Genomic DNA, 144,179 nt, shown 5'->3' on the forward strand with positions numbered 1-144,179 from the left:
CAGAAGAGTACCCAGAGTATATTCAGTAGTCAAGTATCTGCTGATTAAACCTCCTACGCCTTGCACATACAACCATTTGTTGCTTGAATGCTACTTTGCCAAGGCAACAAGAATGAATGACTTGTGCTCATATACCGGAAAGATCAAAGCCTACAGCTTCACTCCATTTGTGGGTTAGAATTATTGCTTGGGTCACATATACCCTTCCACCTAACTCACAGAAAACCAAGTTGCTTCCGAAGCCACCATGATTCCTTAGTCAGAAAATGCCTTGCCAGAAATCATATACAACAGTATATCTTAGAACAGTAAGTGTAAGAGTGAAGTTGCCCAAAATCAGGAGATAGAGTGGGACAAAATTCATTTTGGTATTTTTACCACTAAATGGCAGGGTTTTCCATTCTTTTTAAAGCTTCCCATGCCAGGGTGCCCGGGCTCAGTCAGTTAAGTGTCTGCCTTTGGCTCAGGTCATGACCTACAAGGTCCTGGGATTGAGTTCCTGCCACCAGGCTCTCCACTCAGTGGGGAGTCTGCTTCTCCATCTGCCTCTCTCCCTGGCTTGTGCTCTCTCTTACTTACTCTAATAAATCTTTTATAAAAGGTAAAATCTTTTTTTAAAAAAAGTTTCCCATGCCTGCTAAAGCAGATTTCCCCAAAACAGCCAAATCTCAACTTTCACTATTGTAATAAAATATCAGCACTGAAAACACCTTTGTGGTTACTCAATTCAGACTACATTTATCATCTGGCTTGGTTAATTTTAATTGAAAACTTCTTCGGGTCTCACTGATGTCTGCCAGAGGTTTAGAACTTCAGAAATTCAAGTTAGAGTTTATGTTGCTTTAAGTCATTGCCTTTTAAAACCAAACATTAAATTTTTTCCCTACCATCCATTACATAATTATAATAAAGTTATAAAGATGATTGTGATCGTAAAATTCACCCTGCAATATTTTTAGGTTTTCTATTTTTGCTCCTCATTTAAAATTTTCCATAGGTCTTCAAAATGTCTAAAACACTAAAGAAGCAAGCTCCATGAAAACCATGAAAGTTGTTATTGCCCCTGTTTTTATAGGACCCAGCACCCTTTGCGGGACATTCAAGTTCCTTTGGGAAACCAGAGTAAGTAAGGTAACTATGTTCTACTTATTATTATTAAGCTTAGTCTTCTAGATCCTGTACAAACACATTATACCCTCAAAAAGCAAGGGGCTTTTTACCTCCTTTGCAGAAAGATTACCAAAGTACCACTTCACTAAATATCCAATCCGAAACTATCAACTTTGAATGTGAATAAGATGGCAATTATGCTGTCTTGTCCAACTTAAGTTCAGTTTTATTAGCCAGGTCCCAATCCTGAAGTTCAGGTGTGAGGCACCTGTAGCTGAAACTTAAAAACATACCATGAGCTCATCCCACCTTCCCATCCACTGAGAACAGGGCAGCTGGAATACTGTACGTCTTCCAAACACAAAGCCATATTCGCACAAAGAAAATCATTTACATGTGGCTAAGGAAACAGGAAATTTTCATGTTGGCTTTAATGTTTATATTTTGCCAAAATTTTCCTGAACTCGGTAATCGTTACTAACACTTCATATAGCAAGATTTACTGCATCTTAAAAACTAAAAAGAAAAAAAAAAAACTCAGCAGAAAACATACAGTTGAAGAAAACTGGATGTCAGTCTATACAATGATTTTTTTTTTGAAACTTTCAGCATGACAGACTTTATTTTGGCACTTTAACAAATATTTTGCTTTACAGCAGTGACAAAATATTTGCCAGAAACTTTCTTTTCTTGGCATTCTATTGCAAGCAGTTGTTATTCTATGAACTGAATTTCACTATGCTTTGCACAGTTAGAGGTATACCCACCACATTCTTTACCTCTGTAATCGAGGGATATTGTGCAACTTTAGAAGGTGCTAGAACTTTCTTTTAACCACCCCAAAGTGGCTTGACTCTGTAAGTGATGGGACAGGAATTTGAGAATTAAGGCCATTAAGAATTTAAGTAAACACTGTTCCGAGTGCTGCTTAATTTTTTTTTTTTAATGAGTTATGTGGCAATTCCAGGGAACGTTCTCTAAATGAAGTATTCATACTTTATTAAAAGTACATTATGGATCGAAAGGGTTGCTGTTTTTGCAGTCTTCTTCCTACTTTGGCGGCTCACACATTAAAACAAAATTTATGGTGAAAACAGAAAAGGAAATGTTGTTAGAAGGAAATACCCAGGCAGGGTACCCTCAGACTTCCATCTCCTCCTCAGGCACCCCCGCTTTCCAGCAATTTCAATCCTCAGCAGGGAGGCCCTCCTTTTAATGCACAGAGCCACCCTGCCCCGCTTTCCTTCCCTACGGGGTAAACTATGGCATTTCCATGTATTGGTTCTTTAGTGAAGCTTCAGGAGAGATCTGGAGCACAGTTTCCAAGGTACATCAGTCTTCATCGGTCTACAGGACAAAACCTTAGATACTGACATCAGGAAAGTCCCTTTCAGTTCTTTAGAATTTATTCTCCCAAGAGTTATTTGCAAAAGCACGCATCCCTCTCAATGTTGCCATCAGCTAGCCTACAAAGCTTGCCAACTTCACAATTCCCTCCCTAGCAGTCTTCCAATGTTGACACCCAAACACAAGCAGGAGGCTACATTCAGATTTTCTCTGGCCAGTTCAGAAGGGAGTCTGGTAATAAATAGCCTCATCGATGAGCTCTTTGGTTTTGATTTACAGACACTATGGAACGCTCAGAAATCAAACCCCCATCATCCTTGAGAGCAGATGGTCATTTGCAAAGGGGAGATGTACATTGGATCGAAAATGTACAAAATTTATAACAGTGACATTTTCAATATTAGGCCACATGATTTATTCAGTAGTTTTTATGTTCCCAAATGACAACTGATGTCTATTCATAAGACTACAAAAGTTACCATTAGAATTGTCTGTGCTTATAAAATACCGACTTTTTTTTAAACTGTTATATATACTCATTAACACCAGTCTGCAACGAGTTACATAGAATCATAGGCACTTCAAAGGCTTAAAAAGACGTGTACAACTTAAATGCATTTTTAAGAACAAAAACTGATTTCTCCTTAAACCCCTACTCGTACCTTCAAATTGCAAGAAATTAACAAATACAGTGGCCAAAGGAATCTGCAGCAACTTCTCAAAATACTGTTAGCATCTTTGGGTTTGCTGAGGCTTGTCAGTTAACTCACATCAAATTCTCCCAAAAGAAGATGTGATTACATAGCTATGACTGAACAGTTTTGTGGTAATCGTCCGATTTTATACATTAATTTGCTGTTGCAAATCTGCCTGAAGCTACAGGTAATGAAAGTCAAAGCAAGTGTAAAATGGATAGTCTGACACTTAAAAATGTATACAAAGTGGAAGTTAAAGTTTACATATTTGGAAAATCACATATACACTAAATTACCATTATCTGAATTATCCAAAGACAAATTGCACCGTAACAGCTACAAAAGGCATAGGGTTTTGTTTTGTTTTCAAGGGCACAAGAGGGGAAGAGCAGAGGAGAGAGGGGAACAACAGATAAATTAACAAAGTTAAGACCAACTTGGTAAGGTCCATCAGAGACATGCGGACACAAATTAAACAGCGTTCATCTTCGAACCAGAGGATAAAAACAATCATTTTGTATCTGCCCGATTCCATGAACATAGAGGGTTTTCATAACATAATATTTTGCCACTGCTATTCACAGAACACTGCAGGTGTTAAGTTTTAATTTTATGTCGTTCTAAAGAAATACATGAAAAGTTTTAAATACAATGGGATTTTATCATTAAAGTGCCAGAATGGCCCTTTAATGGAAAAAACAAAAAACAAAAAACAAAGATCTTCATTATTCTATGCAAAAGCTTTATTTTTAAAAGTTCAGTGATCTCATAAATAGAGACACTAAGTGGGAGTTTCAGGCGTAAAACTCCTTAGTCGGTGCCTTCTGATAAGCAGCACTGGATGGTTTGCGTTCTCCAAGGTCATAACTTCCTTCATCCTTCTTTCTCATGCGATACACCAGCAGCAGGATAAGGAAAATCGCAAAGAGAAAGCCGATAACTCCGCCAGCAATGACCGCTGAAACATGCCGAAAGGAAGATTACTTTCAGGAGAGATTCAAGGGTTGCAGAAATTAACTTTGTCAAGCCCAATCTATTTATACTTTTTAAAAGGCTCTACTCGAAAAACCCCCAAATGCTGAAAAACTGGATTTGATGAGGCAACCAGTTGAATTACCCAAATCTGACATTCCCAGGAAGGGACGATACTTTCTGTGATTAGAATTAATCGTATCAGCCAAAAGCCTCAATAAGAAAAATCTGACTGAGGCCTCAACTAATTCCATACTTTAAAATTCTTCAGTTTTCTCACACTTCATATCTAATCTTCTAGTTGCTTTTTCAGTGAAGGCACAAAACAGGATATAAATGGCTTGTGTTTTGTAAGGGTAAATGCGAAAAAAAGCAAGCAAATGTCCTTTCTAGTCTTGGCTTTGGGACTGTCCTTTCAAGGACTAAGTGCTCTTAAATCGTGCAAATCTTCCCCTTTAAAATCAAATGGAGACTGCTTTCATCAGCTAAGTTACAGTTAGAGACAGCATCCTTAATGCCTTAGGTCTTACTGGCCTCAACTGCCCTCCTCCCCCTATAAAGGACTTTTCCTTCTCAAGTTTATTTTGGTATCAGGAGAACTTGGAACTGGACAGATTGAGCTTCACACCCTACCATCTCCTCCATACCCAGTTGTTCTGGACCAATTCAGGTCCATACTTTCCTCTTCTTACACCAAGTGGTAGGATGAGGAAGCAGAGAGAAAAAAAAAAAAGAACATTTGCCTAACTCTTGTCTCTCACTCTAGAATGAGATAGGCCCTCAGACTGCTCTCCACAGGAAGGTGACATTTACCAAGCTTGGCTTACACCTCTGAATATCACTTAGCCAAATAGGCCTATTTAAGGACCCTCCCACCAAGTCCCCACTGGGCTACTCACCTGCCAGGACTTCTGTTCGTTTAAACAGATTGTCTGAGTGCTTCTCAGTATACACATTTGTATCCTCTTCAGCAGGGTCCATTTTCCTTTCTGAGTCAGAGAGAGGAACTTTTTCCTTATCAATTTCTTCAGGTGACTGATAAGAGAAAAGATTATAAAGATCATTTTTAATGTGCTAGAAAGAAGAGAAAACAGAAGTACATTTCCAGGGTTTACTTTTTTTTCCCCCAACAATGAATTTGGGAAATAATTATGATGTTTATACCAACGGGTGAGTCCTGGGGTAGAACCATGCTCTCCATGGTTCTGCAAAACACCATCACAGGTAGAGGCAAGATGGCCGCTTAGCGAGTTCGAGAGAATCCAAATGACAAGGTTATGTTGTTTTAGTTAACATTTCGTAAGATCTCTTTTCTTACCACTCCTCTGACTTCAGGTTCCAGCTCTCTCTGGCTGTGCCAACCCAAGAACATGGTCCCAATTCTCCTTATTCCTTCATCTCTTTGCTACACCGGGCACTGTGATGATGACAGCTTCCTTTCAGGCCCTCCCTCCAGGTGTTCTCCAAGGACTCTTCCTGCTACCAACTCTGTGCAGTAGCCCTCCAGACTTACTCAGCAATGCTCCCCTCTACCTACTCACTTTTACAACTTCAGTGTAAGTTCAGTTCAGTGAACCAGAACTTCAGGGGTCTGGGCTCTAGAAGCAGCTCCCATGTGATCCTGACCAAGTCATACCACTTTCCTGCACCTTGGTGCCTACCTCCATTTAACGAAGGGCACTGTGAGGTTCTTGGGTTTTCCACAATTCTAAAGGACAAATCCAAGATGGCAACTCTCAGAAGCTCATCTCCAGTCAGCATTAACCCCAAACACCCAGCACTGTGCAGGACACTAACCCTTGGCTGTATCACTGAATAATATCAACCTTCTTTTCTATTTCCATTAATCGTACCAGCTATTCTTTTGGACCCCCAAAGTTATTTGAGCACATTTCAAATTGTATGTTTTGCCATGTCACAGTCCTATCAACTTGCCCTCCACCAGTCTCTCAAATAAAGTGCCTTCCTTGGATTCCCATTTTCACAGCCTTGTTCAGGTGTTTATTACATCACACCCATGTTCTTACAGCAACCTTTAACTATCAGGCTGAAGTTTTCGTTGACCAACACTATTGAGGGAAACATTGTCAACTCCCTTGGCAATAATCAGTGTGGACAATAACCCTTATCAGCTCTACTAGTCTTTCTACAAACACCTAAGTCCATTCTCATTAGGACTCTATGCTGTGGCCAAGTGATTGCTTTCTGGAGGCCAGGGTTCATCCAAAATGTCAGCGTGCTACTCAAGCCTAGAGGGTTAAAAACATAAAAAGACCTCACCTTCCTGGAGTGCCTGAAAGTATTCCCAGGAAGGATCACTAACTAGACCAGGCAGGCCAGGTGGCTCTGTTTGAATTCTGGAGTATATTAGGTCATGGGTCCCGGCCTCAGTGAACAGAGCACTGGGCTTCCAATGAAGATGGCATTCATATCATCAAGTGGCATAAAGAAGGTCTGTCAACGCTTCCCCAAACTGCAAGAAACCCTATACTGCCTTAAACCTCAACCTGGCATGACTTATAGAAAGCACAGGCCGCGGAGAATTATTTCACCTCTGTACAACACGCACCCAGCATGCACCTATTCACTACGACCTACATTACTGAAACAAGAAAACATGAAAGGTCTTCCCAGGTCTTTGTGAACCAAAGTACAGCAGAAAAGAGAAGCTCACTGGCAGCGTTTTGCCTGCATTTTCTTCATTCTTCCCACGGAAAACTTGTTACTAACTGGCACGGTGGAAGGACAGACTGCTCAAGAGCTGAGCGAATGGATTCTCTAGGTTCTCTCGTAATATCCTTTTCACTGCTCAGGAGCACTGCTCCCAGCAGTTAGGAAAGGGAAGCAAAAACTCAACCAGGTGGCTACTCAGGCTTATCACTAGGGAAAAGGGTAAACGAGTTCCAGTGGTGAGGAAGATGGATATAGCAGCTACTGTGATATGAGAGACTGAGTTTAACTTAGCCACATCTTTGTGTCCCATTACTATGATGAATCCCATGAATTCCCCTCAGATTTTCTGAGTCTCTACAGTCATTTGTGAGACTTGACACAATTCCCTCTGACTTTGCTTCTGCATTTCAGGGGTCTGTGGGTTTTGGGGACAGGCAGTCTCCACAGAGCTGGGGTCACCATGCACGAATAGGGATATTCCATCCATGCACAAGCTTCCAGGTGCTCTGGATGCAACATTCGTTCTTTACACTGAAACGCTTTATTGTACAGAAGCAAGGGTTTGACCAAGAAGAATGATTTCTACAGTACAGAGCGAATCTGAAATACCTTAGCTCTTGTATGTATGTGCAAGATGAAATTACAAAAAGGCACCATAGATGATTAAACGAAGTCAATTAAAGATCTGTCACATCCATATCTGGTGTTTTTGATGCTGTGGAAATGTATCAGAAGTCAAAGACTGCAACCAATGCTCTGCTTCAACAAACAACCGTGTTCTTTTTATTTCTGTCACATAAATTTACAACAAACTAGACAGAATATCTGTGACAGTGACACTGATGCCCCTGTCAGACCCATTCGAAAGCAGTCTATGTTAATGGCATCCTAGAGGCAATGTTTAATTTAGTTGTACCGCCATGTAACTATAAGATAGAAAATGAAATCACTTAATAATATTCACTATCAATATTATCATTATCAGTACCTAGAATAATGTCTGACACATAATGAACAGCATTTAATAAACCTCTCATGAAGAGATGAATGATGACTCCATTGAATACAAATGATACTAGGCAGATAAATATGTGTTAAAATGTTTGGGGATTCTGAATTTCTGAGCTCATCTGCCAAACATCTATCTTCTTTATCTAGAGCTCATGCAATTACTTCCTTAAAGCCAATTTTTAAAAATTTAAATCCATTTTCAATCCATTCCTGTCAACTGACCAGAATGCTACTGTCACATTAGGTTTTGCTTAGGATATAACTCTTGACCCCTGAAAGCCAAAATGGAGTTTCCTGCCTCAAGCTACTGGGTCCTGACGGTCACTGACTTCAAGAGATTCAGTCACAAGTGGTCAAACAAAACTGTGGTAATGCCAAATGCGTCCTTCAGTGGCCACACATGATAACTGCCGCACACTTTTGAGGACCCTCTCCCCATCCAACCATCAATAACACCCATTACTTCTCATTTCTCCCCTTCTCCCATCCTTCTTTCATTCATTCAACTTCACATGTTTATGGAGCAGCTACCATGAGTGGAGCCAGAAAATGTGAGGTACATCTGCCTCCGGGTTCAAAGAGCTTCTCCTTTTCCCCTATGACCTGGCCCGGAAGTTCGTCTGCCACCAACAGGAACTGGCCCATCTTAACCCTGCAGAGCACACTCCGGGCTACAGAGGACAGAACATGGCTCCTTCTCTTCTGTGGAAACATATGCAGCTCTGTCCCTCATACTCCTGTTCACAGGCCCTGGGGGTACACTGGGGCTGGGAGGGAAAACCAGTGCCCTCTGACAAAGGGAGGAAAACGAAAGCGTGCGATGGCCCCCATGTGTTCCTACCTTTTTGGGGGGGCACCTCTTCCTCCAGAGAAGACACGTCGCTATCGACAGGAGATGGCCTTCCATGTCCTGTCTCCTATGAAAACCTGGCAGCGTCTCACTTCCAACCAAAGGATGAGTGAGTTCTCAAAGTGGACACTTGTGTTTCTGGGTTTTCGTAACCAGCCCGCTACCCTGGGACCATCAACAAAGCCTACTACTGCAGTTATATGCACTCGTTTGGTGAACTGCCTTGGTCTCTGCAGCTTACTGGGTCTCAGGTGACATGCTCTATGCACCCACAATTAATCCTCTCAAGGACCCATGAGGAACGGCTCAGAGAGATAAGAAATTTGACCAGATGCAGGATTTGAAGCCTAGACCTTCTTCAGACATTTTTAAAAAAAGATTATATTTATCTGGGAGAGTGTGCATGAGGGACAGCACACAGAGCAGGGGAGGGACAGAGGGAGAGTGACAAGCAGACATCATGATGAGCACCGAGCCTGCCATGGGCCTTGATCCCAGGACCCTAAAATCTTGAGCTGAAATCAAGAGCCAGACTGAACCACTGAACCACCCAGGCACCCCTTCTTCAGACTTTCATTTGCATTTTCCAACTTCAATAGCTCACCCAGTAGTGACTGGTCAACTAATTACAATATCATGACTACACAGCCAAAATCACCTGTCTTCATAGTTTTCACTAGCTAGTAATTTTGCTGTGTTCTAAACCCAAAGAGCTTATTTCTTAATAACTCAGCTCTCAAAATGAATATACTGGGATGTAACCACAGGCATCATTATCACTGAAAGAGGGCAAAGTCTGTAGGCCACTGATGATAGGCCTAAGGGAGACGTTCAGAAATAATGAGACAGGTACCTGGAGTGTCCTTATTCCATAACCCGTTTTAGCACACATAAAAGTTCACAATGGTTTAAACTCAGAATAAATTCTTTATGAAATGAAAACAAATTTTCTTGGCTGAAGCCCAAATAAACAGAAAACATTTTGTTTCTTAACTGGGCTGTGAGATCCTTCTAGAAGGAGCATCCTATAAAAGATACCCACATATAAACTGGGCCTGGATGATAAAAGCAGTAGGAAGAAGGACCTCCCAAGCTAGGAAGAGACATGAAGGAACCTTAAATGGAGGAACCTTAAATGTGTATTGCTCAAAGAAAGAAGCCAGTCTCAAAAGGCTACATATTGTATGGTTCTGACAAAAACAACGAAGTAGTAGGTGGGTAAATGTCAAAACGATCATGGAGAGCAAGGAAGAGCCATTCACAGCAATATAATGAAAAGACCATGCATCCTGACACCATTTTAAATGGGGCATCCCAAAAGGAACATTCTGGGCAATTTAAAAAATCATTTACAAGAACCTGCTAACGCAATGCAAAACAAACACACCTTCGTCTGAGCAGGTATCTTGTTCTGTATCTTCAGTGTCGTGGTTTCCACTTTCGGAACAGCACTCGTGAACCCTATCTTTGGAAGTAGTCGGGATGTTGTCAGCTCTGGGCTCTCTACATCCTCATCAGCTCCTGGGAAAAAAACAGGCAAAGGTGAGCGGAGCACAGGAATCCCAACATAGGTTTCTCCATGAGCAGAGAGTGCTGTGCGGGGTGGACGCGGACAGGGTCAGGTGCTTCCAAACCACCCACTCCCCAAGGATCCCACACTAACCTTCCCGCAGCTTCCACTGCGACAAGGTGATTTCAGAGTGATCTGCGGGCAGCTTGGTGTTTTTCTGTAATACCATCCCCAATGCTCTCAAGGAGCTCTTCTTTTACTTCCATGTTCAAATCTCTCCTGCCCACAAGATTTCTTCCTGTCCTATGCTGAAATACGCTACATTTCTCATTTTCAAACACGACATAACGATAAGAAAGGCAGATTCTCCTGCGGTAGACCCTTTATTCTCTGAGGGGAATGGCTGCCCTCTCTCTCCCCTATTTTATAGCCAGACTTTTCCAGTGGCATGGTGGATCCTCACGAGAGCTCCCTTCCTCACCAGCAATCCAATCTGCTGGCCTCCTTCTAGTCAGATTTCCCATGTCATCATGCTATCGGTGACATTTGTCAATGAGGTTACTGATGTCCTCTGTGCTGCCATATCCAAAGCCGTTTTCCAGAGTGGCTCTCCTCTAACGGGACCCCCCTCGCACCACTGGACACTGGTCAATGATCATCTCCTTCTTCATATGTTCTTTGGGCTTCTAGAACTTTGACGTCACAGTTTCCCCCTATACCTCTTGGGCTACTCTTCTAAGTGTCCTTTGCAGGCTCATTCTCTCTCTCTCTCTCTCTTTTTTAAAAGATTTATTTATTTATTTTTCGACAGACAGAGATCACAAGTAGGCAGAGAGGCAGGCAGAGAGAAAAGAAAGAGGGGGAAGGAGGCAGGCTCCCTGCTCAGCAGAGAGCCCGATGCGGGACTTGATCCAGTGGTCAAAGCCTCTGCCTTCAGCTCATTCTCTTTTGACCTGGATGTAAGATATCAGAGTCCCTTAAGGTTCTGCCCTAGGCTGTTTCTTACTCTACCCTTTTCTCCCTCCCTCACACTCCTGGCTTCAATTACTATCTAAATACAAAGGAAACCAAAGTTTGTAACATTAGCTTAATTAACACTTCTCTGAAATGGAGACCTACATATGCCACTGGCCTGCTTGTGCACCTCTCAATGTTCAAAACAGAGCTCAAAATCTCCTCTCCCCCCCCCACCCCTCACCCCCATCCTCCCACAAACATGGTTGTCAACCTGTGTTACCTGGCAGTGGACGGAACCCTCCAGTCTTATAAATCACAACCCTGACTTCTTCCTTACCCCACCTTGAACTGATCACCTTAGTTCGGATTTTACTTTAATAGGTCTTCATCCCACCACCTTTCCACAGTTCCAGAACCATCAGCCTGATCCACTCCACTGTGATCTATCCATAAGCCACCAGACCTGCCTTCTTCCCAAGAGCCCCCTCTCAGTCCACTGCCCACAGACCAGCTGTGACCCCATCACCCTTCTGTTTAAAACCATTACAACGGTACCCCACTGCTCCTGAGATGAAAAGAAAATGCCTCAGTCCAGCCCTGCATGGTCCAGCCCTGGCTGGACCTGGTTGGGCATTGGAAAGTATGTGTGTTCCATCTACCATTTTTAACCAGAACTCATGTTTGACTTTCTAGCTTCCTTGAGCATCACTTTCCCCTCTCGTCTGTTCCCTGATGGCCTGTTGGAAGCCCTCACCTGACCAAGTCCTCATTCACCTCTAGACTTCAGCACAATGGTCATTCCCCATTTTGTTCTCCCTTCCATATTATACAGTCCTCTGTTAACTGGCTTTCTTAGCTGAAGTACATTTACCACAGATGTGTAATCATGTATTTATTTCTAGGCTACTGAATGAAGTAGTCATCTCCCCCACACGACCCCCCCATAATGAGACTGGAAGGTCCGTAAGGCTCTGGCCTCTCTGAAGCCTCTGTTTTGCTCTGGTTTGCTCTCTGAGTGCCTGACAGACTCCCCAGCACATACAGGCTCTGATCCAGTATTTGTTCAACAGTGACTAACCACCAACTGCCACCTGGACACTATTTTTTCCTTTTGGCCTTTTGACCACCAGAATAGCATCTGAGAATTTCTCACATTCAAATACAACATTTTTTTTTAAGTGATCATTTGTCAAACGTATAACAACTCAAACTCTCTACCTCAAACTAACCCGCTTCCTCAGACAGGAACGAGTAATGAATACCTCCGAATTCCTCACAGAATCAGGCAACGTAATAAAGCAGTGCAGAAGAGGTAACATGCTAGAAACAGGGCAAGAGCTGTGACTGTGTTGCTTTTATTTCTGTTTAAAGTCACATTTTTAAAAATATTCTATCAACTCTCTCCTTTAACTTGAGCACGTATACTCATCCTCAGAGAAGAAATAAACACAGGATTTGGCATTAAAAACAAGTCCAGTACTGGTTCCGACATATTTAGCTGTGTGACTTTGGGCTAGAAATGTTGGAAGTCTTAGTGTTTTCAGGTGTAAAATGGGGATAACTCACTCTTAGACGTCTGCATGTGACAGATATCAGAAAGCACTGTACACATAAAATAGCAGTATGTAAATACATCACTAACAATGACGGCTCCAGAAACACACTGCTCTTTTCTATCGGCCCACCTGATTTTCTATCAAAGTCTTACACATAATACGCTTGATTTGTTCCTGCAATGAATCATTTCCTTACAAAAGATTTTTGCCAATGCCAAATGAAAAATTGTCCATTAAGGGCTTTCAAGACGCCCTTCGTTCATAACAGTTACAAATACGAATCACCAAAGTAGGAGGCTCTGTTGTGAGAGAGAAGAGATTTTTGTAAGGTCGACAATTCCGTCAAGCTAGCCTTCTTCCATCAGAGACAGAGGAGTGATCTGCCTTGGCTAGTTCTTCTACTGTATTTATCATTTTTATTCAAATAGATGGCCCCCCTGCCCAAACCAGAGACCTGGGAGCCCCCAGGATCATATCTCCATCATCCCTGACTTGCAAGCTCTCCTTGTTCCCCCTGGCCTGAGACATCCCACCCCGGAGCCTGTTTCCAACTGGGAAATTGCTGCTGACGCCATCTTGCCCAGAATCAACATCATCCCCTCTCTCTCCATTACAAGACCATCTGCTTCCCAGCCTTCAACACATCATGGCTTTGGTCTCCTCTCCTGTTTTATGTGTCCTTGTGAGTTTAGGACCAATTCCTTTATTGACAGCTTAGTTGGGCATTGGAAAGTACGTGTGTTCCATCCACCATTTTTAACCAGAACTCTATGTTTAACTCAAATTTTTGTTGTACAGCACTCTCCATATTACGTCACTCAGGACATTGTGGTGCAATTATTTTTTCTCATTTCTGCATTTCTCTCAGTCTCTTGGTCCCTTGAAGACAGGGACCAAAGTCCTTTTCCTCCCTATGTCCCAAGAAGATGGTGTAAGTCTGGCATACAATGAATGGCTGGAGTGTTCATATTCATTAATGTCCATTCTTGAGTCCACCAATATCATGGCCCATCTCCTCACCTGTGAAGTACCCTCTAGGCCTCTGACCATTTTTCTCCAGTCCATTTGCTTTCCCATTAGACAGCTAAAATAGGAGTGAGGACAGAGGGCACACTAGCCAAAACCCCGAGGAATCCCAGTTTCCAGCTGGGACTAGGCATCAGCTAGCCAGGGTGCCCTAATTCTAGAGTAACTTATTATGACATACGAGGCAGGTCAACAAAGGAGGAAAAAGGAACTCTCGAGTCTGACTCCCCAGCCCTTAGCCCAGCTCCATTACTCTCCGACAGTGTGATCTGAGGCAAATTACTCAATCTCTCCGTGTCTTGGGCTTTCCCACATGAAGACTGAAGAGGGTAACAATCTGTCCTTATAGAGATGTTCGAAGTGTAACAACAGACACAGTACAGGCTTTACGAATTCTAGTTACAACTAGAACTACTACCGTTAAGCTGTGAATCAGTATATCTTTAAGCAGTGCCAGGGGGTCTCCAAAGTCTAGAATGATGCACTTCTTTGCTGCAATGCTCTGCCCAGAGCTGGAGCCAAGGCAAAAGCAATGTGGATCTCAGTGAAGGCTTCGCTCTATCTGATTAGCGTATTCTCGATTTCAAATGACCCATTCCAAAGTCCTTTCACCTGCACCAGTGGCAGAAAAGCCGGACGATGTACCAGCTTTCTTTCTATTAAACTTCAGGACAATCGTGGCAGAAGTCAGGAAAATGACTTGGGCAAAGTCTGCAGATCTAACAACTCTTGGATTCTAAGATCTATGAAATGGGGGGAAAAAGGGGTCCATATTTATTATCTCTTGGGACATTTTGAAGATAGTTACAAAGCACTTTTGAGGTGCTAAAGGAAAAAAAGAGGTGCCAAGAGTGAAAGATATTAATAGCGCTGTGGGCTATGGAGAACAACTCTTTCCACACTTATTCTGCATGTGTGGTATATATCACTTCCCCAAGAAAATCTAGGGCTATTTTTACATTCAAATTGCACCGTAAGCTCACTGTTACTAGGTCAGCCACTACCTCTCCCGTCTTTCTGACTTGCTGGTTTCCAACTTAAAACACTCACTTCTATACAGGTAGACCTCAACAATGGATTTCAGTCTGCTCTGGGTCATCCTGAAGCTCAGGCCAGTCTGATTTCGGACATCTACGTTCAGCGTAACTTTTACCATCTGTTGAATCTACAGTGAAAACCAAGCAAGAGAGGTCCTGGATAAGACTTTCCTAGCACACTCCTGACCTCAAATTTCTGACTTGATTATTTGCTGAATATATGCACAAGATTTTCTTCCTTTTCACTTATTGGGGTGGCAGGGCGGGCATTCCTGGTACAGGTGATATATTTCACGTGTGGTAGATTGCAGGAATGCCAGAATTCTTTACTCCCCCCACCTTGTGTCCATATCCTCCGTAACATGAGTTTGTACATCCTTTCCTCAAGACTTAGAGTCTGGGGGGCACCTGAGTGGCCTCAGTTGTTAAGCATCTGCCTTCAGCTCAGATCATGATCCCAGGGTTCTGTGATTGAGCCCTGCGTCGGGCTCCCTGCTTTCCCTCTCCCACTCCCGCTGCTTGTGTTCCCTCTCCCTGTCTCTCTCTTCTGTCAAATGGATAAATAAAATCTTAAAAAAGACTCGGAGTCTGGGCTGCCTGTGACCTGCTCTTGACTAATAAAGTGTGGTAGGGTTGCTGTGCCAATTCTAAGCCTAGTGTGCAAGAGGCTTTGCACACTTCCATGTGCTCTCTTATGATCTCTGCATCCTTCCTTCAACAAATGGCTGGCTGCTAGAGAAGGAAGAGACTGTGCACACCAAAGCCAAGTCTGCCCAGAGCTGGGACAGAGCGCAACCAACATCAGTAAAGCCGCAAACCCAGCCTACAGAGGACCATGAACATGCAAGGGGGTCCAGTTAGCCCAGCCTACACTGCCATCCTCAGAATAATAAGCTAACGAACAGCTGTTGTTTTTAGCTGGTACATTTTGGAACGTTTTGTCATCCAGCATTACTGAGGTCATAGATTACAGATATACTAGGGGAACGAGGATATCACTGTATCCTCATTTTGCTGGGCTGATACATTCTCCCTCCTCCTCTTGAGTAAGCCAGCACAACTCTTTTTGGTTCCACGCATACTCTGGAACGCTGGGTTGGTGACTTCAAGAAACTCATGTCTGAGGGATTTCTTTAAGGGTGGCTTTCCACTTTTATCTCTCTGAAAGCCTTCGTAATAAAATTAAAACTAATGTTAACAGAACAAGGACTACCTGCCAAGCACCAAACTCTAAGAGCTCAAGAGGTGTTAACCCCTTTGAGCCTCGCAACAACCTAGATGACAGAGACTATCACTACTTTCCATTGTATGAGCGCAGAAACGGAGACTCAGCCAAGTCCAACACAGTCCCGAGACCTCACAGCTTCAGTGACGGACGCTAGAATATTAGAATATATCCAGGCATTCTGGCTCCCGAGGTATGTCCTTACCCACCATGCATCCTGCCGGCCTCCTTGAAATAAGCCCCAGGAGTGCGTGTGCGTGTGCGTGTGCATGTGCACGTGTGTGCGCACACGCCAGCATGAAGAACAGAAGCGCTCCCGGCAGGAGCCAGCTTTACCTGAACCTGATGCAGAAGCATAGTCGTCATCATCGATAGGATAAACTCCCGAAGCGTCTTCGATGGAGCTGTTGTCGAGGTACATGTCTTTATCAGAGGTCAGCTCTGCTCTCTGAGAAAAGAACGAGAAGGGATTCAGGATGGTGAGAGATCCAGAAACACGTTCGTTTTAAGCTTACCATTCAGGTTTATGCCACAGTGACTACCCCTTGTCTCCTCCAGCCCTCCGAACCCACATTTCCGGCCCCTCCGCTTCCTGAGGACATCCTGATAACGCAGACCAAGTCCCCGGCTGACCACAGGCAAACCTCTCGCCCCCAAGGGAAGCTTCCATAGCCTAATCCAGGAGAAAGAAACAGCTCAGAGACCTAAGCACCTATCAGGGGCTTATTTCATTATATTCCACTAAACCTGTCTGAGTTTCAGTGGTCCCAATGCTAGTTATAAAGCCAGCTCAGGCATTCTCTCTGTCACAAGGTCATTGTGGGGCTCCCTTGCTGGAGAACTACCAAACACCCAGATTATTTAAGACTTTCTTGGGGATGAATACAACAGTATTACCCACACTCAGGCCAAATCACCCAGGGAGCCATCAAGGCCCACCAAACGTCTGCAGGCCTGGCCATGCTCAGGGCTTTGTCACTGTGGCTAAGAGCTCCCCAGGAGTCCCGGCAGCCCAGACCGTGCAGACGCCAGGCGGGAGGGCACCCTGCAGGCAGCAGTCCCCAGGGAGCTCCTCTGACAAGAGCCAAAGCCCTCCCGGAGCCCATGTCTAGGGTTCACTGGCTTAGCAGAGCCTTAATGACAAATGCAGATAAAGCCACACGAGCACATTCTTTTTATATTACTGGCACTTGGAACCAGCAAATCACACACTTCATATGGAGAGGGATCATTCTCGAAGTAGGCCAGCTTCACAGCTTCTGAGCTCTTCAGTAAGCGTTTTTGTATTAAAATTCAACTTCATCCTGGCCAGAAGAGTAACTCACATGAATGGAAGGCAGAGTAGACATAATCATTTTTTTTTTAAACAATTTTATTTATTTATCTGACAGAGAGCGATCCCAAGCAGGCAGAGAGGCAGGCAGAGGGAGAGAGGGAAGCAGGTCCCTGCCGAGCAGAGAGCCTGATGCGGGGCTCGATTTCAGGACCCTGAGATCATGATGACCTGAGAAGGCAGAGGCTTAAACCACTGAGCCACCCAGGTGCCCCTCATTTTTTTTTTAAAATTGGTTTTAGTAAATTGGTATTTTCCCCACCAGTATCTCAGGAAAACCCAGAAACCAAGCAGAGAGTCAGATTCTAAACATTTGCGTTCAAAAACAGGCAACACTCATTATTGTCCTATTTTTAAATATTAATAAAACTGAATGTTTGCTCCTAAGACGAATTATAAAAAGTCTCCCTTACTACATTGGCTCTCATTAGATTTCCTCTGAAAATAAAACTCTCTTGTTCCAGCGGTCGCCGTGACTGGAACCTTCCTGGGAAGACAGACGGGTCCAGCTCTCCCCAACAGCCTTCCTTTATTCTCTCGGGTTTCAGCAGCTGCTTAGAGAAGCGAAGCCACATAAACCTGAGCCCGTGTTCTCCACAGGGCCTCGGTGCCAACCGGCAGAAAAGCACGGAAGCTTCCTTTGTGTGAGCTTCACTAGCACGTTGAGCACGGAGATCCTTAGGGCTGGTTCTCCAGTGGCTGGCAGGCATCGAGGGACCACCCTGAGCCAAGAGCCTGGTGGCAGTTTTCTGCTAGAATGGTCAGAGCTGACCTCTGCGATCGGAGGCCATCCTGCATCACACGGGTTTCCAAGGTTATCGTCACCCTTCCAGGCAGTAAGTCCCAAAGCTCGTGAACCACATCAGGATGGTTCTGCAGCTCAACAGTAAACTTAACTGACCCCTCGCCAACTCCCCGCCGCTCTGAGGGCAAGGACTGTACCTCCCCTCTAATGACCCCCGCTCCCCGCAATCACAGTACTTAGTGTAGATATATAGTAGGTGCTCAGTAAATGCTGTTTGGGCTGTTGGGGCTAGCGCTGGAATGCACTATCAGTCCTGCTTATGTTAAACTCTGTCCCATGACGGTCATCTGGGGGACCGTCTCATTCTTGCTCTCAAATCCTGCCTAGGAAATAGGCTCTGACATCCCCAGTCCCTGGAGGTCCTGTAGTTGTACACTGCGATTTTGGACTTTATAGCGCATGAACAGTTTGAGCCCTAAATACCTACTGTTATTTCTCATCGTTTCATGTGTATTTTCTCTTGCCCCTCAGCTGGGTACAACTTGCTGAAGGCCAGTCTTCAATGACCTAGCATGCTCCCTGCCTCTCTCAAAGTGCATGGCTACTCAATAAATATTTGTCAACTGATTGAGATTGCCTAAAACAAACAGGCCTTTGACTTGGGTTTCAGAGTCAACAGATGGCAGGGACCTCCAGGATTCCTACAGTTAAGATCTCTCCATTCTAAGCCTGGGAGATGGTCTGCCCCAAACCTCCCCTACGCATTGCATCACATCATCTTAAATAACCTAGAGTCTAAGACGTAAGTCAAAGTATCTTTTAACATATGAGAAACCTATTTGTCTTTTCTTAACATTGACTTCATTTTCCTCTTGGCTCTGTCCAAGATGTTGGAGGTGGCGTGGTAACACGAAGATATTTTAATCCCTACAGGTAAACTGAATTTCTTTTCATTAGGTGAGTCCGTTGTCGGTTCTGACACATCTGTCATGACAGACAGGCAGCGGGGCCAAACACAACTCCCAGGGAATTCTGGCCGCCGCAAAGTCCAACCACTTGGGTAGGCCTGACAAGCAACGGACTTCCACAGGACAACCCTCTGACAAAGCTGTCCGGTCTGAGCAGCTACAGGACTCAGGGAAGAAGCGCGGGTGTGTCGGGAAACACTGGCTTGCCCTCAGCCAGTCAGGGTCTACCGGGCTCCAGCATGGCTGCGGAGAGGACAGGAAGTTTCATGGGTTCGAGGGTGACTAGAGGTACGTGGCTCCTCCATCCTCCAGTGTCATGCAAATAATTGTTACATCAGACCCACAGTTATCTCCTGCTCTGACGTCAGGGGCACCCAGCACAGAGGAGGAATTACCAAAATCCTTCCACAGAGTCTAATATCGTAACAAGCTGGGCCCTTTTTCACCCTGCAGCAGACAATGCTCAAAGAATACCTCCACTGTCTTTCCTTTAAATAAAAAAAAGGCCTTTCCAAATATGACAAATGCCTTTGGTGGGGGTACCACATTCTGGGCTGAATTTCTGCACTCGCCATGCCTGGAGAGAGAAATGGATTATGCACAAACACTCCCCTGCGGCAAGATACGAAAGCCATGGAGAGGGGTGACTCAAGACTCCTGCTTTTACACCTAGCCGAGTGTGGCCTGCCTCGCTAAGCAGAAAACCCCAGGACACACTCTGAGCACCCTCTTGCTCAATGAGACAGAGCCACTGGACTGAGGGAACGGGGAGAACATTCACACAGGCACAGCCCGGCAGCCTTGAGCAGCAGGCCAACTAGAGGATTTCATAACGATGTTGTTTAATTTGGGACCGACCCTTTCTGTGAGGCTGTGCCAATACTGTTAGCTAACAGGGCTGAGTACGAGCTGGAAGGAAAATAGAGCTGGTTTTTCAGACCTTGTCCCCCTTGGCTGATGCAAGATGTGAATCCAGGAGAGCAGAGGGAAGTTGTGGAAAGCTACTAGGTATAGCGAGGAGGAAAATCTCCTGCAAACCAAGGTAAAGGCTGACGCTTCACACCACCTTCAGCCACAGGACCTGGAAAGCACTAAATTAATTGCCTCTGAGGAGGCGGCAGTGCAAACTGCCTCAGTCTGGTATCCCACAATGCCTCAAAGCACCTGCTTCTACCCTAACTGCTCCCCTCCTTCTCTAGCCCCCAAACTGCAGCAACCACACCATGTTGGGCCTGGACCATGAATTCCCAAGGTCTCCTTACTTGGCCACTGGCTAAGTCTTTAAGTTTGAGACCATACTTCTTAAATGCCACCATATATCACCTCAGCTAAAAACCTACTGTTGGTTCTCTGTCACCTACAGGATGAAATTAAAAGTCCTCAGCTTTGAAAGTGCTTTCACGCGAGGGTCTCACCGGCACTTCCGGTGTCGGCTGCTGCCACTTCCTCTACCCAAACCCCAGTCTCCACGACAAACTCAAGGGACCTGGTCACACCAATTTCCTTTATGTAAGACCTCTGCATGGAAATAAACTCCTTTCAGGATGGAAAATTGAGGCAAGCAATGGTGATCCAGGCTTTACAGACTTGAGGATGATGAAAACCAGTATTTTGAGAGAATGATTTAGACCAAACTCTTATGGAATCTGTAATATAAATGAAGAGAGGAACGTTAATTCAATGTAACAGCATAAAAGACCCATGCACCGATCTTGGCTTTAGTGCCATCCCTAACCTGTCTGTCTATGAGACAGCAACTGTACAAACCAACGTAGTCCGTAGATAAAGTAAACCTCAAACAAATATTGTTTCAAACTGCCAGTGTGGAAATCAGTTATTTAGGAATCTGAGGTCTTCCTTGAAAGATACACTGCCTTATCTACTAGATGAATGTCCTCTGACTGCCTTAAACTAGTGCAAGCGATAAACAGTGGTCAAGATAATTAAAGCTCAAAGCAGCAGGTGTTAAATTCACTCTACGCTTTTAACTTAGGTTAATAACAAAGTCAGAAAGTAGAAAATCTAACTATTTATGGACACCAGACATCCCTGCAACTGACCTTCAGAAAATCACCCTTTGGATATAAAAACAAAATATTCATGTGGCCTAATATTACATTCTGGACCACATCATAGAAGACAAACACTACACGATGTTCTTAGTTTTAGAATAAAGGCATGTCTAGTCCTGATTTGGACTGAAATGTATATTAATTTTTATGGTGATTACAAAGTGTCAGTCAAACTGGCTATAATTTTAGCTTATCTTTCCAGAGATGACTTAGTAAACTACCTTGTTACTAGCTAACATACACTACAAATAAATAATAATTACCTAAAATTTCCACCCATATAGTCATTCAGAGATGACACATGTGTCCTTCAGATGAACTTGACAATTCTGGCTTAGGTAAAGCCCAAAGGAACATTAATCTTAAAGCTTGACTGGACATCACAGCCATCAAGATCCCCTGTTTATTTCAAAAGTGAAGAAACAGAGCAAAACAGTTTAAAATCATCCTGTCGAGTTGGTGTTCAAACTTGAGCCCAGGACTCTGGACACTTAATTCTGGGCTCTTTCTGCTACAATGTAATTCCCCAGAACATGAAGATATCAGAGCCATTCAGCCTGGAGTTCCAAAGGATTAGTTGTAGCTAACTGTTAAGTGTTTATTATGTGCCAGGCATTTTGTGCTAAGTGTTTTATAAGCACTGGCACATGTAGTCATCTCAGCAATCTCCAATGCAGACCAAGGAACTGAGGCTTGCCCAAAAAACATACAGATCAGAAGGGGGGAGCAGAATTCATATCGAAGTCTGAACTTCAAAATGTATGCTCATTGAGAGTGCTGGCCACGCTGTGACTACTTCCCTGCCTGCTCTTCCTGTGAGTCACAGCTCATCATCATAAAGGTCCCCAAAAGAACTGCAATAGAGTCACATTGACCTGCTGGTTCCAGCACTTACAAACTCTGGCCATGGAAATTCTCCCTTCAGGATACCTATTTAACATCTTTCAGAATTAGCATTCTTGGCATCCTAGATAGGGAAAAAAATCTACATTAAGAGTCAGAGTTCTAGCTTAAAAGTTCCTTCTCTGCCTCATGTCTGCTAAGTTCCCCATATGAAGGATGCCTGGAGTCATGAGTATCAACGGCCACTCCTTTCAGTAATACCTTCCTCTCTACCAACTATCCCATCCCAACCAAAGAGGTAACAGAAGAAAAGGGCCCTATGTTTATTGTTGGAAAAAGATACTGTTGTCCTTGAATACGTGACCTTTGCTGGTTATGTAAGCTTATAAGCAAACACTGTTGTATTTACAAGCACGTATTTTAAGGGTTTGTTTACAGCCAACTACCTGGTACCTTATCACAATCCCAGGCTTACTCTAACATCCTGTATAAAATACATACAAAAGCCAAGGTCAAAGGTGAGGTCATATGTGAAAGAAAATTGATAAATTCTTTACTTAAGAAAGCTAAAAGTGTTTTACTTTTTCTTTTTTTAAAGATTTGAGAGAGAGAGAGAGAGAGAGCGCAGGCACCTGCTTGAGTGCACAAGTCGGGAGAGGGGCAAAGAGGGAGAGGGAGAGAATCAGACTCCCCCGCTGAGTGGGGAGCCCAATGCGTGGCTACTTCTCAGGACCCTGAGATCATAACCTGATCTGAAATCAAGAGTCAGACGCTTAACTGAGCCACCCAGGAACCCCTAAAGCCTTTGAAGAAACACTTTAGGGTACCTTCCATAAAGTGGGGAATGGATTTACAGGCATGCCTCAGAAATATGGCAGGTTTGGTTTAAGTGGCAATAGCATTATATCCAAAAAAACCGATCTACGTAACTTAATTATAAAACATTGCTAAAAAATGCTAATTATCATGCAAGCTTTCAGTGAGTTGTAATCACTGATCACTGTAACAAGTATAATAATGAAAAGTATGAAAGACTCCAAGAATTACCAAAATGTGACAGGAACACCAAGTGAGCAAATGCTGTTGGAGAAAAAATGCCGCTGACAAGCTTGCTTGATGCAGGGTTGGGGCAAACCTTCAATTTGTTAAAAAAACAAACAAACAAGAACCAAAACACAATACCTGCAAAAAGCAAAATGAAACAAGGTATGCCTCTAAATTATCTATTTGCACATATTGGGAAAAATAAATCCAAATTCTGAAAAAAAAAACAAAACAAAACACATTCGGTTTCATGAAAAAAGAATCGCATGTAGGTACGAAGCATGAGGGAGGAGGAGGACTAGTCAGGGCTACCTATAAAAATGGCAAATTAAAAAAAAAAAAAATTGGGGGAGCACCTGGGTGGCTCTGTGGGTTTAAAGCCTCTGTCTTCAGCTCGGGTCATGATCCCACGGACCTGGGATAGAGCCCTGCCCTGCACTGGGCTCTCTGCTCAGCAAGGAGCCTGCTTCCTCCTCTCTCTCTGCCTGCCTCTGCCTACTTGTGATCTGTCTGTCAAAAAGTAAATAAGAAATCTTTAAAAAAAATTTTTTTCTTTTAATATAAAATCACAGGCAAGTCTATAGAGAAATCCAACTTGTTCTGTGAACTTTTGCAACAAACTGAGGCACGGCAAATGAGGGAATTCCTACAGTTCTTCAAGTTTGAACCACTCATTTGTAATTACCACTCAGGTGGGGTTTTCCTGTTGGATACAGAGGGGGAATCTTATCTTACCACTCAGAATGCACATTCCTTGAAGAGGTCCAAGAATCAGGACGGGGCTGATGTTTTCCTGCATCCTCTATCAGACCTAGCACTGTGCTCCATGAGCAAGCACAGGATAAAGGTTCAACAAAGAGTGGAAGAGGTCGCATTTCCCTGAAAGGCTGAATCCAAGCTTAAAGCCATTTGGGGAAAGGAAAGAACCATCTTGTCTAATGAAGTTACCTGGTCACCTCACATCTGGGAAAACCAGATCAGTGTTCTCGTATCTGGTCTATTTAAAAAGACAACCGGCAATGGGGTGCCTGGGTGGCTCTTTAGGTTAAGTGGCTGCCTTCAGCTCGGGTCATGATCCTGGGGTCCTGGGATCGAGCCCTGCATCGGGCTCCCTGCTCAGTGGGGAGCCTGCTTCTCTCTCTCCCCCCTGCCTCCTTGTGCTCTCTCTCCGTCTCTCTAATAAATAAAATCTTAAAAAAAAAAAAAAAAACCTGCAATTCTGCCTTCTACTTCGAGGAGAAGCCATAAAGATAAGTGTTGACCTTAGAAGAAAGTGCCAACTCATTAAGGATGCCTCCAATGAGCCAGAGACAGTGTTAGTCTTTGGAGAACATGTAAATGGCTGAAGAGCATTTAAAAAACAACACTGAGTTAGTTGTACTTAATGGTAGAAATGCTCTCTTTGTTTAAAAAAAAAAAAGCAAAAGAACAAAAAAAACCTAAAAGTGGTTCACAGCGGGTTGATTTCCTAGCTTTTGGATTTTGAAACATTCGAATTACAAAATTCAATCAATATGTCTTTTAAGAAATACTCTTCCTGAAATTGGTTTATTGCTAATGCTAAACAAAAACCAGTCTTCCTCTTAGGCAACGTGGAAGTCAAGGTGGGGGGAGGGCAGAGGGAAGTAGGACACACTGATTTTTTTTTTTTTTTAAGTTTTTATTTTAATTCACACACTAACAGTTCTTACTTCTGTCTGTGGTAAAAGGTTCAGATTCCTAATCCAGAGAGAGAAGGGAAGAACCTTTGTCCTGAATTATATTTATTGGCAACAAAAATACGACTGTGCGAAGCAACGTACATTAAAGCAATGCCTGGGACTTCTGAGTGGGATAATGTTGAATATGCATGACACACAAAAGGAAAATGTTCATTACTTACAGATGTGCTCCAAGTTGTGCTTTTTTCCTTTTTTGGAATATCAAACAGAGGAAGGCAAGAGGTTTGTAGCCATGTTATTATAAGCATTGCTGCCTCTCCCCCTCCCAAACTAGAATATTCCAGTATTTATTTTGTTATCCATATGACCACAGTTTAGACTAGAGCAAAAATAGAAGCTGTGTGAGCCTAACCTGAAATGTCCCAAGTGCTGGAGAGGGTCAGTATTAATATAGTCTAACTGAAATAACGAGATTCTGTTTCCTGGTGGAGTGCGGCAGGAGTGGGGGTGGGAGGGGAAGATTTGGAATTTATTTCTTATTCAGAAGTGCTTTGTAAAAACTACCATAATGGAACAGAGTCCAAGTCAAGCACAAGAAGCCAACAGGCTCTGGTTTAGATTTAATAATTCACTCTAAGGGTTTTCAACTGTGACAACTTCAGGCCCCACGACACAAACATGTATATTCTCCACCCTACACGGGGGCCGACAGAATGCAGTGGGAAGCCTATGGGACTGGCAAATGGGAAAGACCTTATGTCCAAAGGGCAGACCACACCCTGCCAGGCTCCAGGGGGTGCCCGAGAAGGGACCTGCGGGCTGAGGCCAGCAGCGGCTGATGGATGCAATTTCCAGGGGGGGGCTGTACTCGGAGGTCTAGCACTGCGCTTGAATGTTAATAGGAATATGGGACACTTTACTACTGGCCTGTAAAGAGATACTTGGACTATTTAAAAGATGCCAACTAACAGAAACTGGCACAGGCCTTTGGGGTAGCACACTGCTAAGGTGTTTTAAGAAGATACGAAATCTTTTATACCATCCGATCAGATAGTTCTACTCTAAGGAAAAATTCTAACAGTGGAAGAGTTAGGGCTTTACTACCACACTGATACAAATTCACCGAGACAACCTAAATGCCAACTATGGGCGGGTGCAGGAGTGGGGGTGCTCAGTAAATTACATGGGATGTGTTACCTTTCTCAACGGAGCCATTAAAAAATCATATACCACGGAGCAACAAAGAAAAGTATTTAGACAACACATTAAATTTAAAAAGTATATATTGTTTTACTTTCTCCTAATATTACAACTCTATTAAAATCTCACATCATTTGGCCAAAGGCGGATAGGGGGATGGAAAATGAAGAGATTTCCGAGACACCCGGCTGGCTCAGTCGGTTAAGTGTCTGACTCTTGATCCCAGCTCAGGTCTTGATCTCAGGGTCGTGAGATACGCACACATACACACACACACACGAGAGTGCAGTGGTGAGGATGGTGGATTATGAGCAATTTCTTTCCTAATTAATACTATCACTGCATTTATACACATATATATGGGGCTAAGTGTATAGCAAGCACAAAGCCAATGAGTCACACAGTCACATGGGACCAACTTCTAACATCAACAGTACAAACAAGTAAGTTTTCGAAGTTCAACAGCTCATGCATTCAAACATGGGACAAGTGCCTATAGAGAGACAGAGAAAGAGAATCTAAAGAAGGCAACATGCAATTATATAGGTGTGTAAGTGACAAGCATTAGAAACAAAATAACCTCACACTTGAGCAGAATGCCACAGAATGACCCCACAGTGCTTGGGCCACTTGGATTCATTTCATCTGAGATCACAAGAGAAAAAGGTCTAGCAGAATGGATATTCAAATCACAAGATTCCAGGTTCTAAAATGTCCTGGGTTTCATTACCCATTTTACTAGCTACTCTTGGCTCCTGGGTTATTTAAAGCAAGGAAGCTGCTCCCTGTCAAAGTCAGAATGCCTGGGTTTCTCAGTGAGCACGTTTCCCCTTCCAGTTTAGGCTCTGCTTGTGGAGGCCAAAACCTGAACTTGGGAGCACCATGCCCCGACAGGCCTACAGGGCTGACATGCCAAGGGAGCCCCCAGATGCTCAGCACTGCTCCTGGTTTTCAGAGTCTCTTCTGCTACACTCATCTCTCTGAAAGGAGAGCCTCTCATTCTGTGTCTCCTACCAATTCCAGAAAGCCTTGGGCTTAACCCAGTGACTACCTGACCTAAGAGGGCTTTTTCAACAAAGATGACATTTGTGGCTCGTTCCTTATCCTGGAAGATTGAAAGTGTGTCCGCACTTACCCACATGAAAGTAATAAAGCAAGAAGGAAGAGGATAAATACAAAGGGGCTAAGACCACTGATTGGGTGGGTTGGGGGGGGGGGGAGCCAAGTCATTCTGAATAATGTGAACAGTGGACCTTTAGGACCTAGCGCCAGATATGCCCAAGTGAGTATTCACATTCCGGATCTCTGCTGGAAAAAACCACCCTGATTCTGCCCAAGACTCATAGCCCCAGGCCCCATATTTCTTTTTGTTATATAAAGGAATTGTTCTTGAGCAAACTTTTTAACTAAGCGGGGTTAAACTTTTTAACCAAGTGGGAACAAAACAAAACAATGAGGGCCAAGCAGCCTTTAAGGAAATGGTTTCCTTGATAGAGAAACCAGGACAAGACTTGAAGATACCATTAGAATCCATTGCGAAATCCGTCACAGACCCTGCATGAAATTTCCCCGAAGCTGGAGCCATCCCCAGGCTGCATCCCAACACTGGAGACAGGAGCACGAGTTTCCGGAGAGAAGCACATGCTTCACAGAAAGGGTGTTTATGTGTGTCCCATGACCTGTGCCGTCTTTAAGCGAATGCATTTTAGAAAGTGCTCCTGCTGGCGGGCCAAAGTGCTATATTTGACTAATTTATGTGAAGATAACATTTACGCATTTGCCATTGGTGGTGTAAGCTGCCACGTGACCAAGGCTTCCAAAATTCCAAAATGTAACCTAACCCATCCTGGCATTGCCTTCTGTCTTTCTGAATCAGATGTCTGTCTATCAGAATCTAGATGTGGAGACATTCGGACACCTTGCAGAGGGAACTGTATATACTGTTATGATACGAGGGTGTAGAGGATGAGAGGCCCAAAGGAGCCTGCAAGATGGTTCAATTACCTGCTCAATTAAAAAATATTTAAGGAGTGCTCTGGAATATCTATTTAAAGGAGCACTTCATTACTTTTTTGCCCCCACATGAGGCTGATTCACAGTAATTCACTAGCGATAATTAAAAATCCCAGTTGGAACACACATTCATAAGCACCGTTTCATAAGAGACATAGCACTTAGTCTTCTAAAAATATGGGAAAAGAAAAGCAAATCTTTATGAGTCAAAATATATCAGGCCATCTCAGGGAAATTTTGCTTTTTTCTCCAAGTGAATCCAGTAATAAAAGCAGCTTGCCAGCTGATTCCATCCATTCCGAAGCAAGCCATACCAAAGGCCTCTGCCGTGATTTAGCACTCAAGAGTGCTAAATAAAACTTGATGATGCTAAACCTAACACTATTTTCTAAAAATTCCCACATTCCCTGGGATCTTCAATTCTGCCCGAAGTAACGGACCACTGCATTCCTGCAAATGCCTCCGTAAAATAACCAACGACAAAGTCTCGATTAAAAAGCTCCCCCCATCCCTCCTAGGATGCAAGCCCCCTGAGCTACGGTGCCTCTTCATTTCCTGGGGAAGCTCAGAGTCTTACTGACAATGCACAACCCTGGGAGTCCGGGCCACGGGAATGGTTTCTCACTTGGGTTCCATCTTATGCCTTCCAAGGTGGAACCAATGTCTAGTAGATTTCACCTTTCCAGGCATCCTGCCCCCAGACCAGCCCCTCTGCCCACAGAGTGTTTATTATTTTATTGGGATAAATCTGAGATCCGCGAGCAGTCCGAGAACAACTCGGTCACGGCACACGCATGTAAGACGCCCACTGAAGACTTGTCCCCGGGCCGCAGACAAACAGCTGGGGAGCCCTCGGCTCTCAGATCCCTAACGTCAGCTGGACATACCTGCCTTTGGCCAATGCTCTTGAATAAAAGAACTTCGACTCTCTTCCTGCTGTTTAACCTTGCACACCGCTTGTAGAAAAATTACTCACACTTCGTGCCCCTCCTGCTTTGGAGGCTGAAGAATGCGGGGCTGAATGATCGCAGCTGCCAGGCAACCTCTTAGGCATGCAAGCCGCTGACTCCTCACCTAACAGCCTTCCCCTGCCTCGCTGGCCCGCCCGGGGACGGCCACAATCTCTTCAAGCGGCCGCATTGCAGCGTAGCCCCCATGGAAACCCATTTGGAACTGTTCAAGCTCGTACCAAAGATGATGTTTTTAATACAGATTGTTCTTTTTAAATCTCTTACAAAAGCAGCTGTAATCAATCGCGCTGGGGAGGGGAAGGTGGGGGGCTCCGTAGAAAGCTGCCACTTGGAAAGCCCTAATATTGATTCCTTCCCCTTTCACGGCTTTTAAGAAAACAGTCCCATGCTAAGAAACCATCATCAATTTCTCTAGACTTTGCGAACATGAAACACCATCTAAATTGTAATACATTTATTTTTTAATTCAATAAAAACCATAGCCGATATAAGAAATCCATCTGTGACCCTGCCCTTCATTCTAGGGAAAACATGTTTGTTTTTGGAAAGGAAAGTCAACTGAACAAATTTGATAATTATTAAACACTGATTAAACCTCAGGAACTGAGAGTTGTTAAGCAGGTGACACTCAAAGATTAAAGGGAAATCGGTCTTCATTTGAGATCCAGCTTCTCCAATTCTTCATTTGCAAGACAATATATGCTCTTTTCCCCTGTGCCTTTCTTAGAGAAAACTATCCATTCTGAGCCTGTGTTTATAGACCGTCATGAGTCCAAGTGGTCACATCCTGACTGAACTTCCAAATACCAGAATATTTTAAGTCGTTTCCCAGGAATTATGGCAGATACATTATTCTGTCAAATCTGCCTCTCTGCATTAGGCTTCTCAGAAACACAAACATTTCCAAAGGGAAAAAGCCCATGTTTAAGACTGTGATGTGCAGATGGAGCAATTTGGCATTTTCATCTAAAAAAATTATATGAAAAATCCTCACCAGCCTCAACAGCCCATTTCCAGATTAGACATTAAGGAAAAGCACGGTTTAATATAATGTCTGTACCTGTACTCCTGTTTAGAAGGGGAGAAAAAAAAAAAAAACCCTAAGACTTTATTAAAATGCCTTACATAAAAGGAACACAGAACCGGAATCTAAGTAGAAAGCCAGCCCCTGCCACTTTGTCAGCGTGGCACTTCCCACGTGCATGAAAGGAGATCTGGTCAAATCCAAGAGATGGCAAAACAGCAGAAAAACAAGAAAACTCAGCTGCCCTTTGCTTTGCTCCCAAGTAAGTATAATTTCAATTTCAAGGGAGTGAGCTATGATTTCTGCGGTAAGGATCTGATCCTCATTCGGGTTTCCTGTTCCCAGCATCCAAAGACCACAGAAGTTTACCAAAGGGATGGCTAGACGATTGGCAAATGTATTCGTTGAGAAGTTTAACTCCCTCTCCACACCCACCCCAACCCTTCAAATTAGAGAAGGCCCCGGGTTTTTCACCAAACTAAATAAGCAAGAGCTGAGGGTTCTGTAAAACTCCTTAACACTAGCTGATCAAGGGCCAGAATCTTTGTCAAGCCCCACCTCCTGGGGCCGCCACACAAGGAGGATCTCACCGCTTCACTGGCCTGAGCTGCCTCTGTAGCCCCAGTCCGGCCTTTAAAACAACTTTCCTCCAGCAAACAAGCCTCTGGCCTTCCTCTCTTCCATTGTAAAACTGTTAACAGCACAAAACACCCAAGCATTAAATAGAAACCAGAATTAGGATCAGCCGGGTCAGCCAAAGCCAATCCCATCCTTCTCGCTGGATGCCCTAGATCAGAGCTGTCTGGGGAAACTTACTACAGGGAGCAGAAATGTTCTATGTGTGTCTTGTCCAAAATGGCAGCCGCCAGCCACACTGGGCTGTCAAGCAGGTAAAGTAGGGCCCGTGCAACAGAGGCACTGAGCTTTTTATTCTATTTACTTTTAATTCATTTAAATCCAAATAGCCACATGTGGCTAATGGCTACCATATTGGAGAGTGTGGTTCTGGAGAGAATTTTTAAACTGCTGCTGGAAGCCGTCGACCGCTGCCAGGCTAAGCCACCCAGGGACAAGGGCGCTCCTTAAATAATCACTGCACATTAGCAGGAACCGGTGCCTAACAACATAATTACCTTTTCCATCCCAACGCTCCCTGGGCACCAGACACCTGTCAGAAAAATTAAGGATTCCGTCTAAGGAGGCCCTTTAATGACCATTTATCAAACACCTACTATGCACGGAAATGTTTTACCGTCTGTTTAAAAATAAGACACCAAGGCTTGGGGATGGATAAAATATTGTGCAGCCAAACAATGAAACAGTATTTACCAATACAACGAGGTGAGCCAGGAAGCCACCAAAAGACATGGAGGAAACTTAAATGCATATTTTATTAAGTGAAAGAAGCCAGCCTGAAAGGCTGACATACTATAGGATTCCAACTATCTGACATTCTAGAAAAGGCAAAACAATGGAAACGGGAAAATGATCACAGTTGCCAAGAGCTCAGGGGACAAGGAGGGAGGGATGAGCAGGTGAAACGCAGGGGATTTTTAGGGCAGTGGAACTATCCTGTATGGAACTGGAATGGTAGATACACGCCAAACGATTACCCATTTGTCAAAACCCACAGAACTGTACAACATAAAGAATGAACCTGTGAGCTGTGGACGACAGCTAATAAGAGCCTATCGACGCTGGCTCAGTAATCGCAGTGTACACAAATATAGCAATAATAAGGTAAAAGGGGAGGCTGGCAGAGTCTGTAACATGTATTCTATACATTTTCAAGAGTCCTCCCCCTCCCCACCAGACAAGAAAGTCTATTAATGATCACGAAGTCCAAATCCCTGGAGAACTCCTGAGGCCTGCCCAGACAGTCTGCCCTGAGCTAAGCCTCCCGCTACAGCGACAACAGGTTTTTGGCAAACGAGCCCAGAAGAGATGGTTCCTAGTTGCCGACAATTGTGTACCTGGCTGCCTCACCCCCGTGGTATCAGACTCAATTAGGTTCACCAAACAAATGAGACAGTTCCAGATTTCTAGATGTTCTACATGGCCTGTTTACCATGGTGAGGGTGTTAGGAATTCATTCCCACTCATTCATTCTTGCCTACACTGCTCCATCAAGCAAGGAAGGAAACTGCTAACAGCAGCCAAGTGCAGTCCTCTCCTGGGAAAATGGCCTGTGTGTAACACAGATCAAGTAATGAGCTGCACCATTCATATCCCCCTCCCCCACTTTGCCGTCACCATCATCGGGGGAGTCTCCCATGTATGAGTAAATGGCAGGAGATAAAAATTCTAGTGCCTTCTGGTGTAAAAGAAAGAACTAAAATAGACATCCTCTCTTAGGACAACAGGGGAAACCTGAATCCAAACTGGATACTAGAAAATAACCCAGAATGACCATTACCTTAGGAGATCATTAGATCTTACAGGGGCTGGGTGCTGAAGTATTTAGGGCTGAAGTAACCTCAGGACCAAAATTTCCCATCCACAGCACAACTCAGAAGAACCTATGTAAGAGAATCAAGCAAATACGGTAAAATACTACCAAATTATTAAATTTAGGGGGAAGAGACGGTCCTAGTCTTTCAGCTTTCACGCATATTTGAGAATTTTCATAATGAAAAAGCTGGGGAAGAGAGGAAATGCCAGTTTAAAAAAACAAAACAAAAAACAAAAAACATCCAGGAGACACCAAGGCGGGTCATAAGGCAAATTTCCTCACCAATGGAACAAGACAGCAAAGTTTTCATACTGGAGAGAAGAGGGAACTGAGCTTCACTGAAATAATCAAGCCAGCCTGGGGTTAGGTGCTTTAATCAAGCCAGCCGGACCCACAAAAGATGGCATGGGAGGGTGGAGAGGTGATCAGACGATCTTGTAGAAGAAAGCACAGCTATGAACGTGAAAGACAAACTACAGCCCCAAAGAGAAAGGGTTTCCATCTTTGAAGATGTCAGAGGACAAAGCAAAACCAGTCAAGGTAAGGAACTTTCCAGAACAGCATAGATAGCTAGACTCTGAGGCGATCTGTCACCGGATGAATAAGCATCTGACACACACGGATGGGAGCAGGCCACCTTTACATGCGAGGTTTTAGTGGAATTCAACTTCCAATTAGAAGTAAAAATTACAGCTGTGAATAGGCTCAGATACAAGCAAAAATTTGCCTCCCTGAGCAGATGAGTAACAGGATATTTATCAAACAGCTGTGACAAGATAACAGCATTCTGATCTTCCCTCCTATCCCCACCCCTCACCAGCCCCTCAAACAAGAAGTTGGTGGTAGCACCAAAACCTAAATGATTAATGTATTGTAGGTATATATATTAAAAGGATAACTTAATGGGGCGCCTGGGTGGCTCACTGGGTTAAAGCCTCTGACTTCGGCTCAGGTCATGATCCCAGGGTCCTGGGACCAAGCCCCACGTTGGGCTCTCTGTTTAGCACGGAGCCTGCTTCCCCCTCTCTCTCTGCCTGCCTCTCTGCCTACTTGTGATCTCTACCCGTCAAATAAATAAAATCTTAAAAAAATAAATTAATTAAAAGGGCCACTTGAGAATTCAGGCTGCACATTCATGATTTGTGTACTTTTCTATGTTATACTTCAGTAAAAAAATTGACTACAACGGAGTCTCCTAGAACCCTTTTCCGTGGTGACAGCATTCTCTAGAAGACAGGTGTGCACTTACACACATTTACAAGACACAAAGCAGATGGATCATGTGGCTCTTTTTCAGGAACACCTACCAACCTGAGTGCTGAAGTGAGACACCTCGACACTCACCCAGGAAGCACTTAGCAGGCACCGCATCTGAGGGGAGCAAAGCAAATCCCCACAGTTTTCAAGACGGAGAAAGGCTTGGATTTCTAGTCGTTTAGAACATACATGTATTGTGGTTATTTTCCCATGGTTCTTGAGTTTCCCAAAGAAGTAAAGCATAAAGGTGGCAGGTGTTAAATGTCTTTCTCACAGAACAAGAGTTGAGACCAGACCAGTGCCTCAAAACCTGCCACAGAAAGCTGTCAGGTGACCACAGACAGGTGTGGCTCCTATCTGCAACGGGATGAGATGCTACAGCCTGTGTGGACAGTAGATCTGGCTTTGCTACTTTTCAGCTAACGGAGATTTTGCACCTGGTAACCACGGATAACCCCTCTTAGTTGTCTGCAGCTTGGGGCCGGGGTGGGGGGCGGTGCGGGCAGGACGGCTGCTTTTGCATGGGAGCCTTTAGGGGCTATTATGGTTTAAAATTCTGAAGAGTCAAATGGCAGCTCTAGATAAATTCCTGAGGGGACCGCTGTTGCTGATAAAGCAGAGGAACTGTGGGGACAGTGATCTCATTTCTCTTTACCCCAAGTTCCCAGGTGCCGATTCCACAGCTCCTGGCAGCTCAGCAACCTACCCAGGGTCTTCACCCCAAGATCCAGCCTGTGTCCAGGCCCGCTGACCATCCAGAAGAGCTAGAGACTGGAGAGGCCCCCGGGGCTAAAGATGCTGGCCACTCTGTATCTGCTCAAGGCCAGGGCTGAAAAACTCATTCAGTCACCCGACACCTGCCACGTGACCCCAGCTAAGCCCCCAGAGCCGCAGGTGAGCCAATCTAGCCTGGCAGAAGGGGGCAGGCGCAGGAGAAAGGAGGAGGACAGGAGGAATAGGCACAGGAGACACTGGCATTTAGGGGTCTGAGACAGGACGGGGAATTCAGAGGAGTCCTGGTCCTGCACAGTGGAGGTCCGGGCACAGACATGATGGTGTGAGATGAGGCCGCGAAAAGGGCCAGATCCTGAAGGGCTCTGGGGAACAAACGAGGGAATTTGTATTTTTTCCATAAAAGCAAATGACGGACTTTGAGGAGAAGTTCAAATCTGTGTTTCTAGAAAGCTCCACCCGGGTATAGTGTAGATGATGCACTGAGGGCCTAGATTGCAGTCAGGGTGATGAAGCCGATGATGCCCATCATTACGTCAGAGTCTAAGGCCGAGGGACTGCAAAGGAGAGGATGACGTCAACAGTACTAAAGTGGGCCTCCAAACTGGCAGAGTAAGGGGTGAGTGAGAGGATGTAAGGCTTTTTAGAACAACAAAAGCGGTGGTCCTCCTACAGTATTTGCATGGGGACAAGACCCTGAAATAGTCTCGGCACCCAAAAAGGCACAATAATAAAAGTACAATAATACTACACCCACTCTCCAGCTACCTGAGCCTTGGTGATGACATGCTTTCCCACCATCACCCATAGGGTTAGTCTAAGAATGACGCCCAGGGATTTGATTTGGGCCCCCTGAGCGAGGGGTTAAAGTCCTTCACGGACTCAGGAAGGTAGGAAGCAGCAGCACTGGGGTCAGAGGTTAAGGTGTGCTTGGGACATGAGGAGTTTAGAGAATGAGCAATTAGGATGGGCCGGAAGGAGTTCCTAAAGAAACTGGAAAGGATATGAGGAGATGATGGTTATCTCTACCGCTGCTGAATGACGGGGTTCTTGTCACCCTTTGGGCCCCATGCCAGAAAGTCAGGCAACGTGGTAGGAGTTGGGAGGTGTTGTGAGGAGAATCCACGTGGACTAAACTCTGAAGGTGAGTTTCCCCGGGAGTCAAAGGAAAAAATCATGCCAGTCATGCCAACAGTGCCTGTCTTCACAAGAAGACTAAGGAGATGTGCTGTGTGAGAGTCAGTATCTGCTGTGAAATAAAAACCCAACACAAATGTTTGTATTTGTGTAGATGTACTCGCATTCTGAGGCACATGCTACTGTCCCTCGAACTCAAGGCACTTGCAGGAATGTCACACAGCTTTGTTAGTCTGCCTCACAGCTGAGCCACTGGTCACCACCACCTGGCAACCCCTGACACAAACACAACCAAACACACAAATGAAGCTGATCAGGGCCGAGAAATGAATGAAGAAGAGATTTGTCATCCAGCCTTCGCCTCACCCCACCTCCACACAAACTTGTCGGAACAAGGAGTTCTTCAGGAGATTAGGAAGTGCTGAATTAATGTAGGTAACGCTTAGACTGACCCTTTGACAGTAAACACAGATAACCCAACAAGCGACTCCACAGAAACGGATCAGTAGGTGCAATAGACAGATTTCCGGTTTGGGGCTCAGATACTCTAAGGGGATGGAACACACCTGTTTTTAGGAACATAGGAAATCAGCCTACATAACACCTAGGCTCTCAGGAAACAATGTCTAGTCATCCCACAGGAGCACAAAAGTATTCAGTCAATTTTTAAACCCCAAACAGCCTCGGGAAGCCACAGTCATGGCCGCTGCACCTTATGCCCCTCAGAGATGCCCAGAGCCACCAGAACCATTTCACCAGAGGAGTTCAACATGGCAGGGAATGCCTCCACCAAAGAACAGAGCACAAGGTGATAAATCGTTATCACTGGCTGCACTCACTTCCTAGCAGGTGGCCAGAGAGGTTTCAAAGCCCAGAAAATCCATGAAAGATTTGAGGCATTCACCACCTCCTCCTTCAATATGAAGAAATATTTTCCACCAGGGGCTCTGGAGTCAAAGACCATTAAGGAAAAGATTCATTCGGCAGCACCTCCTGTGGGGTCACCTCTCATTGTCCCAGGCCCCCTGCTCTGCAAAGGGCAGTAATAACCCACAATGAGGCTGCCAAGGTGGCCCCAGGAAACAGATCACAGTCACAAGACGACCTGAGCCAGCACCGATGGCCTTTAGTACAAGGGCACCCCCCAACTTACCTTCCTAACAACCCTCCCCTGCTGAGAAGGCCAGCCCTTCAATTTGCTCATCCTGAGCCAAGACCTTTCCAGAAGGCAAAGTCTACCTGTGCAAGCCAAGTCCCAAAGGCGCTAACAATACTGTTCTCTCTCCCTCTCGGATCCAAACACCACCAAACCGACAAAGAGGAAGGTTTATGACGTAGAAAATGTTCAAGGTACTATAAATTTTTTTTATGATTTCTGACAGTACTAGTTTGTGGTCCGCTAGGTTTTCTTCCATTTCAACGCAGATTTGTTGCCAGGCATTGTGATTAGCAAGCCAACGGGCAGGGTGCTGTCCTCAAGGCACCCGGCAATGCACGAATTACTAGAAAACAATGAGGTGTGTTCTAAGCTAGGGGACCAGGCACATCACTGGGGAACAGATCAAATCCCGGAAGTAGGAACAGGATATCAGGTTCAGAGGAAACGGCCATTTTGTAGGTTAGAAACATCAGCAATTCCAGATGGTTGAGTCTATGTAGACTTTTATTGCTTTGTGTCTGTTCTCAAGTTGACCTGAACCCTTCCCCGTGCTCTGTAGACTCTGCATGACCTGCCCCTCCCCATTTTCCATCCTTATCTCACCCCATCTCCTCAAACACACAAACTTGCTCCCACCGCACAGCCTTCATCTACCTCGCATTCTTCCCTCGAGCTTCTCTGCGCTCCATTCCTTCCCATTTCAGAGGACTCATTGGTCTTTTTGGAGAGATCCCCCCAAAAGCCTTTGCTGACCATCTTTCCCATCACTCTATCCCAGCATGGTCTCATGAAAACATAACACAAGCCACATACGTAATTTTAAGTTTTCTAGTAGTCAGATTTCAAGTTATAAAAAAAACAACAAGAACATGAATTTAGGAATCATGGGTAAAACATGTTAATTTTACCATTTTAACATGCACAATTCAATAGCATTAAGTCCATCTGCACCCTTGTAAAACCGTAACTACCATCCATCTCTGGGACCTTTTTCATCTCCCCAGACTGAAACTTTACCCAAAAAGTAACTCTCCACTCCCCCCCACCTCCCTCCAGCCTACCCACCCAGCCCGAGAACCTCCATTCTCCTTTGTCTCTAGGAATTTGACCATTCCTCCCTTTAGTATCTATGTCTAGCTAACTTCACTTAGCCTTCTTACATTTTATTTAATCCAATATATAAAAGTTTATTTTAACATGTAATACATGAAAAAATGCAGAGAATTATAGTTTTCTTTTCATCCCAAGTCTTTGAATTCCAGTGTCTATCTTACACTTACAATAGTTTCAATTTGGACTGGCCAGATTTCCAGGGTTCACTGGACACATGTGGCTAGCGGCTCCAGTGGCTACCACAGTGGGTAGCACAGGTCTATCATGTGACTTTATTTTTTTTTCTCTAGATGGATTTTTTTTTTTCTTAATATGCCCATATGTTTTTCTGTGTCCCCTCAACAGAACACAAGTTCTTCAAGGGAAAGGCCTGTCTGTGGTTTTCTTTCCTCCAAATGAAGCACAGATTAAATAAAATATAATCACATAAATATTTCTAGACAAAAGTCTTTAGAGCAGATTCTTCTGGAAATGGAGAGATCAGTCTCCAAAACAACCCTGAGATCCTGTACCACTGGCCACAAAAACACCACCAGGGACTGCTTCGTACGTTCCCTTCTACAAGATGACAGAGAGGCTGCGTGAGCAAGTGGGTAGAAGCCTGGACCCCGCTGGCACGGGGATGTCTCTGAACTTCAGGTTCCTCATCTACAAAACGGAAGTGATGGTGATGGCGCTTATCTCGGAGATCGGCCATGAGCATCGGACCAGTTAATATTCGTAAAGTACTTTGAACAGCGTCCGATGTAGACTAAGTGCTCCGGGCATGGTTTAGGTCAATAAATCACGCTAAAGGGGCTCGTCCTTGTCATTTTAGGAGTGACAGCCCTGCTCCAGACATCTCTCTTCTTTGAGCAGAACAAAGATTACTTTCCCACAGGGCACAGGTGCTCACCCACCGTCCTGCTTGCAGCACTAACAGCGCCGATACCTCCCAGAGCCCGTCTAAATTCCCCTGCAGGGCAAGCAGGAGGCAGAGCGCTAAGTGAGGAAGAGCCGGGCTCCAGATTCCAGCTCCAAATGGGGCGGGCTGGGCCAGGCTCCCCTTCAAAAAGCTGAGTGACCTTCGAGAAGACGTTCCACTTTCCATGCCTCAGGTTCTCCGTCTATAAAACGGAATAACAGCACCTACTTTTCCAGTTTGTTTAAAAAAAAAAAAAAAAATTTTTTTTTTTTTGAGTTAATACCTGCCAAGCACTTTTTACAGTACCTGGCACAAAGTAAAAAGTCAGTCAACATCCATTATAATTACAGGGCCCTCCACGGCCAGATTCCACCCTTTTCATTTATTTATTTTTAAAAATAGGGTCCACACCCAGCGTGGAGTCCAACATGGGGCTTGAACTCACAACTGAGAGATTGAGACCTGAGCCGAGATCAGGAGTCGGATACCTACCTGAGCCATCCAGGCACCCCAGACCCCACCCTTTATAGCTTCGTTTCATTTTAAAAACATTTAAGCATCTACTACGTGCTGGGTGTAATGTCAACATGACTCTTGCACTCATGGGAACTTAGAGTCACATAGGAGACAAGGAAAGCCAGTCATAATCTCGGAGGGGTAGATGGTCTGCTTAGGGTGGTACATTGTATGCTCAGGGAACTTTACCCAGTCTTGGGGTGGAGGGTTCGTGGAAGAAAGAATACCAAGGCTGATACTATAAGGGGGAATGGACACAAAAGAACATTCAACCGTTCACTAAGCACCAGCTACATGAAATTTCTCACTCTTCCCTGATCACATGACTTTTCACTTTTCATCCTACACCTTACTTATATTACACTCTGACTTAGGTCTGTCTACTCCAAACAGAGAAGAGTTCCCGGTATCACCTGTTTCTTTACTTAAAGCACAGAATATGTTCAATGTTCCCACTGAATGAATTCACTATTCCCCTGCTTTCCCTCATGGTGAAAGACCCACATCTCCAGAATGGGGGACTTGCGCTATGGTCAAATCCTGGCTTCAGCAGACCCTGACTTGTAGTCTATCGTCCCTGACCAGCTTACATTCTATAAACTTGCAGACATGAAAAGATGGCTCTAACTCAGTCTCTGTGGTATTTACTTCCCACCTAAGAATCGGGAAATCCATGTAGGAGTCCCACCTCCAGGTTTTCCCTTAGGCAAGTCACTGAACCTTTCTGACCCAAGGAGGTCATCTACCCCTCCAGTCACCGTGCCTGTCTAGCCAATACAGGCAGAGCTTGGCCACTTCCCCAAGCACTAAACCAACCACTTGAGAAACTGGCCAACGGTCTAGTATCTCCAACAGGTTCTGGTTAGGTTTTAGAGGAACATGATGAAAAACAGATTCATCTGACCTGCTCCACCTCTCATTTTAAAACCAACTCTTTGGGCTGGCCAACAAGTTTATTCGTTACAGTGAACATTTCATTTTCCGCCCCCACAGGTGTATTCTTTCACCACAAGATGTGCCAAGAGTAATTAAGAACTTCTGAGGAAGGGAGGAAAAACCCACATGTTTCCCTGCACAAAGTAGGGTTACCTGGCTCCAACCTTGGTAACTCCGTAAGACAAAGCAAAGCAAATGGAGGCAATTCGCTTTTGTGGGTAGAATAAGCTCTCCTCCTACGGGTTAGATAAGAGTCAGTAATTATGCCTCTGCAAGGAAGTGGTGGGGAAAATACAGACTTTCCAATATGGCGGCAGATTTAGGTTTGAACAACCACAATACTGTACGAGTTTCTCCTTCTAAAGAGGGAACAGTATACCACCATTCTAGTGATTATAATGACTACCACACATAAAATGTCTAACAGCTGGCACACAGTAGGTGCTCAATAGAGATTATTCCCACTCCACTCATCAGAATGCATTTGGGTAATGAGGCTTTATGGTAAAAATAGGGTTAGAAAAAAAAATTTCTAAGACAACTAAATTATCCTCATGAATACTCTTAGATTCAAGATGACAGAACATGCCAAAACACAAGACTTTCATGAGACTGCATTTTCTCTTCAAACTGCAACTGAGAAACAAGAATTCTTCCCTATCATTTTGCTACCAGAATTCTTGGAAGTCAGACTTGGAGGACATTCGATACAAAGTGTTATAGTCATGAGATCTTACTAAAACATTTTCACTTGTGTAAACTTTAGAAAATAAAGACATACTTAAACACACGTGTATGTACGTACAAACACACACACACACACACACACACACACACACCCCTCTCCCAAAATATAAATGCTTACAATGGGATTAAAAGTATGAAAATAATGCATATGTTCTCACACTGCAAGGTCAGAATGACAAAGAAAAAAAAAAGACCACCAATCTCAGGGAAACTAAGAACAGCCAGCAAAAATACTTTTTGGTATGCTATATATGCTTGTTAGTTGTATTTCACATAAAACTAGTGAGTACAATAGTGATTGTAAGAGCCTCTTTAGACATCTAAAATATGCCCAATTAGAGCAGTTATGGATTTCCATTTCATTATTTTCCCAGAAATGTTGTGAGTAGAACGCTTGAAAACCCTTCACAGTAGTCCTTATCATTCTAGTGAATTAGCTGTAGCCTCTGCTTCCAGAGCTAAATACCATTAATGGTTTCATAACTCCACAGCATTAGGACAAATTAAATTCTCTTAATCAAGTAATATTCAAAGACTATGAAGAGTTCAAGCGTTTAAGTTCATTTACCAATGTCAACTCCAATGTTCTTCTATGAAATGCGTTTTTAAATCAAAATTCCATATTTAAGAAAAGCCTCTAAGACACCCACAATAAAGTTGGCCAATATCATGGTCAAAATAATATATCCATGATAATAATCATGATCAAACATGAGACATTTCCTTTTGCTGCTTTATGTCTATGACACACTTTCACATCCTCTAGTAAAAGCTGATCCTCACTGCATCCAGGTAAGGTAGAATAGGCAGCAGGAATCATCAACAGGAAAAAGAGTGTGAGTTGAGAATCCTACCCAAGATTACACAGCTAAGGAGTGGTATCAGGGGCAGGAAAGAAGATTCGAGTCCAGGTCTTGTGGGTGGCAGGCCCACTGTACTTTCCACTAACAACAGGAATCTTAGGGTAATACCTCAAGCATGTCAACTGGTTGCAGAACTTCCAGATTATCAGTTCCTCAATTATCCATCCCTGGGCCCTTCAACTCCCACCCACAGGGGAGGCACCATGATATTCCCAAGGTCGACCATTTCTTCATGGCAGTTGGCTACGTGGCCTTTCCAATCAGACATTTCTAGGGCTTGTTGAGGGAAATGCAGTCCTTCCCAATCTCTGTGTGATGTAGGTATGACTGGTGTCAGGGAAAACGGAGACACAGCCAGCCACAATGGTACCACTCAGCACCCCAGTCACAGAAGAGACTGATGTCAGTTTCACAGATGTTCAACTCTCTACCTTCCCCACTGCACATCCCACCGTGTCCCAGCCCTCATAGACAAGATGGCTTATGCAGATACTGAAGACTTACGTGTTATGTTTATACATATATGTATATCTATCCCAAACTTATTAAACTAAGATAATGTAAATTCATTTCTCCAACACAGAAAAACAATGAAGATTTGATGGTCCCCTAAGACCTGAGATCATCTCTAAACCAAAGATTAAGTCAGATTCAAGGCAGTTTGGGTGGTCGATATGATTTATCAGAACCTCTTTGAGCTCACCTATAAAATAAGAAATTGGGCTATAACATCTCTAATAAAACTTTCAATCTAGAAAAAAAATGGAGACTTTTTAAAAAACTGATAATTCACAAATGGCAAATACAGACTCACTGAACCAGACTGACACCAAATGGACATCTCATTTCTAAAAAAACTTCAGAAATCAGAACTTAGTGTATTCATGCATGCTATTCACTCCTGTAATTCACTCATATGGCATTCATTATTGATAACTAAAATACTTGATATATTTCATACTTTTAATGCATATGCTTAATGTATTAGAATTTTCCTAAAAATTCCCTTCCTCAACGTACAACTTGAAAAGAACAAATAAATACACTTGGGGAAAAAAGAATATCCTACTGCTCCCTTACCAAAGCTTATGAAGCAGAGTGAAGAATGTACAGAGAATGAATTAAGACACAACACCATACAATTAAGTCAGTGTTCCAAAGGACCACAAAATTCAACTCCAAAAGCAAGGGGCGAGGCACTTTTCCTGAAGCCCCAGCAGGGCTAATTTTGGAACTTAACTACCAACAATAATAAAACTTGAAAGATGAACCACAGAAAAAAGAAAAAAAAAAGTAAAAGAAAAGAAGAAGTAGAATCTCAAAGTATTTCCATGGGAAGTTTTTATTTCAGTTAGATATCAAAAGTCTGGGTGTGTAAGGGAAATGGCTCAAGGTCCATCACCAGTCAAAGAGCATGCTTCAGGCTCTCCCTTCAGAGTCCCTCAGAAAAGCAGCCCCAATGAGTTACAGGTCCTTTGCCTCACTGTGAGGCTAGGCTCCATATAACCAACGTGGAGGGCCCTGTGCATAAGGGGCTGCAGTCCAGATCAGCAGAATGCAACTATAATGAGAACAGAAGAGAAAACTCTTCTATGAAGTACTGATTACTTTCTGAGGAGTCCCAAATGCCCTACTCAAATCACATTCGTGCTTGAACATGCCCTTGCAACGTTAAAAAGCACTAAAAGGCCCCTAATGGCCTATAGGCCTGAGCAGAAGCCACAGACCTGTGGCCAAAGCACCTCCCCAGCCCTCCTCCTCCCTAACCCACACTGGAGGTCCAGGGGACCTACATTTCCATTTTGAATGAGACAGGGAGAGGATCCCTACATTTAACAATAAAACTCAAATGTAAAACCTTCTCTCCAGGACAACCGGGGACACCGGAGTGTTTCAAAAGGTTGTAATTACCAAGTCATCAAGCTACAACAAGCTACAAGACTATGCCTAGGCTGGACACAAAAGGAACAACGGAGATGCTGGCACAGGTTGGCTAAACCACTCTTGGAACGCAGGCCTGTGGTTTGGTAACTAGCAGCTGACTGGCTGTCCAGCCCACTGGTCTGTAATGACAGAGTGTGGCCATTGGTGGCTCATGGATAAATATGGCAAGTGTTCTCATCCAGTATGTACAGGGAAAACAGAAGCATAACCCTCAATTTAACAGCGCTTTTTACAGGCAAAGGGCCTGTCACCTGGCATAGATTAAGAGCTTAAAGTATACTATATATATATATATTTTTAAAGTTCAAAACACAAAGTTATTAGCATTTTCATACATAAACGCCAATGCACAGATCCAAGTAACTGATGGCCCCCTTCTGAATTAATCTCCGAGCCTAAATGTATTAAATATGGACTGTTCAGCTTCTACATTCAGCTTTGCAAATTGCTTAGGAGAGCAGTTCTCAAGAAGCAAGGTAGGGTTCCTGGAGCACTAGAATCAGCATCGCCTTGACACCTGCCAGGGCTGTAAATTCTCAGACCCTACCCCACACCTGCCAAATCAAACTCTGATCTGCGCAGACACAAGCCCTTCACGTGGGTCTGAAGGACCACTAGCTTAGAAATCGGAGAGCAAAGATAAAAAGTGGAAATGTAGAAGATATTTACAGGAAATGAACGGCCTGAGAGAATACTCTGCAGAGTTAGGAAGACCAGAGCATGAGGGGGTGTACTAGAAAAGATGAAGGTCAAGTGAAAGCCTGGAGGACTGGGTGTCAGCCTGGGAAGCCCAAACTCTAACTGGAAATTCTGAGCTCTTGAAAACTTGGGGGCCAAGAAGAGAGACCCAAGGTGGGTGGCTTTTGATGGCCAGATGGAAGACTGTCTAGAAGGCTAACCCAGAGCAAGGCAATCGACTATGAACAAGGGAGAGATTTATAAGGTTTCAAGAAGGGGAAATGTCCAGAAGGCTTCGCAACAGAGGCATCTGTTACAGAAACAGCAAAGGACAAGAGAAGTTTCAGAGAAGAGATGGGTTTTGCTTTCCGTATTTGAGATACTCATGGAGTGTCCAAGAGAAGATGTCAATCAGGTGCTTGCAATGGTGCAAGAGGAAAGAACGCAAAGCCAGAAAAACAAATGAGGGGTGGCAGTGTGTAAAACCAATCAACTGAAGCCAAAGTTGAGTGGTATCACCAGAGGCGAGGCCTGGGCCAGGGGGAATCTAGAGAAAGAAAGAAAAGAATGAAACTCTACCGGGAACGTGTGTGTCCCCTCTCCCACAGTCACTAAGGCATCACTCCATTAACCTTGGCCTCCACAGGAGAACCATCCACGTCCCTCAATGGGAATGAGGGAATTTAGGTTAGCCTGCAGCTATGGTGAGAGGAATGGGGTCATTTAAGCACAAAAGCTCTGCTTGAAAACATCCCTAATTTTATTTGAGGTTTCTCTAAGGAAGAAGAATTGAAGGTGAGGCTTACCAATCACATGCGTTTCAGTGAAACCCCTCGCTCCAGTAATTAAGATAATGAGAGCAAAATTGTGCTGATCAGTTAGACTGCGTGGGTTTGGGATGCGGAGCCGCAGAAGAGGCGGTAGGGAGGACTGGACTTACTCTAATTCCAGTAATGCAGAGCCTCTCACCTGTGCACTGATGACAAGGAGGCCCTTCCTCAAACTCCCAGAGCGACCCACAGGGAGTGCGTTGCATGCTTCCCCCCAGCATCCTGACTCCGCAGGCTGCCCATCACCTTCAGAAACCCTGCCAAGGACAAGCAAGGGGAGCAGCTCTGGTGGAGACACCAGCTCTGTCCAGTTACATCCCTGAAAGACTAGGGCCCAGGAGCAGACCTACAGAAATACAGTCAACTGATCTCTGACAAAGGGGTCAAGGCAATATAATGGAGAAAGAGTAGTCATTTTGACAAATGGTGCCGGAACAGCTGGACAGGCACATGCCAAAAAAAAAAAAGGAAGAAGTAGTCCAGATAGACCTTATACTCTTTACAAAAACTAACTCAAAATGAATCACAGACCTAACTGTAAAACACAAAACTATAAAACTCCAAGAGAACACAGGTGAGACCCTAAGTGACCTTGGGTAGGACAATGACATTTTAGTTTTCATTTTTTTATTTGAGCACAGTAAACAAACAACAATACATTAGTTTCAGGGTAAAACCCAGAGATCTGACAAATCCATAACATTATGCTGTGCTCGGCGCAGGCATAGCTCCCACCTGTCACCATACGATGCCATTACAACACCACGGACCCACGGACCATATTCCCTGCGCGGCGCCCTTTCTTCCCGTGACTTAGTTCTTCCATACTGGGGAGCCTGTATCGCCCCCTTCCCTTCAGTTACTGTGCTCATCCCTCCACCAACCACCGCCCCCCTTCCTTCTGGCAACCCTTAGCTGATGGTTCTCAGTATTTATAGGTCTGATTCTGCTTTTTGTTTTTTTAGATTCCAGAGGAGTGAACGCACATGGTCTAGAACAATGACTTTTTAGATAAAACAGTAAAAACACAATACACAGAACAAATCATTGATAAAGTGGACTTCAGCAAAATTAAAAACTTCTGCTGTGCCAAAGACACTGCCAGGAAAACAAGCAAACAAGCCACATGCTGGAAGGAAATACTTGCAAAACTCATACCTGATAGAGGACTGTTACCTAAAGGTTGTGTAGCGTGTGGTCTTCCTTCTTGTTGACAGAGACCCTCTGCCCACTCTGAGCTGACTCCTCTTTGGCTTCTGCCCCATCTTTTCTCCCTGTCCCAAGCCTCTGAGAGCTATTCTTAGCTGGATCCTGTACCACGGGTGCCCAAGTAACAATAACGGATGCCCACAATAATGCGTTTCAAATTAAGGGAAGTAAGGAGGAAACCAGATTCGGTAATGAAGAAATCTGCTTTGCAGACGGGACAAGAACGTCTTTGTTAAATGTGTTGGGGGATGCTGCATGGCTGGGCCATTTAACTGCGATGAAATAAACAACAGGGGTTAGTTATCAAGTGGCCTGGGAGTAACAGCTCTCTGGAGAGTAACTGAACTCAACGCCATCCCACTCCCTCGTACAGAAAGGCTGCTGTGAATCCCCACTGCTCACTGGTCCTTTGGGAATCCGATGCTAGTGTGTACAACGGTTCTAAAATGTGCAGGCCCGAGGGGCATTGCTTACAACATGAAAGAGGCCCCGGTTGCTTGTTCTTCCTCTCCCCAGCTCGTTCAAGGATAATACTCTTCATTTCTTCTCTATGTGAGATGTGTGTAGATTTCTGTACCTACAGGAAGATCTACCTTACTTGGCCAAACGCATGCTGGGCACACTTTTACATGGCTAGTGCAAACTGGAAGGTAAACAGATCCACTTCTGGATGATGGCCGTGTTTTCTCGCCAATGTGTCGAACTGCTCACTCCAGCTTTGAAGAGCTATTTTACCTCTTTTAAAAAACCCGGGGCTCTTACCCTGGTATGTAGGAACTATATGGATGGTTTTAAAAGGATCCATGAACCTCCTGATTTTTTTAAAATAAAATCAAGTGTAAGTGCCTAGCTTTTATCACATTCTCAAAGGGGCTTATGATCCAAAAATAGTCTAAGCTACCATACTAGGTTATACAGGGAAACACAAACACTTCGATCCGCAAACCCCAAAGTCACGTGAACAAAAAATCCATAGTTTTAAAAACATAAACTCTGTCCTGTCATATCCAAACATCTGTTATGCCTTCTATCATGTTCCGCCAACTATTGTAAAGGGTTAATATTTGAGACTCTTTTAAAAAAGATTTTATTTGACAGAGAAACACAGAGAGCGAGGGAACACAAGCAGGGGGAGTGGGAGAAGGAGAAGCAGGCTTCCTGCTGAGGAGGAAGCCTGATGCAGGATTCGATCCCAGGACCCTGGAACCATGACCTCAGCTAAAGGCAGATACTTAATGACTGAACCACCCAGGTGCCACAATATTTGAGACTCTTTAATAATTCAGTGGGACAATTCATTAACTGGAGCAACTAACTCATACAGCACTTAACAAAATACTTTTACATATGGGGCGCCTGGGTGGCTCAGTGGATTAAAGCCTCTGCCTTTGGCTCAGGTCATGATCTCGGGGTCAAGGGATAGAGGCCCAGGTCGGGCTCCACATTTAGCGAGGGGTCTGCTTGAGGATTCCCTCTCTTCCTCTCCTTCTGCCTCTGTCCCTCACCGCCAGACGGACTCCTTCGTGTGCATTCTCGAAAAACACATAAATCTTTAAAAAATACAGAAGCAGACTTTATAAAGTTAAGAAATTTTCTCAAGGTCACAGTATTAGTAAACCAGGATTTGAACCTAGGTTGTCCGATGCCAAAATCCACAGTAACATTTGGTATAATACTAGTTAAAAAAAAAAAAAATCCACTGGACAGTAGAAACCAAAATCCTATTAGTGGTTGCCCAGAGCTGGAGGGATGGGGTGGAGGTGGGGAAGATGTTAAAACTGCAATAGATATGGGTGGTAGAGGGGTGGTTTGGGGGGAACTTTGATGGAAAAATTCTAAAATTAGGCTGTGGGGATGGCTGCACAGCTCTGAATATACAAAAACCATGGAGTTGTATACGGTTTGAATGGCTAAGTTGTAGGATATGTGAATTCTATCTCGAGGAAGCTGTTAAACCAACTGAAAATTAAGGGAGGAGTGAATGATGTTTTGTCATCTTTAAGATCAGGACGAATACCAACTCAAAAACTCACATTTGGTCCTATATGAAGCTATATGGGCTTCACAGAGATCCAGGTGTTTTGTTCCCCCCAAATATCTGATTCATTCCACATGAGAAAGTTTGGTAGTAACTGGAAGAGAAAAGTTGGCTCAGTATTCCTGAATTAATGCCAACTCGGTTAGACTTCAGCTGAAGAACTCTTGAGTTTCATCAATCTCCCTTCCTATAAAACGCAGATGATTGCACTATTTGCACTCTAACTCAGAGCAGTATGAAAATGGAGACAAAAACATAATACACACGAAGCTCTGAGCACCAAATCATTACCGTTGCTTCTCTTTAGGCTTTAAAGGTAGGGGGAAAACCAACCGCAGACAATACGTGGTGTCCAGCTACAGAGAGCAAATTACAAAAGCTCTCGGGAACGCGGCATATCAAGCTTATCTTTAAACCATGGGTTCATTCTTCCATTTCTCTCTCCAGAGATCCTCAGCGGCCTCTTCTCACTTACTAAATCCGCAACCTTCTGCCTGGTCCCATACCCCACCTCACTTCCTACCTCTTACCAACAACTCCACGAGATGGTCACCCTTGTCACTGCCCAAACTCCACTCCATCTCCAAGTTCACGGAGATTCTCTAGGAGTCCCTCCTTTTCTCCCCTCTAGCTGTCAAGAGTCCTAGATCTCTTAAGCCCCACCTCAAATTTCACCTCCTCCTTGGCCACTCAGCCTTGACTCTGCTCTCCTGTCATCACATCCCACCTCATCCCTACTGGCCCTTGCACCGAATACTGAAACCCTGTTTCCACCATTATTCCCTGGCGAGATGCCACGCAGCAGCACCCAGTCCTTTCCTGAGCACAGAGTGGATAATTTTTGCTATTAAATTATGGTGAATAGATTTATTCTGCAGTTCTGATAAGGCATGCAAAAACAGTCTAAAAAATAAAGCAGTTCCTCCACTAGCAATTCATTAAATAATCTGGACATTATCTTCATATGGGACTTTAAAGACCATGTATTATTAGTGGAAAACTCTTATCACCTTAGTTTATCACACAAGTTTCATGTGACTTAGGGAAAAGCTTCAAAAACGGGTATTTGAGTTATACGGACTTACCCCATTTAAAAATGACAGTCAGTCATTCATTCACTAAATGTTTCAAAGCACCCACTGTGTGTCAGGAACTTCGTCAACAAACCTTAAGCCAATCTCAGGAGATGAATTTCAGAAATGTTGTCATGTGTACTTTGACAAGAACTCTTCCACGTCAAGGATGTAAGTGAAGACCACAACCAACACAAGTGCCCAAACAGGCAACACACAACACCACGCCAAACCAGACCACCACCAGCCATCTCTTTTGTTCAAACACTGTTCCTACTCACCCAAATCTTGAGCTGGAATCACAAATCCCTTTCTCCCTTCCCAAGCACCAGGGCTTATCTAGTTATTTTCCTCTCAACCCTATCTCCACCCACCAGAAAGGCAGCCCTGTCAAAACCCTAGCAAACCATTGCTAAATGACACACAGCTCTACCCTACACTTAGAATCTCTTCAACCGACAAGAACAGAATGGATTCTTCTCTCAGACGGGTTTCATGCAATTAGAACTGCTCTAACTACTCATGCATACCAATTATGGCCTTTATTTACAAAGTACACTGAATGTAGACAAGGTTTAGACATGCCCCGACATCTATCCTCCGGATCAGTTTAATGTACTTGTGTTCCTCCTATATTTATGTATCTTCTTAAAAAAAAAAAAAAATCCAGCCTGGCATTCTAGGACCTTCCTAGTACACAACACAGCTATCATGTCCTTGGGTTTGGGGCAAGTATCGAACAGAGAAAAATTCCATCCAGCAAGAAATGGCACCATTCTTACATGAAGACACCAACTGATAGGACACGTGGCAAAACTGATACCAAAATAATCCTAAAATTGGTTAAAAGTGTGTGTGCATGGAGGGGGGGATTGCATAACCAAACAGAAAGGATCGTTTTTCTTCTAAACATAATAAAATGTCTTACTGAAGCTGGTTTATATATAGTTAACTTCTCAAATTATCAGCCCCGAAGTGGTGAGCATAATGGTGAGAAATCAGAAATAACATCACAAAAATAACCCACATCATAAGCTTTTAGCTCAAGTTTGACTTCCATACATATCACTTGATCACATCTGAATACATATGTGTGTGATATTCTAAGAATTCACTCCAAACAAACTATTTTAACAATCAATCCCAAGAGGAAGTTGAAAGGTTAGCTTTTGCTAAGTTTGACAATTTATTATAGCTCAAGCTGGAAATCTATATTCTTAGACCAAGAGAAAATTTATACAATCTCAAGCCTTCTTTACAGCAAAGAAGTACGTGGATTTGTATGGATGCCTCAACTTGTAGGGTCAATAAAGAGAGTTTGAAAGAGAACAAAGGAAGGTGACTGGTGCAGAAAATGCTATTAAATCTGAAAAGTTTTGTTGGGAGTAACTGAGAAGTGGCCTCATTTTTTTTTTTTTTAAACTTCCAAGACAGTAAAGTAGATAAGCCAAAGGGAAAAATTTTAAATCTAGCCTACTTTATTAAATCCCATCAATGACATACATCTGTGTTTAAACGTTTATGCAGCTCCCCTAGGTAAATACTAATATTTGTTATCTGTGTGCTTTTACCTAGAAACTTCCAGTAACAAATCGAGCCGTTCTCATTGCTCTGTAAACATTTAGCAATGCTAAGATTGAGAAGGAAGAGCCCCAGCACTCTGTGCCCTGTCCCCCACTCGATAAATATTGGGTAACTGACTGGAGTTAGGACTAAACAAAACACAGCAGTCCTAATTTGGGCCAATGTGACTGAGTATTCTACCAGCTACTCTTCATGGATGTTAAGGGAATCTCACAGGCTCCCCATTATTCCAATGGCTTAAGAAAGGAGACAAAGTCTGTATCATTCATCCATCCCTCCTTCCAACCATCCATCCATTCACTCAGACACATAAGAACTCTTATGCAGGGTTGACAATATAATGGGTGCATATTGTAAATTTTGAGAACGTCTGTTTTCCTCATGCTTCAGCAACCCCACAAATGGGTTGTTGACATCCTGGCTCTGGTGGCCAGTGGAGAGTGTGATAAGGCTGCTCCCTGCCACAACTTCTTCTTCTTGCACTGCCCTGTGATCTAGTGACTTTCAAAGGCACCAATGAAATCCCCTCAAGCCTTTCACTTGTATACTGCATCCTAACCCCAGTGAAGGCACTTGTCCAGGAGACCTCTCCCTCTCCCAGCTCCCTAGCCCCTTGGGTGAGCATGCATGCTGGGCACTCCTTCCCACATGCCCCCCCCCCGCTCCCCCCCCCTCCCGCTCCCCCTGCCACGTGGCATGCCTGGCCTCCCTCTGCAGGATCCAGGAGCAAAACAGCTCTTTAATTTCGTACGCGTCTCTGAGTGTAATTGCTGCAGTCATGCTGGAAGGAATCTTTAAAGATCTCACAAAGGGGATTTACTTTCCCATTTACAATACAGGGTGCAAAACTGGATGAAGTGCCCAAACTTCTCAAGCTTGCTCTAGTCAGGGAGACCACCAGGAGCCACAAAAGTAACCCACAGAAGTACATGCTTCCAAGAGAGATGAACAGAGCTATGATGACATAGAGTGGGGGTGCGGGATGGAAGGGTTGGTCAAAGAAGCCTGTGCAGAGGCCTGAAGGACAACCAGCCTTAACAAGGGGGAGAGGGAGGGGAAAAGGATGTGCGAAAGGGGAGAGGAAAGTTCCACGCAGACAGACCCACCTAGGCAATAGCCTCCGAGAAGAGAGGCTGAAAAGGTGCCATGCTTCTGAAGGGCAGGAGGGCAGAGGCCAGATCCCCAGTGCCTTGTTGACAATGTGTCTTTATCTTAACATTAAAAAAAGGAAAATCAAAACCACAGAGCTTTGTTTGGTGCAGTACAAAGTGGACTGGATCTCAAGTCAGACAAGTGAACCCAAGTCCCAAGTTCCAGTTCAAAAACAACCTGAGTGGCATTCAACCTTGGGCCTGGCCTCTGTCCCACTCAAAGCACCAGCTGAAAATACTAACAGCCATCTCCGAGCACCCTTGTGAGGAATGAACAGGTAAAAGTATGTGAAACTGCTTTGTGAAGTGTTCGGAAAATTAACAGCACCATAAGATCATAAAGTGTTTTTTTTTTTTTTAAGATTATTCATTTATTTATTTGACAGACAGAGGTTACAAGTAGGCAGAGAGACAGGCAGAGAGAGGAGGAAGCAGGATCCCTGCTGAGCAGAGAGCCCTATGTGGGGCTTGATCCCAGGACCCTGGAATTTTGACCTGAGCAGAAGGCAGAGGCTTTAACCCACTGAGCCACCCAGGCGCCCCGATCATAAAGATTTTTAACTAAATGCTGGAACATAAACCATGATCTGTACAAAATCTACCTTTTCCTTTTAATTGGGAAATATCTGCCCAAAGATGATTATCACTTTTAAGAGTAATATACTCGCATATGTGGGCCTCCCTGAAGGGAGTAATAGTCGCAAAACTCAAGACTTTATTAAAGTTTGGATTATATCCCGCATTTTGACCCTTTAACAGGTGGATGACAGGCTGCTCGGATACTTCCATATTGTATTTCAATACACCAGACTCTTGTATCCTCAAAAAGCACCATGTAAAGCTCCTCAGAAAATAACATTCCCAGTATAAAACTAGAATTGTATGTCATCAATCAATTACACCTTATTATATAGAGAGCTTGGAGTCAAACCAGACAGATGATGAATCTTTGTATAAAATTAAACACAAATAAGTTGAAGGTACAAGGGACTCTGCAATATTCTGAAATAGAGCAGTAAAGCATAAAGAATAGCATTTGTGATTCTTTATGATGGATAAATGACTGTATTATCAACTCTGTTATTGGTGTGTACTGCTCTTGCTGCCAAAAAAAAACAAAAAAAAACCCAAAAAACCCACAAAGGTGAAAATAAAGAGAGCAAGGTGCTTTAAAACTGATGTTGGTCTAAGTGTAGCTTATCTCTACAACTTCCTATTATCCTTATCTCTTCCGAAAAGGAAGTTACTCTAGCAATCAAACTTAGCAAGAGTAATGACTCAGCAGACAAAGCAAACAAAACAAAAACAACCCCCCAGAAAAACTGTTTAGGCTGTTTGTATCTTAAAATGTATACCTTCTAGATCATCTATAGCTACAACTGTTACAGGTTATCTACAAGATTTTTTTTTTTAAATCAAAATAATAAAACAGTATACAATCTTTAAAAAATGTAATCTTATATACAACCTGTAGATTAAGTATATTTATAGACTAGTTATACCAAATTTGAATGCCTGTAGTATTTTCTGAATACTGGTTTATAAGGCTCGAGTACTTCCTCACAAAACACATTTTTCTTCCAAATATTCAAATGAAACTAATTTTATGTCTTTTGGCAAATTCCACTTCAACCTAAAAGAGAGTTTTGCAAAATAAGGCAGTCAGATGTTTGCATCATGTTAAAATCTGAAACTTGTATTACACACAACCCCAAGACGAAAACTGCTTTCTTTTCATCAGTCTGATTATAAAAATAGCTAATCAGGGATTCCTGAAATACCTACAATTCTTTTTCATTCAATACCAGAAAACTCTTACAAGCTTAATGACTGGAGAAGCATTACTCCCTAACAAAGGCAAGATGCTTCGAGACTCCACAAGAATTTCATCATTGTGGGTCCTTGAACGTGGCAGGGAGGGGGGACAACGCTCCATGAAAAGGTCACTAAATACACTAGGCAACTGTGAAGTGTCCCTTCTAAGGAACAAGGGAAACAACACACAAAATTGAGAGGGTTCAAAAAAGTGTAACACTATTTTTAATCCCATTAGAATTTAGTGACAAAAAGCCTTAAAACTCCTTTGTCCTTTTTGGTCTTGAATACAGAGGAAGACCAGGTCAGTGGAACTACTAAAAAATTCTATCCAAGCAAAACTGAGGATTTTATGAGGATACTGAATCAGAATAAATTTAGATATGGCAAACACCAAACGGACTGAATGAATCAATTTTAAAAAGGCAAAGTGCAAACTGACTTTAGGTCAGAAGACTGGCTTGACAGAATTTTCTTTTGAGACATTGTTTAGAATTCAAACAAATACACGATAACAACACAGCATCATTTACTTCTCTCTCAATTCTGAACCCACATTTGCCAAGATCAATAACATGGATATAATTCAAGAACTTTAATATATCAAAAAAAAAAAGACGGAAAGAAGTTCCTTGGGGCTTCTGGATAGAATATAGTCCCAAGACGGAACTCAGAGTAAAAACAAGTTAGCGTTATATATTAGATAGTAGAAACTATATTTCATTCCTCATTTCACCTAGAGCCTGAAACATTAACTGGAACAGGTCTGGGTTTGGCCAAGCCTAGTGGGAGAAGAGCAGCCTCCACCCAGAAGCCAGCCAAAAATATACCCCAATGTCTCCCAGCTACTGAAAAATACAGTGTGTAATTTGTTACTTTCCCCAAATCAGGAGACATTCAGTCCCTCTAGAGAGGCAGCAAGAGCTGGCATCTCCTCCAGCCAATCAAGTCCTGACTCATGGGGCACAGACCCTCCGCCCCAAGAATGAACACAGGCTGATCTTGTTCAAGGAAAAGGAAAGAGGAAGAGAGAAGAAAGATTTGAAGGAAGATGAAGATATCAGAGAAAATCTATTCCAAGAAAAAGGAAATGGGCACAAAAAAAAACTTGGGCCTTGGCACCCAGATTCACGGGGTTGGAGTCAGAGGGCAAGGAGAGAAAGTCCCAGGCCCCGGGAGCCTGCCAATTGCACGGTGCAAATCACCTCTCTTTCCTGGAAGCTCTCCTCTGCAGATTCAGAAAATGACCTGCCTGCTCTCATTAATGATCAAGCTCAATCGCCAGAAGAGCCCACCAGAATCCAAAATTAAGCACCCTGAAACTAGCCGCACTTGACCCTGAAACCAGCATGTACCTGGTGAGGAGCAGTACAGTGGGTTAAGGACTGAACTCTGGAGCTAGATGGGTTAATCCCTGCTTCCACCAGCCCCCAGTGACCCTGGGCAAGATACTCAACCACTCTGTGTCTCTCCGGTTAACTCATCCATAAACCGGGGCTAATAATAGTACCCCGGCCTCCTAAGACGGCCGTGAGGACTCCCTGACTTAACACACACAGATCGCTTCGAACAGCAGCCTGGCTCAAAGGAAGTAATACAACAAATTAGTTATTGGTGATTATTTACTGAGGAAGAGGTCTGTTTTAAAGTGTTTTATGCTGTCCTAGGAAGGAGAGATGGGTTTGATTAGGAAAATTATAACCACAGGCAGATTTTCTCTTAATCCCATTTAGTGGGGGAGGTGTGAATTTCTTGGGGTTTGGGGGAGGGAGGTACTGCATCCCCAGGGCAAGAGGATGACAGGCATCTTTGCACCTACATCACCTGCGTAGGCTAGGTACATAGCCTCCCCTGCCCTGGGAGAAGGGGCTCGAACCAAGTAGAAGGTCCCCAAGGGAGAGTCACCTACTATTCAAGGAGCCCTGCTCACCCGCAGAACTCAGGTGAGCAAGCTCATTGCTGGCTGAGCAGGAGGAAGTCCCAAGTCTTCTTCGACAGTGACCCCTGAGCTGCATACACCTGGGGGCCTTGTTGGACCTCCTCTGATCATGGAGACTGTGGGTAGGAACCAGGAGCTGAAAATATTAGGACTAGAAAAAAAATTGAGGGCACCCACCAATGGGAAGCAACTGGAGTCTTGTCGCGCCAGGAGGGAGCCCTACATCATAGGCTCCTGGGGGCTCCAGGGGCTGAGAGAACTCATCACAGAACGGGACCTACCAGACTCACGACTGGCCAGTTTGAATAGGAATTGCTGTAGCTTAGGTCAGTAGAACAGTTTTTATTTTCTAATAAAACATGCTTAGAAAATGGACATCAGGGGGCTTGTTTTGGGTTGTCTTACTAACTTCTTTCCCCAGGGTCCTGGGGTCTGGGAGTTACAGCCCAAGTTGGCACACGTGTGTTACATACATAACAGAGCAAACTATCAAAACTCCTTTCTCACAAGCACCTTCGACACAACTGTTGTACCACTAATGATGAACGGCCAGCCATTTCCAGGAGAATTCCATTTTCAGTGGAATTTCTTTCTGGGAAGGACTGCTTCAGTTAGAACTATATTCTACCCAAAATCCCAGAGTCAGACTGAGATAACCATCCAGTCTTCCATTCTGATTTTTTAAAATTTTTACATTTTACAGCATACATACTCGGAAATACGCAGTCTTTGACTAATCTTTTGAGTTCCCAAGAGGTCCCTAGACTACGCTGCCTGTATCTAGAAGTACTATGTGCTACTGGGGAGACCCAAAAACCCGAAGTGTAAAATTTCAACCCTAAAAGAGACAACAGTCTCAAAAAGGGGAGCTGGATTTCAAAACTGCTGAATTAAAAAGGTTATTCTAACTACAGTTTAGCTGACTATCCTTGGCTAAAGGAAGAGTGTACATGTCACCACATAACAATTTCTAGGCTCTGGTTCCACTTAAAGAAATAAATTTTAAACAACACTCATTAAATTTTAAGAGATCGAGTTCAGTGGTGTCTGGGTGGCTCAGTGGGTTAAGCCTCTGCCTTTGGCTCAGGTCATGATCTCGGGGTCCTGGGATGGAGCCCCACATCGGACTCTGCTCGGCCCCTCTGCCTGCCTCTAAGCCTACTTGTGAGCTCTCTCTCTATCAAGTAAATAAATAAAAATCCTTAAGAAAATATTTTAAAAAATAAATAAGAATTTTTTAAAAAAGAAATCAAGTTCAATAATACTTCTTGAATCCCTACACAAAGACGTTTCAGGGTGTGCAAACGCAGGAGTTAATGTTCCAGCCCTCAGAAGAGAAGCTGATATTAAGATTTCCAAAGCCATATTTCCTTTGATGGGAGGCACAAAGATCAACCCAATAGGATCCTCTAAACAAGGAGAAACAAAGGGCCAATAATAAACATTCCTCCAAATTACTGGCTTCAATGACCTACTAGGTAAAGGACAACAGGGTCTATCTACCAACGAGACTAGTTTTATATCTATAATTGGCTATATTACATACCTATAATTGGTTCTATATACCAGTTGTATTAAGCTGCATTAATGCTCCTCCATGCTACTGCTACTAGGAAGGAACTTTCCCCCTTTCTCAACAGCTGACCGGCTACTCCTGGACAGTTCTCAGAAAGACTTCTGTCTCCTTTTCAGAGTTACCAACAGGTACAATTTTTGTGATTCACTTCACCCTCTCCCACATCCTGCAAGACAGCCTCAAAGCCACAGGAGCATCTTGGGGGCTTGTAATTCAAGAGTAGGAAACATAGGTAAAAACCTAAGGGAAAAAAGGTTTTGTGTTGCCCCCCACCCTCCTCTGCCCAAGTCAAGTCTGCTCATTGGGGTGGGGTGGGGGGCTGGGTAATGCAAAGGAGGAAAACAGAAGAAAAGTTTGGAATTCCCCAAATTGTTCTTAAATAATGCAGTTTCCTAAAGTTTTCTTAAGAAAATAAGTACCTCCAGGGTGTTCTGTTAAACACTCAGTTTTTCAATTCCTATACTCTGCCCAAGAAATGCTTCTGACAGATAGAATTCGCCACACATGAGGTAACAGGTACACAGGCACATCTGATTTCTATTTACCAGAATGCTGATAAGAGAAAATTTTACACAAACATAACATGCTGCGAAAACTCCTTAAAGAGGACGCCAGCTTCTTGTGTGCACTGTTTTCTACAAAGTTCTGTCTCCCACGCAGAGTAGGGGTCAGAGCTCCCTTATCGCTATCGTCCTACACTTATCACCCGAAACTGACAGGGAGCCAGTGAAGGGTGCGGCTCCCGAAGCTGCAAACCCCCTGTCCCGCGTTCTCTGCAAAGCAGAGAGTCTCGATGTTAAACCTGGCCGTTTAAACAGAAGGCTCAAACCAGGAATTTTACTCTTCCAATTCTGCTCATACGTACTGCCAGCAGCTCCTCAATATTTAGGAATATTCCTGCCACTTCAAGAAGAAACAAAGGAAGCTGTAAAGGGAGAGGCTAAAACAGAGGTTAAAAACAGGTGGAAGGCGGCACCTCGCAGGGCTCCAGCCTGAACACTGCCTGAAGGCGAGAAGAATTCCTCAGCAGGGATGAATCCTATCACAAATCTGCAACAGAAAGCACCTGGGACTCTTGGAACTTTCTTCCCTCTTGATCCTTCATGTTTGGGGAAACCCAAATACTATATACCTCAACTACCTTTATTATCGTTGTTCGTAATAAACGTCCATAAAAGCTCCATTAAATGTTAGCATAGAAAGTCAAACCAAGACCCACACTAGGTCCACTATGATAATTAAGAAAGTCTCATTTAAACCCAGACCGCACACTTTGGCACGACAGTTCATGATGATACCCTGAATCAGCAGGCAAAGGCCAGACTCTACCCAGGTACTCCCCAGTGTGGCTTTATTACCATCTACGACTCTTTTTTTTTTTTTAAAGATTTTATTTATTTATTTGACACAGAGAGAGAGAGAGCACAAGTAGGCAGAACAGCAGGCAGAGAGAGAGGAAACAGGCTCCCTGCTGAGCAGAGAGCCAGATGCGGGGCTTGATCCCAGGACCCTGAGATCATGACCTGAGCCAAAGGCAGAGGCTTAAGCCACTGAGCCACCCAGGCGCCCCACCATCTACAACTCTTTTTTTTTTTTTTTTTAAAGATTTTATTTATTTATTTGACAGAGAGAAATCACAAGTAGATGGAGAGGCAGGCAGAGAGAGAGAGGGAAGCAGGCTTCCTGCTGAGCAGAGAGCCCGATGCGGGCCTCGATCCTAGGACCCTGAGATCATGACCTGAGCCGAAGGCAGTGGCTTAACCCACTGAGCCACCCAGGCGCCCCCACCATCTACAACTCTTAATGAAGAGCCCAGGCTCGCCTCAGGACGGGATACTGTGATGAGGCCAATGAACCCAGACCGTGTTGTCTGGGCTGACACCTAACAGTTGCCAGTGGCTTCTTCCATTAATAGCCCAGTGGAGAGCGTTGGTGGGGAGGTGGTCCCCAAGTTTATGGGGGAGCTTGAGTCATAATTAGGCCTTCTAGATCCATATTTACTGACGGTGACTCACACTTCGAGTGGGGCTGTGGAAGTCTTTTTACAGAATAAGCTAGTGAACCAGATTTTCACATGCCTAACCAAAGCACGAGATGCCGGGAGACCTTTGCACCACCACCGAAACATCGTGAACTCAAACCTCTAGACGATAACAAACTGAAAATGGCCTGCATTTTTCCCCTCCACTCAGACAGACCAGTCCGTCTAACGCAAAAAGATTTCGCAAAGCAAAAGACCATTTAGGATAGGCCCGTTTGCATTCTGGCACTATGGCTTTAAAAAAAAAAAAAAGAAATGGTCACACCCCATATAGCAGCCTACAGGCTGTGTGGAAAGTGCCCATTCAGAAAAAGGCAGTTGCTCATTGTGATGGCTCCTGTCAGCAGAGGGAATTCACAGCAGGATGCTTTGCTGGGCCTATTAATCAATATATGAGAATTCAAACAAAGGGCTTGTTGAGCCCTTCTTCCCAAAAGCATTTCTTAATTCCACCAAGGAATCAGAAGGAAGAAGCGACTCTAGGATGGTTAGAGGGCTAACCATTCAGATGAATCTTTAATGAAACACTCGAGAAATCCATTCACACATAGCTCTGTTTCACACACCAGCTTTTTTCCTCAGCTCCAAACTTGATAGTAATAACTAGTAATTCACCTCCTTGCTGTTAAAATAGCCCTTCTTTTGTACTTCAGCAGAGACCACTGAAATTGCTCCATGAGGAACAGGAAAAATTCATGACACATTCTACACAAAGCTCCCTGTTCCCTTTTTCCTCTGATTTATTATTAATGATGGCATGCCCACCCACACCGAAACAAATGGAAGGGCTTCTGGAAGTCAGTCTAGGGCTCCACTATCCCTCCATCCAGCGGACTGGAGCCTTCTTTGTTCTTCTGGCTAATTTTTTTCCACTACCAGGAACTGATTTCAGATTTTTTTTAAAAAAAAGAGACAGGAGAGAGAAAGCAAGCCAACCAATCAGCCAAGTATTAAATTATCTTTTTTTTTTTTAAAGATTTTATTTATTTATTTGACAGAGAGAGAGAGAGATCACAAGTAGGCAGAGAGGCAGGCAGAGAGAGAGGAGGAAGCAGGCTCCCTGCTGAGCAGAGAGCCCGATGTGGGACTCGATCCCAGGACCCTGAAATCATAACCTGAGCCGAAGGCAGCGGCTTAACCCACTGAGCCACCCAGGCGCCCAAGTATTAAATTATCTTACCCAAAATCTCAGTAAGGGCTCCTTTGAGATGTGATCAAGACTAGGGACACCCTCCCCAGAAAACGTATGTCCACACAAAACCCTACAGTTTCTGGGAACTGACTCGCAAAATCCTCAGGGCCATCTGGGGCTCATGGATTCCAAGTCAAACCCCAAGACTACACCAATCTTTGACCTTGGGCTAGTTTGGAGGACTATAAGGAACTACTTCGAGGGGTAGAGTGAAAAGGCTAACACTAAAAAAAAGAAAAAAAGAAGAAGAAGAAGAAAAAAAAAGAAAAAGAAAGAAAAAGCTAACTCTAAATCATTTCAAAGGATTATATAAATAAAAAATTTCTCTGCAGTGTCTTAGTCTTTTTCAGCAGTCTATACCTTCCTGTGAGGAAAAGTTTTACCCTTTCATTCCTAATCCTCCCTTCTCCCACTCCCCACGCATGTGTCACCTCACCAGAAGCACTGGCGTCCAGCAGCCTTGGAACTGACATTCTAGCTAGAGCACTAGTCTCTCCACCATAAATCCAAAAACTTCATCCGAAAATAGGAGGATTGTCAAAACGTAGTCCCCACCACCCTGTCAGCTTATCCTCTTATTGGGTAAAGCAGAGGTTCCATCCCTTGGGGTATTCAAGGTCAGTTGGAAGCTTGCCTGAAATGTAGATGCCCAGGCCATGTCCTACCCCTCAGAACAGCCCAAACTGACAATTTCAGGCTGGGATGGAACACAGGAGTATGAACATTTAAGAAGTTCACTGGACACATTAAGAACGACTGCTCTCAAGTAGTCTTCCATGGAAACGTGGTTTAGGATCATCCTTGACAGGACGCCTGGGTAACTCAGCTGGTTAAGCATCTGCCTTCCACTCAGGTCATGCTCCCAGGGTCCTAGGATGGAGTCCCCCATCAAGCATCCTCCTTAGTGGGGAGTCTGCTTCTCCCTCCCCACTGCTGGCTTGCCCTCTCTCTCTCAAATAAATAAATAGAATCTTTAAAAAAAAAAAAAGAAAGAAAGAAAGAAGGAAAGAAAGAAAAGGACCCTCTTTGCCTGCCTCCTAACAGAACAAGCTCATTCTCACCGGAAGCTTTATTCTATTTCTTATCTCTACGTGGAAACACCCACCTCTCTACCTACCTAAATCTTTCGCACTTTAAAAGGTCTATCTCCAAGTCCCTCCTCTCCTAATACTGATCTGTTCTGGTGTCTCTCAAGGTGAATTCTTCTCAGACCTCAGATCCGAATCACCTAGTTCTTAGGAATGCCAATTATTAGACCAATCCAAGTTCTATTGTATTAGAAGAGCATGGAATGAAATGCAAATACGTAAACATTAAAAAAACAAAGCATTCATGGGGCACCCGGGTAGCTCAGTGAGTTAAGCATCTGCCTCTGGCTCTGTCATGATCCCAGGATCCTGGGCTCGAGTCCTTATTTGGGCCCTCCCCTCAGTGAGGAGTCTGCTTCTCTCTCTCCCACTCCCCAGCTGGGCTTGCTCGCTCTGTATCAAATAAATAAAATCTTAAAAAAAAAAAAAAAAGTATCCATAAAACAGAAGGAACTCCCCAAACCATGTAAAGGTTGTCCACTGAGTTTTCTGAAAATCTGCTGACGCCTTTCTGAATCCGAGGCCAGGCAGAGAGGAGTTAAAGTCTTCAAACTTGTCCTCTCAGCTAATGAATGAATGCCCTCTCTAAGAGAAAAGCTGGTCAGGTGGGGACAGCCTTGCTATGGCTTAGCCGGAAAGGATATTTGGCCTCGGGCTTCGGAAAGAGACCTCAGCTGCACACTTCCTCGCCCCCTTCACAGTGGTAACTCTGAAAAGCACCTATGCAATTTCATGAATAATAGGCCCATAAAAACGAGGGCAGACTGAAAACTGTACGCGATAACCTACTACACAAAAAACACCCAATTACTTTTTATAAAATAATGCACAAACTAGGTGATAATTATAGCAATAATAAGGTTCCACATAATAGCCCTGTGTTTTAAATTTCTGCAGTCCTCAAATCTCCTCCGTGGGCATAACCATCTCTAAAACTACTCATTCAAAGAAACCTCAGTGCAAAGTCTCCCAGGGGTATGGCACCGTGCTCCGTGCTGCCCAGGCACCGAGATGAGGGAGAAATGGTCACTGCCCTCGAGGAACCCAGCACAATCTTGAGGTAGGACTGTAATAAAGACAAACAGCTATAGTGCAAAACAATTGTGTGCCAGTATCACAAGAGGAAGTCAAGGAACCACCGCTTTGGGGAGTGATTACCAGAAGAGAGAAAACAGCATTCAGGTGGCAGCATTTCGCCTGGCTCCTGAGGAACGAGGGGAAGTCTGTTAAGTGGAGGTTAGAAGTGACAGGACAGACGTCAAGCAGGAAGGGCAAGAGCTAAAGAACATAGATGAGGGGCTCCTGGGTGGCTCAATGGGTTAAAGCCTCTGCTCTCAGCTCAGATCATGATCCCAGGGTCCTGGGATCGAGCCTTACATCGGGCTCTCTGCTCAGCAGGAAACCTGCTTCCTCCTCTCTCTCTCTGCCTGCCTCTCTGCCTACTTGTGAGAGGTAAATAAATAAATAAAATAAATAAAATATTTATAAATAAATAAATAATAAATAAATAAAATATTTAAAAAAAAAAAAAAAAAAGAACATAGATGAAAAAAAGAAATCCCTGTGTTCAGGAGGGAATGGGATGGCCACTGAGACAGGATGGTCAAGAAGATACCCGAGCTGAGGCCCCATGGCCTCTCTTGGGTAAGCCCTAAGGATGATGGGGATAATTTGGCATTAGTAAAGTGATTTTGCTGATGGGTCGACCACATCCAATTAGCCCAAAGGTTATTTCTTTCCTGACAAGGAACAGTATGGGATTACCGCGAGCTAAGCCTGAACGGAAAGGAAACTAGAAGGAAAACCAAGCTTTTCTGAAATCAACGGGGTAAGAAGAAGTGAGAAGGAACATCATGGTTAGGGCAATGGATAAAGTCAGAAGATGTGGGCGGAAGTCCAAGTTCACCCTGCCAGCTAGAACGCCGTCAGAAGTCACTCACGCACTTCTGCTTCTTCACATGCAAAACACAAATGTTCATTCCTCCATCCAGTGAGACTTTTTGCTGATCCAAAAAATGGGTGTGAAGGTCCTTTGTAAAATTAGAAAGTTGTTTCAAAATGTACGGTAATATTGCTGGGTAACTGCTGAAAATTTGTTTTAAAAATTTTAAGGACACACGGTGGTCATGATCAGATAAAATTCGGTACGATGCCAGTCCACAGCAAGGGGAATGCTAGACTCAGTCTGCAGCAGAGGCCCAAGATGCTAGAGCCGAGACAGGAAACCAACAGGATGGTGCTAGAACAGCTGGGCTGCTGGAGGGACAGCGCTGAGTGCATCTCGAAGCTAGACTTCCCATTTACTTTAAGAGCTCCATCTCCTTAATGGAAAATCGGCTCCAATCTATTTAAACCGAAACTTGCAACATAAAAGTTCCTACATCATATCTGTTTAAAGAAAAAAAAAAAAACAGAACACTTATTTGGGGGATGCCTGGGTGGCTCAATGAGATGGTCAAGCAGCTGACTCCAGGTTTCAGCTCAGGCCATAATCCTAGGGTCATGAGATCGAGCCCGGTGTGGGGCTTAGCACAGAGCCTGTTTAAGATTCTCTCCCTCCCTCTGTCCACCCCTCTCCCACCCTGTCTCATGCACACTTATTTGTCTAAAATAAATAAATCTTTAGGGGGAAAAAAAAACCCCAAAACCCTTATCTTGTTCAGCTTATACGATGGCTCCTTAACAAATATGAAGATATTAATATGACCCTACCTATTTCCCTCATTAACAGCTTGGCTTTTCTTAATAGGTAAGGTCAATCGATATTGAATATCCATTGTAAAATTATCAAAGTTAAATACATACACATATAAAACAGGATTTCAAGACTAGAATTCGTTTTCATAGTTAGGGAAATGAATGCAAGGTGTATCCTCAGATCTGTACATGGCAGTGAACTCTCCTGCCATTAGCCATAGAAGTACTTGCAGCTCTAAGTAAACACATTAACCTGTTAACCTGCACTGAAGGAGTCTATAGGATGACTCATTCTAATAAATCCTCCTTTGATCCCATGCAGTCCTCAAGACTTTCAAATTCTAACATAGTTCATTAGCATGGGTATAGTTTAAAAGCCAAATAATTTTTCCCATCCAAAGAATATCTGACATGCCAGACTATACTACCTTTTTTTTTTTTTAAATTAAAGATTTATCTGTTTATTTGAGAGAGAGAGAACGCACAAGAACGGGAAGGGGACAGGGAAAGCGAAAATCTCAAGCTGACTCCACCCTGAGCACAGAGCCGGGCTCAGGGCTCGACCTCATGACCTGAGCCAATACCAAGAATCGGTCGCTCAACCAACGATGCCGCCCAGGCTCTCCTACCCTGCTGCTTCTTAAACCCCTCACCCGCTGAGTCTCTAGCAGCCGAAGTTTCTCTTCCTTCTCCCCCACCTCCCCCTAAAAACGGTTTCTCTACCTGTTCCTTCTTATAACCACAGCAGCAACAGAATGTATCAACCAAACCCAAACACTTTTTTCAGGGTGGGGGGAGGTATTCATAGTTAAAACAGGTATAGGGGCGCCGGGGTGGCTCAGTCGTTAAATGTCTACTTTCAGCTCGGGTCATGATCCCGGGGTTCTGGGATCGAGTCCCGCATAGGGCTCCCTGCTCGGCGGGAGGCCTGCTTCTCACTCTCCCACTTCCCCTGCGTGTGTGTTCCCTTTCTCGCTGTGTCTCTCTCTGTCAAATAAATAAATAAAATCTTTTAAAAAAAAAAAAAAACAGGTATAAAAAACTAGGACATAGGGTGACCCTACTTACCACTATTATTCTGGGGAGAAGGAAATGCCTATTCACTGAGGAACAGAAGGAAAACCTCCTATCTAATAGGCTGAATGAGTACACAACGCTACCCCAGACCTATCCCAGCCCTGAGCTCCCATCCTTGAACCCAACAGAAGCTCTCCCAACACCCCATCACTCCTGTCTGGGACGAGGAGTCCAGGTCAGTGTGTACCCCGACTGTTAATTCTTTGGGACCACTGGAAAAAGCTGGAGGGCTCATGTGTTCTCTGCTGGAAACAGAACTACCCTTCAGTGCTAAAGAGGCATTAATAACCTTCAATTAAACAGGCATTAGCAACGTTGGCTTCCAACTTCAGGGGCTCATCCTTAACCAAAACATTCATTAAGTATAGTTTCCTGGGCTGGGTGTTGCGAAGGTCAAAGTGCACAGCCCACGTCCTCTCTGAATTTATAGTCCCCGAAGGAAACCAATGGGAGCTGTAAACAGGAGATACACAGACATCAAATATGGGATTTAAAAGTGCAGGATGTTGAGGAATAGCAGAGCTGGATTTGGGAGGAGAGCAGAACACAAGGCAGTTAAAGCAGAAGCTGATTCAATGACCCAAGGCCCTGGCTGGGGGCTGCACTCCATGATGGGAAGGGAAGCTGGGCAGAGAGGGGAATTACAGAGAACCATTCCAGGTCCTCTTTCATGGCTTGATTCAGGGTTACCTGAGTTTCAGACCAAGCCATTCTTAACCATGACATGACCTTGGATTCCCCCATCTCAGCAGCTTTGCACCCTCACCTTTCATGGACCTATAAGGCCCCGTCAAGCCTGGGGGCTTTCAAGTCAATCACTGGAGTAAAATCAGCCCCCCACCCCAGTTAGGTGCCCAATAAATACTTCTTCTTAACTGTAGTAAAATACACATAACATTGGCCAGCTTAGCCATTTTTACGGGCACAGTTGAGTAGTGTTGTTACACACATTCACAATGTTCTACAACTATCACCACCACCTCTCTCCAGTAACACGGAAAATCTGTGCCCATTAAACAACTTCCCATTCTTTCCTCCCTCTGCCCCTTGCAACCAACCTTCCTTAAGTAGGATCATGCAGTACTTGTCTTTTTGCAACTGGCCTATTTCACTCAGCATGATAGCCTCAAGCTTCAGCCAATGTTGTAGCATTGGTCAGAATTTCCTGTAATATTCCATTGTATGGGTATACTACATATTGTCTTTCCCTAATATCTTTTGGAATTTTTTAAGATTTTATTTATTTATTTGACAGAGAGAGATCACAAGTAGGCAGAGAGGCAGGCAGAGAGAGAGAGGAGGAAGCAGGCTCCCCGCTGAGCAGAGAGCCCGACGCGGGACTCGATCCCAGGACCCTGAGATCATGACCTGAGCCGAAGGCAGCGGCCCAACCCACTGAGCCATGAAATAAACATACCCTGGAGACGTGCAAAGTCTCCAAATTTGAGAGAATTTCAAGTCTCCTGGGTTGGAATATTTAAGATTTCTTAAGAAAAACATAAATTGGGGGGTACCTCGGTGGCTCAGTGAGTTAAAACCTGTGCCTTTGGCTCAGGTCATGATCTCAGCATCCTAGGATAGAGCCTCACATCAGGCTCTCTGCTCAGCGGGGAGCCTGCTTCCCTCTCTCTCTCTGCCTGCCTCTCTGCCTACTTGTGATCTCTCTGTCAAATAAATAAATAAAATCTTAAAAAGAAAAAGAAAAATTGGCAAAAAAAGATCAGGGGTGCCTGGGTAGTTCAGTTGGTTAAACATCCAACTCCTGATTTTTTGGCTCAGGTCATGATCTCGGGGTCATGAGGCTGAGTCCCACATTGGGCTCCATGTTCATTATTGAGTCTGCTTGTCCCTCTCCCTCTGTTCCTCCTCCCTCTCATGCTCTCTCTCTTTCAAATAAATAAAATCTTAAAAAAAAAATTAAGAAAACACTTTCTACTACTCAAAGAGAAAGCATGATTTAATAACTCACTTGGTGAGCTGAAATTTTTCCACTGAACTACCTTGCTTTTACCAGCTTATCTGTTTAAACTTCAGTTCCAATACATGAGTAAAACCTATTTTCATGAAGGTTAGGAGGATAGCCTCTTTTTCTAGAAAGAGAAAAATCAGTATAGAATGAACAAACATTGCTAAATCTTTTCAAATCCTGACTTCCAAAGCCACAGAAGTTTAAAAAAGAAGGGGGGAGAGGCCTCTGGGCAGCAACTATCATCATAAGGTGACCTCCCAAGATGGGAAGGTGGGTACAAGAGGCCCCACCAAAACCACTGTGTACAATTCTGATTGTCTTGAAGACATTACTGGTGTACCTGTGGGGATTTCTAGTTTCCTTCCTCTTGCCATCTCGAGATTCTGAACTAACATCAGAAATGCATCGTCACACATAATTTTCATAATAAACACTACACTCTTTCTTCCTACTCCCTAGAACTTCTTAGGAGCTTGATCTAATGACCTCAATAAAGCTAAATATAATATATGTTTTGAAAGTGTGTCTTCTATCAACTGTTCCTGTCAAAATGGCCCCAGTTTCTGAACCAAGTTAACTGGTTAGAACTGCTTCTGTTAATTTCTATCATATGACATCCTAAGGGCAGGAAAGGGTTAATGTAGACCTTGATCCAGAAAGAACACCTCCGAAAGATGGAAAACTTGGGCAGTGAAAAACAGGACTAAAAATTCCAGAAATGTTATCTAACAAGAAAACTGAATGAATGAAAAAAAATGTGAGTAGAATGCATTGTAGTGAAAATCTAATTCATATCATATTGCTTTTTAGTCACTACTAACTGACCAGGAAATCAGACCAGGCAACTAAAGGGAGCAGGGATCGTTCCTCACATGTCCTTTTGATCCTTGTAGTATAATGCTGGGTAAGTATCTATTCTACTTAATACACACTGATTTATAGAGTGATATTTATTGGACAATGAGTAATAATGCAAGATAGTGGTTTCTCTTCCTTAACATAGTTCAGTAGTTTTTAAAATACAAATTCAATCAGAAAGCATCAACATAGCATGAATCCACAAATATTTATGTCCTTTACCACATGTGCAACCCTAGAAAGCAAAAAAATCTAGTGGAGATCAGTAAGCAAAAGTAAGCACCCCAAAATGTTTGAAGAAAATACTTTCATATCCTCTCACTCATGCGTAGATGTGTTTCATCTTTGAAAACATGTAAGATAAAAGATCTTCCTTTAATGTCATTGCTGCAGGAACCCCAACAGCTCATGTAGACACAGACATGGTCAGTACTGGTTATTACAAGATAATGCCAGGTCCTGCTTTGTCCTCGTATTTAAAAGGAAAACCAGAAAATGGTCTTTCAACCAAAATTTGTATTTTGTGGACTTTTTTGAGACACAAACATGTAGAAGATTAAAGAAGATCATCCTAATGATGTTTGGATGGCAAATTCCAAAGACAGCTCAACTTGCAACTGCCTCTCATGAAAGCCATGCAGGGATAACCAAAATGGACGGCAAACACCCACAAAAGACCACGTCCAAAGTCAATGCTTTGGTCAATGGACTGGCAAAGCTGACTCAGCCAGGGACAGTAAGACCCAGCTGTCTGATCCAACGGTACTGAGGGCAAATTAATTTCTTCTGCAACTGCTCTTTGCATTCTGAAGACTTGATTGAATTCTTAATATTTCATTCACAGCTCAGCAAAGAAGAGCCTTCTGAAATATCAAGAGCATGGGTGGCTGAAGAAATTGCCATGGCAACTGTCCCTCCAACTTTCAGCAATTAAGAAACTTAGCTGCATTTCTATACTTTTCTTATGCAACAGAATTTGAGGCAGATAACCCTATTATGTGACAAAATTTAAAGATCCTTGAAGCAATGGAAAACTGCCCGTATTTGCTTTAGAGAGATTTAACATTGGACTCTCACCAGCTTCAGTCAATTCAGCCTAAAGAGAAAAAAATTCCCCAAAAGTAACATTTACAGAAAGGTTTTTTGTTTTTTTTTTAACTATCTTTAGTATCTTTGGCTTGAAACACTTAGTATTAATAAATACTTGCAAAAAGAAGTACATTTGAATTTTTCATATATATTTTTATATCATAAAACAAACTTCCAGGAAAGGGAGCCCAATACATAACACAAACTTTACATTTAACACAGCCAACAGGAAATAAGAGTTTGTGTTATGGCCATGCCTCAAGACTAAATGTTCAGGAACCAATTAGGCCTTAAGTCTGGGGGTCACTTGAAATAAAGAGTTTAAAGACAAAGCTGACAGATATTTGTAAGTGCATTAGCCCTCATCAAGGAATGAGAGATGGACTTTTCTCCCCCTAAGTTATCCTTAAAATTCATGGTTGTAGGTTATAGCCCTACTACAAAGTACTGGGTTCATTAAAAAAGCATTGAAAACAGAAAAATAAATAAATAAATAACCAAAATATCCCAAAGAAAAATCTTTTAGTAATTTCTTTTAGCTTCCCTGAACCTGAAGTCACTGATTCCTAATGCAGTTTTACTGACATAACAGCCTATAACTGCCTGATTTGTTATTTCTCTCAACAAAGAACTCTTCTAGCCCTCAACCATAATCCACTGTATGCATTTGTTCCTTAAGTATACTGCTTTCAGAATTTTCTGAGAACTTTGTGACAGCTCTGAGATACCTAGACACTGACATCCTATAAACTTTAGACTGGGGATCCCAAGCAACCCATGAAGCTTCTAGAACACAGACAAGATTTCAAATTCCAAGGGGTTTAAAATCAGGTTTTACTTTTTCCTCTTTAAAAAAAAAAAAAAAAGATTAGAACTGCCAGACCAGCATTGCTGTCTTATTCTGTACCATTTTGATAAGGAGGAAAAATCTGTCACAGTACAATCTTTCAACCTCCTAAAATTCATCAAGAGGTCATTAGAATTAATCAAGCTCTACTTTTTTTTTTTTTTAAAACAATGGAACCCCAAAAAAGTACTAATAACATACAAATATTTGGGGGCATTGTGACATAAGATGGAAGGTACCTTCATTATTTCATAACATCATAGATTGATTGGCTGACAGACTGACTAGCTCTTTTATTATAGCCTGCCATTTTTTCAGCCTGGACTGGCTACTGAAGATTCTGGTAGAAAATTCCCCAGCAAGGGACCCGAGCTCTTAAGCGCTTTTCAGAAACACAATGTGCAGCCAGGTTTCCCGTTTCCTGGCCAAGCGCAGACTTTCTCTAAATGCCACAGTGCGGAAGTTCATAGGTAATCAATCCTAACGCAAACTCCAGAGGTCAGGATTCCCTCCAGACCTGGTACATCTTTATATTTCTCAAAGTACCCACAACAACAGAGCACAAGCTCCAAGAAGTCAGGACTACCCACGGACTGCTGCCGTACCCACATCACCTAAAGCCCTGGCGGGCATACCCAAGGCGCTCAAATAGGGTGATGACCCATATCCAGCAGGTACTCAAGAAATAGCACTGAGTCATTACCGCAACCTGTACCCGGGAGCATCCATAACTATCCTTCACCTGAGGATTTCCACCCGGGCTGTTGCAGACCTAGTTCTGCATCTCAGAGAGGGAAATTAAAGGAAGAAACAAAAAGAAAAAGATGGAATAAGCCCTTCCATTTTCAAATTTCTCACTCATAAATTAAATTCCTCGAGGGGCAAAATCCTTATCATCTGATTACTTCAGTACTCCCCACAGACCTTTCTAGAAGTCTTCCTGGTTGACAAACACAAATCATTCCTGTTTGTGTTTTCATTCAACATCATGCCTTTAAGCTGCATGAAAAAGCCACTTCTAGGTTTCATGAAACTGCCTCAGTACTTAACTGGTAGAGCTCCTAGTTCAGTCAAGGCACTCGAGACATGATGCCATGTTCTAGGGCGCACTTGGTCGGCCAACACGTGAACGTAGGTAACGCTGAACCAGGCTACCATCTTACGTGAACTGGGGAATCACATCATGGGCCAGACAGAGAACTTACCAGAACTGAATTACAATACCATGCCAGACAATCACAGTTTCCTAGTGTTCTTATGGAGTTTAAACAGTTGATGGCTGGTAAACAGAAAGATGTAGATGGTGGTAGTTCATTATGATATTTAAAACTTTAGTCTCCTTTTCCAACTTGCTTTCATCTCTTCAGTTTTAAAAGCAAAGCAAGTCCCAAGTGTACAGGTTTTGATACCTTGAGTATATTCTTGATTTGTGTAAATGAAGTATGATTGTTTTTACATATACTAGGCTGTTTTTAGTTTCATGACCTTAATTCTGCTGTTCTTTAAAAACAACCTTTTATTCTTTTGGTTGTGCAAAAAAAATATGTAATTTACTACTTTTAATCATATTCTTCTCTGTATAAAACATGGCAAACAGGTAAACCTTCTGGGAAAACATGCCCTATAAAATGTTTTTATGGTTCTTCCTGTCCTGGAAGAAGACCATTAAGAGGCATCCTATGTAAAAGAAAGTTGTAGCACATTCCAGTTTTTGAAATGCTCAAATTGTATCTACTATAACATCACTGGTTCATTGTGTAACCTTGAACAAGCTACTTTACCTCTCTGGGTCTTCCTTATAAACTGGAAGGGTGAGATTAGTTTCCCAACCACACCAAGATTCTAATGCCCTTTGGCCCTCAGGGCAGCTGGACAGAGCCCACAAGGGAGGGAGGCCCCAAATCCACCACCTTTAGCCAAGAGAGGCCATGTGTTTTTCCACAGTGAGCTGTACAAACCTTCTCAAGGTGTACCACGATGGGAAAATTGCCGGGAGCCATGGGAGTAGATGGCCTCAAGGTTCATGCGAACCTGGGCATTTTCTAAGTCTGTAATTTTCAGTCTGAGCTACTGCCAGAGCCAATGATGTGATTCCGTCATCTACACAGCAGAGCACAGTGCTTTATAATTAGGAGGCACTCAACAAATTTGTTACAATAGCTCAAACTGCCCTAGCATCACTCTAAGAAATCAACATTACTATAAAAATTAAATATATAATTACAGTGTTGTTTACTAGCATCCTACCGATTGAAAATTTCTATTACTTAAAAATCTCAGTTTATTATCTATATTCAGAAGGTCAAGGCACACTGTAAGTTCCTAAGGTATTATAAAAGAGAAAGCCATATTTAGCATGGTTTTAATACAATGTTAGAATATATTCTACCTTTTATAAATAATTACTATAAGCCATGGCAGCCTCACTGTTGATCTTTCTAATATTTGGGGGATGCTTGGCGGGGGGGGGGCTCAGTTGGTTAAGTATCTGCCTTGGGCTCAGGTCATGATCCTGGGATCAAGCCCTGCATTGCTCTCCCTGCTCAGCAGCAAGCTGCTTCTTCTTCTCCCTTCTGCCCGCCGCTCCCCCTGCTTCTGTGCTCTCTCTGTCAAATAAGTAAATCTTTAAAATAAAAATCACTCTACAATTTTGTTAAAGAATTATAATGGTGCTTCTAATTCCCCATGTGTCCACTACCTCCATCAATTAGACAAAAGAGTTTCCAGAGACTTAAGAAATGCTCAGAGTCCATGAAAAGTACCTGTTTGAAAAGCCAGGAAAAAAAAGGGTTTAACCACCTTTAATGTGTATGGGTTCATCCTTCAAAGTAAAGTAAAACCAACAAAGGGCGAGGTTGGGGGGCCCTCATTCCTTGCCCCACCCCACCACCATCCATTTGGAAAGTTCTAGGCAACTCATTACCAGAAAGATGTAAATAAGCAGGAGGGACCTGGAAGAGGAAAAAAGAAAGGGCGAAGCCAGCAGATGGGCTGGCATATCGGGGACAAGTGAAAAACAATCTCTGTCGCTTAGCTAAGAGGGCACAAGGGACATCTAACTATATACACACACCAGGGATCAAGAAGAACAAAGAAAGAGTAACTGTTCCCTGATTCCAGGATCACTGGGAAGGGAAAAAGAGAAAAGAAAGCATTTGGGGAGAAGAGTGGGGAGCAAGGGGACTTTGGGGACAAGCCAAAAGTCTGAGTAAAGAGAAGGCTTCCGCCTCATTCTACACACAGGCTGCCTGCTCCAAGGTTACTGCTCATCTGAAAGCAGCCTTGAAAAGCAGCACTGAGCAAGAAACCATGGGATGAAAATGCCCCAGGGTATTGCCACAATGAGAAACAAGTCCAGGGTTAGCGTTTTATTTTTGTCATCATCTCAACATTGACTGTCACAGTGGCCACTCATGAAGTTTTGGGATATGGCTCCAAGTGAGGTTACCAGTAACTAGTCTTACCTGAAGCTTAACCCACTCATAACCAAGGAAACCTGAAAGATACCGAATATTATAAGAAAATAAAACTTACACATAAGATTACAAGAGGTAGTTACTGACAAGATTTTGATGTTTTTTCTTCTGTTCATTCTTTAACATGGCCATTGAATACTAAGGGGAAGGATGAATGGTCCCTTATATCTGAAATTATCTCTCACCCAGTTTTCACCTCTTGAATTTAAAGCAACTCACTGCATGCAGGTTTCATGCATTAAGCGTGACGTGTGCTACTATTTGCACAACTCACTGGGGAAACAAATGGCTACTGTTGGCTAGAGGCCACAGGCCTCCACCCCACCCTCTGGTCCAGCTCCCTGGAGAGCCAAGGAGCACCCAAGTCTTGGCCCAGCTGTAAAAGGATGTAACTCAACTCTCTCGTTTTACAGATGAGGACATCAAGACCCAGAGAGAGTCTTGTTCTTGCCCTGTTCAAAGTCACAGTGTATGTTATAATTTCAGCATTTCAGAATCTGGAGTCTAACGTGACTTGTCTCTTACACAGGGTACATCATATGGTCTAGGATATTAAGGATCATAAATCCCCTTCATAAGTCATGTTTGCCCCAATCGTTTATCTCTTTGCCACACTGTATATGAAGAAGTGTATAATGAGGAGTGGTAAATTACATACAGCTCAGCTTTTGCACAACCCAAAGGCCAGAAGGTTGCTTAAAACAACAACCAAACTAGATTAAAAAGCAAAGTTATGAAAAACTAAAATTAGAAATATTAGTTTTTAAGTAGTAATATTTTCTCATACATGTAAAATTCAAACTTTTTAATTTTTAATCCAAACCATTTTAAATACTTTAAAATTTTAAATGACATTTCTTTCTAGAGAGAGTATCAAGGTATACCCTATTTGCATTTTCTAAGTCTTTCCTAGTATGATGAAAAAAATGAATCCTTGTTTGCACTGTTCTGATCCTAGTAATTATTGTTAGTCATTTGTAACTCTTCCATAAAAGGAACAATTTATGTACTCAAGTTGAGCAATCACTGATCACTTCTTGCTTCCAGGCTTAAAAAAATAACCTCCTTCAGGAGATCAAGTATCTTCCAATTTTTTTTTTTTTTTTTTAGTTCAGCGTTTTTTGTTGTTTTTTTTTAAGATTTTATTTATTTATTTGACAGAGAGAAATCACAAGTAGACGGAGAGGCAGGCAGAGAGAGAGAGAGGGAAGCAGGCTCCCTGCTGAGCAGAGAGCCCGATGCGGGACTCGATCCCAGGACCCTGAGATCATGACCTGAGCCGAAGGCAGCGGCCTAACCCACTGAGCCACCCAGGCGCCCTTAGTTCAGCGTTTTAAACATACAGATTTAACTCCAATTCACATGACCCGTATTTTGGTATGTGACCTGAGGCAAGGATCTATATAGGCCTTTTTTTACCCCCAGGTATTCAATTTTACAACCTCCTTCACCAGATAATCTGTACCTTCTTCCCATGACTTATCACCTAATTATTATTCTATGCACTGGAGATTTGAGAGGCGCTCTTTTGTCTGACCGCATATTTTTTTACACTCACATCAGCTTTCATTATCAGAGTTTTGTAATATGTTTTAATCTCTAGCACCAATCTTAACCTCTTTCTTCTTCCTAATTATAATGTACACCCATGTGTACATAAAACCCCCTGGTTTTGAAACCCCAGAACTCTAGCTCCACCTGGATTCGAGCCCCCACTTGGAGAGCCAGCAGAGCTGTCCCCAGCACCATGCAGGGCACACAGAGGCTCTAGGATTGGATGGGAGCTTGCAGCGCTAGACCCCAGAGGACCCCGTGTGCTCCACTAGCCCACAGCATGGACTGTACTAGAGGCGCAGGGAGCCACTGAAGGGCCTCTAAGTAGGACAGTGCCCTGCTCAGATTTCTGTATTAGAAGGATAAAGACAACCAGCTAGATTAGTGTTAAAGCAGTCAGGAGTCCTCTGTGGTTCCTGTTCTAGACAGGTAGTGACAAGGACGACAGCAAAGGATTCTAGTGGGTTATGCCATTGCAGTCTTGCCTCTCTTGCTGTGCACTCCAGGAGCAGAAATGACGAAGCTCATGAACCTGTCCCGAGGCATGGTCCCTTCCCCCCACATGTCTCTACCTCTGGGGGTTACATTCACTCAATCAGTATTTACTGAGCACCTACTATGGCCAGGCATCATACTAGCTGCTGCAATAAACTGTGGTTGGATCAGTGCCAGACAGCATAGCATTCACCAAAAATGAAGACAAGGACTCTGACATCTTAAGACCAAGCCAAGTATTAGGAACTGTAGTGACCCAAACTTCAGGAGAAGACTACTGTCTGGAGCTACCACCTTCTCAGAGGATGCCAGCCTCTCCCCTCTAGGCCAGTTTGCCAGGCCCACGGCTCCCCCAGCAGATCCAGGAGGCATGTGAGTAACCCTCAAATTTAAAATAACAATAATAATAATAATAATAATGATAGTGATAATAATCTGGGAATCCAGTTTACCAATAAGGCATGGACTTAGACAAGTCCCCTAAAGTCCATATGGAAATCCAGGTGACCTGTTAAATAATGGTCAAAGTCTTGATCTCACTCGAAATCTGGTTCCATGAAAGATAATAATTATCAGAAAGTTCTCAAACATCACATCATTGCAAGACTGAGCAGCAAACCACACAAAAAAAAGAACCACCCACTGGAGGGCAGAAAGGACACTACATTAGGTCCCATTAAACAGCCCAACGAAGTGTCTACTATTTATTAAGTGTGACCACAGCGGTGCCCAGACTTCTACTGGACAGGAGAAGATGGAAGACGAAAGATTTTTGTATCACTCAAGCATGTTGATAACAAGCTTTGCAGCGTGGTTCATTATTCCCAGCCACCCTGCAATCATTAACCCAGGGGGTGGGGGGGCGGGGGGAGCGGAGACAAAGAGACCCAGTTCCTCGCCCAGCAGACTTCCTGATGCTGCCTTCCACCACGATGTTTAAGGAAGCCATAACTTTGACATCTGAAACCAAAAGAGTTAACAGCTTAAACTGGAATATCTAACTGACAGGAGTTCTGACTGGTTTTCATTAAATCTTTTTAGTCAATTGAGAGTGTGCTTCAGAGGGGAAAAAATACATACATGTGTATGTATATGTATATGTATACACACACACATATAATACATATATTTTATATATATGTAGGTATGTATGTCACATGCTCAGCAGATGTGGGCCAGAATCAAGGCCGAGCTGAGTGGAGCTGCAGACAGTGAACAGCAGCTCCCCCCAAACAAAAGGTCAGCCATTTAGAATGACATCTCCAGAGTGATGTATGTGCACATTAGAAAGTTAGATTTCTTGAAAAGAATGTCCAATAAAGCCATCAATTTTCCTTGGGGTTCATCTGGCTGCAATTTCTGCCCTCAGGCCCTCTCTCCAGGAAAACAGCACCATGCAGGCACCTGGATTCACTTCAGGGTCCCCGGTCGATGAACTAGGACATTCCATGCATAGTTTCCCAACACAAGCCCTGAAATGCCTGCTCCTCTTAGCTCACTGTCTGCAGAACATTCCCCCCACCCTTTGATGTCCAAGAAAAATACTCCACTTTATCACATGACCCTGCACTGGGGCTTTTTCAGAAAGAAGCTAAGACACCACCACCGTGGAGGCCACCCTGAGTGCCGGTCCCCAAGTGCAGCCACAAGCACACCGAGTGAGTGTACACACCCACTGAATCCTGTTACTCTTTCACGTTAAGGGAAATCACGAGAATCTCCCACAAAGATCCTTGGTGCGGGGAGGGGGGGGGACACCTCTTTTGAGAGGTAGATTCTTGTCCCAAATAGTCAGAAATTCCTCTATCCTTCTCAAGTGCCAAGGTCATTTGCTCATCGAGCGCACGCACACTCAAACCCATGTTTTATAACGTTGCTGCAGGTCTCAAGGAGTCCCCTCCCCTTCCTACCAGGCATTCTGCACTCTAACAGCCATCCCACCATCACCTCCTACCGAATAATTATAACAGTGGGCCAATTAAACTAATCACCTTTCCACATATTTTTATCCGGCTTACAGATGTAAATCTCTCCCAGAATGCCAAGAATGAAAGACTCTTCTCTCAAAGCACCTAGTTCTCCTCCCATTAGAGGCCCAGCCCACCGGGGCCAGCTTAACTCAGAGCCCCCATTAACAAGGAACATTTGCAAATAAGTGAGATTCATGTATATTCACCAGACATTCATCTTTCTTCTTCAAGAGCATCGAAAGGATCTCCCGTTAAAAATCCTGAACGACTTCTCCACTTCAAAAGCCTAAACTTCCCATGAAGGTGGCTGAACTCCCACAGCAAAACACCCCCAAATCTTCTAAAGAGATTACAGAGAATGGCCGGGCTCGCTATACAATGCGGGATTTTGAGCAGCTCAGAAATCCATTGTATGCTTTTTTTTATTATTATTTTTTTGAAGGGAAAAAGATTTTTAGAAGAGATTTCAAATTCAGCGGTTTATCACTGTCCTGTGAGCCATACACTATGGGGCAGCTGAATTAATAACTCCACGGAGTAATTTTTCCTGATGAATTACACAGAATCTTCTGGCTCTCAAAGGAAGGACATATTTCCATTCAAATGCCAAGTGACAAGCAGTGAAAAGGAAAAATTCCAACCCCAGGCAAGAGCAGCAGGAGGGAAATCCACTTCGTTTGTGTAAAACTAATCCAGAAACGGACCTATCTATCGTCTTCCTAGAAAGAGCTACCACCTGAGGAAGGTTCCTTCGGGTCAAGGCAAGGATTTGGAAGCAATACAAATACAGGATTTATCTTACACCTTACATCCTGAAGCCGCTCATTTTGCTAAGTGTCCAACTGCAGAGCTTAATCACTATCTCAAATATAGATCATAGATCCTTAAGCTATTTTCCCAACCATAGTAGTCCAAGCAATTCTCCAAAAAGTTTCATATAAGGTCGTATGAATTGCAACAACTTCTTATCATATTTTTAATTTTTTAATAATTTTTCTTTCTAATTTTTAATTTATTTGACAGAGAGCAATCAGAAGTAGGCAGAGAGGCAGGCAGAGAGAGAAAAGAGGAAGCAGGCTCCCTGCCAAGCAGAGAGCTGGATGCGGAACTCGATCCCAGGACCCTGAGATCATGACCTGAGCTGGAAGGCAGAGGCCTAACCTACTGAGCCACCCAGGCACCCCAACAACTTCTTAACGTTTTAGTGACCTCCTTTCCTATCATTACAGCATAGTACAACATTAAGTGAGTGTTTCTCAATGAGAGCAGAGAGCCATGGCTACCAATGTAGGGAAAAAAGGAGGAAGGGATTCACCATCTTTTGATATCTTCTCTTTCAAAAGGATCCCAAAAAGGATCATTGATGAAGAACAAAAAAAACAAAGGTAGCTTTCCCTTTGGTCCTAGCTTTTCCCCAGCTAGAGGAGGGGGGCATAAAAACACACACAAAAAAACAGGTAACTACTTGAAAAATGCACTTTCAAGCAACAGGTACTCCAAAAGCTCAACCAATAAGCAGACATCGGTATGCCCTAACTGGGCCACTGAATTAAAAAAAACATAACCAAAAGCACATTTCTGAAAGAAAACTTACAACTGCCTATTGGAGATCTCATCCTACTGTGTGCTCCAGACCTCCTTTCCCCCCTTTATTTACAGTTACAATGTCACCGAAATCTTAGAAGAAATGCAAAGAAAGACATTCACCATATCTCAACAGAGTATCCTAAATGTAACATTTGCTTTTTAAGCTTTGCAGAAAGAATGTGGAACCCAGAAGGATACTGGGCTCACACTCACCTTTAAAAACGAATACTTGGGGCACCTGGGTGGCTCAGTGGGTTAAGCCGCTGCCTTCGGCTCAGGTCATGATCTCAGGGTCCTGGGATCGAGTCCTGCATCGGGCTCTCTGCTCAGCAGGGAGACTGCTTCTCTCTCTCTCTCTCTCTCTCTCTCTCTCTCTCCCTGCCTGCCTGTCTACTTGTGATCTCTGTCTGTCAAATAAATAAATAAAATCTTAAAAAATAAAAATGAATACTTTTTTTTTTTAACGAATAAAGCAATTAAAAACCCCAATATTGGGGAGGACAGGAACCACTATTAAAAAGTATAACAGGCTCAGTGGGTTAAAGCCTCTGCCTTCAGCTCAGGTCATGATTTCAGGGCCCTGGGATCGAGCCCCACATTGGGCTCTCTGCTCCGTAGGGAACCGGCTTCCTCTTCTCTCTCTCTGCCTGCCTCTCTGCATACTTGTGATCTCTGTCAAATAAATAAAACGTTTAAAAATAAAAAATAATGAAAAGTATAACATTCCAGATTGACTTGGAATTTTAGCGAATAAGATCATCCTGATTTTTCTCTGTTGTTTTATCAATACCTTTTAGGTCAACAATGTTAAATAGGACCATATACCAAACAACTCCGCTCGCACGGCAAGAAAAGAGAACTCCCCCATTTTAGTGATATCCCTGGATTTAATGTATTCTTTCCTACGAGAAATTAGTTTCCCAACCTTTCAAAGGAAGAAAACTGGGGATCCTATTACAACCACAAAGCAGGGAAAATTCTCAATTTCCAACACAGATGTGGAATAAACAGCAACACATTATTCTCAAAGAATGCTAGATTGCCATCTTCCCTGACAAAGCCTTCTGTTACCTGGACAACCTTAGGCTCAAAGACCCCACACATGTTCCTCAACACAGATAATGTGAGCCCACCTACCTTCTCCAGACTGGAGGCCATAAATTCTCAGAGGCTGTGCAGCCCGGCTCCAGACCCTGCCATAGTTGAACAAAAGGTTCACTACACCAACATCCTTCCCAGTTTTCAAAGCCGTCTTCCCAGATTCAAGTTTTCCCTTCCAACGCCTCTCCCATATGCTTGTTCCGCCCTGAAGAATCATACACAGAATTTACTGGAATAACCCTCTGTATCTGCTGCTCTGTTAGGATTTACACACTGATAAAACGCAACTACTGGAAAGGAAAATCTGAATATGCCAAGGCAGTCTATAAAAGGTGGTTAATACATAATTCCAAAATGCTTTGTAGAAGTTTCTTCTCAGGAGCGCCGGTGGCTCAGTGGGTTAGAGCCTCTGCCTTTCGGCTCAGGTGATGATCCCAGCCAGGGTCCTGGGATCGAGCCCCGCATTGGGCTCTCTGCTCGGCAGGGAGCCTGCTTCCTCCTCCCCCTCTGCCTGCTTGTGATACCTGTCAAGTGAATAAATAAAATCTTTAAGAAAAAAATGGGACGCCTGGGTGGCTCAGTTGGTTAAGCAGCTGCCTTCGGCTCAGGTCATGATCCCAGGGTCCTGGGATCGAGTCCCACAACGGGCTCCTTGCTCGGCAGGGAGCCTGCTTCTCCCTCTGCTTCTGCCTGCCACTCTGTCTGCCTGTGCTCTCTCTTTCCCTCTGTCTCTGACAAATAAATAAAATCTTTTAAAAAAAAAAAAAAAGGTTTCTTCTCTTTCGTCTCAATTTTCAAAAGAAGAGGATTTGTACTGACGTGAGAACTAGGTCATCAGGAATAGGGTACTTCCTAAAACAGCTCTAACCTGAGAAGGAGGGGTCCTGAATTTTAGTTCTGACTGGTTTCCTTCGGGCAAGTCACTCAACTTCTCCCAAGCCTCTGCTTCCTCAGCAGTAAAAGTCAAGGGTCCTGATGGGCACCACTTGCAGGTCCGAAATTCTGCCGTCTCCTTCCTAGATGGTTCTCTCAAATTCCGTCTTCAGAAGCTCCACCTTCTTTTCACCTCCAGACCATTTTGGCTTTTGCCCTTGGGTGTCCAAGGGAAGAGTCTTTTGTTGAAAAGACAGCCCTGACATTCCCCAGGGGCGCGAGGGTTAATGCAGGTCTCCCACAGCAGGAAGAGCATAATCAAACTCAGACAGCAGCTGCTGAGTTGGAGATAATCCTAAAAGGCCTGCTTCAGACCTCCTCTTTCTCTCCCAGTGAAATTGCCTGGCACCAGGCCTGTTCCGGCTGTTGGGGCCTTATGTTTTCGGCACATTGCAAACAACATCTTCTGTGGATTCAACTCTCAAAATGCCAATGGATTTTTCTGTTTTGCTTTTTCAAGCTGGCTCTCCAGAAGCAAATACTTAAGACATAAGCATGCACAGTGTCCACATGCTGATCATATATAAACAGTCTGGGATAGAAAAAGAGGCTCTTTGAGGGGCAGGGATATGGGACTCCTTGTTAGTGGAATTAGGACTTCTCCTCTGTTCACTTGAACAAACAAGATTTCATGTAACAGTACAAGGGAGGAAAGCAAAAATCACTCATTTGGATGTTGCTGAGTTTACAGATCTCTCACCAACAATTTCTAATACTCAGTGTTTCCATGAAGTCACAGCCTCTGTCCACTTAAGTTCTATGGTCTTAAAGTAAGAATAATTCGGGGGGGGGGGTGCCTGCGTGGCTCAGTAGATTAAGTGTCTGACTCTTTTTTTTTTTTTTAACATATTTTATTTATTTATTTGACAGGGAGATCACAAGTAGGCAGAGAGAGAGAGAGAGGGGGGAAGCAGGCTCCCTGCGGAGCAGAGAGCCCGATGTGGGGCTCGATCCCAGGACCCTGAGATCATGACCTGAGCCGAAGGCAGAGGCTTAACCCACTGAGCCACCCAGGCACCCCTAAGTGTCTGACTCTTGATTTCACCTCAGGTCAGGATCTCAGGGTACTGGGATCGAGCCGCACCTCCAGCTCACCAGGGGGCATGGAGCCTGGGGGCTCAGTGGGTTAAGCCTCTGCCTTCAGCTCAGGGTCATGATCTCAGGGTCCTGGAATCGAGCCCCGCATCAGGCTCTCTGCTCAGCAGGGAGCCGGCTTCCCCCCTCTCTGCCTTCCTCTCTGCCTACTTGTGATTTCTCTCCATCAAATAAATAAATAAAATCTTAAAAAAAAAAAAAGAAGAGTCAGTCTCTCCCTCTCCCCACTCCACTCATACATGCGGGCTCTCTCTCTCTCTCTCTCTCTCTCCCTCAAAACAGTAATAAAAGTAATTCTACTTTTCCTGGAAATATAAGGTGATTCAATAGTTTAACCTCATAAAATAGGTTCCATTTGTAGATTCAAGAAAGCTTTTTCCAACGTGTACTTTTAAAAGTAAAAAGGTTGTCACTGCAAAGTCTTCTTGGCAGAATCCTATCAACCATACCTGGCAAAAGACATCTTGTTTCCAGGAAGTCCCGTGAGAAAGGGGAAGAGGATGTGTTAGGACAATCACTTAGTTCCAGATAATAACTATTTACTCACAGCCAAATTAGTGGCCAGCATAAATTATGAAAGCTACCAATGCGTTCACATACCTAAAGCTATACTACTTCTAAAAATAATACAAGGTTAATGGAGATTTAAAATTTGATCTATGAAATACAAATTTGAGATTTTTTTTCCTCTCCCCAATTCAAGTTTCTCAGAATACAACCTGAATCCAAATCATCCATCCCCATTTTTTACACTTATTCTCTAATAAATATTGATCATCGTGAAACATTTTTGAAACAGGTCTCTATGATGAAACATTAAGAAACCATGGAAAGTAAATTCCACTAATAAACTGTATTAATACTTTGGAATCTGAGGATTTTACAAGAAAGCTGGGGGGTTGTAAATCTCTTATATCAGCTTTATGATTTTTTTTAAAGATTTTATTTATTTATTTGACAGATCACAAGTAGGCAGAGAGGCAGACAGAGAGAGAGGAAGGGAAGCAGGCTCCCTGCTGAGCAGAGAGCCCTACGCGGGGCTTGATCTCAGGAACCTGGGATCATGACCTGGGCCGAAGGCAGAGGCTTAACCCACTGAGCCACCCAGGTGCCCCCAGCTTTATGATTTTTAAGACTACTACCTGGAGAATAGAAAGGATTCGTCTCATCCCAAGGAAGTTGTGAGTGCCACACCTGGTTCAGCCTCCATGCCTAAGAGCCTCTAAGGCAAACTCCTCCCTACCAACACCTCTTAGCTCCTCCAGCAGGTATGATCCAACTGCAGAGGACCAAGCTAAAAAGCTGCAAGCTCCCCAGACACTTTGAAGCAGCCTGATGGTACTCCTCGTTTCCGCCCAACGGCTCTGCATGAGGATGTCCAGATGAGCTCTGCTGAGTGTGGGTCGGCTCAGTATGCATGAGCTTTTAGGTGGAAGGCATTAAAATCAAACCATCAAAACCCTTGTAACAAATCAGCAAGACAAGGCAGATTCGCACACTTCCTAACTGAAAACTAGGATGGACCTCCTCCAAATGTTCCGCTTGAGGACTCTGCCAGCCTTCAGATCAAAAAAAAAAAAAAAAAAATTAGTGGATTAAAACTAACAGCTTAAGAGGTGAACCGTATTATTCCTAATTATTATTACTGCTCTATTCATGCACCAGCTGTGAATAATTAAAAGCCTATATTTCTAAATTCCCAGGAACCCAAGAATAACATTAAGACATTTCTGAAAGAAGTTTCAGCTCTGGATCTGTAGTTAACTGATCTCAAGGTAAGGCAGTCTCTCCAACTATATCCACAAGGCAGAAGCACACAGTGTCACAGCAAAATCTTGGGTTTTCCTTTCTTGGGTTTTCCTTTCTCTCTGTCATGCATTTCGTCTTTACAAATATTAAAATAACCAGGAAACATTAAAAGCACATGACTAGGCTTTTTATAGCATTAAACTAAGTAACATAGAAAATCGGTCAGTTCATCTCCACCATTTGTTTGCTTCCCAGCCCCTTCTCACCAGACATCAGCAGGAAAATAAGAGTAAAATTAGTAGGTCTTTATTCATTTGGTTTTATGTACAGATGACAATGATAAAATGTGCCACTTTTTAAGGGATGGTCATGCACACAAATCACAGAATTTCTGGGAGGAAACATCAGAATCTAGTCAAGCTCTTCATTTTATAGTCAAAGACAGAATCTATATGCAGGGTAAAGGGCATTAAGAGCTCATGAAGGTCACTTAGTTAAGTCTGTACCAGTGCGGCTAAGCCCAGACCAGAAATCTAAAATGTGCTCCACTCCAAAACATCCTGCAATGTATTTCACTTTAGGGGAAGGGGGGGTAAAAAGTATGAAGAGCAGACCAACCTCCACAACTCATGGCTAAATCTCCTGATGTCATTCATGTCTGAAATTCCTACTTTTTAATTTGTCCCATTTCCTAACCACTGAAATTAAAGCCAAAGGATCACAAAGTGATCACACAACACAACCAAGCTGAAGATGCCCTTCTGGGTATGTTTGTGTGCATATATGCACACACATTTATGTACCTAAGTAGGTGTACAAAGTACTGCCTTTAGATCATATAAGTGGAATAAAATTGAGAATCCAGAAATAAATCCTTACATTCACGGTCAACTGATGTTCAACAAGGGTGCCAAAACAATACCGAGGGGGAAAGAACAGTGTTTTTAATGAAATGTGTTGTGACAACTAAAGACTCCATGCCAAAAAAAAAAAAAAAGTATACCTACCCCACAACATATGCAAAAGTTAATTCAAAATGAATTATAACCCTAACTGTAACAGCTAAAAACCGTAACTCTTGGAAGAACACCCAGAGATAATCCTTTGCAACCTTCAGTTTGGCAATGTTTTCTTAGACAAGACACTAAAAGCAACAGAAGAAGAAAAAACCAGAATTTCATAGAAGTTAAAAATTATTGTGCTTCACAAGACTGTCAAGAGAATGGAAAAATACAACCCACGGAATGGGAGAAAATACTTATGAATTACCTGAAAAAGGATTTCTATTAAGAGTATAGAAAGAACTCTTAAAACTCAGTAAGAAGATAAACTAATTTTAAAATAAAGGACTAATGGGCGCCTGGGTGGCTCAGTCGGTTGAACACTTGCCTTTGGCTCAGGTCATGATCCTGGGATCCTGGGATGGAGCCCCGCATAGGACTACCCGCTCAGCAGGGAGCTTCCTTCTCCCTCTCCCTGCTTCTTTGCCTACTTATACTCTCTATCTTTCTGTCAAATAAATAAATAAAATCTTAAAAAAAAAAAAAAAAAGACTTAAAAAGACATTTCTCCAAAGAAGAAACAATTGGGTCACAGGAACACAAAAAGAGACTCAACATCATCATCATTAGGTAAATGCAAAACCATAATGAGATACTGCTTCACACCCACTAAGAATGACTACAGTCAAAAGGACAGAAAGTAGCAAGTGTTGGAGAGGATGCAGAAAAATGTTATAGACATGTTGGAAAACAGTTTGGCAGAGCTTCCAGATGTTAAGCATAGAGTTACCATAGGACCCAGCAACTCCACTCCTAGATATGTACCCCGAGAAATGAAAACCTAGGTCTGCACAAAAACTTGTACGTGAATGACCAAGGCAGCAGGACTTGTCATAGCCAAAAAGCTGAAACAACCAAAATGCCCATCGCCTGACAAACAGATGAACACAATCTGACATATCCAGAAAATGAGAGGTTGTTTAGCAGTAATGAGCATTGCAGTACGGATACATGCTAGACTTGGTTGAACCCTGAAAATATGATGCCAAGTGAAAACAGTCAGTCTCAAAGACCACCTATCCTATAGGAGGATTCCACTCGTATGAAAAGGACAAGCATAAGCAAACCTAGAGAAACAGAAGGGAGATCAGCAGTTGCCCAGGACCTGCTGGGGACTGGAAGGAGAAGTGACGCTAATGAATACAGGGTTTCTTTGGGGGATGATGAAAATGCTGTAAAGTTAGATTTGGGGGATAGAAGCCTCTGGGAGAATACTAAAAACCACTAAACTATATACACTTTAAGTGGGTGACGTTTGTAGCATGAGAGTTCAATCTCAAGAGAGCTGTTCAATGTCATGGTCATATATGTGTATATTACTGCAAGCAGCATAAAAAAAAAAATACTGTCTGACCATTATTCTACTGCATGGCCAGAGAAACTACTTTTTTAAATGAAGAGTTTCCCTATTGGAAAATACTATTGCTCTAGGCTATTAACTTATCATAAACCTACTACTGCTAGGTATGTTTTGATCCTGAGCTCAGGGTCAAGTCTTGCAATTTGTAGAGGACCTTAGGGCTGGAACTAAAAACACCAAAAAGGTTAGCATAGAAGCGGGGTCCGCAGAAACTTAGTCCAAGCTTGCCAAAGCAGTTATTCTGTAATTCCAGTAGTTTTGACTACGTTAAAATATAGGAACTCAGGTGGGAACCCAGAATGCACATTTTTAACAAATCCATCCCCCCACACCCCGCACTATCACCAGCACCCAGAAAATTCAAATCATGTCGCCTGGAAAGGCTCCTTATCTCCTGCAGCCCAAGGGTCTTCAAGCAGCCCCGGGGTTCAGAAGCCGGAAACTGGTGGGTGTGATATGATCACAGGTGGACAGCATTTTTCACCTGCTTTATGCTAACTCTGGCTGTCAGTTTTATAGGCATTTGGGAGATTTTCAAATTTCAAAGTTTGTAGACTAGATCACGCTGGATGAAATGTTAGCTTTTGGAAGAGGAGGTCCGTCAAGGCCCTCAGGGCCCCCAGAATACAATAATTGGGCTACCTGCAGCCTCGTGAGCTTTTTGGAGTGTATTCGTTTCCCAGTTTGTAAGAGAACTACTAGATTCCAGGACAGTAAGATCGCATATCCAGTGTGTTGACAGTCAGAGCCCAAAATTTCAGGGGCGGGGGAGGGAGGGTGTGAAAATCTGCTGGGAATTATCCCCTGAACAAGGAGAGCCACCATTCACACCCCGGTTGTTTCCTGTCCCTGACAGGTGGACAACATTTTCCCCTATTGGGGGAATTTTCCCCTCCTACACCTACTCCCATATTTCCCATATTCAAAAGCAACTTCTACCCTCCTCTCTGGGAGGAAGAAATCCGAGCTACAGCAGCTAGTTGGAGTGGCAACTCTGAGAGGAAATGGTCAGTCAAGAAAGAGGACTGCGTTCTAGATGACAACTAACCAATTTGCTTGGCTGGCAGAGGAGGAAAGAAGAGACCAGAGCACCATGTAAAAACCCAGGCTGGAATTTTTAAGTCTTTATTCCAAGGCAGTAGGTAGAAAGAAGAAAATGGTTTCCTTTTTTTTTTTAAAAAAAAAAGGGGGGGGGGAGCACGGTGTAGAACTGTAGTATGCTTGGCTACAAAGATCAAGGAGTTTTACAAATGGGGAAACAGAGGCAAAAGAGGCGGGATGATTTGCCAGAGGTCACAGCTGGCTTCTGGCACAGGAAGGCTAGCTCCAAGAACTCAAGTCTTCTGGCTACCTGTCCAGCCTTCTCTTGGATCACCCAGAATAAAAAAGGACATGCAAAGTAAGGGCTGTTTGGGTACAGAAGTAGAGGAACAGTTGTAACCTCGGGACATCCTTGTGCCCGTCGTTTGTTTCAGTGGTATTTTTCACCAGGGTTGTAAAAGCCTCATAAGGAAAGCTTTGTGCTGGGGCCCACGGGTCTCACGTGATCATAGCACAACATGACTGCCCTCGACCAGTCGAAGGAGAGCATATGGCAAAATGGCGGAAGGGGAATGCTTGGGAAGCTAAAAGTACCTCCCAAAGGTATCTCCCAATCCCCTGACTGTGGTGCCCTTCCCCTGATACTCTTCATGCTACCCTAGAGCACCCCTGCCTCTCCACCCCTAGAGGCTCTTTCCCTTCCCCCTCAAGGCCATGCAATGTGACTTTAGCTCCCTCCCCATCCCCACACACACACCTCTCAGGCTCAGACCAGTCAAGCTGGCTATCCTACCTGATTAAGTACCTACCAGAGTCTGGAGTTTACGGAAACATCAAACCTCAGTCATTACACGGTCCCTTGAATTTGGCAAATAGAGGTTTTGCCATCAGTTTAACAGAAAGTTCGTCCTAGGATGCCGTACGCAAGGGCCATTAATGATGTCTAGTTGCAGTCAGACCAGGTTCTCAGGAGAGGAAACCAAATGTATTTTCTGTTGCTCAGCATTCAACTTCAAAATACAGTAAGAATGACAGAATCTGAGGTTAGCAGGAAGCTGTAAAAGTCAGCTAATCTCCCAGGTAGCGGATGTTTTGAAGATGCCAAGTAAATGGCCAAACACCTGCTTGCTTACCTCTAAGCGTGGAGCCTCACTGCTTCTGAGGTGGTCTATTCCTTCTGCGACTGCCTTCTAGAAAGGTCTTCCTTTTATTCAGTCAAAATCTGTCCCCTTAGAAGCTTCCACCCCTTTCATTCCTGATTGTCCGAAAGAACCGAAGAACTGTATCTTCCCGGTGCTTCATAGGTGTACTTCCCAGAAAATCTTATTTTTTAAACTTCCAGTAAAATAAAAACCTCCTGCACATGCAGAATGCTAGAAGAAAGTAATTTTATGTTAAATAAACTAAAGGCTCTCTTGAATGAATACTAAACACATCTGCAAACAGTTTATGGTATGGAATTTGTTTGAATCTTCTGGGTTCTCTGCCTCTATTTATACCTCAGGGCACAAAACAACAAAAGCAGCCTGGTAAAGACTCATAAGAGTAGTTAATGCCCAAGGAGAGAAACAGCAAACACCAGGAGGCAGCTCACAAATGCGCTCTTAATATTTATTAAGCCAACAATAGTGTTTTGGGTAAATCTTATTAACGTAATACACAAAGTTCTGGGCAAATGAAATTTTAATTCATTTACATCAAATGTGCTTGCAATCCACATTTTTATTAAAAGGACAATAAGCATTCAGTTGAGAAGCTTGGAAATGGGAGGTTATTTTGAATATCATGTATTATTTTTCTATCATTTCAGACTGTGTAAAACTTTAAAAAAAATTACATAGTATGCACTAGAAAGCTCTAGTTGCAGGAGTATAATTGGACCATTTATACAATTTCTTCTAAAGGTTGTGGGAAAGGTATGCAGTCTTGGAAATCTCAAATCTTCTGTGTAATGAGTAAGATTACACACACACATACACACACTAAAGAAACCAAAACCTTGAGAACGAGAGAGTAAACAGAGCAATTCATCATTTGTGTAACACTCATCACTGTTTGATGTGCTAAAGGCTTCTATTTATTTATATAATCTTTAGCAGTTAAAAGATCCAAACCACTTCATGGAAAATATTTTTTAAAAAAGCACTTACCAATTAGCTAAAGATAAAATTTGTTTAGCTTCTCCTTTATTCATATTCCTGGACTTTCCCCGTAACGTTCGTTTTTGTTTCTTATGCCAGTTGGAGTTGGGATATTTGCTACTTGCACCTGGGACTATCTTCACTGGGATCACTCATGATGCCTTACGGGGCCTTGTCACACCTGCCCGTCCCGGGTCCTTCTAGCAGGCGCTACTGTGCCAACCCTTTCCCCTGATCAACGCCAGCTTCCCTGAGTCAACCCCAGGCAGAAGTCACACAAAGCAGCTATGTGGCCTCCTCACAAAACTTTTTTAAATTAAGGGCATTCTAGAACTGACTTCTATAAAGGAAACTCACTATTTCTCTACTGTTTCACCAGCTTTATGAGTCAATGGGAGTCTTGTTAAAATGCGAATCACAGTTCAGGAGTCTCAGGTGGGGTCCAGAGTCTGCATTTCTTACCAGCTCCCCGGTGAGGCTCATGCGGGTCCCTCATCCGTATTTTGAGAGCATTTTGAGAATGAAGACCCCCAAAGCAATGGCCTGCAAGCATCAGAATCACCAAGGCAACTTGAAAAAAATAAAACAAAACAGGGGCGCGTGGGTGGCTCAGTGGGTTAAGCCGCTGCCTTCGGCTCAGGTCATGATCTCAGGGTCCTGGGATCGAGTCCCGCATCGGGCTCTCTGCTCAGCAGGGAGCCTGCTTCCCTCTCTCTCTCTGCCTGCCTCTCTGCCTGCTTGTGATCTCTCTCTGTCAAATAAATAAATAAAATCTTTAAAAATAAATAAATAAAACAAAACAAAACAAAACCCCCCTGCTACCTGGGCCCCATAACCAGGGGCTCCCATTCAATTCAATCTGCAACAGCAGGGCCAACTGTTGGCCCTACCCCCACATTTCAGATTCCGTTGGGTCAGGCTCAGAACTGCTGCATGTCTAACAAGATCCTAGGTGATGCAGAACTGCTGGTCCAGTCTTACAGAGAGACCTGACCTAATGCTAGGGTTAACAACTAACAGATGTCATTTCCACAGAGAACAGACACTTCCGTGCGCAAACTGTATTGTAATCAACACTCTGGAACATCCATGCATGATAAGAGGGACATGCTAAGAGGGGGAGGGCAGAATTCGCATTTCCACTCCCTTAATTTCTAACGTTTAACCCTGTTGTTGTCAAAAAAACAAAAAAAATTTTAAAAAAACAGCGATGTTGAATTTTATTCTCAGATATTACAGACTCGTTGGGTTTAAAAGCGTATGAATCATAGCAAATGGTTCATTGTAACAGCGAGCTCAGAATAATCCTTCCAACTCCATTGTAGGACAGACACATGTTCAGCAGCAGTTTCTAAAGGGTCAGCACTTTCATGTCATCCTGCAGAGCAATTTTTAGAAGCTTTGAAAACTCCAGAATTCTTAAACAAGGTTTTTTTCTTCTTCCCCCAAGTCAATTAAAGATAGTCCCTTTTATTCGAGGGATGGAAAATTGTGTTTCAGAACGGAGTGAGGGCAAACACGCTCCCAAATTAGATATCCGAACAAAGTAAACTATGAACAGATTAGATAATAGGGCTGCTGCCTTTTTACTGAGGCAAGAACCAAAGACAACTCGGACGCCTTATTCACAGGATAGCCTAGAGCACTTGCTCTTCCCTACTTCAACCCCGGAAACACAAGAGTTCCATGGATTTAATTCGACTTGAACAAGGTCCAAGTAGCTGAGGTGCCATAATAAAGGATAAACTGAAGAAAAGGACCATCATTAAGATACGTGTGTAGGGTTTATACACGATCAGTAACTTCAGACAAGTTCTAGGACACATTCCCAATCAGTAAAACACAATCTCTCTGTTCAAAGCATGAACTCAGGCAAATCTAATAAGCTGACCAAACATGCTTTTCTGCAACCAGGCCAAGGGGACAAGCATCCTTTGTTCCACTAAGGAAAGTTTTTGAAAGGAAAGGGAAATGTATCCATTTTTTTCTAAGACCTCCTCAGATAGGCTTCGTTTATACATATATAATCTTCTGTGTAAAGAGCCATGTATGGTAACCCACCAACGTAATTGTCAGGAAAGTATGAGCCAACAGAAAAAGAGGAGAAGGCTGGAAAAGGAAGAAGCTGGGAGCAAGGATGCCCTCTTCCACCCGGCTCTGGACTGGGGTTGGGGGGCAGGGCAGTCCTGGGGAAGCCACTGCATTCCACCGGGTTTGGTCACAAGCAGTAGGGAACACGGGGCTTCAGGAGACAAAAATCTGATCTGCTAGACTTCCCTCAAAGCTGGAGGAACACCAGAAAGCACCCAGAGCACTGGTTCTCAAACCTTATGGAAGCTAGAGTCACCTGAGGAGCTTTTACAGCAGGTTGCCCGCCACCCCAACTGGGATAGAGTCTGATTTAACAGGTCTGGGTGGGGCTCAGGTGCCCACAGCTTTTTGAAGTTTCCCCAGATGAATTTACTATGCAGGAAGGGGTCAGAGTCAGTGATCTAGAACATGTCCCCCATTCTCCAGAACTAAGCCCTAGAGAGGCTAAAACACCTTCTCTTCACCAACACACAACAGTCACAGCAAGGAAAGAGAGAAAGAGGCAAAAATTCAGCCTCCCCTTTCCTTTCTCATTGCCCTGTCTTTTCTCATCTGGTCATTTTCTTCAGTTTCGGATTCAAAACCTCCAAAATGGATCCTTTCTTCTTTGATCGGCACATCTAATCAGCCATCCATTTCAATCAGCATCAACAGGAGACCAGTGCTGACTCTACACCCAGCATGTTTCTAAGCTCGAGACGTGCAGGAACTCATTAATCCTCACAGCATCACCATGAGGTGGCTACTGTGACTAATCTCCTTCTTACAGATGAGAAAACTGAGGCCAAGAGACACTAAGACACCTGCCCAAGGTCATACACAGCTGGATACTGTGTCCAGTGTCCAGAGCTGGGAATGTAAAGAGACCCCATGAATTCCACTAATATGATCCCCCATTACCAGACATAAGTTTGTGGTGAGAAGGCATCAAAGCAACAGGCTCCACATCGGTGAAGGAATCAGAACATGGGTGACCTAGAATATCTGGCCAACCAATGCAAAGGAAGGGGTCTGACACTTCACTGTTGGGACCTGCCCCCATTATACATTTAAACACTTTATACACTAAACGCATTATACATTTAAACACTTTCACTGCTCTCTTGAAAGATGATATTATCATGTCAGAGCTATTTAAAGCTTAAAACAAACCAACCAACCAACCCAAGGATCTAACTTCTGCTAGGTCACCTAAAATGCAGTCGTGGCCAGTGATCCAGCTAGGCAGTTGAGAGACAATTACAGACAAGAACGGAAAGTGCCCATCACAGTTCTAAGTACACAGTAGGACATCTGCGTAGTAATTTTCAATGTCAGTGTCCTTTAATAAAATTCCTTTCTTAAACATATCACCCCACAGACTTATTTTCTGAAAAACCATGATGCAAATATATTTACGTTATTACGCTTGGACTTACCAAAGAAGTATTCAAGAGAAAATGTTGGGAGAAAAGACAACCCTACATCCCATACAAAACCAGCAAAAGGAACCATTTTACCTGGACTAGACATGCCGCCACCCCTTTTCCTGAAATGCAGGGACGTGTTTATTTTTAGTACAAACCTCTAAGGAATGCTCTTCTTCCCTCATAAAATGAGGTATTTTTTTTTAACCCCATAAAATGTGGTATTAATTCATGAGGACTTTACTTCTAGTTTTGATTCTTATCTCCAGTAAGATAAGAACCTTTCATCTCCTTTTCTGTCTGCAAGTCTCCACAATCTTCCTAGGATTTGCAAATCAACTGGACTTCAGCCCCTCGTTTCTCCAAATCCCAGGGCTTTCTGCTCTCTTCCCCTAATTAGCCAAAAGGGCAGCAGATAGTAACAGAGTCTGCCGGGGCACAATTTTTGCCGCAAATTGAGAAATTATCTAAACATCATTTTAAATTACTCACTTTGTACAGAACACATTAATCACACTGATGCAGAGCCTATAATATAAAATGTATGTTCCATTTGCTATTTCATTCACACATCAAACACAGGCCAGGATTAAGCATACTGGGTGCTAATCATTAATGCCAGGAATGAGGAAGAAGAAGGACCCAGAAAGGGAACGATTTATGGTAAGAAAAAATTACTAACAAATCACTGATAGCCTAAGCCCAACATTGTAACTCTCCCATTAATTATGTGATCCCGGACAAATCATTTAACCTCTCTAGATGTGTTTTCGCCCTAAAAGTCAATTTTAGCTCTAAAATCCATTGTTACATAATGAAAAAGGAGAACCCAAAAATACAAGGAAAACCACCCCAACACTTTTCTACCTCTTTCATTCATCAGCTAAGACTACTATCTTAGCCAGACACATAAGGTCCAGTTCTCGCCTTTCGGAGCCCAAAGTTTATAGAGTATAGAGAATGAGACTGGATGAAATGTAAGGTTTCTTTTTCCTCGGATGTAAACATCAATAAATTCTTGAAGTTCTGGACAATTTCTCACTCTTTCTGTCTTCCTTGTGTTTTAATACTCAGAAATGTTTCCTTGGAGCACAGGTGGGGGAAAGAGGAAAAAAAATCTGCAAGTCAAGTGTCTTCCGATCATCAACAGAATTCTGCTTTTTCTCTAACACACCATGCTACCTCAAAGAAGGTTTGTCTTTGTTCTGCTGGAAAAGCAGTGACTTTTCTTCTACAAGGGGTTCTTCTTATCCTTCTCAACCGCAGATATGTAGGTCTTTGGCAGTTCTGGTGGTTAGTATGTCTAATTAGACTCAGATAAAAACAAACTGACGCATATTTTACATATAATGCATGTATAACTCATGGGCCCAACCCATTTTCAACTACCCTAAATAATCAAGAGGTCGGTGATAGCTGCTTGAAGGCAGGCATCATGTCATTTCTTTTTTTAACTTTTAAGACCAGCCAGGGCTCTGCCCTTAGTGGATGTGCCATTACATGAGTTAAGTCTTAACTGACCAACTTACCAAATATAAAACCTCAGTCAATAACCAATCCACACAACGACAAAATCGAATCAAATCTAATTCAGGTTCCTCCTGCTATCCGAAAAGAGAGGGTTCCGATGAAACCTTTCAAAAACCAAAATGGCAGAGAGCATAGAAGCCATTATCAGTAATTTATACAGACAAACTTTTGAGCCTTTTCAGACCCCCAAAAATAACCTCTGTTAGGCTTTTCTGATACCTCAGGACACATCTTGCTAATGGATGCACAAAAGAAATCAAGAGAAAGCACAGATGTTCACAGACACAGGTCAAAGCTATGGTGGCTTGATGCTGAGATATTGAGTGTGTTACCTGGGGAAAGAGTTTGGTGGAGTCGCTCTTTTCAGGTGCCTGCTGCCCCCATTACAGCTCGCTGCAAAATGAACACTGAGCACTATTTTGACTTCTTGCCTTTTCTTCGTAAAAGCAAAAATTCTCTTCAGATTTCTTTCGGTTATTGAGAACAGGTACTAATGTCTGTCTTTCATAAACGTGCCCTGGCCTACTGCAAACTTTAAAACAAGCAGGAGGATACTTGAATAATAAAATAAAAATACTGGGGGCCTGGATGGCTCAGTGGGTTAAGCCGCTGCCTTCGGCTTAGGTCATGATCTCAGGGTCCTAGGATCAAGTCCTGCATCGGGCTCTCTGCTCAGCAGGGAGCCTGCTTCCTCCTCTCTCTCTGCCTGCCTCTCTGCCTACTTGTAATCTCTCTCTGTCAAATAAATAAATAAAATCTTAAAAAAAAAAATACTCACCACTCTTAACTAAAAGAGTTCAGAAGTGGGACAGAAGTAAGGTTAAGATTTTAATTCATCAGCAAACCTAACAGATAAATTTACAACATAAGATTGCAATGTTGACCTTATTTAAGCATTTTACAATTATAATCCCAAATCCTAAGGTAAATTTTTAAGTCTTAACTGAATTTCCAACTCATGTACAAGTCTATTTTCGGTTTTAGCTGAATGTAATTCAGGAAGCAGATGATGGCAGAAAGAAAAAGTGTAATTTAGCATCATACCCAGCCTGGTAAAAAAATAAACTGGTCATAAATTTGTGAAAATATATGTCCCTTGGTGTCAAGGGTGAGAATGCAAATAAGAAACAAAAAAACATATGCATACATACTTATGCATGTATAATATATTCCAGAATCACAAAACTGAAAGCTAAAAGGAAAGAGAATCAAATGTGTTTAAAACATGTCCTATAGGTCAGGTTTTTATGTTAGAAGTTTTCAGTTATTATTGAAGCTAATCTTCAAAATAACCAAAGGGGCAAAATATTATAACCCCCCAGTGTTACAGTGAAAACACAAACTCAGAAAGGATAACAAACTTCCCCAAGGTCATGTGGATTTCAGGTGGTTAATACTGAAAACCAAACCCCAATATACCTGACTCCAAAACCCTCAAGATCATCTCCTGTGTCATCTTAATTTGGGAGAGCACAACACTGAGTCTTGGCAATGCTAGAACGACACGTTCCTATGGATTACAATCTATATATGTTATGACCCCTACTTTCCTGCACTGTCACACACCTGTCACCCAGGCAACTAGAGACTGTTGCCTAACAACTCAGTAAACAGTGATCTTTTGGTTCCTAAACACGTCAAGTGAATTGAGCCATCAGCACAGATGTACTAACCCTTATACAGTAAACCTTTGAGTTAACCAGAAACTAGAGAACCTTGTATTAACATTTTTATAATCTTTTATTATATATTTTCTGCATCTATTGAGAAGATCATATCATCTCCCTTAAACTTATCTGCACTGCTTTTCTGATGTTGAAGCATGCCTTGGATAAACTCTTCTTGGGTTCATCGTTATTCTTTTAATGAGCTGCTGTTCTCATTTTGAGAATGTTAAATTTAAAATTTTGGCATCATAAATGAAGCTGGCCTATGGTTTGTTTCCTACACTCTCTTTGTCTGATTTTGACACAGAGTAATGCTAACCTCATAAAGTTAAAGAGAACAGATTCTATCATGCTCTAAGCTCTGTAATAATAACTGTTCCTTCAAGGATCAGAACATACTTGTAAACCCCTCTAGGTCCAGTACCATTTTTTTAAATTGAATTTTTTGTTGACATAATTGTAGATTCACATGCAGCTGTAAGAAATAATAAAGAGATCTCTTCTACCCTTTACTCAGTTTCCCCCAATGGTAACATTTTATAAAATGATAGTAAATATCTCAACAAGGATATTGACACTGGTAGTATCCACCAATCTTACTCAGTTACTCAGTTTTACTTGTGTCTGTGTGTAAGCGTATACATAGTTCTAGACAATTTCATCACATGCAGTTCTAGGTATACATATATACATATAAATCTTTTAATATAATCTTAGTTTCACTATATAGTTTCATATCAGACTTTTTATCTATTACAATGCTTCCAAATTATAAATATTCTTCAAATACATTTTTAATGGTTATGTGGTGTTTAATGGATAATTTAGAATCTTTAACCAGTTTTCTTTTATTGTATATTCAGGTTCTTTCCATTTTTTTTTAACTATTATAAGTAAATATTCAATAAACACATTTACCCAGCTATGGTAATTTCCTTTGGATAGATTTGAAGAGGTAAAATTACTGGGGAAAAAATGGGCTTTTCATATCTTAACCCTCACAGATCGAGCTGGTCCCAGTAAAGAACCTTTCAGCAATAACCAAGGACATAACCTCTCACATCAGCCACATTTCAAGAAAAACTGAATACAAACATATCCCCACTATCTCAACATAGAGCTAGGCCTCCCCAAATCAGGAAAGAGAACCAGCTGGGAAAGGGCAGGCTCCGTCCTGCAGATCCCAGGCCACTCTCTGGGTTGGAGCTCATCAGATAAGCCCCATGGAGCCCCACTCTTTAAGGAGACAGAAAACCACGGATCAGAATAATAGTAACTGACACATGACATAAAGCATGAATATGCCACTGTGCGAAAAGCTTCTACCAATTCTGTCTCACATCATCCTGAAAACCTTTAGAATATTCCATTTTACGGAGAAGAAAACTGAGCAGAGAGGGATTAAGAGACCTGCCCAAGGTGACACAGTAAAGGGGACTCAACCCCACCTCCAATGACCAGACTCTGAGCCAGTCTGCCATAGTGCCTACTCATTTAGACTCTTGCCTGTGGTGTCCGCAGCACTTACACCGGGCTCCAGTACTAAGAGACAGGAGCCAGAGGGAAGGCACCATCGAAAGGCCCCTCTCTGCAAATGGATGTCTAGACCAGAAACCAAAGGAGGAGCCTGAGGTCCCTCAGTGACTTAAGCCTTAAAAAGCCCTTCAAATTACATCAACAAGTCATGTTTTTTTTGCCTAGAGTGAAAGTGAATTCTATCATATCCACTGGTCTTGATGATACACCAGCTTATATCTGCGAATATATGAGAAAATACTAGACAATGGATCATGGACATTCAGAGTAATGTATGTAATCTCCGTACATGACGAATACTCAATTCCAATGAACAGATTACCATCAGCCATCAGACATGACTTACCTCTCAGTAATGTGAATGAATTCCCTGCTTCAGTACATAAAATAGTAAGTATTTGGCAGGAGCTTAATAATTACTTATTGATTGGGTTAATCTTAACATTTCTCCAATCCTACCCTGAAGCATATAGAAAAATGAAATATTAAAGACAAAATTCTCCTAGTTCACCCCATCATTTTATAAATGGGGAACCTGACATCTCAGAAAGATTAAGATAATTAACCACATGTGCGTAAAACCTCACTTTTGCCTAAATACCGTGCGTTCACTTTTACTGCCTTTATATTTAATAATAGATCATATGAAACTACATATTTAACTTTTACTTGTTCGTGGTAAGACCTTGAAAAAACAACTTTCTCTGAATAATTGGATATCTCTTTCCATGTGTCGTTCTTATCAGGAGACTAAACTCCATTAACTGCACATACCCCTTAAATATCAGTACTGTTTGTATTTAATATGCTTGTGTCATCATAAAAGAAAATAAACATCTAACTCCTTTGTAAAGGGCACATTTACTGTATCTTTGTGACATTTTTGACAAAACAGATTCGGCAGCAGAGGGAAAAAATGTGAAAACCTATCTTGTCTTTAACAACATTTTCCATAGCTTGGAGTCCAAGACCATGAGCTGGCTCTCACATACCAGTTGGCCTCTCACTGCTAATATGAAATTCAAATGGGATATCTTTAAAGACTTCACAGTTTCTCCCCTTCTACTCCTACCAATTCTTTGAGATACCCAAGAAAAACAGACATTCACAATTCTATTTTGACAGTGTTCTTTCCTAATCAGAGCCAGTCACCCCTTTAACCTTGTTGCTAAAACTAACATGGCCCCAGAAACAGACTTATCAAAATGCTGTGAGATTTCTTAATAGTAGGAGCCAGAGCTCAAATGGCTAAAAGGAGAAATTTCACGCATTTCTCCCCTTAAAAAATAGAAGACACTCTCTCTCTGCACCCTCAGTCCCCAAAATTCCCTCACCACCCCTGCCACCTCCTTCTAGATGACCCTTGGCGCTCCAGCATCCAAGATAGCAGTATCTCTCCACGAGGGGTGCTGGGATCTCAGTGGAAGCCCTCAGGAGGGAGCACGGAGATAAGCGAAGATGGCAGGACTTGACTTCAAGGTCTTGTTTATTTTTCCCACCAACACAGTAGTGTTGTGGAAACGGAGGTCAAAAGCGAGTCAAAACTGGCCTACCAGCCCAGGTACCCCCATGGGTGAGTGGAGTCAGTGGGCCACACTGCTTGCAGCGGTCAGTGCAAAGATGAGCTTCAGCAGGACCTATTGACCCAGGCTGCCCCCATCCACTGACACCGGCCCCTAAATATGGACCTTCAACAGGTGTTTACAAGCTCAGCACTGCACAGGCGTCAAAGGTGTAGCAAAAAGGGCCCTCCCCTCACGTGGCACCAATCGCAACAGAAGAGAAAATTGCCGTCTTAGAACGTCAGAGGGCTTAAGGGCATTTTCCACTGCTCTTTGATTTCATAGACCAGCAAAGAGCGGCCAAGAAAAGAAGAGGAAAACCACTTAGTACCCTCTGTGCCTCAAGCACCATTCCTATGCTCCCTCATTACATGCTCACAATAATCATGTTATGAAGGCATTCAGGTCCAAATTATACACATGTACATACGTATTTTTTCAAGTAACTTGGGAGTTTTAGTTTCTCGTCCAAGTGCTACCACATTAAGCGGCAAAATACCAGCACATGAACCCAGCTTGTCCGCCTCCCATGCCAAAGCCCTCTGTGCTCTATGGGGCCTCCAAGGTCACACAGCTCTATGGGGCCCCCAAGGTCACACAGCTACATACTGCTGGGAGCCCACCAACTAGCACAAAACAGCACAGGAAGAAAGCGGAAAGTATGTGACCCACACCAATGGCTCCCAAATGTGGTTGATTCATTATAGCCATCTGAGATGCTTCATAAAAATACAGATCACCCCACCCCCTTCCAGGGCACTGGCTATGCTGGTCCAAGATGAAGCCCTGAGATCTGTATTTTCACACACTTCCAATGATTCTCATCATTCATCTGCTGTACCATTTACAGAAAGATAAAAAACAAGAGCTCAAACACGAAAGTCCCATCTTGAGTTTGGGTCTGGATCAACAGAATATTAAACGAGAAACACTGCAGACGAGGCTATGTCCCCTGAGTGTTCATGACCGCGAAACCAGTGGGCCAGCAGCAGGAGACAAGACGGAGACCGATCAAGGTGGGGATAAGGAGGAAGGAGCAATATTATGAGCATCTTATAAATGTGGAAGAGATTTTTAGACTCCATGCCATGTAACAAGAAACGGGCGGTTTGTGGACCACGGGAACACCATCTGAATGGTACAGGATAAATAAAACAGCAGGTGAGCATCTAGATGAACGGAACAGCTACAAGGCTGCCCGTGTAAAGGCCCAGGTCCCAAGAAAGACAACACTGAAGGGGAAAGCTACCTGGATCACCAGAATGTGAGCTTCAAGAACCCACGGGAGATAGCCGCATCTGCTCAATGCTTTCGCCCCACGCACTTAGTAGGCGCCAATGTGTACTTGAGGAATGAACCACACACAAGTGGAGTTAGCAGTCCACTGGATGTGGAAGTCAACAAAGTGGAATGAGTCAAGGATGTCTTCAAGATTCAGATCCAGGGGCGCCTGGGTGGCTCAGTGGTTTAAGCCTCTGCCTTCAGCTCAGGTCATGATCTCAGGGTCCTGGGATGGAGCCCCGCATCATGCTCTCTGCTCAGCAGGGAGCCTGCTTCCCCCCTCGCTCTCTGCCTACTTGTGATCTCTCTCTGTCTATCAAATAAATAAATAATCTAAAAAAAAAAAATTCAGATCCAAACAACTAGAATTAAGATGATGGTACTGGTCCACCTCACTATAAAAGGTAAATCAGAGTCGCTTATTTCAGCAAAGGCTCTTCATCGCTTCTTGTTTTTTTTTTTTTCTTTGTTTTTTAAAGATTTTATTTATTTATCAGAGAGAGAGAGGGAGAGTGAGCGAGCACAGGCAGACAGAATGGCAGGCAGAGGCAAAGGGAGAAGCAGGCTCCCTACTGAGAAAGGAGCCCGACGTGGGACTCGATCCCAGGACGCTGGGATCATGACCTGAACCGAAGGCAGCTGCTTAACCAACTGATTTCTGTTTCTCTAAAACTTTATATTGGCTTCTGCTCCATGAAAGAGAATCTGGTGATTCTGAGATACTGGAAGGTACCACTGACGGTGCCAAAAACAGCAGGTCTTCTTTCAGGGTGAGAAGGAAATGATGGGTGAGATGATTTAGTCTGATCTTTTGCAATGGAAAAGGGACAGTGCTGTGAGAATCTAAATGCAGGTGACATTCCTCACACCATCTACTGGATCAGTGCCAGCTGACATGCCAATAACATAGTGGCCTGACCAGACTCCCTATAAACCTTAATGACAGAGCTGTCCATGTTCTGTGTGGCTGGCTCAGCCTCGGCGCTTTGCCACTCTGAGGAGACTCCAGGCCACCTGTGGCTGACCGGTCAGATCTCTGAGTGCTTCTGGAGAGCTGAGAATTAGTCCTGCCCAGGAAAAAAGTTGGTGATCTTTTGAAATCCTTTCCAAACTAATGATTATTCAAGATGCCATGTGAGTAAGCGTCTTACAGTCCTCCAAAACTACATCTACCAGGTCCTAGAAATAGGAATCTGTGGACATATTCTAATTCCTTTTAGGACAACCAACTTTTGCAAAGCTAATCTTACAAGATCTTTTTTTCTTAAATGATGTCTACCTACCGCTAATATCCAACTAAGAGAGAAAGGTTTTTATGAAATTCGCTAGCAAAAGTAATTTGTTTCATTACCAGCAAAGCCAAATTTTTTTTTTTTACAGAACTGAAAAAGGTTATATGGTTCCAATTTTATTTTTCTTACTTGTTTAAAAAAAGATTTTACGTATGTATTTTACAGAGAAAGAGGAGGAGCAGGGGGAGGGGCAGAGGGAGAGGAGAAGCAGACTCCCAGCTGAGCAGGAAGCCAGCCCCCGGGGCTCCACCCTGCTCCAGGATCGCGACCTGAGCCAAAGGCAGACGCTTAACTGCTTAACCCAACTGCTTAACTGACTGAGTCACCCAGGCGCCCCTTATTTTTCTTTCTAATGCAAACTTTCCAAAGTCTGCCTTTCATAATGCACTGAGAGGTAACCCATGAGTCCAAATGCCTTGACAGTTTCTTTTAATTTACACGCACTGAAATATGTGTATAAAATTCCATTAGTTCCAAAACACTTCCTTTTGTTAAACATATTTCCAGTTCAAATTATGTGTTCAGAGCAGCGTGCAATATATTATTTCTAAAGGTAAACAGTCACGTTTAAAAAAAAAAAAATGGATAGAAAAACAGCAGCATATCACTACCGCCACACTCAGTCAGTCCTTCTCCTCACATGGTGTTCCTGCAGTGAAAGCCTTAAGGGGAAAGGGGGGCCGGGGGGTGGAGTCTGAATGGTGACCACAGACAGTCCCTACTGTCTCCTGCATCCAGAAAGGAAGGGCCACCAGCTTCTTTTCACAGACAGCTTTGAACCTTCGTTCCCAAGAATCTTTGTGCCACCCTCCCCCACCTTCCCTTGTGCTTAGTAGAAAACTCAAGAATTCACTAACTGCAGACATTTTTCCTTTCCTCCTTCTAAACACAGATTTTGGGCTCAGACAACCACCACTTCTAGCTCCCAGGAGAGAGTTGTCGTTTTCACATTAAAATAAGAGGTCCTGGAAATAATGTGCTGTAACAGCTAATTGTCAAAAAATGCAGTCTTTCAACTTTACGTACATGGAGGGTGCTTGGCATCAAACCGAGACTAAAAGTAATGAAAATGGACTAGTGGCCACCCTGGGCTTTGAAACCCCCTAACAGACTCCCTGTTAGAGTGTCTGAAATGACATTTTAAAAAAGATCTGATCACCCTTTAGGATGATACCCCAATCACTGAAAGGAGTATCTACCGCAGTGAAGGAAGTCCTTGGGAAAGCATCTAAAACTGGTCAGAAATGAGAAATACTGGAACCGCAAAGACAGCTCAGGGGAAAGGTGTGGGTGGGTGGGGGAGGAGACAGTTCAGGCAAAAAGCTTCTTTAAAGAGCATTGTCAGATTTTTTTTTTAAAAGATTTTATTTATTTACTTGACAGAGAGAGATCACAAGCAGGCAGAGAGGCAGGCAGAGAGAGAGGAAGGGAAGCAGGCTCCCCGCTGAGCAGAGAGCCCGTTGCGGGACTCGATCCCAGGACCCTGAGATCATGACCCGAGCCGAAGGCAGTGGCTTAACCCACTGAGCCACCCTGCAAAAACCCGGAGAGCCAGAAAACAGAAACATTCTTTCTGGAGAATTCCCAAACAGTAACACTTCCTAGCAAATCCTGAACAGGACTCCGCGGAAAAAGGACTTCCTTAAGCCTATACAGCCTTTCCGACAGGCTTCTCTTGAAAACCTTCAGAGGGAGTTCTCCCTTTGCCCTGTTTTGCAACGAAATGAGCACTCGTGTTTTTTTCTGAAATAAACAGAGAATCTCTCCCTTTCTGTGTACAATGAGCCAAAGTTCATAACTGGCTGGGAGATTACCAGTCCCAACGGATGAACCGATCATTTGCCAGAGAGAGCTACCGATAAGGCTCGGAGTTCTATTTTACAGCCCAAGCACCCAAAGATTCATCTATGCTGTACAGTGTCCAATTCTACCCGCTTTTCAACCTCAAGGACCGTTTGGGGGGACCTGCTGGCACACACAGAAGCTCCCACGCTGATCTAATGTTCAGTGTCGAAGAGGTTTTCCGCTCCTAAACTGCTTCAACTCCAAAAAATGGGGGAGGGGACGGTTAACACTCCCAAGGGCAAGGGGGAAGAAACTCACAAAACCACCCCTGGGCAAGTCAGGAGGTGACAAAGGGAGAAGATGTGGCAACTAGAAAGGCCAGACAGCTGCGCTCCCTAACCGAAGCCCCAGAAGGCGCCGAGGCTGCAGACAGAATTGGGGATGCTGGGCTTCCACCTAGCGGGGCAAAGCTCCGGGCGCCCAGGTAGGGGCCGCCACCGACAAGCAGCCCAGGAGGCAGCTCCCTTCAGAGGGCGCTCATTGGGCGACGCAGGGAAAGCAGCTCCGGCCCCACAACCACAACCCAAAGAAGGAGAACCCAAGATCCCGGGAAGGGAGGCTGGTGCGCGCGGCACGGCCCCGCGGGAGAAAAGACTCCTCCCGGCCTCAGAAGCACCCCTGCCAGGGCCCGCGGGGGCAAGCGTGGCAGGCTGGAAGCTTCGATCCCCGAAAGCAGGCGCCCCGCGGCCGAGCTTGGCGTCACCCGCACCCCGCCTCGCTTTGCACGCTCCACTCCAGCGCAACCCGTATTAACATGTCCTCCTGCCCCCGAGGGCCAGCGGGGCTGCCCTCCGCGGCTCAGGGAGGAGGGGGATAGCCGCAGGACTGGGTTGCAGGGGTCGGGGCCCCCAGCATTTTCCAGCGCGTTCGGTGCACCCCCTCCCCCGCGGGACCCCGGACTGGGCCTCAGAGGGGAGTCAGCCTTTCCACGAAGTGTCTGCTACCTCGCTCCAGCCACCGAAAACATCAAACAAAAGAACTTTTGCAAACTTTCCTCTCCGGTCACTCTCAGATTTCTTAAATCGGGACCCCATCTCCTCACTCCTATTAGTCAACTGACTAGGAAAGCTAGCTAGCTTGGGGGGGAGGGGGCCCCAAAGTTTCCAGGGTGTCCCGGGGTCTCGCCGAGCGCGCGGAGGGGGCGGGTTCCCTCGCTGGCCCTCCTCCGGGCGCTCTGGCCACCCTTTTCCCAAGGTCCTTCTCGGGCCACGCTGCAAGACCCCCGCAAGGGCAAAGAAGTTGGGAGTGACTTCAGGGGCCTCTGCGGTTGGACCGAACTGCGATTCTCGCGCCCTCATCCCCGGGGACCTCGCGGCAACTCCGGCGAGCGGCGCATTTCTGCGGGAACGGAAGGCAAGGGGGAAAGGGGTGGAGGAGCGAGCGCATTTGTCCCAGTCGGTTCCCCGCGGCCGAACGCCAAGTCGGGGGGTGAGGGGATCCCCCAGGCGACGCCCCCCAATTCCTCCGCGGGCGCAGCAGACTCCCCTCGGGTACGAGGACCCGAAACGGCTCGCACTTCGCCCCTCTCCGAGTCCACTCACCGACTCCGCCGACACGCAGGCCACCAAGCCCAAGGTGAGCAGGATCCAAGCGCGCCGCATATTCTCCGGAGACCGGCTGCTCCCAGCCGCCGCTGGCAACGAGGGCGAAACGAAGCCTACTGCCTAGCGCCCGGCGCAGCCGGGGCGAAGAGATCCGGACCGGAGCAGCCGCAACAACCGCGGCTGGGGCTCCGGCACTGGGGCTCCCGGCTCGGGGGCGCTCGCTGGCTCCTCCTGCGCCTGCTCCCGCCGCCCGCGGCTGCGCCCCGGGAATGCGGCGCCTTCTCACTTGTTGGTTTCTGCACTCCCAAAGCCGAGTTGGTGCTCCGGGGAGGCTGCTCTCTCAAGCTCTTCTTGCTCTGCGGCTGTTTTACTCCTCCGCGGACTCCTTCCCAGTGTCGCGGTTCCGTTGCTGGTTTTGAGGAATAAATCAGATGGCTTGGAATGTAGCTGCAGCTGAAGTTTGGGGGCAGAGCGGTGAAGGCGCGCGACTCGCGCGGCTGGAGCTCCCGGAGTATCTGGAGGGAAGCGCGTCCGAGCCCGGCTAGTGGCTCAGCGGCTCTGCCCCTCCTCCTCTCCGCCACGGCCTCCCTCCCCCCGATCCTCCTCCCCCGATCCTCCCCCCAACTCCTCTTCTCCTCCCGCTCCCTCCCTCCCTCCCTTGCCTGCTTCTCCCAGCTCCTCCGGGCGTCTGGGGGAGAGGAGGCGGCAGTGTGACTCCCAGCTAAACCCGGGAGAAATTCCTACAGGATTACGCCCCGATTGGCAGCTTCGGGGACCAGTGGGCGCCGGTGGCTCCGCTCTGTGGCCGCTCAGGATCAGCTCGTCCGCAGTCAGAGCTCCAGCGCTCCGAAGCTCCTTCATTTTTCTCCCTCCCTCTCCCCTTTTCCTCTCCACGCTCTTTTCTTCTCGATTTTGTCACTCCGTTCTCACTTTTCTGGTGAGAGATCGGTGAAACAACGAGACACGCATAATTTAGCTTTTCTGCCCGTGAGAATGAGACCAGTAGAAAGAAACTGCTTTGAGAGGGAAAAACACACACAAACTTTACAGATGCCTTCACGCATTATGCACTGGTCATAAATCGCAACTTCATGAAAATTGTGTTTTAAAAGAAAAGAAAATGAATGCAATAAACGTGCAATGAGTATTTCCCACCCTCCCTAAAACCCGCTTCAAATAAATAAATAAATAAATAAAAAAGAGTGAAGGAAGACCCCTAAAAACCTAAAATGCAACGCTTTCAAAGCTCATAATTTCAGTAAGGACTTAAATACCATTTCTACCTCATACACAGTTTAGGCCCCTAAATCATTTTCTAGGCTCCATTTCAGCATAGGGGTGTTAAAGTTCGGAAGCTACAAATAGGGTAGTTTGATGAGAAATTGAGACCCTGAATAATAACACATATAAGAGAACTTCAACGAAAAGAGAGAAAGTAATTTCTAGTTTGAAGAAAATAAGGTGCATGTGTTTCCTGCATAGAAGTAATTGATCAGAAATATTTTATGATGGAAACTTTTTTTCCAGTTCCGTGTCTATGATATGTATGCTACAGAACATGGCAAATACCTATTCCCTTCCAGTTTCTAACACTATTTTTTGTCTCTGGTTTATGGAGTAAATGATTTGTGGAACTATTCTGCTTCTAGAATGCCTACTCCAGGAGACCAGGAACGTTTCTGTCTTTTTCACCACTGTATTCTCATTCCTGGTACATGAGGACACACAATAAATGTTTATTAAATAAATTTTGATCTAAAACTCAGTCTGTACTGCATACAAGTTGTAAAGCTTTAAGATGCACAGATGCAGATATATAGATACCAGGCCATTGTAATTTTTGAATTTAGGCTAAAATAGTCATACTTTGAGAATTACAGTGTCTTAGTAAGTTTTCACTGCAATAAATCTCAAAGAAAGAAATTTAGGGACCTGGAAAGTTACAGCACAAAGTCAGAGGTATCCAGCTTTTTGGTGTTGGGTGCTACCCAAGCTCTCCAGGGGCAAATCCAAGGCATTGACAGGCCAAGAGGTAATGTGGAGAAATAGGAAAATGGGCAACGGAGGAAAAAAGGGAAGGGAGGAAGAGAGGAAGGGAGAGAGGGAGGAAGAGAGGGAGGAAGGAAGAAAGGAAAAATCAGGAGAACTGGAAGTTGTTTCATCAAACGCTTCTAATTCCACAGAAACTGAGCTGGCAACAGTGGGTCAATGTGGGTCTATCTTTGTTTTTGGAAGGATCAACTACAGCCATATTTTTAAGATAGGTTCTCTGCATCTTGAAGAATTTCATGAAATTGGGGAGAGAGGGTCTTCTAAAAGGAGTTTTCAAAGGAAAATGAGTAATGTGAGAGAAATGCAAAGAGCCATAAAATGTTGCCTCTACCTTCAATAGAGATCTAGTCTGCTTCTCCGGCTTTGGGAAAGGCTGCACCTTCCTTCTCCCCAACAGTTACAAACATCAAATAAATCAGAACTCCAGTGAGGGGGGAAATGCACTCATTTGCTGCCTTTCTAAGTTATTGCTGTTTATCGAGGCATCTACTTAAACAGAAGCATGGTGGCTGCTCCCTGATTCAGCCTGGGGAGACAGCAATAAAAATAAGTAAGCACATGCACCTGTTCAAGGAACACATACGTCCTTGCACCTGAAGATGTCCCCCAAGCTCTTGGTGTTTTCAAGACTCCCAGTGACCTGTGTTTTATAAATGACTAATGCAGCTTTGAGAGTATGTGTAATAAGGGGATGCTACTGTTGTGAAAATCATACAACATCAGGTATTTGAAAACAAATAAATATTCAGATCTTGTGTTCAAATGCATAACAGGTACGACCAGAAGGATAACCCGGAGATATAAAAGACACTAAGAGTAAAAGTACCCATGCAAGAGCTGGGTACAAAAAAGTGGCCTATGCTGAGTGGGGGTGGTGGTAGGGGCCAAGGGATGTTCCATGGTGCTAGGAACATGCTTCAACTTGGAAATGACAAAGGTCTGTGTCTTAGTCTGTTTGGGCTGCTATAAGAAAAATATCATAGAATGGATTATAAACAACAAAAGTTTATTTCTCACAGTTCTGGACGCTGAGAAGTCCAAGATCAAGGCACTGGTAAATTCTGTGAGTGCAGGCTTCCTGCTGCATAGATGGCTCTCTTTTTGCCCAGTCCTCACATGGTAAGGGAGTTCTCTGGAGTCCTTTGGATAAGAGCACTAGTGTGATCCATGAGGGCTGCACTCTGATGACCTAATCCTGTCCCAAAGGACCCACCACTGAATACCATCACCTTGGAGATGAGGATTTCAACCTATGAAAGGGGGTGGATGGGGAGGGAGATGCAGGGGCACATTCAGTCTGCAGCAGCCTGTGTGTGTCTTTCGCTAACTGCAACTTTTTTTAACAGAATAAAATTCCGTGGAACTTTGTGGCATATACCTAATACATGAAAGGTAGTAAGTGATTAAAGCCAAAGGCTCCCCCTTAATGTATGTTTTCAGGTCCTCCATTTGAGGGCTGTGCTTTAAGCGGCACAGCAAGTAAACTAGCAAAATCAATCACTCCTCAAATAGCTCACTGATTGCTGAAGGAATAAACAACCTACCTCAGGAACCCAGGAGGAAAATACAGAAGACAAACAGAATATAGAGACAGAGATGCAGACATGTAAATAAAAGGGGAGAGAGGGTGAATTAGAAGGAACAGAACACATGAGAAAATAGAAATGAAAGGTACTAGAGACATATTTTTCAGCCAAGCTGATGCACTGGACCCTGTCATTAGGGTACCTAGTGATATCACATTATTACCATGGACAAGCAGGTGCTGTGGCCCAAGGTGAGCTGTCACAGTAGGAAACTGCAAAGGGACAAAGATGCCACTTTGTTGTTTTTGGTTGTTCTCCACTTGCCAGTCCCTGGACTGTTACCAGGGACTCAAGCTAGAAATCTGTTTAGTAGAATCAGCCCTGTCTAAATTCACTTGAAAGATGATAGAACCTGAGAATAAGAGGAAATCCTGCCGGCCAACTCTCAATTACCCATGCTAATAATGGCAAGTGAGCTGAGGCCATGACAAAAATCTACAGGCCATCCAAAATAATCTATTCTTAGCCTCAGTATTTCCACTGTTCTCTTCATTCACCTCCATCATTCCTTTGCCAGAGAAGCTGGCTAACTTTTAAATTAAGAGTCATCTTCAAATTGTAAGGCTGTGACTCAGGTCCATCTCAAGTTTCATCCTAAAGTCAGAAATGGAAATTTTAAAGAAAACATTATGTATCGACTACTTCATTTAGGGGCATCGAACATTTACCTAAGAGTCATACTTGGATATATGAACTTAGCAAGGCTCCACAAAGGTATATTCAGGTCACTTGCATTGCATTTGTATATATCCATTTGAACTGGAAAATATAATCCTGAATGATTTTATGTAAAATAGTACTGCTCTTGTTACGGTTATCTGTAGGCTGTGACTTTGATGGCAGCTGGCTCTAATCCCACTCACTGTTCTCAGACATTTATTCTCTCCAAGGCCCTGAAGGACAGCCTTACATACTGTATACTAAGTGGTCCCACACCCTCTTGATCACAGTTATGTAGACCAGGGCTGGGTGTGGGGAGAGGCAATTTGTTAGTGGACACTGGCCAATTAGATCCACCCTTCGGGTCATTTCAGCCAAGGAGCTCAGAGTTGAGCTCAACTGTACATTGACCTGGGAGTCATCCAGAACTGCCAAAGGGTCATCGTGTGATGAAACAAAATAGACTGTTTGGTGTACAGGGGAAAGAATAAAGCAAGTAAACAGAAAGAAGTAGAAATAGAGGACACGTGATTCTAGAATAATGTAGATTCCTGACTTTTTTTTCCTGTTCCTTTTCTAGCTCTTTTGAGACCCAAATCAAATCTGTTCCTTTAGGATCTGTGAGATATTTTACTGTCCTTAAGGTAGGGTTTTTTTTGTTTGTTTGTTTGTTTTCCTTTAGGTGGTATAAGAGGGCTTCTGTTCCTGGTCAACAAATGATCCCAAAGACAGAGATGAAAACGAATCAGAGTTTTGACTATCTTCACTCTGAATAGAATGAAATCCTCACCATTTGGTGCTGGATAAGGTATATGTAGGTAGAGAACAGTCTTAATGAAGACAAACTACTATAAAGATTATTTTTAAAAATTATTTAGATTTGTGAGGAAAAAAAAAAAACACATTAGAAGAAGATGGTTTAACTATTGAATTACCTTAGGGGAAATGCTTTCTTTGTTCAGGAGAGCTAGGTATCTTAAAACCTCTAAAAGCAGAATAGAATACATTGATATTTCTCTGACTAGAATAGTATTAATGCTGGAATCGTGACAGGTTAATGCAGGAAGTTATTTCATTGAACATTTTTCTAAAATATCTAGAAAGCAAAGTGCACAATGTCTAGGTGTGAAAATGTTACCAAATTCTTTCAGATAGTGAAATGTGAACAGGTAAGATGGTCATGCCGGTCATGCCTGGACGAGTTGTGAAGTAATCCAACACATGAAGGAGACATAATGTATTCTCTTACACCTGCTATTCCACACACTGCCCTGGATAACAGCACAGGCTTTGCTGACAGACAGACCCGGGCTTGAGTCCCAGTTCCACCTCTCGCTGTATTCTAAGAGGTCTTGACCCCTGAGCAGGGCACTGAATCTAAGCCTCAGTTTCCTCGCCTGTAGATTGGACATAACAGGGTGAATGTGTGGAGTTTTATGAACTACATAGGCAAACTGTTTAGTGAGTTACTTTAGTGAACTCAGTATCAATGCCAGTTATCTCAATAAATGCCACTTGTTATAAATCCTAGTTGTCCTGAGTAGTATTTCCTCTGCCTGGAATGACCTGTCCACCCTGCTCTCTGCCTGGCTAAGTCCCACTTGCCCCTTTAGAAGTGTCCGCACTAGCAAATATTTGGTTGCCTACTGTGAGTCACACACTGCCTCCATGTTGCCTTCCCGGAGGCTCTTAGACTGAATAACACACACCTTTAAGAAATCAGTTCTCACCTATTAATTATAATCTAGGATAGGATATTTGAGTATTGGTAAAACTTACTGGTAGAAACATGTTTTGTTGTAGCTAAAAGTATGAACAACAACAACAAAACTGAATAGCATTAAGAGGACATAGGCAACCAAAGCACCCATCATTCTCTCTTTAAAAAACCATGTGCACCGTACCAAGTTTAAACCCCAAAGAAAAACCTAGTATAAAATTCCAACATGGCAAATTCTGAAATAAAATCGAAGAGAATTGGATTGTGAAAACAAGGAACCATCCTTTTGAATTCAGATGGAAATTTATAAAAAAAAAAAAAAAAAAAAGCTTCTGGCAACTGTCTATCATGGAGTCAGAACTCCAAATACCTACTCTTGCTCTTCTTACAGCTAATAGTAATGCCAGGACAAAGGACGGGAGGTTCTCTGCAGAATTCACCCCAGTGCTACAGCACCGGAAGTAGTTCTTGCTTTCCCCTCCTCTACTCCACACAGGCACCCTTGACCTTTGTGAATGAAGCCTCCCCTTTCCCTCCCTTCTCACCTAAACCAAATGGACACACTGACACCCACGACCCACCCAGGAGGGGTTTTCGTTTGTTTCCTTCTTACGTGTTTTACCGTGAAACACTTTCTTCATCTTGTAGAAATTCCTCAGAGTCACTTGACGGAACTTCTATTCATTTTTTTAATGGCCGCGTATTTCCCTTTGGTGTGGGTATTTCGTACTCCATCCAGCTGTTTCCCTGTAAAAGACATTCTTTCTGCTTCCAGTTGTTTCCTACAAACAGTCTTACAGGAAATACCTTTTATGTATTTCCTTAATGAATTGGGTGATTTTTTTCTTTCTCTGGGCTAGATTCCCAAGACTAGGGTTGCAGAGTTGGAGAGTATAAATGTGTTTAATTTCATGAGATGTTGTTTGACAGTTTTACAACAACACAGAAAGTTCTCACACGCCCACCAGTGAGGTTTGAGAGTATCTTTTTCTTTTTTCCATCCTCAGCCAGCAATCAGTGTTAGTTTTCTTTTGGGCCAGTTTGAGGAGTATGAAGTGACAGCTCATTGCCCGTACTATGGGCATTTTCCTGCCTGCTAGTGCTTTCCCGCGTCTTTTCATGTGTCCGTTACATTTGTAGTTGGTCTTCTGTGAACTGTCTGTTCACATCCTCTCATTTTTCTACAAGACAACATGCCTCTTTTCTTGTAAGAGCTCTTGTATGATTGCTATTAATATATCCATCTACAACTACAGTATTAATCCATCTAACATGTATTCTTATACATGGAGCCACCTACTTCCAAATTTGTATTCTCTCTATTGATCTGTGTCTATTCTCATGTCACGCCATATTCATTTGATTACCTTGACGATGTAGGACCTTCTGGTGTTTCCAATATCCTCATTCTTCCTTACCACACAGTTTGCTTTTTCTTTTCTTTTTCAGGTTTTTCTTGAGTATTTTGGGGTACCTGCTTATCCATATTAATTTTAGGATATTTTAGACAAAATAAACCATTTTAGAATTCCAACTGAAATTCGGCTGGGCTTGGGGCACCTGGGTGGCTCAGTTGGTTAAGCATCTGCCTTTGGATCAGGTTATGAGTCCAATTTCCTGGGATCTAGCCCTGCATCAGGCTCCCTGCTCAGTGGGGAGTCTGCTTCCCCCCTGCTTGTGCTCTCTCTCTCTCTGTTGCTCTCTCTCTCTTGCTTGCTCACTCTCTCTCTCAAATAAATAAATAAAATCTGTAAAAAAAAATTCAACTAGGCTTATATTTTGGTTTTGGAACAATTCACATTTTTCATGATATTAAAGCCTCTCAAGCCAGCAAGTGTTGTCTTCAACTTTGTTCAGATCTTTAACTATATTAGTTAATAAGGTTTTATAGTTTCTTATAGATCCTGTGAATTTCTTTTTACATACATTCCCATCATTTATATATACTTTGTCACTATTATAAGTAGGATTTCCCTTGTTTTCATTTAGGAACTTTGGGCTAGAGGACAACTGTTTTATCTTTCAATATTTACTCCTTATGCTACCATCTTAAAAATTCTTTAATTAAGCTAGTACATTTTTTTTCCTGGAGTCTCTTGGCTTTCTAGGTGTACAATGATATCATCAGCAAAAAGTGTGGTTTTAATACCTCCTCCAAGGCCTATGCCACTTATTTAACAACAGAAGGGCTATAAACAGTAATGGTGATAACAATGTATTCAGTTCTAGCTTCTGATTTTAATGAAAACAACTTAGGGCCCTGTGTTTTATCATTTAGAATGATGGCTGTGGTTGGTTTGTGGGTAATCTCCAGTAGATCAAAAAGTTTTGTTACTTATTATGCATTTTTATTAGAAGTGGTTGTTGAATTTTATCAAAGCCTTTCTAAGATTTATTAAGATGATTCTATGGGTTTTATCCCCTAGTTGGCTGACGTACTAGATTGTGTTGATGTTCCCTGAGGGTGGTTTTCTAATAGTGAGTCACTTCCATGTTCCTTTAGTAACACTTGCTTGATCTTAGGGCACCTGTTCTTAAGAAGTTGATAATATTTGCTAGTATTTTGCTTAGAATTTCGTGCATCTTATTTGAAAGCTCTATAATTTTTTCACCCCATTTTTTACTTGATCAGGCAATGGCATTAAAGTTGGGCTGATGACATAAAATGAATTGGTAGCTTTCTGTGTTTCCTTTCTGGCCTGGACTGGTTGGAACAGCATTAAAAGAATCCATTCTGTAGAGATTGGATAGTACCATTCTGGAAACACACTCAATCTTGGTACGTAGTAGCTCTCTTACCACCATTTCTTCTGCCATAATTAGGTCTATTTAAGCTTACTATGTCTTCTTGAGTCAAATCGTCATTTGTATCTCACCAGAATGTCATTATTATCCTTGAGGTTTTTTTTTTTTTTTTTTTTTAAAGATTTTATTTATTTATTTGACAGAGAGAGAGATTACAAGTGGGCAGAGAGGCAGGCAGAGACAGAGAGGAGGAAGCAGGCTCCCTGCAGAGCAGAGAGCCCGATGCGGGACTCGATCCCAGGACCCCGAGATCATGACCTGAGCCGAAGGCAGTGGCTTAACCCACTGAGCCACCCAGGCGCCCCTATCCTTGAGGTTTTAAAATTTGTTGCTATATATTTGCTTCTAGAGAGCTAAGCCTTCTCTTATGACTCTTAAAGTTTCTCCTGCGTTCTTCTCTCATTCCTTACCTTGTCTCTGACAGTTCTTTCTCATCTGGCTCTGGAGATTTATCTCTTTTGCTATTCATCTCCTTCTTCTTCTTCTCCTTCTTCTTCTTCTTCTTCTTCTTCTTCTTCTTCTTCTTTTATTTGACAGAGAGAGACAGTGAGAGAGGGACTACAAGCAGGGGGAGTAGGAGAGGAAGAAGCAGACTCCCCACTGAGCAGAGAACCCTATGTGGGGCCTGAGCCAAAGACAGACACTTAACCACTGAGCCACCCAGGTGCCCCTGTTATTCATCTTCTTTAGGTTAACTTTTACATTTACTTATCCTTACTCTTTTTGTGCTCTGTAAGTTCATTTTCTTATTCCTTTCTTTTGTTCTTAAAAATTGATCTCTTTCAGTTTCTAAATGGATTTTAAGTTCTTTTATTTATTATTTTTTCTAAATAATAAAATCACTCAAGGCTATGCATTTTCCCCTTAGGTAATTTGTTCTTTCTGTTTAAAAGCTTTTAAGACTTTTCCAGTTATCCTTAGAATTGAGGCGTTTTACCAGGATATACCTACAACCTTGTGATTTCTTATCAATGTACCTTTCAGTTTTCAGATTCTGGTCTTTCTGCTCAAGTCAAAGTTTCCTAGTTTGTTTCTTTAATTGCAGGTTTTTTGTTTTGTTTTGTTAGCTTTATTATTTAATGTTCCTCACTTTTTTTCTTTCTGGAACTCCTAGTATCTACCTGTTACTCTTGTTATTTACTTGTTAAATATCCTAAATATATTCTCCAAATCTCTTATCTCTTCTGACATCATTTCCATTCTTCTCACGTTTTTGCTTGCTCATGTTCATGAATTTCCAGACCACTAATTCAGGTCTTAATAGCAGCGAGCGTTTCTCCTTTAACTTACCTTCTGAATTTTTTATTGGGAAATCTTATGTTTTATTATCAATTAATATTATTTATTTGTGAATGCAACCGTGTTCTTTAAGTATAATTTATAAAAACTAATGTTTCCATCTGTTTCCTCTAGCAGTTTTATTTCCTTAGGTATATGATCTAAAAGTTTTTCCTCTCTCGGGCTGCTGGATGCCTACTTCTTCAGTTATATTGCATTGTTGGCTGGTTTGGTCTCCTATCTCACTGATCAGAGTGTCCTTTGATGGAGATCCACCGGTTGGGGGAAGGCAAGGGGATTTTGCTCAAGCGTCTGCACAGATAAGCAGGCATGCTGTCATTTCTCTTGCCTACCTGCCAGAGCACCTGGAGGAAGTCTCTCTCTTCCCTGGTTCTCAGCCTTAAGGGCAGGGAAGATATAGCCCTCCCTGGCCTTTGCAGAAAGGATCAGAAAAAGTTAGCAATGGACATAGAGCAGACAGTGTCTTCTGCCTTACAGACATTCTGTGGCCCATTGTTCTTTTGAATTCTCCGTGGGGAATTAGGGTACAAATGGGAGTGTGTGTTAAGGTCTGGCACTTTCATGGCCTCTCCTAAGCTATTTTTTATGTTTTTCTAAAGGGAGATAAACTACTGAAATTAAGGCAGAATGGCTGGACGGAGCTGTGGCATCGGACCAACAGATCTTGCTTTGAAGCCCATTTAAGTGAGAACAGAAAAGGTTTAAAGAGAAAGAGTTATTTGCAAGGTGAACTTTTCAGGGTAAACGTTATGCAAACTAATGAACATCTGTGTCACAAACTAGAAATTGTGGTTCTAGAAGTTTCCGTCATTTGTTCAAATTGATCCAACTGGTGAGTTTTAGAGCAAGGATTCCCAGCCCAATGTGTCTGGAAGTTTTAAAAGCCTTCTGGAATCTCTTCCATAAATTTGAGCCATTAATTACCTGTGAGCTCTTTAAAGATTTAAGCAAAATTCATAAATATTTCACTGAGGGGGTTTCCAGTTTTGTTTTTAATGTGTTTTTAGTTTCCATAGATGTAGGTTTTTAATCTATCTTTTTATAATCAAGTGCCAATGACTCGTGTTGTCAACAGAGAACATAATTTGGATATTTTTTCTGTCACTAGTGTGTGTCTCAGGTCAAAGAGGACCTCAAGGTAAACTCAGAACCTCCTTGTTGTATAATGCTTATTTCCTTCTTGTACATATCCATCATGGGGGCTCTCCTGGAATATCAGGAGCAGATGGACTTACTATGTTTCAGGAAGAGGGATAAAGGACATTTGAAGACTCTATAGAAAAACAATGACCATGGATTTAGGAGCTATCCAATGAGGAGAGGCTAAATGAAATAGTAGTGTTCAGACAAGATAAAGGATAGCAGGACAGTGACTGATGTTTATTTAGTCATGAAAGTAATCTTGGAGAGAGGTCAGACTTGTACATGAAATTCTGGATTTGGATCCAAAGGGCATGACTTAGCTCTTGGAGGAAATAGTTTTGGACAAATAAGAGAGAACTAATCATGAACTCTTAGAAACTTCTTTTTGTTTTTTCTATATTTTATTATAAAAAATTCTAAACATGCATAAAAGTAAAAAGAATTACATTCTGGAGCTCTTTTTCCCAAATATGGATTAGAATGAAAATATAAACAGATTCAAGAAGCATTTTCATAATACACAAGTGATGACTGGACACTGGACTTTTAAGGGCCCTTAATAAGGATTTTGGGGATTCAAGTTTTGAGATGAATATTTTAGAAGATGTGGATGATAAGAAACCTCGGGGATAGGGTGCCTAAGTGGACATGAGAAGGGAAGCACTGGGAGTGGGGTGGTAGAGGGGGGCACAAATGTCCCAGAGAAATGTTCTGACACGTGAGAGAGGAAAAAACTTGTAGCCGTTGGGGATGTGACAGCCTTGCAAAAACATGAGAAATTGGATCTCTGAACTGTGAATGTTAGTCATAATTCAATTTGCTTTGCAGCACCATAAAAAATTCAAAGTTTTTATTAAAACAAAATGAAAGCTTATAAAAATCAAATAATGTCACTTCTTCTTCTGGCCAGACTAGAGTAATTGTTACTGAGTTTGCCCACCTATCATAAACAACTATAAAATTGGACAAAATATATGAGGTAACTAGCTGTTTTAAAGTATTGCATAACAGGCAGTACAGGACTGTGATTCTTGGGAGAAAGGAAGCAAACAAAGGGACACTCATGGCTACCCTAACTTTTTGTGCATGTGTGTGTGGTGTAGGGGGGGGATTTCTGAACCATGACTCAGGGAGGGAAAGCCCAAAAAGCAGTCTTGCTTTGTTGAGGAGATGAGATGAGAGATGGGACTACAGAATGCTGAAATGTGGGAGAAGGGTACCGGAAAGGTTTTAGTTAGATAGAGCGTGAACTCTGAAGTCTGTGTGGATCCTTGGAGAGGGCTAGAAGCCAAATGGAAGACAGCTACTGTGAGTCTAAAAGCAGAATAAAGATACTAGATATCCTACATTGCTGGTAGATGTTGGGAGTCCTGATCCAGCTAGAGTAGAAATGTCATTGCATTCAGTTAAAATCAGAGAAAGATCACATCTTCAGAGTAAGTTCTAGCCATTCCCTAGGACTAAGGATAAAATCAAAATAGAATCACTTTAATGGAGCATAAAATCAAGCCTGACAGGAAAACAAAGATCTAGCAATATTGTAACTGCCTGCCAGAATAAAGTTCAACACCCTTTGTTATTGTTCTTTTTCTTTCTCTCTCTCTCTTTCTTCCCTCCTCTCCTTCTTTCTTCCTCCTTCCCTCCCTTTCTTTCTTTCAAGTAGACTCTAGTGTGAAGCCCAATGCAAGGCCAAACTCATGACCCAGAGATCAAGACCAAAGCTGAGATCAAGAGTTGGACACTCAAAGGACCAAGCCACCCAAGTGCCCCAGTTCAGCACTCTTTGAAGGAAGGCACAATAATCCAACCTCCCTACGACATATCACCCATAGTATCCAGAATGCCATCTATAATTACTAGACATGCAAAGAAATAGGAAAATGTGACCAATGATTAAGGAAAAAAAAAGTAGTCAGTAAAAATAGACTTTGAGGTGACCAAGATGTTAGATTTAGCCAATAAGGACTTTAAAATAGCAATTACACATATTTCAAGGACTGGAATAGAAACATGGACATAAAGAACAAAAAGTAAGGAATATCTGCACATAAATGGAAATAATAAGAAAGAGTCATGAAAATCTTAGAACTGAAAAGTAAAACATCAGGGAAAAAAAATAAAAATGACCAGAGCCTCAGTAACTTGTGGGACAATATCAAGTGGTCTAACATACAGTTATTAGTGCCCTAAAAGAGAAGGAGAAGAGACTGGTTGGAAGAGGAAGTGATGGGGAGGGAGAAAGAAAGAGAAACTGAGAGAGAGAAGCGAGGGGTGTAGAAAATAATATTGGTTGAAATTTCCCCAAATTTGGATACAAGAAACTCAACAAATAGTATGTGGGATGACTATAAAGAAAAAACACACCTGGACAAATTATGACCAAACTGAAGGAAAACAAAGATAAAGAGAAAATCTTTAAAAAGTCAAAAATAAAAGACACATTAGACACAGAGAACTAATTATAGGAATGTCAGATGACTTCTTTTCTGCAACTTTGGTGGCTAGAAGACAGTGGGAGATTATGTGCTAGAGGGGACAAAAGACAACTATCAACAGAGAATTCAATATCTAGTAAAACTGCCTTTGAAAAATGAGAATGAAATAAACATTTTCAGACAAGCAAAGGGTGAGAGAATTCACTACTAGCAGACATGCACTATAAGAAATACTAAAAGACATTAGGTTGAAGGGAAATGATACCAAATGGAAACTAAATCCATAGGCAGGAATGAAGAACACCAGGAATGGTAAATATTTAAAAATTTTTTTCTTCTCTTAATTTCTTTAAAAGACACTTGATTGTTTATAACAAAAGTAATTATATTTTTAGTTTGGAATTTATAATGTATATGTAAGTGAAATCCAAGACAGCAGTAGCAAAAAGAATGGAGGTGTGGTAGTAAGTGATATTATACTTACGGTTCTAACATTTTATATGAAGAAGTACAAACTTAATTTGAATTAGAAATTGATGAGGTAAGGATGCATCTTGTGCTCTGAGGGTGGCCAAGTCTTCTGGTATGCCTGGGACTGATGTGTTTCCTGGGATGGTTACTCATCCTATTTCATATACGTGGCAGATAAAATAAAATGGGCAAGATCATAGACTTAAACTCAATTATAGCAATACTGACATTAAATTCAAATGGACTACAGACACCAACTAAAAGCAGAAATCAGTCTGGATTTTAAAAAGTCAGACTGGACTATAGGTACTTTATAAGAAATGCACTTTTATATATAAAAACTCAAATAGGTTGTAAATAAAGAAAGAATAAATATACCTGATAAACAGTAAACCTAAGAAACTATCAGACTGAGTGGACTTCAGACATTGTTACAAAAGACTGAAAAAGACATTTCCTAATGTTAAAGTGTCACTTCCTCAGGAATACATAAATATAGGTGAACTAGTAACAAAGCTTCAAAAGACACAAAGCAAAAACTGACAGAACTTATGGGACACAATCATACCTCGGTATTTTAATACTCTTTTCTCAAAATTGATACAATTGATTTAAAAATCAATAAGGATATAGAGGATATAAACAAAACTACCAGTAACCTTAACCTTATGGGCATTTGCAGGGGACTATACCCACCAACGGCAGACTATGCATTCTTTTCAAGTGCACGTGAGACATTGCCAAGGTATACCATACTTCACCAAGGGATGTATAAACTATGTCATAAAAGATGTTTCTGTAAATTTCAGATTTGAATCTTATAGAATATGTTTTCTGTCTATAGCAGAAATGAACTAAAAACTAATAACAAATAAGAAAGTGATAATAATAAGATACTTGGAAAAGGCCTAGACATTTGGAAATTAAATAACACGCTTTTAAATAACCAATGGATCAAAGAAGAAATCACAAGGTATTTTATAAAGGTTTTTAATTGAATTAAATGAAAATAATGCGTTGTTAAGCTTATGAAATATAACTAAATCAGTATTTAGAGAGAAATATCTGGATTTAAATGATTGCATTAGAAGCAAAGGCTTAAAACCAACTCCCTAAATTTCCAATTTAAGAAGGTATAAAGGGGGGGCGCCTGGGTGGCTCAATTGGTTAAGTGTCTGCCTTCAGTTTAGGTCACAATCCCAGGGTCCTGGCATGGAGCCTCTCACCGTACTCCATGCTCAGTGTGGGAATCTGCTTCTTCTTGCCTCTCCTTCGGCCCCTCCCCCTGCTCATGCTCACACACTCTCTCAAATAAATACAGTCTTTTTGAAAAAAAAGGTATAAAAGGTAAACAAAATAAACTCAAATAGGTAGAAAGAAATAGTGAAGTCAAGATTAATAATATAGAAAATAGACAAACAGTAGAGAAAACTAACAAAGCAAAAAGTCAGTTCTTTGAAAAGATTAATGGAAGTATTAACCCCCTAGCAAGATTAAGAAAAAAAGTAACCCCACAGGCAAAAATGAAAAACTCAAAGAACTGTGCATGTTGTTGGTGCTAATTAGGGTGAAGTCTGAACTGGTGTTTTGTTGGATATAGAGATAAAAGCCTAGGAAGTCATTTTTCTAGGTTCACTACTGATTTTTGAGAAAAACATTTAAGTGTTTTCTCTTTTGCCCATTTCTCCAGCTGGAAGTCAAAAATGAAACACTAAGAAGTGACAAAGTCGGGGAGAATTAGATAAAAATCCTGGTAAATCATATAGAATCTATGGGTTAAAACTTGTAAGGTATTTTGTATCTTTGAAATACTATGAAAGCACAAATGAAACTGATGATGAAATCACTAGTTCTGTTTTTATTTATTCTCTTTTCAGGAATTAGGGAGACCTCATATATACAAAATCTGGTTAATCTTACTCCTTGGTTCACACACGCTATCATCCTTGGTCTGGGGGTAGCAATTTTTTCTTTTCATTCTTTCATTTATGTTTTAATTTGTTTTTGTTTAGTTATTTAATGAATACCTCTGACTTTGCCATCCAATCTAAGAATGCCTGTCCCCCAAATTAAACTTACCAATGTGCTATCAACCTCAACTCCAGAAACATTCGTTATCCTGACTTTTGTCTTTGTAACTTTTATATACACATAAACTATATGTCGTTTAGTTTGCTTACTTTATATCTTGGACATGTGATTTCTCAGTATTATGTTACAAAAATTTATCCATATTGTGGGTATAGTTCACTCACTCTATTGAATATATATGCCACAGAATAATTTATCTATTTTGTTGGTGTAAACATCTGTGTTGTTTGGTTTTGGGGGGGGTTGGGGGTTTTTTGGGGATAATCTTAAAAATAAAAATATTTGGCTGGTACACAGTATATGCATGGGAATAGAATTGCCAGGTCATGAGATTTGACTTTATAAGATAATGCCAAATTATTTTCCCAAATGGATGTAGCAATTTATACTCCTTCCTGAAATGTACAAGTGATTCTATTGACTCACATCTCTTCCAGTATTTGCTATTGTCTTATCTCTTAATTTTTGTTGATTAAATGGGTATAAAATGGTACTTCCTAGTCTTGATTTGCACTTCCCTTCTTACTAAAAAACTTGAGCATCTATCTCTTCAATGTTTTTGGTTATGTATGTTACCTCTTCCATGAAATGCCTATTCATTTCTTTTGCTTATTATTTTATTGAATTTTTTTCTTTTTTTATAAAGCTTTTATTTATTTATTTGACAGAGAGAGGGATCACAAGTAGACAGAGAGGCAGGCAGAGAGAGAGGGGGAAGCAGGCTCTCCACTGAACAGAGAGCCCAATGTGGGGCTTGATCCCAGGACCCTGAGATCATGACCTGAGCCAAAGGCAGAAGCTTAACCCACTGAGCCACCCAGGCACCCCATTTGTCTCTTTCTTATTAACTTGAAAGAGTTCTTTATATGCTCTAGTAACAATATTCTCTATTTTGTGTGTTACAAATACCCTCTTTTCCTCATGTCTCTTTTTAATTTTGAAAGTGTCTTTTGATGAGTAAAAGTTCTTCGTTTTAATGTAATTGAAATTCCCATTAAGCAGGGCACGCAATGTGTTGAGCACTGGGTATTAATATGGAGCTGATGAATTACTGAACACTACATCTGAAACTAATGATGTACTACATGTTGGCTAATTGAATTTAAATTTTAAAAATACAAAAAATTTAAAAGTTTTTTTTTAATTTAAAAGTTTTAATAATAATTTAAAATTTAAAAAATTTAAGTATTGCTTAAAAGATCCATAGTCAGAAAGATATTCACCTATAGAGCACGAAAAGTTTTAAAAGTTCTGCATTTGACATATAAATCTTAAATCCCCATAAAATCGATTTTTGTGTTGGTATAAGGTAGGGATCCAATTTCTTTTTTTCCCCCCTTTATTGATAACTGTATCTGTCTTCACTGTTTTCAGGCAGGAAGAGTGACAGAGAAGCCTAGGAAGACAAACTCTGAAAGTATATTTTTCCTCATGGAGTCAAAGGGGAGAAGGCCTCACCTCACATTTGAGAACACAGCTCTAATATACTGCTTTGAGATTTATCATCCAATCGCAGAAACGGGAAGATCCTTCGGTGTTATATAACCCATCACTCAGTGTCTAGAGATGTTCCAACGAAACCACTCAGGACAAATAAATATCCAACTCATTTTAAGATATCTCTGGGAAAATATTTGTCATTCCAACCCTCGACTGTTTTCGTTAGAAAGTTTCCCTCTACCTGGTCATGGAATCATGCTCATTTCCTTTATATCCAGCCCTATTGGGAAATAATTTATTGTAATAATAATTTGCACATGGCTTGCAAATCTCCCCAAAGATCATAAACTCAAATTAGTTTAAATTAGTGTTGCAGACCAAGGTTTTGAACCTGAGTCTGTGAAATGTTTTATCAGCCTGTAAAACATTTGCCTATCTTTTGGACCATGTCATAGCCCTGATGTGGTAATGCCAGGGGTCTTTAAGAGCATAGAGAATATTGGTAGTTCTCTTTCTCCACTGAAAAAATTATTGCATTAATTTAATTCAATTTAATTTAAGTTTAACCCAATTTATTTTTGTCCCTAATGAGCCTAGGGGAGGGAATAAATATATAGATGAAGTTAGGAATTGTGATTGTTTTAAATAATAACAACAACAGTGACAACCAAAGAATAAATTACAAATTGTAAATTTAATTCTCAGGTTTTTTGAACTTCTTTAGATAACAGGGAAACAAGGGGCAAAAATAATTAAATAGGCTGTAGTTCTGTTTTAGCTAATTACAAGCTAAGAATAGCCCACCAAAAAATTCCTACCTGTAATCCAAATACAAGATCACACTCTTGGATAGATATTTTATCTAGTAATAAAAGTGATAATTGTCTTCATATTTGTAAAGAATTAGGATAAAAATGAGCAAGGAAACCTAACCAAACTTGGTATTTCTGAGAAAAACCATAACTGGTTTCACTGATTCCTACTATATTCTGATGCTCTTCTCTGATGAAATTTTCTGCTCAATACCTCTCAGTTTGCTTGCCTTTAACATTCTCACCATGGATCCTTTGTCATAGGCTAAAGGATACTTGCTTTTTAAGGACAAGGTTGGAGTTACAGTTCTCCTGCACAGCTTTCATGCTCCCAAGGTAAGTATCTAAGAAATGAGTCATGAAGGCTCACAGGAGTGTTAGGTGGAAGTTGTTGAAGATGACTTTCTTCCCTTAATGGACAATAGGAAACACCAATGTGCATAAGGAGTGGGATCAGGGAAAAGAATTATAAGCATTTAATTTCTTTTTAGTTAGAACAACCTCTTGTATAGTAACGTTGCTAATAACAATCTAGATGAAGGTTTACTCAAGACTGTGCTAAAGCCATCCAAATGTTGAAATCGACTTTAGAACTGGAGGCTGCATTCTCTGAGAATTAGTAAATGCACTGGAAGTTATATTTGTATTCACTTAATGTTCAAAGACGTGTACTCACAACTTTTCCCCCCATTAAAATGGAAACTATACAGGCTCTCTGGGTTCAGATCAAAGAGTTATTGCTTTCTTGCTTTGCCTCTGCCATGAATGTGATGAGTTTTGAACAAATCACTCCATTTTTCATCTGTTTTCATTACTATATTAAATGGAGATGACCAGCACATTTTACAAGGCTTTTGTTGGAAATAAAAATAGTTCGGTATGATTAACTACTACATGCTGTATTTACCAGCACAATTCCTCATTTCCCCTTGAAGTAATTTGTAAGGCATCTGGATTCTGGTCTATCTCCATTCTCGGTTTAGAACTAAAAAGGGTAAAGCCGAAAATTATAGAAAAGGCCATACAAAAGTCCCAAAGCATATATTACTGTATATTTTTAAGCGAGAAATGAGAGGAAGGAGCAAAAGTATCTTTCCTGTTCTTTCCTTTCAAGTTTCAACTTAAACCCTAAACAAGCAAAAATCAAAGGATTACATTGGAGACTTTCAATGTGAAAGCATCAAAATATGTATGCCAGTGTTTTTAAACGAGAAATAGGCAGAGAGGGGCAAGTAAGAAGAACCTTCTCTTGTGCCCTTCCCAGACTCACCTTCTCTTGTACAAGCACCTGTGGTCCAGGGGTGCAGCCTCTTAGCAGCTATTGGCAATCAACCTGCTCAAGCCTGTCACCCCATTGGGCTAGAGGGGCTTGTGTCCTCACTGAGTAAACTTTGAGGGAGTTCCCACAGTTCAGTTTGGTTTGTATGGTTTCTGGTGACTGTCCAGAAAAGCTAAGAAGGCAGTGGATAAGAAAGAAGGAAATACAAAAGTAGATGGGTGATGGAGAGGCACTAATTACCATTTTTCTTGCCCTATTCAGTGAGAAATGATTGGTCATTGCTGGCTGCTCCTTTCACTGAACACTTTCATGTCCTGAGAAGACACTGTCCTTTAGATTTACAGGCTTCCCCTGCTTTCCAAAACTAGAGCATTCCTATTAAATGGAATTTCATCTGCCAAAATGGGCATAAAGTGAAGAAAGAATGATCATCTATTTATATGGAACATTTTTTTTAGCGTTCCCAGACCCCAAAAATAACCTCCTATAGGTTCTTCTGATACCTTAGGACACATCTTGCTAATGGATGCACAGAAAAAATCAAGAGAATGCACAGATGCTCACAGACATGGGTCAGAGCTAAGACAGCTTGATGCTGAGATGCTGAGATGCTGAGTGTGGTTCCTGGGGAAGGAGCTTGGTGGGGCTGCTCTCACCGCTAGGGATGAACACTGTTCTAGAAGGGCTCCCTGCAAAACAACAGCTGAAAGAGAGGAAGCAAGAGAGAACATGAGTGGAGGAGAGAGGGGCAGAGAGAAAGGGAGAGCCAGGCTCTCCACTGAGCAGGGGGCCAGACACCGGGCTCGATCCTAGGACCCTGGGATCATGACCTGAGTGGAGGGCAGACACTCAACTGACTGAGCCTCCCAGATGCCCCAGCTTTTCACCTTTTTTCATCAAAGCAAAAATCTTCTTTGGATTTCTTTCAGTTAGTGAAAAGAGGTTCTAAAGTAGGTCTTTCCTAAAAGTGCAGAGGTGTAAAAAGAACTTTCAAAAAGCCGGGGAATACCTGCATTGTCTTCATCTCTCATGGAACACAGAGTGAGTGTCTTTTTCAGTGAATCCATAGGATCTTCTTACAACTCCCAGAATAGCTTGCCAATGGCCATAGTTCTTTTCATTTTTTTTAAAGGTATATGTTCAAGAAGCGTTTGTATGGATGGTGTAGGAGAGAAGAGTTTAAATGGGGGCAGGAGTAGTCTTGGATAGTGGGGAAAGTCAGGAAGGAACATAAACGTGTAAACTACAGAAAATGTAATGAAGTAAAATCAAAAAGTACTGAGACACTATGGCAATAAATGTTTACATATTAAGCAATATATCATCTAAAGGGGAAATAAAACAAAAAGATAATAGTGTGAATTGCTGAGATGTCTCAAAATTTAATGACTTATTTGGTCTTTTTCTTTTAAAAAAAAATCTATTCAGGAAAAACTATAAACATAATTTTACTTGTCTTAGACAAGTTTTATTTGGTTTCTAGGTACAAGAAAAAGTTTGAGCTCTTAAGCATTACTTTTAACATCTATGACATAAGGAGGCCTTAAGGGGTAGAAGTGTTACTGCTTTAAAAAAAAAAATGGAAATAGCATTACACCTTTTGTGTGCACAGGACACAATGACATCTGAAGGGGGCCCATAGAACAAAGTCTAATGTGAGAGGATATTTTGTGGATTCGGTGTGTTCAGACCCAGTTGGCTCATTCTGTGAGACCTTCCCTGCTCCTCCAGCGCAAAGCTGTGTTTCCCCTGCAATCCCACAGCTCTTCGTTACCATCTCTTGGGTCACCTATCATGTGCTGTAAACAACCCAATGCTTAAGGCCTTAGACCACATGTTAGGTTAAGTTCCCTGGATGGAGTCTACTACAGAGCCTTGTGCGCATGTGATATATTGAGGGCATTCTCTCAGGAGGCATTGGTGAGGGAAGGAATCGGAACGATCAAGAATGTGGCTTCCACCAGATACTCTCAAGCTCTGGACCATAATTTATGCATAAATTATTTTTACAAATATATAATACATAAGTTATGCTCCAGAGCTTGAGTTGGAGCATAGTTGATTCTGCAGACTCTGTCAAGGAAGACTTTTATACCCTTCCCCAGGGTCCCCAACCTCGAATGAGGGCATCTTAACCCTGGGTAAAATGGTTTCCATTACCCAAAGGCAATTCTCTGGGTAAGGTTGCAGAGATGAGCCTTCAGCCAAAGCACCAGCAAAAGCTGTGGTGACAAGCACACAAACCAACAAATATAAAGGATTCCAAGGGATCTGGGTGAGGCACCCACATCTTCTGTTTCAGATCGGCATGGAAATCAGCATCATGCTTCCAGATGTGGGAAGCATTCTGGAGCAGAATTAACAAATACAAGCAGAGCTGGGACAGCTTATGGTCAACAGTGAGGGCTTACTTGGCAGAGACCAGCATGGACTAATCAAGGCCTACGGCCAGAGGATACATAATAAGAGTAACCACAAAAATAGTGTTTACGGCATACCAGGCACTGTTCCAAGCTCTTTACTTATATGAACATATTTATTGCTCACAATAACCCAGTGAGGTAGGTATTGCTCTTATTCCTTATTTACAGATGAGGACATTAATTTATAGATGAGGAGGCAGCCATTCATAGACGGGTGACATAACTTCACTGAGGTTACAAAGTAAGCAAGTGACAGCTGGGTTGCAAATCCAGGTGGTCTCTACTCCGAGTTTCTGTGTCACTATTGTCTCCCCAATCCAGAATTTAGATACCCGTGTCAGCAAAGTGATGATGGGGTATGTATTAGTTTCTTATTGCTGCTATAACAAATTACCACAAACTTTGTGGTTTAAAACAACACTTCATGGTTTTGGATGTCAGAAGTCTAAATGCGTTTCTTTGGACTAAACTCAAGGTGTTAGCTTGGCATGGTTCCTTCTGGAAGGTCTAGGGGATAATCTATTTCTTTGCCTTTTCCAGCTTCTAGAAACCTCCCACATTCCTTGGTTCATGGTCCCTACTTCTTTCTTCAGAGCCATCATCAATGCAGCATCTGCAAATCTCTCTCTTCCTTGGACTCTCCAGCCTCCCTCTTTCACTTCTAAGGACCTTAGTAATTATATGGAGCCACCCAGATAATCTAGGATAATCTCCCCATTTTAAGATTCTTAATCTAGTAACCTCTGCAAAGTCCCTTTGTCACGTAAGGTACTAGGTTCTAAGAATTAGAATGTCATCATCTTTGGGGAACCATTATTTTGCCTACAAAAGGATGACAAGGAGGTATCTCAGATTTAGTTTTGGCCACCTAATCCAGTGAATGGACATCCAAAATGTATCTTAATTCTAATTATGGAAGAATAAAATCACATATCTTCCACATAGGAGTTTGTAAACTGAGATTTCTATCTGGTACTATAGCTTCTATATGTATTTTATAACCTGCATTTAATTATTCATTTATTTAACAAATATGTATTTACTACCTGCCATGGACTGTTCCATGAGAGAGTAAAGAACTTTTATTATATTTGAGCTGTTTTACACTTTGAGGTAAACTTGTTCAGTCTAGGCTACCCAACTAAAACTCATTGTGAGAATGCATTTTTAAATGTAAGCACTAGAAGGCAGATTCCTCAAAATCAAGGTTAGGCAAAGTCTGGCAGATTCCTTCTTATTTGGGTTAGATCATTTGTAGTTTTTTGAAACTGTGGTGAAATACATAACATTTACGTCTTACCATCTTTATGTGTACACTTCAGTAGTGTTGAGTATACCCACATTGTTGTGAAACAGATTTCCAGAACTTTTTCATCTTGCAAAACAAATTCTGTATCTATTAAACAAAAACTCTCCACTTCCTCTTCCCCTCAGTCCCTGGCAACCACCATTCTCTATTCTGATTCTATGAACTGTCCTACCCTAGATACCTCATACAAGTGGAATCATACAGAATTTGTCCTTTTGCGATGGCTTATTCCACATAATATTAACATCCTTCATGTTCATCCACATTGTAACATGTGTTGGAATGCCCCTTCCCCTTTACAGCTGAATAATATTCTGTTGTCCATAGAGACCACGTTTTGTTTATCCACTCACCTGTTGATGGACATTTGAGGTGCTCATCTGTAATTCTCTCAGAGTCTAGGAGTCTTGTCTACAGGAGGTGTGCCTCAGAGCTAACATTTTAGTTCAACTCTTTATTTCCCAACTTCCTACTGACTCCTCCCAACCAACCTCATTCTAATTCTGAAATGACACATTCAAGTACTTGCAAAACAGGTAAGGCAAAATACATACAGTTGCAAAATAAATTAAGAATAAAAGCACTCGAGGATTCACAAGTACATTTCTCCCCATATTTTGGTATTCTGTGTATTCAAAACAAATCTACCAAAAAAAAATCTGTTGAAAATATAAGTAATGAAAAGCATTACTAGAAGATGTAAAGCCTGAATTTGACATCAAAACACCCCAAATTATATTCATTATTCTGAAAATTTTTATTTGCCTCATGCTGAAAAACAGAACAGAATTTTATAGCTGTGTTATGATTACACATAACTTTTTGGTCTATTATCTAAAATAGAAGGCCTATAATTTATACCTCCTATCTTCAAAAAAGATGTTTTCCAGCTTTACATTAAAAACAGATGAAGAATGTTTCCAAAGCCCATTAAGGTCAGAAGTTAGAGTTGTTTTGTCAACTCCAACAATTAATAAAGTTTGGATTTTTAGTTTCATTTTTTTAAAATGAAAACACTCTACTTTTGATACCCATCCTCTGGTAACATTGGCAGATGTACCCAGGGTTATGTGAACAAAAATATTCACTGGATTATTGTTTGAAGAAAGACAATAGGAATGTCCTAAATATCCCAAAATAGGAGACTGGTTCTATATATAGGGGTACATCAATACTACAAATATGTATGGCCATTTAAAAGAATGCAGCAGATTCTAACATCCTTATCTAAGAAGAGCTCAAAACATATTGGTTGTTTTAAAAAGATTTTATTTATTTATTTGACAGAGAAAGAGAGATCACAAGCGGGATTCAATCCCAGGACCCTAGGACCATGACCTGAGCCGAAGGCAGATGCTTAACCGACTGAGTCGCCGAGGGACCCCGTAATTCTTCACTTTCTTAAGCAGGGCCAGTCCCTGGTGAAATCGTGGGCTTTATCTCCACCATTCTAGTACCCATTCTGCAGACTTTCAGAGTCCTTGGGTCATCGTACTCCCAACCCCTTACTTCTCATCACCCATCTACACAGGACGTCTTACATGGCCCCCATAAACACCTACCATGTTTGGGCAGAACATAAAGTATTTATCTGTCCTGTGTCCCATGTTCCTAGGATCCTAACTGAATTATGATTAACCTGGAAGAGCTTGTTGGTAATAGATCGACAAGTCTTTGCTAAGGATTTTCATTTTCATAAAGATGTCTCCTTTTAGCAGTACATTTTGGAAACACTCTCCACTCATGGCATAAATGCCAGATCTCGACAACTCCAGGTTCAGAGTACATAGAGAATGGGGTTTGTGTTCTGAGTTCTGAAGTCCTGTGACCTGGCTTAAAGGAGCCCCAGTCACATTTGTTCTTAGCTCTGAGATCTAGCACAAATTACTTGCTTTCTTCTGGTTAGAATTTCTTCAATTACCAATTGAGGATGATTTGTACTCTTAAAAGATCATTGGAAGGACTGTTAATAAAATGATGTAAAGCACTTGGCACAGTGTGGGGCATAGAGAGTACACTCACCCACTGATGGGTTATGGCTATTTAGATAAATAAGTGGCTATCTAGACAGGCACTATCATGTGTCTGGATTATTCTCAGTAGTATGGATATGTAACTATCTCATTGTAACTGTAACCTCCTTGAAGATGGGACGCTGTCTTCTATGAAATATCTTTTTCCCCATAGCTAAGGTGACCTGGTCCCTAGATTTTTCAAGGAATCTTTCCTGTCTCCTTTGAAAGACCATGGCCTGGACCATGTATCTGCTTTCCAGAGTGCTTGGACACTCTGGAAGTTAAGACTATGTTGCCGGGAGTCCAACATATGTACTTCTTCTGGATACTCATTGGACAGTATTCGGCAGATTATTTTACCCCAATAAGCCTCAGCTTCTTAGGACATGTGACTAGTAGAAATTCCAGCCCCATAGGCTCGTGTGAGGCTTTAGTAAGATTGTGTGTTTAAAAGATGTAGCAGAACCTGGGGTACATTGAGTGCTGGTGTTGCCATCTTCTTCATCCTGCTTCTCCTCATCTGAATACTAGAAAACTCAACCCCAAATCTGAACATGTGGGTTCTTAGTCCTTCATGTGGACGCTTGCCTAATGAATGCCAACTCTACTGGGGACTGTGGTGGATGCTTTAGAACATAAAAATGGATGAGTGTGCTCCTAAAGTCATGTTGCTCACTCGGTGATGAAGGAGACAAACATACAATGAGGTGAGTTCAGTGGTGGGGTGGGGGGTGATGGCAGGGAGGAGGACAGAAGGAAATCGATATGTTTCGTGGCTGAACTGAGTGGGCATAGATGTGCTCACTGGAAAAGCTGAGCCATCATTGACATTTCTCCCCAGATCATCTAAGTGCATCTTGTCTGGGGCTGGGGAAAGCAGGCTACCTTCCCTGCCTGCCTGCCTCTTAGCAGAGGCTGCCTGCGAAGGCTTTCAGGGCAAATGGGAAGAAAATGTGACATCATGTCATGGAAAGAAATGTTCTGGGACAGATGGAACTCTGTGGTTACCTCTGACTTCCTATGCTGGCAGTGGCTGCTTTGCCCCGATCTGGGGCAAGCTCTCACGCATGCACACATTCATTCATTCATTCAACTCTTTGTGAACCTTCTCCATGTGGATCCCTGATTAGCGTGGGTGGTTTGGGTTCCTAAGTAAACATGTATATGCCTAGCATGTTCCATGTTAACAAACACTCAAAACCTCTGTCAACTATTTACTTAATGCAAGGTTTGTTTATCTTCTGTGTTTACTTATTATGATGCTATATACAGGCTTTCATGTATAGAGAAGTGAGCCCATGATTTGAGTCCTAAAACTTGGATTTTCCTCACAGTTCTGTTGTAGATATGGATGTCACAATAACTTTCTAGGCCCCACTTCTCTCAGCTGTAAAATGGGGATGATAACACTGGCCCTCACAGATCCATTTCAGGACCAAAAGGAAGCACATTCCAACATAAAGAGAATTATGTATACGTAAGTGAACATTACCATTGCCATTACTGAAAAGAAATTTTACATTCATAATGGATGCTTTCCTTAAAGAATAGAGAGATCAGGAAAAAATCAGCAGAAAGAGAGTGTTGACTTGCCAGCTGCTGGTCAGTATGCTTGTCTAAAATACACCAAAAATATCTTATACAAATTGAAATGCTCTAAAATGTTCAAGGGGATGCACGTAGAATATCAAAGTGCAGTGATGGTTTTGAAAGTCAATAATAGACATTGCATAGAGGCCACATCATTTTTAGCACTTTAATGTTAAATGGGAGCATTGATTCAGGAGATTGTAAATGTGGTGTTTTCTTAAAGCAGAAGACAGCTGGCCTCTGTTAACCAGACAGGAGGATGTGAGTGGATGGTGACTTTGATCTCTGAAGAAATTTATACAGAGGACTAAGAAAGGACAAAGAGGAAGAAACAACAGTATTAAGAAAAAAAACATCAATTAATAAGGAGTCAGGGCAAGAAAAAGACTCTGAGTCCAGCCCCCTCTCTGTGTCCAGGGAAATGGATCAAAATGTCATCAAAAAAGCACTTATATTAAGCTTTATTCATATTCAGATCTTGCCTAAGTGGAAAATTTCTATAAAATTTCTAATTCTATTTACTGTGAGGTTTATTTTGTTTTTTTGGAGCAAGGGAGGGTTCAAATTATTTTACACATTTATAGTATTATAATTAAATTTGGGACGCCTGGGTGGCTCAGTTGGTTAAGCAGCTGCCTTCGGCTCAGGTCATGATCCCAGCGTCCTGGAATCGAGTCCCACATCGGGCTCCTTGCTCGGCAGGGAGCCTGCTTCTCCCTCTGCCTCTGCCTGCCATTCTGTCTGCCTGTGCTCGCTCTCTCCCCACTGTCTCTCTGATAAATAAATAAAATCTTTTAAAAAATATTATAATTAAATTTAACCATGAAATGAACTTTGCATTTAGAGAAATAATTAGAGTTAGGATCAGATCATTCTGGATTTTAATTCCTCTGCAGTATTCACACCAAGGCTAGAATTGCCTCCAGGCTATTCCCAGCCACAGACCATGTACCATTGGTGCAAGAACCCGACAAAGGACTCCTCTAATGGCAAAGTTTTGAATTCTCCTTCCTTCCCCCCACATAAGCCTAGCTGAGACTTTCCCAGAGCTGTGCCACCGTCTGCTATATTCTCCTTCCTTCTCCCCTCCTCCTTTCTCCCCTCATCGCACAGGTGTGAAACCAGATCAGGATCCAAAGCCTTCCTACTTCCTCCTACTTCCCCTCCCCTTCACTGAACTCCTAAATCCACCTTAACATCTGCTTCTTAGCCACTTGAACTGCCACACATCCTCACAGATTTGTTGTGAAAGTTAAATGAGATGATTCACGTAAGGTGCTTGGCATATTGGATTCATAGCAAAAGCTCACTGAAAACCCGTTATTGAAATTTTGAGAAAAAAGAATAAAGTTGCAGAAACCACACTACTTGATTTTAAGACTTACATAAAGCTACAGTTACCGAGACAGTGGAGGTACTGGTGAAGGGATATAGACACATAGATCAATATAAAACAGAATACAGAGCCCAGAAATAGACCCACACAAATACAAAAGCCAATTGATTTTGACAAAGGTGTAAAGCAATTCATTGGAGAAAGAATGGTCTTTTCAACAAGTGATGCTGGGACAATTGGACACCCACAGGCAAAAAATGAACCTTGACTTGACTTCACACTTTATATATAACTGAACTCAAAATAGATCATAGGTCTTTATGTAAAACCTCAAACTATGAAACTTTTAGAGGAAAACACAGGAGAAAGTATTTGTAACTTGAGGTTAGTTCTTAGACATGGCACAAAAGCATGATTCATAAAAAAATACAATCATAATTTAGACTTCATCAAAATTAGAAACATTTTCTCTGTGAAATATACTGTTATGATATTGAAAGGACAAGCTACAGACCGGGAAAAAATTTTAACAAATATTCCACAAGTGACTTCTATCCAGAATATTTAAAAGCCCGCAAAATTAATAGTAAGAAAACAAACCAGTTAAATCACAGACAAAAGACAGATACCTCACCGAAGAGGATATCATGATATCAAATAAGCATAAGAAAAGATATTCAACATCACTGACCATCAGGGAAATTCAAGGAGGTCACAATGAGATATCATTACACACTTAGTAGAACGGTTAAAATAAAAAATATTGACAATATTGAGTGCTGGTAAGAATGTGAAGCAACCGGAACTCTCATACATATCTAATGGGAATGCAAAATAGTACAGCCACTCTGGAACTTTCCTGTAAAGTTAAATACAGACTTGCCATATGACCCAACAATCCCACTCCTGGGTATTATTTGTATAAATATAAGATGATGAAAACTTGTATTTATACCAAAATCTGTACGCAAATATTAATAGCATTGTTCTTAATTGCTAAACACTGGAAACAACTCTAACGTCTTTCAATAAAGACAACTAAACTGTGGTATAAGCGTAGCCTAGAACACTACTCAGCACTGTAAAGGAGCAAACTATGAGTACATGCAACAACTTGGATGCATCTCAAAGACATTATGCTGAGCAAAAGAAGTCAGTCTCAAAAGATTATGTACTGGGGTGCCTGAGTGGCTCAGTGTTGTTAAGCCTCTGCCTTCAGCTCAGGTCATGATCTCAGGGTCCTGGGATCGAGCCCCACATCGGGCTCTCTGCTCAGCAGGGAGCCTGCTTCTCCCTCTCTCTCTGCCTGCCTCTCTGCCTACTTGTGATCTCTATCTATCAAATGAATAAATAAAAATCTTTAAAAAAAGATTATGTACTGTATGATTCCATTTATAAGACAGTATCTAAGACACAAAACTATAGATAGTGCTATGGAACTGATCAGTTTCCAGGGGATAGGGTGGGGGATGGCACAACTACAAAGGGGGAGCATGAGAGAGCTTTCTAGTGTCAATAGAGTTGTTCTGTATCCTGATTATTGTGGTGATTACATGAATCCCTACATATACTGTACACACACACACAAAAGAGGTGATTCTACAGCATGATAATTTAAAAAATAAAATTAATCTAAAAATTAGTCATTGGTGTTATAAATATTGATATCACTGAGGGCTAGTTTTGTAAGTAATAATTGCCATTGATTGCCACCTTGCTGTTTTAAGTATTCCTAGTTTTCCCTTCCACACCTTGTGAAACCTCCCATGAAGCTCACGCCAGTGCCTTCTTGCTGGGTGTGGGGTTTTTTTGTTTGTTTGTTTTGTTTTGTTTTTAAAGATTGTATTTATTTATTTATTTATTTGAAAGAAACAGCATGAACAGAGAGAGGGAGAAGCAGACTCTGGGCTAAGCAGAAAGCCCAATGTGGGACTCCATCCCAGGACCCTGAGATCATGACCTGAGCCGAAGGCAGAGGCTTAACCAACTGAGCCACCCAGGTGCCCCACTGTGCTGTGTTCTAAAATGTCATCCAATCCTATTGTTAGAGGAGATTTTGTTTAGAAAATTGGTTCAGCAAGGATAGCTATAGAATGCCGTGAAGCTTACTCAGTCAATTTCCTCAAAGTTAGTAATGAAGAGAATGAAGCTCCAGCTGGTGGTGATGATGATGATGATGATCCTGAAACTGGAGCATTTTCTCAATGGCTCATTGGTGTAGGAAGAGCGAACCAGATACTGACAGTAACTCTTCCCCATTAGCATGAGAGTCAGCAAGTTCTGGCTTGAGATGTGGTAAGGACATGCGGGGGGATCCCCAGGGTGACACATCAGCGTGACTTCAAAGGACTGAAAAGATTCTTCTGGCTTCGTGAGACAGCTCTCATTGGTGCCACCAGAGAGTGAGTGTTGCACAAGTAACCGGGGGCTTCACTTAGCTCCTTTTTGCTTGTCATTTCCTAACCAAGCCTTGGCTCTTTCTTGGTGGCTGACCCTGCTTCTGAGAACTGGGTACTCCTGTCTCCCAGCTGCCTCTGGAGGACGGATGGTTGGCCCTCGTGGACAGCCACCGCTCACCATGAAGGCAGAAATGGGGTTAGCAAGGATACCAGCTTTAGGTGGCAAGTGGAGACAGTCATCTACCTTCTTTTCTTTGGATGGCCAGCTTTTCTCCCAAGCCCACACACCCCACCAGCCATCCACAGGCACATGCTGAGTTCCAAGCTCCAGATAAGGCCAGTGGCTTTCTAGGGGAATGAAGAACTCCACAAACATTATTCACACATTCGGTGGAAGTCCGTCCAATATTAAAGAAAGAAAGTTCACCAAGGGTAAAAGGGTGATTTCTGTGTGCACAGAGAACACCATGAGTGTCCCCTTTGATGACAGCAAACCAAATGGCAGATCCCTGAAGTGATTTCTCAGTGTTTTCTCCAAAAGGGAAATGTCCAACAACACGGGTAGCAAAGCAATAAAAATTAACAACACTGAGTTATCTTTTTGATTTGTCAGATTAGCAGAGTAAGAAATGCCCTTCCCTAGGCTTTCATTCTCCAAGTTCATGGCTTCCCTGGCCTAACACCCACATCTAGTCAATGCCCTCTCCCTGCAACGTGCAGCCTCATGTTTTCATTTAGTTATTTTATTTACTATTATTTAATGAACTTGCTACTTTTCTGCTCAGAAAAGACAATATAGAACATACCAGAAAAGGCAAGCAAGCAAAAACAATTACCCATGAACAACCACTGTTGAACTGCTGATGACATTCCTCACTTGTTTTATAAGCAGCATCTATTCCTATTTTTAATTTTTTTTTTTAAGATTTTTCTTTATTTGACAGATCAGAAGTAGTCAGAGAGGCAGGCAGAGAGAGAGAGGAGGAAGCAGGCTCCCTGCTGAGCAGACAGCCTGATGCGGGGCTCGATCCCAGGACCCTGAGATCATGACCTGAGCCGAAGGCAGCGGCTTAACCCACTGAGCCACCCAGGCGCCCCTATTCCTATTTTTAAATGGAGGTAGAGGGGTGCCTGGGTGGCTCAGTGCGTTAAAGTCTCTGCATTCGGCTCGAGTCGTGATCCTAGGGTCTTGGGATCGAGCCCTGCATCAGGCTCTCTGCTCAGCAGGGAGCCTGCTCACCCCCCTCCCCCACCTCAGCTGCCTGCCTCTCTGCCTACTTGTGATCTCTGTCTGTCAAATAAATAAATAAATAAATAAATAAATAAATAAATATCTTTAAAAATAAAATGAAGGTAGAATGCCATTATATACAGTATTCTATAGCTTACTGCACTTTTGACACATCTTTTTTTTTTTTTTTTAAGATTTTGCTTATTTATTTGAGAGAGTGAGCTCAGATGCACATGAATGGGGAGAGGGGCAGGAGGAGAAGCAGACTCCCCTCCCCTCCCTGAGCACGGAGGCCGCCATGGGGTCCTATCCCAGGATCCTGGGATCATGACCTAAGCTGAAGGCAGATGCTTAACTGACTGAGCTACTCTTGTGCCCTTCACACAGCATCTTACCAAGTACAGCCTCCTACTTGCACCTACACATTGACTTCATTTAAGAGGACAGGGCTCAGTTCAACAACTCTTGTCCCAAACAACGGTTATAATACCTCATCATAAGAAATTCACATCAACTGTGGTTGTCCCACTGCCTGGTTAATTTCCTTAATTCTGCTGAGACTTTTGGGCTCTCTCTCTCTCTCTGTCCCCTGCCACAGGGAACTCCAGGGAGAGAGAAAATCAGTGGTTATATGGGGTTTTCACTTCTGGTTAAAAGCTTTATGGCTGACAACACTCGCCCTCCAAGAAAGGACATCTTGGGATCCAATTCTGTATTTCTTAAGAATCTCCGATGTGTCCTTGCAACACCCTGGCATCCTTCTGGCAACCTCCAAACACAGAGAAGAGATATACATTTGATTCTAGTATTACCACCCTTATTATGTTGCATTTCTCCCCTGGAATAACAGCACCTGCCACCCTTTAGAGCTTTGTTTTCTAAAGCCTGCCTCAGTGTTTCCTGGAATACTCAAGAAAAACAAACACCCATTTGCTACAATCTTTCAGATCTGCTTCCTGTGAAATAATGCTCACAGGAGATTTCAGCGGCTTCCCAGAGTCTTAGAAATGATATCAACCTTTTCCATCTTATTCAGAACTCTACTCCAGAATTAAGAAGGAATAAAATTTTAAAACTTTAATATACACCCAAAGACAATGCAGAAAAATACAAAGTGTCCTGAATTTACAAACAGGAATCTTAAAGGATCTTCAATGCCAAGTCAAGCATTCTCCTTCTGGGAAGACTTTCTTTTTGAGGAGATACCTGAGCCAAGGCATAAAGAATGAGTAGGAATCAGGGTCAGGTGGGAGCAAAGCATGGGATCATCTTGGCCAAAAGTATGATGTGAGCAAAGGCAGAAGCAAGAATCAGGGAGGCGAAACTGTGCAGTGTTCTGCTATTAAAGAATTAAGTACAAGGTGGTGTGAGGGGCACGGGGAGAATGGCAAGAAATCAAACTGGAAAGCTTGGAGAGGACAAATGGCTGAGGGGAAAAGAAAAAAAAACAAAACCCAAACTAGTCCAGGCTGAATTCAAAATGAATTCTAGTGGGCTATATTGATCTAGTGACAGCTTCAGCTTGCCACAGTTTTGTACAGTATTAAAATCCCTATAAATCTTATAAATCAGATTTTATAAAATGAGATTTAAACATTTCTTGATGTAGCATTTTAGTTAAGTTTAGCTCATTTGCTAGTTTCACCCTAACAGTAGGAGATAAGGTTATATTTGAATTAGGAATATGTGTATGTATCTATACAAGCATTTGTGAGTGTGTATATGTATAAGGTAGCACAACAGATATCCCTTACCCATTGATCTTTATTCCCTGAATACCTTTTCATATCTTTGTGGCTTGGGCCATAACGTTCCCCATGCATGAATACCTTTCCTCTTGTGCCCTCCCAAACTGAAAAATTCTTGCTCATTCTTTACCAAGCACCCCCTGTGTGAAGCCACCCCCTAGGGCCCAGGCAGTCTTAATTGTCCCATCTGTGTTCCAGAACATTTTCTGTCACTTTTGCAGCACTGAGGAGAGCAGTTCTCAGCTGTAGCTGTGCATTAAAATCATTGGGGCTGCTTTGTAAAAATGCTCTTGCTGGGGCTTTGCTCCTGGAGAGTCTGATATCATTGGTCTGGGGTGGGGGATGGCCAGGAATCAGTATTTTTAAAAAGTTTTCCAGGGGGTTCAAATGTGAATCAAGATTGAGAATCACCACTTACCTAGTACTTATTTAGCTTCGTCCCACAAATTTTGAAATGCTGTCATTTCATTTTCACCCAGTTCAAAATATTTTTAAATTCCTATTGAAACTTGCTCTTTGATCCATGGATTATTTCGAAGTGTATTCTATAATGTCCAAGTATTGGGTATTTTTAGTTGTATTTCTCCTATTGATCTTTATTTAGTTTCAGTATGGTCAGAGAACTCACAATGTATGATTTAAATTCTTCTAAGTTTGTTAAAGTTTGCATTAGAATGAAGAATATGATCTGTTTTGGTGGATGTTCAATGCACACATGAAAACTATTTCATGCTTCTGTGGTTGGGTGGAATGTTGTCTAAATGTCAACTCGATGTAGTTGGTTGATGGTGGTGGTCAATTCTACTATATCCTTATGGCTCCTCTGTTTACTTGTTCTGGTCAATTACTGAGAAAAGAGTGTTAAAGTCTCCAGCTATACTTACGCATTTTCCCATTTCTCCCTTCTATACTATCAGTTTTGCTTCATATATTTTGAAATTTTCATGAGTTGTGCACACTTTGAAACTTGTTATATCTTCTTGGTGAACTGACCCCTTTATCGCCATGTAATGTCCATCTTTATCCCTGAGAACTTTCATTCCTCTGAAATTTACTTCATCTGATATTAAAATTGCCATTCTAGCTCCTTTCCATTAGTGTTTGCACTATACCTTTCTCATTCTTTTACTTTTAACCTATAACATATTTATTTTTTCTATAATAAAATTTTAATATTTATTTTTCCTTCTAGTCATTATGAATACATATGTTTTATATCATTTCGATAATATGATTTTTGTTTTTACTTGTTAACATAATATTTTATATGCATTTTCTAGTTGATTTCATTTTCACCACCAAGCTCACCCAACCCACATCCCCCTCCCCTCCCAAACCCTCAGTTTCTTTCTCAGTGTTCACAGCCTCTCAAGGTTTGTCTCTCCCTTCAATTTTCCCCAACTCACTTCTCCTCTTCATCTCCCAACGTCCTCCATGTTGTTCCTTGTGTTCCACAAGTAAGTGAAACCATATGATAATTGACTTTCTCTGCTTGACTTATTTCACTCAGCATAATCTCTTCCAGTCCCATCCATGTTGATATAAATGTTGGATATTCATCCTTTCTGATGAAGGCATAATACTCCATAGTATATATGGACCACATCTTCCTTATCCATTTGTCCGTTGAAGGGCATCTTCAAGATGGAAAGAAGGGTTCTTTCCACAGTTTGGCAACTGTGGCCATTGTTGCTATGAACATTGGGGTACTGGTGGTCCTTCTTTTCACTACATCTGTATCTTTGGGGTAAATACCCAGTAGTCATAGTGTCATAGGGTAGCTCTATTTTTAATTTTTTGAGGAATCTCCACACTGTTTTCCAAAGTGGCTGTACCAACTTGCATTCCCACCAATAGCGTAAGAGGGTTCTCCTTTCTCCACATCCTCTCCAACACATGCTGTTTACTGTTTTGTTAATTTTGGCCATTCTAACTGGTGTAAGGTGGAATCTCAATGTGGTTTTGATTTGAATCTCCCTGATTGCTAATGATGATGAACATTTCTTTCATGTGTCTGTTAGCCATTTGTATGTCTTCTTTGGAGAAGTGTCTGTTCATATTTTTTGCCCATTTTTTGATGTGATTATCTGTTTTGTGTGTGTTGAGTTTGAGGAGTTCTTTATAGATCTTGGCTATCAACTCTTTGTCTGTAGTGTCATTTGCGAATATCTTCTCCCATTCTGTGGCTTGCCTCTTTGTTTTGCAGACTGTTTCCTTTGCTGTCCAGAAGGTTTTGATTTTGATGAAGTCCCAAAAGTTCATTTTTGCTTTTGTTTCCTTTGCCTTTGGAGACATGTCTTGAAAGAGCTTGCTGTGGCCGATGTTGAAGAGGTTACTGTCTATGTTCTCCTCTAGGATTTTGATAGATTCCTGCCTCATGTTGAGATCTTTTATCCATTTCCAGTTTATCTTTGTGTATGGTGTAAGAGAATGGTCGAGTTTCATTCTTCTATACATAGCTATCCAATTTTCCCAGCACCATTTATTTTATTTTTTTTTTAAAGATTTTATTTATTTGTCAGAGAGAGAAAGAGAACGAGCACAGGCAGACAGAGTGGCAGAGGGAGCAGCAGGCTCCACACAGAGCAAGAAGCCCCATGCGGGACTCGATCCCAGGACGCTGGGATCATGACCTGAGCTGAAAGCAGCCGCCTAACCAACTGAACCACGCAGGCGTCCCTCCCCCAGCACCATTTATTGAGGAGACTGTTTTTGTTTTTGTTTTTTCCCCCACTGTGCTTTTTTTCCTGCTTTGTCGAAGATAAATTGACCATAGAGTTGAGGGTCCCTATCTGGGCTCTCTGTTCCAAAATCAGTGTCTGATTTTTTGCCAGTACCATGCTGTTTTGGTGATCACAACTTTGTAGTTTAGCTTGAAATCAGGCAACATGATGCCTCCAGTTTTGTTTTTCTTTTTCAACATTTCCTTAGCAATGTTGGGTCTCTTCTGGTTCCATACAAATTTTAGGATTGTTTGTCCCAGCTCTTTGAAAAATGCTGGTGGAATTTTCATCGGGCTATAACATTATATTTAAAGTGAGTTTCCTATAGACATCAAACGCAATTTGGGACATGCAATCTGCAGCAAAAATATAGGGAAGTTCAGAGAACAAAGGAGAGGAGGGCTCTTTTATAGAGGAAAGGGGGACTTGGGAGGGGCTCTGCTCTTGTAAACCAAAAGTCCATTGGAGTAAGCAAGGATTTCGAAGTATGGTGGCTTTTCAGTAGCTGCACCGTGACTCTCTCTCATTGGCTGGATTGTTGCCAGGCAAGGAGAAGATCTTAATTTCTCCTGCTGGAGTAGTTATAGTATAGGCTTCTTCCTGTTGAGAATACAAAGCACTCTCCTCCCCCTGGGATCTGCAATTGACAAGGAGGGGTAAGGCAAGACAGCTCCCCCTGCTGGCCTCCGTTTTAAATGAAGTTTTCTTTTATTAATTTGCAAGTCTAATTTGCATTCATTCCTGAAGGGTCTTTTCACCATATACAGAATTCTAAGTCGACAGTTCATTTCTTTAAGCAACTTAAATGTGTTGTATGGCTTCCTCCAGGCCTCTACAGTTTCTGGAGAAAAACATATAGTCATTCAAATTGTTCCTCTACAAGTAAAGAATCATCTTTCTATGGCTTCTTTCAATATTTTTTTTCCTATTTTCAGTGTTCTGCAGCTTGACTGTGATATGTGTAAGCATGTATTTCCTGGAGCTTTTTCCTGTTTGGGGCTCTTGAATCTCTAAATTTATATTTTTAATCACATTTGGGAAATTTTCAGCCACTATGTCTTCAAATGTATATATATTTCAAACGTACATATCTTCCGACGTACTATGTGTTGGCTAATTGAATTTAAATTTAAAAAAAGATAAAAGGCAATTTTTAAAAATGTATATATAATTCTCCTTCCTCTAAGACTCTGGTGACAAAAACATCTGACCTTTGGGTATGGTCCCACAGATCCCTGAGTTTCTGTTCATTTTATGTTCAATCTTTTCTCTCATTATTGTTTCATTGGTTAGTTTCTGAAATATTAGCCTTCCCAATGGAAAAACTGTGCTAAGGTTAACTCAGTCATTTACTGTCCTGTTTTACCATCTGTTGTGGCCGCAGTGAAACTAGCTTCATTTCTCACCTGACAATCCTGCCATCAGAGCCTGGATGATAATTCTTACCATTTATATGGTGACACCGTTTACAAAATGTCTTTTCACACATTATTGATCCCCCATAGCCCTTGGTGAAGAACCATATATTATTCTAATTTTTCAGGTACAGAGTCCGAGAAGCAAAATAAAAAGTAGCTAACCTAAGATAACAGAACTCGTAGAAGTTAAAATCAGGACTCAAACCAATTGATTGTAGAATATGCATCTTAGCTCTTTCTTTCATACCAGTGGAATTATCAGTGAGCTTTAAAATTAAGACTGTTTTCAAGCAACCCCTTAATAAAACTCAAATATATAAACAGATATGAACAGAGTTGCCCTGGTTGAAGGGCAGGATTGGTCTCTAGGACATCAGGCTCTAAATGGTTGAGTATGAAAACCACCACCTTGCCTCACGATTAGACATTGAAGTACTGAAAAATCACCACTGAGGACACAGTTTCTTCTTGCCAGAAGTGAAGCCCATCTGTCATGCATTCATTAGTTCAGCAAATTTCGTCA

General features: G+C 42.5%; 1 protein-coding gene across 1 annotated transcript; it reads right to left on the bottom strand.

Moving 5' to 3' along the window:
- Window positions 1-2,848: 2,848 nt before the first annotated feature.
- SDC2 (syndecan 2) lies at window positions 2,849-106,212 on the bottom strand. The gene is made up of 5 exons (XM_044245248.1): window positions 105,669-106,212; window positions 16,306-16,417; window positions 10,046-10,179; window positions 5,024-5,159; window positions 2,849-4,110 (listed from the first exon to the last, which is right to left on the bottom strand). Exons 1-5 carry the CDS (start codon window positions 105,726-105,728, stop codon window positions 3,947-3,949), a joined length of 606 nt encoding a protein of 201 aa, XP_044101183.1. The 5' UTR covers window positions 105,729-106,212; the 3' UTR covers window positions 2,849-3,946.
- Between the last annotated feature and the right edge of the window lie 37,967 nt (window positions 106,213-144,179).

This window comes from Neovison vison, chromosome 4 (genome assembly GCF_020171115.1).
Source record: "Neovison vison isolate M4711 chromosome 4, ASM_NN_V1, whole genome shotgun sequence".
NCBI classification, from domain to species: Eukaryota; Metazoa; Chordata; class Mammalia; order Carnivora; family Mustelidae; genus Neogale; species Neogale vison.

Excerpts from the sequence above, each read along its gene's own strand:
- SDC2 (XM_044245248.1), bottom strand. The coding sequence starts at position 105,728 with ATGCGGCGCGCTTGGATCCTGCTCACCTTGGGCTTGGTGGCCTGCGTG. Across the intron at positions 16,418-105,668 it reads CCTGCGTGTCGGCGGAGTCG|AGAGCAGAGCTGACCTCTGA; the intron begins GTGAGTGGACTC and ends TTCTTTTCTCAG. Across the intron at positions 5,160-10,045 it reads AGATACCTGCTCAGACGAAG|TCACCTGAAGAAATTGATAA; the intron begins GTGTGTTTGTTT and ends TTCTCTTATCAG.